The sequence below is a fragment of the Nerophis ophidion genome, linkage group LG14 (genome assembly GCF_033978795.1).
Source record: "Nerophis ophidion isolate RoL-2023_Sa linkage group LG14, RoL_Noph_v1.0, whole genome shotgun sequence".
Classification (NCBI taxonomy): Eukaryota; Metazoa; Chordata; class Actinopteri; order Syngnathiformes; family Syngnathidae; genus Nerophis; species Nerophis ophidion.
In genome coordinates this window covers 47,988,758-48,132,936 of record NC_084624.1, presented here as the reverse complement: position 1 = coordinate 48,132,936, position 144,179 = coordinate 47,988,758, and the positions used below count along the sequence as shown (strand labels likewise).

The window sequence follows — 144,179 nt, the reverse complement described above, 5'->3', positions numbered from 1 at the left end:
GCTACATTTAATGGACAGTAACTTGTAGCCTAGTTACATTTAGTGGAGAGTAACTTGTAGCTTAGTTACATTTAATGGAGAGTAACTTTTAGCTTAGTTAAATTTAATGGAGCGTAACTTTTACCTTAGCTACATTTAATGGAGCGTAACTTGTAGCTTAGTTACATTTAATGGACAGTAACTTTTAGCTTAGCTACATTTAATGGAGAGTAACTTGTAGCTTAGTTACATTCAATGCAGAGTAACTTGTAGCTTGGCTACATTTAATGGAGAGTAACTTGTAGCTTAGTTACATTTAATGGAGAGTAACTTGTAGCTTAGTTACATTTAATGGAGAGCAACATGTAGCTTAGCTACATTTAAATTTTGTATTTCAAGTTGTTGTTACATATATGTATTGTTGCATTTGAAACACTTTTATTGTTGATAAAAGAAGTAATTGTTGTTATTATTCATTATCAATAGTATTATTTTCATTGGTATTTGTAGTGTAATAATGCTCATTGTCATTTCTGTTTTATTATTTATTTCACTAACTACTTCTTTGATATCACTTTGACTATCATATTTGTACATATCCTAATTACTGATGTTGTTCTATTGTTGTTGTTGTTGTCTCTCTGGCTTATCCCGCCCTTCTTTCCTCTTTCTATCCCCTTCTGCTCCGGCCCGATTGTGCCAAATAATAATATAAATACATTTAATAAAGTCAAAAATAAATGAGACAACAAGAGAAGTATCCAACACTTCTGGCGTATGCAAATGTTTTTTTATTCCGCCTAGCAACAAGTGGAAATGACAGGACATAATTGTCTGTGGGAAGGCACAGTTGAGGGCCACCAGACAGGAAGTGGCGTCCCCCACTAACGTTCTTCCTTCTCTGGCAGGGAAATGGACAGACTGGGCATCCTGACGCCGTCCCACCAAGACGTCCTGGTCGCCAGCGTGCAGCAGGAAATGTTGTCCCAAATGCAGCACACCATGGTTCCCGTCTGAGTGGCAGGATGGATCATACAAAACAATTCCATTTACCTCATCCGTGCACTTTAATGAGACTTTCCCGCCGTGGACCAGGACCACTCATGAAGAATGTGAGCAGCACTTTTTGTCCACTTCCATCCTGTGGAGTTTTCTAAGAAGCTGACGTGGACGTGGCCCACGGATTGCTACTGAGACTGAAGCCACGTCCTCCTGTTCTCTTCTTTTGTGCGTTATTTGATCATCTCTTTGTGAAGGCTGACAGAGCAGAATGGCTTCCAGTTTTTTATTTTTTTATTTTATTTTTTTGCTGCTTTGGACTTGACTTGAAGAAAATGTGTGTGCGCGTGTTTGTGCGGAAGAAGTACTTAGGCCCAGTGTGTGTGTGTGTGTGTGTGTGTGTGTGTGCGGTGTAAATTCCCACTTAATGGACTCCTCCTTGTCTAAATGTCACACGTTTGTTTGAACATTCTGATTATGCAAAGTGGAAGTGAAAGTGGGAGGAGTCTCGAGTTCCATACTAACCGACTGAATGTTTGGGCTTTTGTTTTTATAGCTTTTGTTTTAATTAGACATGTTCATTCTCGTTAGCGACACGAGATATTTTGTTTATTTATGGTCTTTTTTTAATGTAGTTTCTACGTTGTAAATTAGAAGCAAAGTGAAGAAAAACAAACTGTATCGACTGCCATATTGCATTGCAATAAATGCCAAAATCCATCTATGTACAGTATGAGGGTTTTAATATTGGCCGCGTTGGTTTTTTTTAAAGCAGCCAGGACATTAGGGACGGCGGCCCTCGTTTGAGGTCAGGGGCCGCGTGGAGGAAAGTCCGTTCCCAAAGTCATGGCGCGATAACTTCAAAATAAAGACATGTTCTTTGTTTTACTTGGGCCCAAAATAGAAGAAGCGAATTCTGAAAGTGTACATATTACAAATAATCCTCTGGGCAAAACACTTCCAAGTTCTTTGAAAATTCTGAGGGAAAATTTGGTGCAGTTTGAAACAACAACAGACTTTGTCCCAGTGAATCAACAAAGCCATCAACATTTGAAGTCATAGCCTATCTGGGATTAGACAAGATGATTAATAAAAAGATAAAAACTTCCATCCATCTTCAACCGCTTATCCGACAAGGCGAGGACAACAGCTCCAGCAGAGACCCCCAGACTTCCCTCTCCAGAGCAACGTAAGCAACTTCCTCCTGGGGGATCCCGAAGCGTTCCCAGGCCAGAGAGGAGTTGTAATTCTCCCATCTGGTCCTTGGCCTGCCGCAGGGTCTACTCCCAGTGGGAGGTGCAATGAGGACCTCCCTAGGGAGACGCTGGTGAGGCATTCGCACGAGATGCCCGAACCACCTAAGCTGGCTCCTTTCCAAGCAAAGGAGCACCGGCTCTACTCCGAGTCTCTCTCGGGTCACAGAACTTCATACTCCATCTCTAAGGGGGATGCCAGCCACCCTTCTGAGGAAACTCTTGTATCCGGAATCTTCTTCTTTGGGTCATGACCCACACTTCATGACCATAGGTGAGTGTAGGAATTTAGATAGCTCGGTAGACCGAGAGCTTTGCCTTCTGGCTCAGCTCTCGTTTGGTCACAACAGTGCGGCAGAGAGACTGCAATACCGCCCCAGCTGCTCACATTCTCCGGCTGATTTCCTTCTCCGTCTGTCCCTCACTCATGAACAAGACTCCGAGATACTTAAACTCCTCCACCTGGGACAAAGTCTTGTTCTCTACCTGGACTGTACAAATCATCAGTTTCCTGCTCAGAACCATGGCCTCAGATTCGGAGATGCTGATCCTCATTCCAGCCGCTGGTGTCATAACTAGGCTTGGACATGGATGGTGTGTGCTCCTCCGACGCAGCGGGATTACAGGACGAGCCAGGCGTGAATGTAAGTACATGATATTTATTAAATAAACAAACAAACTACAAAAAGGCAAACCAAGGACGGGCTCTGTGGCGGATAAAAATCTATACTATACTAAAAACAAAACAGCACAATGGCATGACTGTATACAAACAAAACCAAACTAGCACAAGGGCATAAATACAAAAACTTACACGGCATGGAACTGTGGACGAGGACGTGAAGGTTTGAACAGCATGGGTAGGGTGCGTGCGAGTGTGGGAACGAATACGTTGGCATGGAAACAAAACCAGGAAGTGCAAAACGTGACTGAATGTCCAAAATCAAAAACATAACATGATAAAACAAAACATGATCCATAGGTGTGACAGCTGGAATGAGGATCAGCATCTCCAGATAAAAACCTGTTTCTCTTAATGTGTTATGTCCACGCATTATTTCTGTGCTAATTCGACAAATCACAAGAGTCAGACGTGGAAACTATTCAAGCGGGGTTGAGTTACACCTGCGTTCACCTTGGGTTTTTTTGACGGAGACATTTTAGGGCAATGAGTGTTCCAAAGCATGTAAAACCGCATTTTTTTAACGTTTAATTTGGGTCAAGGGGAACGTTTACTTCTTGCTTGGTTGGCCCCGCTCTAAATTGCTTGCCTAACACAACTGCTATTGCGACATCTGCTGGACACATTTAGTTTATTTAACGAAAAAGGGCTGCCTGAAGAAACAAAGTCATGTGAGGTTCATGGCACTGGGGAGAAGGCTGTCATGACATCTTCATAAATGCACAAGATTCCATTGACAATTTTGGACATGTCTCTTATTCTCTCAATCGGAAGGACGTTTGGGGACCATTTTTTCAAGACGATGCACAATTTCTTTGAAGAAAAAAGATACATAAGGTCGATGTCAGGGTGCCTTAAATAGTCAGGATCTCAATCCAGTTGAAAATCTGAACTGAAGAAAATGATCCATGACAAGACTTCAATCGGTTACTAGTGTGAGGGTCTAGTCCATAGTGGGACTATCTTGAGAGACGTCACCGACTGATACAATGGGAGTGGTCCACCCCGGAACCCGACTTTGAACAGCTGGTGGATCTTCATGGTCACCTGATAACCTCTCCATGCAGGAGACTGGGGCAGAGCAGAAAAGAGAGACAGCAGATCAACTGGTCTAAAAAGGGGTCTATTTAAAGGCTAGGGTGTTTAAATGAGTTTTAGGATGAGACTTAAATATTTCCACTGAAGTAACATCTCTAACTGTTACTGGGAGATTATTCAAGTGTACTGGAGTCTGAATAGAAAACGCTCCAGACTTTTTTGGAAACCGGGAGTCACTATTAGGCCAGAGTTCTTAGAACGCAAATTTCTTGCCAGGACATGGTGCAATATGATTATGAAGATGAATGTTTGTCACTCGTTAAGTCTCAAAGACTGCAGGCTGTTATAAAAGCCAGAGGTGGTGCAACAAAATACTAAGGGTGTGTTGTGGTGTTTTTTTGTTGGTTTTTCATGCTTCCATATTTTTTATTGACTGATACCGTAATGTCACTCTGGGTTCATGTAAAAATGAAATGTATTTAATTGATTTAATTGAGTCTTTCCTAAAGACAGAAAGTTGCCATTTGACCATTTTCCCTACAAAATGAAACAAGCGAAGGAACATTCTCCAAAACTGGTGATTCCATATTCTCTTTCCCCAGGGGTTGTTTAGTATTTTGCATTCACACTTACTGTAGGCAATAGTATAAAAGTATACAGACTTAAGCCTGAGGAACTCATCTTTTGAGGCCGTTCAAGTGCAGCCAAGCTTGGACCGGCGGAAAAAGAAGATGGAGAGACAAGGCCTTAACTTTTTGCCGGATAAATTGGGGTGAGTTAACATTGCAGACTTTAATTGATGTTAATGTTACATGGGAGAGGTGACACAGCCACAATATATGTCACGTTGATGACTCCAGCCACAGTTTTGTAAGTTACATATCCACCTGACCCGGATTACAACCCTGCACCCTTCATTCCAAGTCAACAGTTTTATCCACTGGGCCATCCTGGGTCTTGCGAGCAGAAGATTATGTTCTGTACACAAATGTAATCGAGGATTCCTGGTTCAGTAAAGTATGAACCCGTGAGTCAAGGTGGTGTGTGGAAAAGCTATGTCCATGGGGTCAGTCTCCTAGATAAAACAAAGAACAATATTTTGCTAGTCACAGACCATGGATAGCCAGCTTCACTGTGAAAGATTTTGGTGGCTGTACAAAGTGGCTTTCACAGTAAACAAGTCTCTGACAGAGTTCCGTATTTGATTAAAGGCAAAAGTCTTGTACTAATAAATTAGTCCAAGACTTGTGATTTGTCATTGAATCACTCGATTCGGTTTCAGAATTTCTCCAAGGCATCAATGAATGCTTTGGATGAAGTACTTTTTTGTTTCACCTCCATCATAATTTAATGAATGCATTTGTATATGAGCAAAAATCATCAATCAAAGGTACCCAGAATAGCGCGATGGTCAATACTGTGGGCTCCCAATACAGGGTTACCCGCTTCAAATCCCAGTTTGTTTGACATAACTTGGAAGGGCTTGTTTTTGTTTCGCCTCCATCATAGTTTAATGATTGCATTTGTCTATTATGAAAAATGTTGTCTCAGCTAGACCCAAGATAGCTGAATGTTTACAACTGCTGCTTCTGACTCAGTATTGATTGATTGATTGAACTCAGTATTGATTGATTGATTGATTGAAACTTTTACTACGGTCTAGCTCCATCTTATCTTGCCGATTGTATTGTACCATATGTCCCGGCAAGAAATCTGCGTTCAAAGGACTCCGGCTTATTAGTGATTCCCAAAGCCCAAAAAAAGTCTGCGGGCTATAGAGCGTTTTCCGTTCGGGCTCCAGTACTCTGGAATGCCCTCCCGGTAACAGTTGGAGATGCCACCTCAGTAGAAGCATTTAAGTCTCACCTTAAAACTCATTTGTATACTCTAGCCTTTAAATAGACCTCCTTTTTAGACCAGTTGATCTGCCGTTTCTTTTCTTTTTCTTCTATGTCCCACTCTCCCTTGTGGAGGGGGTCCGGTCCGATCCAGTGTCCATGTACTGCTTGCCTGTGTATCGGCTGGGGACATCTCTGCGCTGCTGATCCGCCTCCGCTTGGGATGGTTTCCTGCTGGCTCCGCTGTGAACGGGACTCTCGCTGCTGTGTTGGATCCGCTTTGGACTGGACTCTCGCGACTGTGTTGGATCCATTATGGATTGAACTTTCACAGTATCATGTTAGACCCGCTCGACATCCATTGCTTTCCTCCTCTCCAAGGTTCTCATAGTCATCATTGTCACCGATGTCCCACTGGGTGTGAGTTTTCCTTGCTCTTATGTGGGCCTACCGAGGATGTCGTAGTGGTTTGTGCAACCCTTTGAGACACTAGTGATTTAGGGCTATATAAGTAAACATTGATTGATTGATTGATTAGTAGATTGCACAGTACAGTACATATTTTGTACAATTGACCACTAAATGGTAACACCCCAATAAGTTTTTCAACTTGTTTAAGTCGGCGTCCACGTTAATCAATTCATGGTAGTAGTACTCGGTTCAACTCCATAACTTGGAAGATCTAGTTTTTGTTTCACCTCTATCATAGTCTAATAATTGCATTTGAGTGAAATGATGACACCTTAGGGGTTACCTGTGTGTGTGTGTGTGTGTGTGTGTGTGTGTGTGTGTGTGTGTGTGTGTGTGTGTGTGTGTGTGTGTGTGTGTGTGTGTGTGTGTGTGTGTGTGTGTATAGTGTGTGAATGAGTGAGTGCGGGTGATAAATGTATAGATCCGTGGTTCAGGCTTGGCCACCAACGAAGAGTACTGCATTCAAATCCTGGTCTGGTAGCTAGGTAACTTACAGATGTGTCTAATCAGCACACATCTGTCCTTTAATACCATTTCAGGCGCATATTCTTACACACACACACACACACACACACACACACACACTGGGGAGTTGATTGGAAGATACTTTTGATACATCAAGGAATGGTTGATAGAATCTGGATTCTAGCAAATATGCCAATGTTTTTCCAGCCTAATGAGACCTGACTGCACACACACACACACACACACACACACACACACACACACACACACACACACACACACACACACATGCCTCCCCCATGACTCACTCCCAACGACTCCAGAAAGAAAATGCTGATGGTGGTTAATGAGGCAGATGCCGCCTAAATAAGAGACGGAGAAGGAGTCCGTTTGGCTGCGGGCGTGAAACTGACTTGCTTCTCTCCAATAATGAGACAGTGGTGTGGTCACGTGACCACGAGACGCCTTTTCACACGAAATACGCTTTTCTGTTAGTATTTGTACTCGACGAGTGGCTTCCACGGATTAATCGCTGAATAAGCATCTCCTTCTTTTCCTCTGGGAGGAAAGAGTAGTCATTGGTCTCAGACAAATGCAATAGTTTTCTAATGTTTCCAAGCAGGCGGTTTTTTAAAAATGTATCAAAACGCACCTTATTTAGAATAATATCACAGAATACAATGATTTGCGAATCTTTTTCAACTTATATTCAATTGAATTGACTGCAAAGACATTTAAGGTTCAAACTGATAAACTTTGTTGTTTTTTGCAACTATTAGCTCATTTTGAATTTGATGCCTGCAACATGTTTCAAAAAAGCTTGCACAAGTCGCAAAAAAGACTGAGACAGCTGAGATGTGCTCGTCAAAGACTTATTTGGAACATCCCACAGGTGAGCGGGCTAATAGGGAACAGGTGGATGCCATGATTGGCTATGAAAGCAGCTTTCATGAAATGCTCACTCATTCACAAACAAGGACGGGGCGAGGGTCACCACTTTGTCTAGAGCTGTAACAGTTTGAGATGCTAGCTCAGTAGAAGCATTTAAGTCTCACCTTATACTCTAGCCTTTAAATAGACCTCCTTTTTAGACCAGTTGATCTGCTGCTTCTTTTCTTTTTCTCCTCTGTCCCCCCCTCCCTTGTGGAGCGGGTCCGGTCCGATGACCATGGATGAAGTACTGGCTGTCCAGAGTCGGGATCCATGATGGACCGCTCGCCTGTGTATCGGTTGGGGACATCTCTACGCTGCTGATCCACCTCCGCTTGAGATGGTTTCCTGTGGACGGGACTCTCGCTGCTGTCTTGGATCCGCTTTGAACTGAACTCTCGCGGCTGTGTTGGAGTCACTATGGATTGAACTTTCACAGTATCATGTTAGACCCGCTCCACATCCATTGCTTTCGGTCCCCTAGAGGGGGGGGGTTGCCCACTTCCGAGGTCCTCTCCAAGGTTTCTCATAGTCAGCATTGTCACTGGCGTCCCACTGGATGTGAATTCTCCCTGCCCTTCTGTGGGTTCTTCCGAGGATGTCATAGTCGTAATGGTTTGTGCAGTCCTTTGAGACATTTGTGATTAGGGCTATATCAATAAACATTGATTGATTGATTGATTGTCGACAAATGCCTGAGCAAATTGCTTAGGAACAACATTTCTCAGCCAGCTATTGCAAGGAATTTAGGGATTTCACCATCTATGCTCCGTGATATCATCAAAAGGTTTAGAGAATCTGGAGAAGTCACTGCACCTAAGCGGCAAGGCTGAAAACCAACATTGAATGCCCGTGACCTGCAATCTCTCAGGCGGTACTGCATCCAAAAGCGACATCAGTGTGTAAAGGATATCACCACATGGGCTCAGGAACACTTCAGAAAACCACTGTCAGTAACTACAGTTGGTCGCTACACCTGTAAGTGCAAATTAAAACTCTACTATGTAAATCGGAAGCCATTTATCAACAACACCCAGAAACGCTTCGCTGGGCCGGAGCTCATCTGAAATGGACTGATGCAAAGTGGAAAAGTGTTCTGTCGTCTGACGAGTCCACATTTCAAATATTTTTTTGGGAAACTGTGGACATCGTGTCCTCCAGACCCGACTGTTCTAGGGTGAAATTGTAAAAGGCAACATGTGTGATGGTATGGGGGTGCATTAGTGGCCAAGGCATGGCTAACTTACACATCTGTGAAGGCACCATTAATGCTGAACGGTACACACAGGTTTTGGAGCAACGTATGTTGGAATCCAAGCAACGTTATCTTGGACGCCCCTGCTTATTTCAGCAAGACAATGCCAAGCCACGTGTTACAACAGCGTGGCTTCATAGTAAAGAAGTGTGGGTACTTGACTAGACTCCCTGTAGTCCAGACCTGTCTCCCATTGAAGTTCATGATTATTTGCACAAAAAAAACCAACAAAGTTTCTCAGTGTGAACATGAAATATCTTTTCTTTGCAGTCTATTCAATTGAATATAAGTTGAAAAATATTTGCAAATCGTTGTATTCTCTTTTTATTTACCATTTACACAACGTGAGAACTTCACTGCTTTTGGGTTTTGTAGTCTATGTTTAATGAAATAATATGTTATATTATACTTGTGTAATGCAATCCGGTTCTCAATTTCCTTACCTGGATCAACAAAGGTCAAATGATGAATGAATTTAGTAAAATACATCAATAAATATTACAATAGGATTCTAAAAAAACACAATACTAAAAAAAATCTCTATGTGATTAAATCAAAAAAACTATATTTTAAAATATGTTTAAAACCTTGTTTAATAGATAATAGAATTATTAAAAAAAAAAAAAGTAAAAAAAAAATTCTCTGTGATTGATTTAAATAAAAGTGAATATAAAATAATCCATAGATAATAGAATTATAAAATAATACAATGCTAAAAAATGGTTCTCTCTGTCATTAAATTAAATAGAAATACATATTTTTAAAAACATTTTTCGATCGATAATAGAATTATATAAAACCACAATACTAAAAAAATGTCCTCTATGTAATTAAATAAAATTAAAATATATATTTTTTGATAAATGATCAAATTATACAAAAACCAAAGTACTAAAAAAATGTCCTCTCTATGTGATTAAATAAAATTAAAATAATTATTGTTTTTTTTTCGATAAATAATATGATTATAACAAAGTACAAATAAACTGACTCTCTATGATAACATAAAAATAAACATTTTAAAAACATTTTTCGATAGATAAAACAAACACAATACTAAAAAAAAAGTATTTTCTATTTAATTAATTTAAATAAAAGTGAATATCAAAAAATAAAAATTCCACAAGTTATAGAATTATAAAATAACACAATACTAAAAAAAATGTAATATCTGTGTCATTGAATAAAAATAAATATTTGTTAAAAACATTTGTTGATAGATAATAGAATTATAAATGACACAATACTAAAATAATGTCCTGTCCATGTAATTGAATAAAATAAAAATGAATATACTTTTTTTTTAACAAATCTTGGATAGATAATAGAATTATAAAAATAAAAAAAATACAAAAACATTGTCCTCTCTATACGATTAAATAGAGTTAAAACAATTATTTAAAAATAGTTTTACCATTGATAATAGAATTATTTTAAAAAAAAAATACTAAAAAAAAATTCCTTTCTATGATCAGATAAAAAAAAAAAAATTTTAAATTTTTTTTGATTGATAATAAAACTATTTTAAAAAACACACAATATGATAAAGGTCACTGGATGGACCTTCTTGCATGAAGAAATAAAAACAACAGTCACTGCTTCAGGAATTCTGTCCTCTGATGTCTTCTGGACTTCTGCTGCCTTCAGTCAAAGTCTTCATTTGTGTTCCCTGTGACCAATCGTGCTCCAAAGTGCGATCAAAGGAATCGATCCCACGGAGAACCGTGCGGGCCCTCCAGACGTTTCCCCCAAAAGACACTCTTGTTGTCCGGAGGAGGGCCGCTCAAATGAAACTGGTTCTGTCTCTGTGTCTCGGCGGGGGGCCCATTGTGGGTTTTTGTCCCCAGATTAGGGCTGGTATGGATCCGGCTAATCCTGCCTGCTCTTCCATGAGGGACAGACAGCGGGGCGTCTTTGCTGCGCAGCCGGCCGTGGTCTAGAGGCTCTGGGATTGAGTTTTGTACACCGGCCCGGATTTGTCTCAGGATTAAAAGCACGGCCCTCAAAGACAGACAGCCGTTCCCACGGCAACCCCCGCAAAGTGAGTGCAAAGCAGCTGTCCAAGAGAGAGTCCAGTCCATAGTGGATCTAACATAAGAGTGTGAGAGTCCAGTCCATAGTGGATCTAACATAATAGTGAGAGTCCGGTCCATAGTGGATCTAACATAATAGTGAGAGTCCAGTCCATAGTGGATCTAACATAATAGTGTGAGAGTCCAGTCCATAGTGGATCTAACATAATAGTGAGAGTCCGGTCCATAGTGGATCTAACATAATAGTGTGAGAGTCCAGTCCATAGTGGATCTAACATAATAGTGAGAGTCCAGTCCATAGTGGATCTAACATAATAGTGTGAGAGTCCAGTCCATAGTGGATCTAACATAATAGTGTGAGAGTCCAGTCCATAGTGGATCTAACATAATAGTGAGAGTCCAGTCCATAGTGGATCTAACATAATAGTGAGAGTCCGGTCCATAGTGGATCTAACATAATAGTGAGAGTCCAGTCCATAGTGGATCTAACATAATAGTGAGAGTCCAGTCCATAGTGGATCTAACATAATAGTGTGAGAGTCCAGTCCATAGTGGATCTAACATAATAGTGAGAGTCCGGTCCATAGTGGATCTAACATAATAGTGTGAGAGTCCAGTCCATAGTGGATCTAACATAATAGTGAGAGTCCAGTCCATAGTGGATCTAACATAATAGTGTGAGAGTCCAGTCCATAGTGGATCTAACATAATAGTGAGAGTCCAGTCCATAGTGGATCTAACATAATAGTGTGAGAGTCCAGTCCATAGTGGATCTAACATAATAGTGAGAGTCCGGTCCATAGTGGATCTAACATAATAGTGTGAGAGTCCAGTCCATAGTGGATCTAACATAATAGTGAGAGTCCAGTCCATAGTGGATCTAACATAATAGTGTGAGAGTCCAGTCCATAGTGGATCTAACATAATAGTGAGAGTCCAGTCCATAGTGGATCTAACATAATAGTGAGAGTCCAGTCCATAGTGGATCTAACATAAGAGTGTGAGAGTCCAGTCCATAGTGGATCTAACATAATAGTGAGAGTCCAGTCCATAGTGGATCTAACATAATAGTGAGAGTCCAGTCCATAGTGGATCTAACATAATAGTGTGAGAGTCCAGTCCATAGTGGATCTAACATAATAGTGAGAGTCCGGTCCATAGTGGATCTAACATAATAGTGTGAGAGTCCAGTCCATAGTGGATCTAACATAATAGTGAGAGTCCAGTCCATAGTGGATCTAACATAATAGTGTGAGAGTCCAGTCCATAGTGGATCTAACATAATAGTGAGAGTCCAGTCCATAGTGGATCTAACATAATAGTGTGAGAGTCCAGTCCATAGTGGATCTAACATAATAGTGAGAGTCCGGTCCATAGTGGATCTAACATAATAGTGTGAGAGTCCAGTCCATAGTGGATCTAACATAATAGTGAGAGTCCAGTCCATAGTGGATCTAACATAATAGTGTGAGAGTCCAGTCCATAGTGGATCTAACATAATAGTGAGAGTCCAGTCCATAGTGGATCTAACATAATAGTGAGAGTCCAGTCCATAGTGGATCTAACATAAGAGTGTGAGAGTCCAGTCCATAGTGGATCTAACATAATAGTGAGAGTCCAGTCCATAGTGGATCTAACATAATAGTGAGAGTCCAGTCCATAGTGGATCTAACATAATAGTGTGAGAGTCCAGTCCATAGTGGATCTAACATAATAGTGAGAGTCCGGTCCATAGTGGATCTAACATAATAGTGTGAGAGTCCAGTCCATAGTGGATCTAACATAATAGTGAGAGTCCAGTCCATAGTGGATCTAACATAATAGTGTGAGAGTCCAGTCCATAGTGGATCTAACATAATAGTGAGAGTCCAGTCCATAGTGGATCTAACATAATAGTGTGAGAGTCCAGTCCATAGTGGATCTAACATAATAGTGAGAGTCCGGTCCATAGTGGATCTAACATAATAGTGTGAGAGTCCAGTCCATAGTGGATCTAACATAATAGTGAGAGTCCAGTCCATAGTGGATCTAACATAATAGTGTGAGAGTCCAGTCCATAGTGGATCTAACATAATAGTGAGAGTCCAGTCCATAGTGGATCTAACATAATAGTGAGAGTCCAGTCCATAGTGGATCTAACATAAGAGTGTGAGAGTCCAGTCCATAGTGGATCTAACATAATAGTGAGAGTCCAGTCCATAGTGGATCTAACATAATAGTGAGAGTCCAGTCCATAGTGGATCTAACATAATAGTGTGAGAGTCCAGTCCATAGTGGATCTAACATAATAGTGAGAGTCCGGTCCATAGTGGATCCAACATAATAGTGTGAGAGTCCAGTCCATAGTGGATCTAACATAATAGTGAGAGTCCAGTCCATAGTGGATCTAACATAATAGTGTGAGAGTCCAGTCCATAGTGGATCTAACATAATAGTGAGAGTCCAGTCCATAGTGGATCTAACATAATAGTGAGAGTCCAGTCCATAGTGGATCTAACATAAGAGTGTGAGAGTCCAGTCCATAGTGGATCTAACATAATAGTGAGAGTCCAGTCCATAGTGGATCTAACATAATAGTGAGAGTCCAGTCCATAGTGGATCTAACATAATAGTGTGAGAGTCCAGTCCATAGTGGATCTAACATAATAGTGAGAGTCCGGTCCATAGTGGATCTAACATAATAGTGTGAGAGTCCAGTCCATAGTGGATCTAACATAATAGTGAGAGTCCAGTCCATAGTGGATCTAACATAATAGTGTGAGAGTCCAGTCCATAGTGGATCTAACATAATAGTGAGAGTCCAGTCCATAGTGGATCTAACATAATAGTGAGAGTCCAGTCCATAGTGGATCTAACATAAGAGTGTGAGAGTCCAGTCCATAGTGGATCTAACATAATAGTGAGAGTCCAGTCCATAGTGGATCTAACATAATAGTGAGAGTCCAGTCCATAGTGGATCTAACATAATAGTGTGAGAGTCCAGTCCATAGTGGATCTAACATAATAGTGAGAGTCCAGTCCATAGTGGATCTAACATAATAGTGTGAGAGTCCAGTCCATAGTGGATCTAACATGATAGTGAGAGTCCAGTCCATAGTGGACCTAACATAGTAGTGTGAGAGTCCAGTCCCAAGTGGATCTAACATAATAGTGTGAGAGTCCAGTCCATAGTGGATCCAACATAATAGTGAGAGTCCAGTCCATAGTGGATCTAACATAATAGTGTGAGAGTCCAGTCCATAGTGGATCTAACATGATAGTGAGAGTCCAGTCCATAGTGGACCTAACATAGTAGTGTGAGAGTCCAGTCCCAAGTGGATCTAACATAATAGTGTGAGAGTCCAGTCCATAGTGGATCCAACATAATAGTGTGAGAGTCCAGTCCATAGTGGATCTAACATAATAGTGTGAGTCCAGTCCATAGTGGATCTAACATAATAGTGAGAGTCCAGTCCATAGTGGATCTAACATAATAGTGAGAGTCCAGTCCATAGTGGATCCAACATAATAGTGTGAGAGTCCAGTCCATAGTGGATCTAACATAATAGTGAGAGTCCAGTTCATAGTGGATCTAACATAATAGTGTGAGAGTCCAGTCCATAGTGGATCTAACATAATAGTGTGAGAGTCCAGTCCATAGTGGATCTAACATAATAGTGTGAGAGTCCAGTCCATAGTGGATCTAACATAATAGTGTGAGAGTCCAGTCCATAGTGGATCTAACATAATAGTGTGAGAGTCCAGTCCATAGTGGATCTAACATAATAGTGAGAGAGTCCAGTCCATAGTGGATCTAACATAATAGTGTGAGAGTCCAGTCCATAGTGGATCCAACATAATAGTGTGAGAGTCCAGTCCATAGTGGATCTAACATAATAGTGTGAGTCCAGTCCATAGTGGATCTAACATAATAGTGAGAGTCCAGTCCATAGTGGATCTAACATAATAGTGAGAGTCCAGTCCATAGTGGATCCAACATAATAGTGTGAGAGTCCAGTCCATAGTGGATCTAACATAATAGTGAGAGTCCAGTTCATAGGGGATCTAACATAATAGTGTGAGAGTCCAGTCCATAGTGGATCTAACATAATAGTGTGAGAGTCCAGTCCATAGTGGATCTAACATAATAGTGTGAGAGTCCAGTCCATAGTGGATCTAACATAATAGTGTGAGAGTCCAGTCCATAGTGGATCTAACATAATAGTGTGAGAGTTCAGTCCATAGTGGATCTAACATAATAGTGAGATTCCAGTCCATAGTGGCTCTAACATAATAGTGTGAGAGTCCAGTCCATAGGTGATCTAACATAATAGTGTGAGAGTCCAGTCCATAGTGGATCTAACATAATAGTGTGAGAGTCCAGTCCATAGTGGATCTAACATAATAGTGAGAGTCCAGTCCATAGTGGATCTAACATAATAGTGAGAGTCCAGTCCATAGTGGATCTAACATAATAGTGAGAGAGTCCAGTCCATAGTGGATCCAACATAATAGTGTGAGAGTCCAGTCCATAGTGGATCTAACATAATAGTGTGAGAGTCCAGTCCATAGTGGATCCAACATAATAGTGTGAGAGTCCAGTCCATAGTGGATCTAACATAATAGTGAGAGTCCAGTCCATAGTGGATCTAACATAATAGTGTGAGAGTCCAGTCCATAGTGGATCCAACATAATAGTGTGAGAGTCCAGTCCATAGTGGATCTAACATAATAGTGTGAGAGTCCAGTCCATAGTGGATCCAACATAATAGTGTGAGAGTCCAGTCCATAGTGGATCTAACATAATAGTGTGAGAGTCCAGTCCATAGTGGATCCAACATAATAGTGAGAGTCCAGTCCATAGTGGATCTAACATAATAGTGAGAGTCCAGTCCATAGTGGATCTAACATAATAGTGAGAGAGTCCAGTCCATAGTGGATCTAACATAATAGTGTGAGAGTCCATTCCATAGTGGATCCAACATAATAGTGTGAGAGTCCAGTCCATAGTGGCTCTAACATAATAGTGTGAGAGTCCAGTCCATAGGTGATCTAACATAATAGTGTGAGAGTCCAGTCCATAGTGGATCTAACATAATAGTGTGAGAGTCCAGTCCATAGTGGATCTAACATAATAGTGAGAGTCCAGTCCATAGTGGATCTAACATAATAGTGAGAGTCCAGTCCATAGTGGATCTAACATAATAGTGAGAGAGTCCAGTCCATAGTGGATCTAACATAATAGTGTGAGAGTCCAGTCCATAGTGGATCCAACATAATAGTGTGAGAGTCCAGTCCATAGTGGATCTAACATAATAGTGTGAGAGTCCAGTCCATAGTGGATCCAACATAATAGTGTGAGAGTCCAGTCCATAGTGGATCCAACATAATAGTGTGAGAGTCCAGTCCATAGTGGATCTAACATAATAGTGTGAGAGTCCAGTCCATAGTGGATCTAACATAATAGTGAGAGTCCAGTCCATAGTGGATCTAACATAATAGTGAGAGTCCAGTCCATAGTGGATCTAACATAATAGTGAGAGTCCAGTCCATAGTGAATCTAACATAATAGTGAGAGTCCGGTCCACAGTGAATCAAACATAATAGTGAGAGTCCAGTCCATAGTGGATCTCCCTCATGATGTGGTGTGGGCTGTGCTACTGTGGACAGGTAGCATCTGACACGCATTAGCCCGCTGCTAACGACTTCTTCTGCTGCAGTCATTATCACACACGCGTGGAGAAAAACAACCCCCGGGGTGCCAGTTCTTTATTTATTTATTTTGTCTTTTGCAGTGGCATGCATTTTGCAACTTGACATTTCTGCCGAGGAAAGCATGAAATATGCAAGAAAAAAGCTTCTTGCCTGGCAGAACTTATGCGTGGTGAAGATGTCAGCAGAAGACCTTTCAAGACTGCCAGGCCTCCCACATCTCATGGCTCTTTGGCCCTTGGTCCAGAAAGGAACACCACCGCGGTGAGCAATAGTCCCACAAGTCCCCCAGCAAACATTGCAGAGAGCAGCATGTGATCTCCAAGCTGGAGGGCAGGTGTTTCTTCACAAGATCTCTCAGGACCGACATGGCAGTGTTGGGCCGACTGGGCTCTGCTGGCCGGACATAACCAGAAATTATGATCCTAACTATCCATCCATCCATTCATTGTCTACCGCTTGTCCCGTTCTGGGTCGCGGGGGTGCTAGAGCCCATCTCAGCTGCATTCGGGTGGAAGGCAGAGTACACCCTGGACAAGTTGCCATCTCATCAATGAGAAACCTTGGAGACTTTCTCCTTGTTCACCATTGGTGACCCTTTGAGTTCCAGTGAGCTTCACGGTAGGTTAATTTCCTGCATGTTTTGTGCCTCGTGCTGGAAGCAAACAAGCATTCTTGCCTGCAAGCTGCTTTCTGCCGTCCTTTGTGCCCTGGCAGACGTGACCTTCATGTGACCCCCACGCAACATAAACTCTAAAATCATATGATCGTGTATAAACTCAGGTAGGTCTGACACTGTAAAAGCAACTATTATTGTACACAACGATATATTACACATACATATGTATACATACGTCCATCCCTTCATCCATCCATCTTCCTCCGCTTATCCAAGGTCGGGTCGCGGGGGCAGCAGCCTAAGCAGGGAAGACCAGACTTCCCTCTCCCCAGCCACTTTGTCCAGCTCTTCCCGGGGATCCTGAGGCGTTCCCAGGCCAGCCGGGAGACATAGTCTTCCCAATGTAACCAGGGTCTTCCCAGAGGCCTCCGTTGTGTGTGTATATATATGTATATATATATATATATATATATATATATATATATATATATATATATATATATATACCTACATTTATGTATTTATGTACATATGTAAATTATTATATATCAATCAATCAAAGATATATATAATATATGTCTGTATCATGGATATATGTGTTCATATATATATATATATATATATATATATATATATATATATATATATATATATATACACAGACATACATATATATACATACAAATACATATACATATATATACATATATATATATATATATATATATATATATATATATATATATACACAAAACAAAACAACCATGTGGGATATATTCTTGTACAGATCAGGGTATATGTTCAATTTTCTCCATGGTTTGCTACTGTTACAGAAAATAAGACGAAGCTAACTTGGGTATGAAATGATGGTAACTTGTACTCCTGTCATGTCAGTGTGCATTCATCAGACCGGCGGCAGCAAGCAGCTGCAACCAGTTGCCGGCAATCAGCACACCTGCAGCTGATGATCAGACCTTCCATTATAAGCCTGCTCAACCTGCTATTCCTCGCCGGAACATAACCTTCTGTTGGCGTACAGGAAGCGATCATCAAGCTTCATGCAATCTTGCTCTCTCTCTTCGTGTTTTCACTCCCCGTCATTTTTGATTGTCTCCTCTCCTCCTTGTCGATCCTACTGCAGACCTCCGTTCCCGCGTTGATGTTGCTGTGTGTCTCGTTATTCCTTATCCCCCCCTTGCTTCCCGAATTGCCTCTTGGATCTCGACCTCCCGCCTGGACACGGACCTCTGACGCCTCGCTATTCACCCTGACTACCTGCTAGCTCACGGACATACGAGCCTGCCCAGCCCCTTTTGGTCTTGCCTGTCGGTCATCACTCTGGTAACACACTCTTTCATTCCTACACATTGTCTTACACCATACACACTCTTGGATTTTCCTCACACTCCATACACTTGTTGATTAATATTATTATTGTTTGATTATTATTCATATATATTTATAGTGTGTATATATATAATACATACCTAGAGCTATACTATCCCTTTGTGGTCTGTGCTGCCTCTGCCCCTCCCTCTGGTAACAAACGTGTTAATTCCTACACATAGTCTTACACCAAACATACTCTTGGATTTTTGTCCCACTCCATTCCCTTGTTGATTAATATTATTATTGTTTGATTATTATTCATATATATTTCTACTGTATATATATATGATAAATACCTAGAGCATAGGTGTCAAACTCTGGCCCGCGGGCCAAATTTGGCCCGCCGTGTAATTTCATTTAGCCCTTGAGGCAATATCAAATGAACATTAGAGCTGGCCCGCCGGTGTTAAACAGTGGTGCCGCTGTAACTCCGCATTCACCTATTTCTCGGGAGACTCTCGAATTTCAGTGCCCCTCCCGAAAATCTCCCGGTGCAACCATTCTCCCGAATTCCACCCGGACAACAATATTGGGGGTGTGCCTTAAAGAGACTGCCTACAACCTGTCGTCAAGTCTGTTTTTCCTCCTCACAAACAGCGTGCCGGCCCAGTCACGTAATATATGTGGCTTCTACACACATGCAAGTAAATGCAAGGCATACTTGATCAACAGCATACAGGTCACACTGAGGGTGGCCATATAAACAACTTTAACACTGTTACAAATATGCGCCACACTGTGAACCCACACCAAACCAGAATGACCAAACATTTCGGGAGAACATCCGCACCGTAACACAACAGAACAAATACCCAGAACCCCTTGCAGCACTAACTCTTCCGGCCCGCTACAATATACACCCCCTCCCCGCTACCAACAAACCCTGCCCCCCTGACCCCACCCACCTGAGCCCCGGCATTAACTGAGCAGTAAAAAGGCCTGAATGGTTGATTTATTCATTATTTTATTTTCAAATGTATTAGCCTCTGGAAAAAGTTAATGTAAATATTTACATCAGAAGGCTGCAAATACAAAAGAGGCATTCAATTTTTATTTAAATTTGATTTGATATGCCATTGATATTTTTAAATTATTATTGTTATTATTTTAAACTCATTTTGCATGTCACTATAAAGTTACATTAGCCATGCTTGTTCAATATTCAATGAAAAACTTGTTTGGGTCCCTATTAAAAGACTAATTTGTTCAACCTTGGCCCGCGGCTTTGTTCAGTTTTAAATTTTGGCCCACCCTGTATTTGAGTTTGACACCCCTGACCTAGAGCTATACTACCCCTTTATGGTCTGTGCCGTCTCTACTCCTCCGGTACGTAACAACTCCTAATTAAAAGCATGTGTAAACAATGTAGTAAGTAACAGTTTCTGGTAGTACGAGCACGCCTATGAGAAGTGTCCTGGCTGGTCCACCAACAATACTAATGTAGCAGCAATGGCAGGCACATTATACCACTTAGTAGCATCAACATGATGTTACACATCGCTGCTTTAAGTCCCACTTTACACTGCAGGCTTAACCATGCTTTGCGTATAGAGACATGAAGAATGAGCTCATTGGTTTCCTCGCTGGGGGTGACTGATCCTTCCCGCTGCTCAGCTTTGAAACTCTGCAGGCCGTCGTGCATCGTCTGGTCTTCTCAGCCACGACCTCCCTTCTGAAGACCGCCACGCCTCAGTGACCTGTCACCTCCCGGGGAACAAAGCGCTCTTCTCACGGACGTGTCCCGTCTGATGTGGTCAGTTTCTATTTTCATCCTCATATTTATACGCCACTCTTTTCATCCCGCCGCTAACACGGCTACACAAATAGAGACCGTCGACACCAGCAGTAACCCAAGCGTTTATGCAGGAAGAAGTTTTCAAGAGGTGGAAATAGGGGCGGAATGATGGTAAATATTGGGTTTGTGTGTCCAAATGAACGCTGATATTGCCAGCGTCCTCTTCAGGATGTGCAAACATTCCAGATGCTTTGTTCCCAACTGACGAGCTCCGAGGTGATAATGTGTTGATGTTGTGTTTGCACATTTGCAGCCAATTAACAACACTTTGATTAAACATTGTTCTCGCTTCAAATCAATTTCCATATTCCAGACTATTTACCAAAGCATCCACATTATTTGCATTTGCACCTTTTGGCGTCACATTTTTGAGTAGGAATTTCCATACTCCCCGCTTTTAGTATATGATTAGTTTGAAGTGCAGACTTTCTCCGAAAATATGTCTGTTCTTTCAATACTGTCTATTTAATACGATCTCTGTGCTTTTTTCTTCATGAGATACCATTAAATAATACAAACCCTATTTCCATATGAGTTGGGAAATTGTGTTAGATGTAAATATAAACAGAATACAATGATTTGCAAATCCTTTTCAACCCATATTCAGTTGAATATGCTACAAAGACAACATATTTGATGTTCAAACTCATAAACTTTATTTTTTTTTTGCAAATAATAATTAACTTAGAATTTTCTGGCTGCAACACGTGCCAAAGTAGTTGGGAAAGGGCATGTTCACCACTGTGTTACATCACCTTTTCTTTTAACTACACTCAATAAACGTTTGGGAAGTGAGAAAACTAATTGTTGAATCTTTGAAAGTGGAATTCTGGGGTCTCCGCTGTCGTATTTTACGCTTCATAATGCGCCACACATTTTCCATGGGAGACAGGTCTGGACTGCAGGTGGGCCAGGAAAGTACCCGCACTCTTTTTTTACGAAGCCAAGCTGTTGTAACACGTGCTGAATGTGACTTGGCATTGTCTTGCTGAAATAAGTAGGGACGTCCATGAAAAAGACGGCGCTTAGATAGCAGCATATGTTGTTCCAAAACCTGTATGTACCTTTCAGCATTAATGGTGCCTTCACAGATGTGTAAGTTACCCATACCTTGGGCACTAATGCACCCCCATACCATCACACATGCTGGCTTTTGAACTTTGCGTCGATAACATTCTGGATGGTTCGCTTCCCCTTTTGTCCAGATGACACCACGTCGAATATTTCCAAAAACAATTTGAAATGTGGACTTGTCAGACGACAGAACACTTTTCCACTTTGCATCAGTCCATCTTAGATGATCTCGGGCCCAGAGAAGCTGGCGGCGTTTTTGGATGTTGTTGATAAATGGCTTTCGCTTTGCATAGTAGAGCTTTAACTTGCACTTACAGATGTAGTGACGAACTGTATTTAATGACAGTGGTTTTCTGAAGTGTTCCTGAGTCCATGTGGTGATATCCTTTAGAGATTGATGTCAGTTTTTGATACAGTGCTGTCCGAGGGATGAAAGGTCACGGTCATTTAATGTTGGTTTCCGGCCATGCTGCTTACGTGGAGTGATTTCTCCAGATTCTCTGAAACTTTTGATGATATTATGGAGCGTAGATGTTGAAATCCCTAAATTTCTTGCAATTGCACTTTGAGAAAGGTTGTTCTTAAACTGTTTGACTATTTGCTCACGCAGTTGTGGACAAAGGGGTGTACCTCGCCCCATCCTTTCTTGTGAAAGACTGGCTATAAAAACAGCTTCCCAAAAAATGCTCAATCATGGCACCCTCCTGTTCCCAATTAGCCTGCACACCTGTGGGATGTTCCAAATAAGTGTTTGATGAGCATTTCTCAACTTTATCAGTATTTATTGCCATCTTTCCCAGCTTCTTTGTCACGTGTTGCTGGCATCAAATTCTAAAGTTAATGAATATTTGCATAATAAAAAATGTTTATGAGTTTGAACATCAAATATGTTGTCTTTGTAGCATATTCAACTGAATATGGGTTGGAAATGATTTGCAAATAATTGTATTTCGTTTATATTTGCTTCTAACACCATTTCCCAACTCATATGGAAACGGGGTTTGTAGTAAATACGATAGCATGGGGCCAAATGTAGTCACAGGTGATTTAAAAAATATATAATTGCATGCAAAGATGAAAATTATTCATGCATTTTATTAATCCTTTGGATTTTGCATTGTTTTCTGCATGCACAACTATGATTATTGTTTATAAATAGTATTTTGCATTAACATTTTAGGATGTCCAAAACATATTATCTTGATTTACATTATTTATAATGGTAAACATTGATTTGGTTTAAAAAAAACAACAACCTTTGATATTGAATAATACCAAAAATAAAATAAAAATGTATAAACACATACTAAATGTAACGCCAATGTCAACAATGCTATAAAGTAGCATGTTAAATTAAATTAGTGATCAATATGGGCCACTTTTTGTGAAAAAGTACATTGCCAATTAATGCCTTTTAATGCTGATTACACTCATCCCCTCCGGCTGCTACTGCACAGTGTTTACTTATACACCCCGGCTGACAAGTGGCTAGCATCTATTTATGTGACGCTAAGTCAATAATAGTGACCTCCATTGCATTTATTAGTAGCATTATCAAGTATCATTATCACTGAAGGACAAGCCTAAACATCCTGCACAAGTCAGGCTTAAGGGATGCTAGCTGCTAAGCTAACTTGTAACAACACCAAGAAATAAGTGCTCGGTAAAGTTTAAGACGTGCAGTCGGAACCGGGTTACAGGTTATTAGCAGGATACAAACAAGCCGAACAATAAGAGTGTGATAATGCCGCATTTCGGTTGTCGGCGCGATTCCAGAATGCAGAGAAGGTAGGCAAAGTGCAAGCAGGAGGCTCCATAATTAGGTATAGTAAAAGGCAGAATAAATCAATACAAACTTCAAACTCGACTCAACTCAACAACACTTTCTTCAGCAAAAACTAAGACAACTACACCAAAATACTACCAAAACAAGAGCACCGAGACAGGAAATGATATACCAAAGACAGAAATAAAGAATAAAGTCCAAACTGTCATGAGTGATCATGACAAAGAAGATAATATAACAATAACAGTATACGACACGTAAGAATATGGTGGATTGATCCATAAATTGGTGGTGTTGATACTAAAGTTAGTGTCAGTAAATTAACTATACTAGACTGATATTCTTATTCTCTAAATCATTTTTGTTGTTCTGGTTATGGTCAACAAACTCAGGGAATCATTCCATGCACACTTGAGGACTTTTAGGGCAAAAACCAAAGGATTTAAATGAGTATCAAGAAGTAGTTTTTGCTTTTGTTTAGTTTTTGTGTACTTTTGACTTAATTGTAACAAAAAGAGAATAAGTTGAAACATTGTGTTGATCTCGTGAAACTCTCAATAGCACTCACCATGAATCCATAGATAAGTCCAGTTAATACATGTGATCTGCATTGGTATCGGCTCATCTCACTCGTGCGTGACTGGTATCGCAATCAGCAGTGATACCAGTCACGCACAGTACTAACAGTGCATGGTACTAACAGTGCATGGTACTAACAGTGCATGGTACTAACAGTGCATGGTACTAACAGTGCTTGGTACTAACAGTGCTTGGTACTAAGAGTGCATGGTACTAACAGTGCATGGTACTAACAGTGCATGGTACTGGCAGTGCTAGGTACTGACAGTACATGGTACTAACAGTGCATGGAACTAACAGTGCATGGTACTAACAGTGCATGGTACTGGCAGTGCATGGTACTGACAGTACATGGTACTAACAGTGCATGGTACTAACAGTGCATGGTACTGACAGTGCTAGGTACTGACAGTGCATGGTACTAACAGTGCATGGTACTAACAGTGCTTGGTACTAACAGTGCTTGGTACTAACAGTGCTTGTTACTAACTGTGCTTGGTACTAACAGTGCATGGTACTAACAGTGCATGGTACTAACAGTGCATGGTACTAACAGTGCTTGGTACTAACAGTGCATGGTACTGACAGTGCATGGTACTAACAGTACATGGTACTAACAGTGCTTGGTACTAACAGTGCTTGGTACTGACAGTGCTTTGTACTGACAGTGCATGGTACTAACAGTGCTTTGTACTGACATTGCTTGGTACTAACAGTGCATGGTACTAACAGTACATGGTACTAACAGTGCTTGGTACTAACAGTGCTTGGTACTGACAGTGCTTGGTACTGACACTGCATGGTACTAACAGTGCTTGGTACTAACAGTGCATGGTACTAACAGTACATGGTACTAACAGTACATGGTACTAACAGTGCTTGGTACTAACAGTGCTTGGTACTGACAGTGCTTGGTACTGACACTGCATGGTACTAACAGTGCTTGGTACTAACAGTGCATGGTACTAACAGTACATGGTACTAACAGTGCTTGGTACTAACAGTGCTTGGTACTGACAGTGCTTGGTACTGACAGTGCAAGGTACTAACAGAGCATGGTTTGCTGCATCCGTTCCACAACGATCTTTACTTGAAGATAACCGACTCCACCGGTTCTGAGCGATGATTCCCAGATAGCAGATGACCACAGCAGATATTTAGCACGGTCAATGGCGAGTGCTTACATTTGCCTTCAAAGTTAACCGTAAGCGCTCCCGGCAAGAGACGCGAGGACCCGCGAGCGCCGTAACATGCAATTACCTTCTAACTGCTGCTGTTGTTTCAGCGTGTGCAGAGAATGATAGGTGTGGACGCAGCGCTGAGGGGAAATGGGTCATTATCAGAGAGTATAGCTCACATACCATCGCTGATGTTTGCACTGGAATTTAATCCTCTGTGTGTGTGTGTGTGTGTGTGTGTGTGTGTGTGTGTGTGTGTGTGTGTGTGTGTGTGTGTGTGTCGAGCGCGTTCATCCATATCATCCACTTTCAATATTTAGGCAAAGCAGCCCAGCTCTTTGTTTGCTAAACCTCGTCAAAAGTGCAGCCCTGCATGTATTTTGTCTGAGTTGAAGTGACAGAGAGGCGCTTGGCTGAAGACAAAACGACGACACACACACACACACACACACACACACACACACACACACACGCCGCCATGTTTGCTTTGTCCTTCATCAGCCCTCCACCCCATCTCATTAATGGATGGATAGATGATCAATAGTGGCGAGGCAGTAGAGGAGGGGATTAGGATTAGAAATCGATGGCTTTGTTTTCTTGGGCCTGCCAAAGATAAACACTGCCTTAAGACACTGACAGACTTTTGACGACTGCTCACGTGTGTGTGTGTGTGTGTGTGTGTGTGTGTGCGTGTGTGTGTGTGTGTGTGTGTGTGTGTGGCCATGATTTAGTGTATTTTTCGGACCATAGGGCGCACCGGACTATAAGGCGCACTGCAGATGAGCGGGTCTATTTGCATACAAAAGGTGCATTAAAGAGATAATTTTATTATTATTTTGTTCATTTAATACATGTATGTTACATTTTATATTGCTACTATGGTATATTTTTGGTCTACATTATACATTTTTTGTGCCCTTGTCTGCATGATCCTTTCCATCCTTACCCTTTCCATCCTTTGTAACTGAGCTACTGTGTGACTTTGTGTCATGTCTTGTGATCATGTTTTATTTAGTTATGTTCTGTTACTTCAAGACTCCATTAGTTCCTGTTTTTTCACCCCCTTGTTTTGTTACCATGGCGACCCAGTAGTTTCAGCTGTCTCACGTGTTGGACTCACGCACCTGTTTCAATCATGTCATTATTATTTAAGCCTGGTTATTCAGTTGGTCGTTCTAGCGTCATCACCCTGTTTATGACCGCTCTGTTTCATGTCATAGTTCATGCTGCCCTGCTCACGTCACCTCAAGTAAGTTTTTGTTTATTAATGCCACAGTTAGTGTCTTTAATTTCTATGCCCATAGTTCTGGCTTTGTGCTAGTTTTGGTTTTCTTAACCAAGTTTGTTCGCCGCCTTGTGAGCACCTTTTGTTTGCACTTTTTCATAGTAATAGATTAAATAATTCTTTACCCTCACGCCACGACTGGTCTAGTTCCTTTGCATTCCGGGAAAACAAACCACACCATAGTCCTCGTTTCGACAGTTTGTCTAAGTCTGAGTCTAAAAGACTTCCTTGTGGTCTACATAACATGTGATGGTGGTTCTTTTGTCAAAATGTTGCATAGATGATGTTTTACACATCATCTTCCAGTCACTTTCTGACCGTCTCTTCAGGATGCCCCTCTTATTTACGTGCCTCCACTTGGACAGCATTTTCTCCCCGTCATCTTTGTGGTAGCGGTAGTTTTTGGTGATTCCATAGCGAGTCTACTGACAGATATAAGTTTGAAGTGTACGCTTCTTCGTATTAAAAAAGGCAACAGTGACCATAATTTATCATATTTTTCGGACTACAAGGCGCACCACAAATGAGCGGGTCTATTTGCATACAGAATGTGCATTAAAGGGGTCTTATTTGTCATGATCCGCTACTTGGATCATGTCATGTTCTGATTTGGTTATGTTTCTGTATCGTATCTTGTTAGTATTTTGTCTTCCCTGGTTCCTGGTGGCACTTCCTGTTTTGTTCTGTTGTCATAATTACGTATTTGTGTCACCTGCCTTTTGTTTTTGACACTAATTACTGTCCTTATATAAGCCTGCCTTTTCCGTTCCTCAGTCTCGCAGTCTAGTTTCTGTTCAATGCAACAGGTAACGTCGCTGATCCTTGATTGTGGTAAAGACTTTTTGTCCTCGGTAGCTTCCGCGCTATTCCTCTGTATATTTCCCTAGCTCACATGCTAGCGCTTTGAGTTCCTTCTTGCTCCCATGCTAGTTCTGTTTGTTTTGTCTTTAGTGCCTTGCGCAAGTGTTTTTGTTCTTAGTCTGTTTTGTAAGCATAAATAAATCATCCTTTCTTACCTTCCTGCTGTGTCTATATCCGACTGCATCCTTTGAGAGAACGAACCGACACCTCGGTGCCAGCGAAGCGTCACATTATTATGAGTATTTTCTACATTTAATGCATATATGTTGCATTTTATTTTGCTACTATGGTAAATTTTTAGTCTACTTTATACCTTTTGTTGTGCCCTTGTGTGCATGATCCTTTCCATCCTCACCCTTTCCATCCTTTGTAACGGAGCTACCGTGTGAGTTTCTCTAAGTCTAAGTCTAAAAGACTTCCCTGCGGGCTTTTAGCTTTTAGTGTGGGAGGATCACAAACACGACGCAGAGACTTTGGGGTCGGTAAGCACAACCAGAATTAATCCACACATTAAGCGCACCGGGTTGTAAGGCGCAAAGTCGATTTTGGAGAAAATGAAAGGATTTTAGGTGCGCCTTATAGTCCGGAAACTATATCTGTTTGCATCTTAAAGGAGATGTTGGAGCCTCCTTGCAGGATGAAGGAGAATGGCCATCCATGCATTTCCTACCGCTTGTCCCTTGTAGAATGGAGGATGTGAATGTTCCTCAGTGGGAGAGCAGATCACAGAGAGACAGGTTCACTTCAAGTTGCCTCTCTAAGAATAGGTGGAGGTGACTGATGACTTCCTGCAAAGAGGCGAGAGATGCTCCCAAAAAACCTGAGTGGGCTGTAAGAGGCGAGGCAAAGCATTGTGGGTAGACCAGCCTGCGTCTCCCACTCACACATTTTAGAGACAAGCCTTGATGTAAGCCTGCTTGCTCTTTCGCCTTTTGTCTCCTCGCTCTCTCTCGCACACACACACACACACACACACACACACACACACACACACACACACACACACACACACACACACACACACACACACACACACACACACACGTTCGTGTATTTCTTACCTTCTGGGGACCTGAGAAAACTGCCTCCTTCTTTAGAACCACGCTTTCTAGATATATAAAGAAGTGTATTTACAACATTAATAATATATACATACTATGCAAATATAAAAAAAGCTTGGTGTGAAAAATAAGTTGGAATGTTACAAGAAAAAAGTATCGCATCTTTTTTTTGTAAGGGGCGCTGGAAGCCGGCAGACCCGTCAGCGATCCTGTTCTGTCTCCCTGTAATGTTTGTCTAATCTTGAATGGGATTGTGCTGAAAATTGTAATTTTCCTGAAGGAACTCTTCTGACGGAATAAATAAAGTACTATCTAATCCATCTAATCTAATCTAATCTAGAATGTTGGCAGTATATATGATAAAAGTCGTAATTTTACTCAACGCAAGTCAAAATTTTACAAGAAAACTGAACATGTGTGCAATATTATGATAGAAGTTGGAATTTTACTCAATAAAAGTTGCAATTTTGCAAGAAAAGCTTATAATGTTGGCAATTTTATGAAAAGAGTCGCAATTTTACTCGACAAAAGTCACAATTTTATAAGAAAACTTTAACGTTTTGGCAATGTTATAATAATACTTTGCTTAGCAAAATTATGACAAAAGTCATAATTTTATTTAAAAAACGTCACTATTTTACAATAACGACAAAACAATTGTCAATATTGTGATACAAGTCAGAATTTGATATGACAAACCTCACCATTTTGCATTAAAAAGTAATAATTTTACATAAAAAAGGAATAATTGTTCGAGAAAATATTGCAATGTTACAGAAACAGAAAGACTATGAGAAATTGTTCCCAATTTAATGAGAAAAAAGTTGACACGGGAGAAAAAGACTGCTTTTAGTAAAAACAATGTGTGAGTTTTAAATTTTTTATTTACTTCAAGTTATTATAGTATGACTGTAAATACATATTTATTTTATTTTATTATTTTAATACATTTTGGTCCTAAGGGGGTTCATTTCAATTTCTTATACACACTTGTTATTTTATATGTTGACCATAGGGGAGCACTTTTAAAAGTGACACACGGTCAATTTGAAAAATCCCTCCTTTTTTTATGATAACCGTTGGAATTTTACTCAATAAAAATTTCAATTTTACAATTAGACATTTGTGATTTAGGGCTATATAAATAAACATTGATTGATGATTGATGACAAGAAAAGTTGAAAATTTTGGCAATTTTATGAAAAGAGTCGTGATTTTACATGACAAAAGTCAGAATTTTATAAGACAAATTTAAACATTTTGGCAATTTTATAATAATAATCTGAATTTTACTTGGCAACATTATGACAAAAGTCATAATTTTACTCAATAAAAGTTGCAATTTTACAAGAAAAGTTGAACATTTCCGCAATTTTATGAGTGGAGTCTAAATTTTACTTCGACAAAAGTCACACTTTGATAGGAAAACTTTGAAATTTTGGCAATTTTATAATAATAATCTGAAAAAGTCACCATTTTACTCAAAAGATGTCTCTGTTTTACAAGAACGACAAAACAATTGTCAATGTTGTGATACAAGTCAGAATTTGGTATGACCAATGTCACCATTTTGCATTAAAAAGTAATAATCTTACACAAAAAAGTAATAATTTTACAAGAAAATATTGTAATATTACAGAAACAGAAAGACTGAGAAATTGTTCCCAAATTTATGATATTTTTTAAATTAATTTTGGCCTGAAAGGGTGCATTTCAAAGTTTTTACACACACTTGTTATTTCATATGTTTTTACACACACTTGTTATTTCATATGTTGACTATATGAAATGTTTACCATTATAAATAAAACCAACTCACAGTCAATTTGAAAAATCCCTCCTTTTTAGGACCACCCTCATTTTGACAGATGTCACCACTAGGGGTGCAAATTAGATCTCCATTGTTTTGTTTTTGTAACGTGCTAAAGACCGATGACAAAGGAGTCAGGGACCACAAATGGCCCCTGTGCCGCACTTTGGGCAACCCAACTGTAGAAGCTAACTGTTAACGGCCACTATAGTCTTCGTAGTGTGGTGTACTTGTTCCTCCTATGATCACATCTGGCTTGTCTTACCTCAGCACCGGAAGTGGTCAAATCAGCCGTTCACCCATGGCAGGTTTTTTCGGGGGATGAATAGGGAAGTCCTTCTTTAGCTGCCGTCTTGTTTTATCATATATTGCTGCCTTTGCACCTGTCAGTGTTTACTTTTCTATGCACTTTAAATCACCAAAAATATCCTGACTTTGGAGCAATGTTCTCTCTATAAGATGCAATTGTTTTCTGTACTGGGACCATGATTTTTGTCCTAACTTGTCCACACCTGGATGTCTCAAGGAGGGTAGAAATACAAGAACACAAACACGCACACACACACACACACACACACACACACACACACACACACACACACACACACACACACACACACACACACACACACACACACACACACACACACACACACACGTGCGTCTCTTGTTGGGTGTCTCTCCCCTTTGAAAGAACAAAGGCATGTATTTGTGGTTCGTGCCGATCAAAGCCGGGCTTGGCGACGGCCTGTTTCCAAACAGGTGCACAAGCCGCCATGTTGTCATCCTTCCTTCCCTTCATTAAGCCTAAAATAAATAAATAAATAAATAAAAAATCAGGAACATTTGCAGCTGATATTCAGCTGAAAGTCAAAAGTTGAATGCCTCTTGAAGTTGTGAGTTTGAGACAATGCCACTCAAGGTGACGTGACCATGACGACACCAGATGATTATTTCTGGTGCTTTCTTTGCAAACCTTTTTCCAAGAGAAAAACCTGAAAAGAGGAAATTAACGAAGTAAGCGCATAAAAAAAATTATAAGAAAAATATGAGGTCCAACCAGATTGTGTCAATATGTGCTGTTCCATTACTAGTCAGTGCTAGAATTGAACCATGGCATCTGCGGCAACCACCCTGGTCACTTGCTGTAATGCTCTTAAAATGCCCTAAAAATTTTTACCAACATTTGCTGCAAGAACATGCCGATCTAGTGTTTTTGTTTCATCTATCATAGTTTAATGGTTGCATTTGTATATGAGTGAAAATGAGGTGTTGATGGGACCCAGGGTACCTCTGTTGTTAAGACTGCTGCCTCTCAGCCTGCATTACTGGGTTCAAATCCACAACTTGAACGTTCATGTGTTTGTTTTACTTCTATCATTGTTAAATGATTGCATTTGCATTTGAGCAAAAATCCTTTTTTGAAGGGACCCAGGATAGTTCTACGGTCAACACTGTGGTCTCCCAATACAGGGGTACTGGGTTGGAATCCCAATTGGTTTAATATGTAACTTAGGTTCAACATTGTGTTCCACCTCAATCATAGTTTACTGCGACAGATGTCACGGTTCCATTAGTGAATGAGCCAGACTACCATCATAAAAGGACCAAGGATAGCTCAATGGTTAAGACTGCTGCCTCTAAGTCAGTAAAACTAGGTTAATTTCCATATCTTACAATAATTAACTTTTTGTTTCACCTATCATAGTTGAATGATTACATTTGTAAATGAGAAAAAACCAATAGATGCTGTCATTCAGGATAACGCAAGTGTTACGACTGCAGTCTCTCCCTCTGTATTACTGGGTTGAAACCTGTAACTTGGAAGATTTTGTTTTTGTTTCACTTCTGTCATTGTTTAATGATTACATTCGTATATGAGCAAAAATCATTTCTTGAAGGGACCCAGGATAGTTCTATGGTCAACACTGTGGACTCCCAATACAGAGGTACTGGGTTTGAATCCCAATTGGTTTGATATTTAACTTTGGTTCGAAATTTTGTTCCACCTCAAGCGTGGTATACAGTACAGGGGGCAGTGTTATGAGCCAGACTACTTTACTACAAGACTGAGGATAGCTCAATTGTCTAGACCTCTCTCTCTCAGTCAGTAAAAATGGGTTCACATCTATAACTTGGGACATCTATTTTTTTGTTGCACCTATCATCGTTTAATGATTGCATTTGTATGTGAGCGAAAATCAGGTGACAAGAGGACTCAGGCTAGCTCAATTGTTAAGAGTACTGTCTTTCGCTCTGCATTTTTTGGTTCAAATCCATAACTTGGAAGATCTTGTTTTTTGTTTCACTTTTATCATTGTTTAATGATTGCATTTTCATATGAGCGAAAATCATGTCTTGAAGTGACCCGGGGTAACTCAATTGTTAACACTGCTGCCCCTCAGTCAGCTAAACTGGTTTCAAATCTATACTTTGTAATACCACTTTTTTTGTTTCGCCTATCATATTAAATGATTGCATTTGTATATTACAAAAAATCGACTCCCCACAAAACCCAGGATAGCTCAATGCTTAAGGCTGCTGCCTGTCGTGCAATTCTACTAGGTTCATATCCGTAACTTAAAAAGGTCTGATTTTTGTTCCACCTCCATCATAGTTTAATGATTGCATTTGTATACAAGCGAAAATCCTGTGATGATGGATATCGGACTGTTTTATTGTGGCGGTTCGCTCCCTGTATGGTCAGTGTCAGTGCTTGGTCCGCATTGCCGGCAGTAAGTCGGACACGTTTCCAGTGAGGGTTGGACTCCACCAAGGCTGCCCTTTGTCACCCATTCTGTTCATAACTTTTATGGACGGAATTTCTAGGCGCAGTCAAGGCGTTGAGGGGTTCCGGTTTGGTGGCCTTGGGATTAAGTCTCTGCTTTTTGCAGATGATGTGGTCCTGATGGCTTCATCTGGCCGTGATCTTCAGCTCTCACTGGATCGGTTCTCAGCCGAGTGTGAAGCGCCCGGAATGAGAATCAGCACCTCCAAGTCCAAATCCATGGTTCTCTCCCGGAAAAGGGTGAAGTGCCATCTCCGGGTTGGGGAGGAGACCCTGCCCCAAGTGGAGGAGTTCAAGTACCTAGGAGTCTTGTTCACGAGTGAGGGAAGAGTGGATCGTGAGATCGACAGGCGGATCGATGCGGCGTCTTCAGTAATGCGGACATTGTACCGATCCGTTGTGGTGAAGAAGGAGCTGAGCCGGAAGGCAAAACTCTCAATTTACTGGTCGATCTACGTTCCCATCTTCACCTATGATCATGAGCTTTGGGTCATAACCGAAAGGATAAGATCACGGGTACAAGCGACCCAAATGAGTTTCCTCCGCCGTGTGGCGGGTCTCTCCCTTAGAGATAGGGTGAGAAGCTCTGCCATCCCGGAGGAACTCAAAGTAAAGCCGCTGCTCCTCCACATGGAGAGAAACCAGAGGAGGTGGTTCGGGCATCTGGTCAGGATGCCACCCAAACGCCTCCCGAGCGAGGTGTTTAGGGCACGTCCAACCGGTAGGAGGCCACGGGGAAGACCCAGGACACGTGGGGAAGACTATGTCTCCCGGCTGGCCTGGGAAGGCCTCGGGATCCCCTGGGAGGAGCTGGACGAAGTGGCTGGAAAGAGGGAAGTCTGGGCTTCCCTGCTTGGGCTGCTGCCCCCGCGACCCGACCTCGGATTAGCGGAAGAAGATGGATGGAAATCCATAACTTGAAAGATCTAGTTTTTTGTTTCACTTCTATCATAGTATAAAGATTGCATTTGTATGTGAGCAAAAATCCTGCTTTGATGGGAGCCAGGGTAGATCAATGGTCAACACTGTGGGCTCCCAATACAGGCGTACTGCGTTAGTTTGATATATAACTTAGGTTTAAAACTTTGTTCCACTTCATAGTTTACCTCGACAGATGTCACGATTACATTAGTGAATGAGCCAGATTACACTGACCACAAGAATGACGATATTCAATCGTTAAGACTGCTGCCTCTCACACTCTATCACTTTGAAGATCAATCAATCAATCAATGTTTATTTATATAGCCCCAAATCACAAATGCCTCAAAGGACTGCACAAATCATTACGACTACAACATCCTCGGAAGAACCCACAAAAGGGCAAGGAAAAATCACACCCAGTGGGCAGGGAGAATTCACATCCAGTGGGACGCCAGTGACAATGCTGACTATGAGAAATCTCGGAGAGGACCTCAGATGTGGGCAACCCCCCCCTCTCTAGGGGACCGAAAGCAATGGATGTCGAGCGGGTCTAACATGATACTGTGAAAGTTCAATCCATAGTGGCTCCAACACAGCCACGAGAGTTCAGTTCAAGCGGATCCAAGACAGCAGCGAGAGTCCCGTCCACAGGAAACCATCCCAAGCGGAGGCGGATCAGCAGCGTAGAGATGTCCCCAACCGATACACAGGCGAGCGGTCCATCCTGGGTCCTGACGAGCGATCCATCCTTGGTCTCGACTCTGGACAGCCAGTACTTCATCCATGGTCATCGGACCGGACCCCCTCCACAAGGGAGGGGGGGACATAGGAGAAAGAAAAGAAGCGGCAGATCAACTGGTCTAAAAAGGAGGTGTATTTAAAGGCTAGAGTATACAGATGAGTTTTAAGGTGAGACTTAAATGCTTCTACTGAGGTAGCATCTCGAACTGTTACCGGGAGGGCATTCCAGAGTACTGGAGCCCGAACGGAAAACGCTCTATAGCCCGCAGACTTTTTTTGGGCTCTAGGAATCACTAATAAGCCGGAGTCTTTTGAAGGAAGATTTCTTGCTGGGACATATGGTACAATACAATCGGCAAGATAGGCTGGAGCTAGACCGTGTAGTATTTTATACGTAAGTAGTAAAACCTTAAAGTCACATCTTAAGTGCACAGGAAGCCAGTGCAGGTGAGCCAGTATAGGTATATATGTATGTATATATGTATATAAAGGTATATACAGTATAGGTATATATGTATGTATATATGTATATAAAGGTATATACAGTGTAGGTATATATGTATGTATATATGTATATAAAGGTATATACAGTATAGGTATATATGTATGTATATATGTATATAAAGGTATATACAGTATAGGCGTAATGTGATCAAACTTTCTTGTTCTTGTCAAAAGTCTAGCAGCCGCATTTTGTACCAACTGTAATCTTTTAATGCTAGACATGGGGAGACCCGAAAATAATACGTTACAGTAATCGAGACGAGACGTAACAAACGCATGGATAATGATCTCAGCGTCTTTAGTGGACAAAATGGAGCGAATTTTAGCGATATTACGGAGATGAAAGAAGGCCGTTTTAGTAACGCTTTTAATGTGTGCCTCAAAGGAGAGAGTTGGGTCGAATATAATACCCAGATTCTTTACCGTGTCGCCTTGTTTAATTGTTTGGTTGTCAAATGTTAGAGTTGTATTATTAAATAGAGGTCGGTGTCTAGCAGGACCGATAATCAGCATTTCCGTTTTTTTGGCGTTAAGTTGCAAAAAGTTAGCGGACGTCCATTGTTTAATTTCATTAAGACACGCCTCCAGCTGACTACAATCCGGCGTGTTGGTCAGCTTTAGGGGCATGTAGAGTTGGGTGTCATCAGCATAACAGTGAAAGCTAACACCGTATTTGCGTATGATGTCACCTAGCGGCAGCATGTAGATGCTGAAGAGTACAGGGCCAAGGACCGAACCCTGGGGAACTCCACACGTTACCTTAACATAGTCCGAGGTCACATTGTTATGGGAGACGCACTGCATCCTATCAGTAAGATAAGAGTTAAACCAAGACAGGGCTGAGTCCGACATACCAATTCGTGTTTTGATACGCTCTAATAAAATATTATGATCGACGGTATCGAAAGCAGCGCTAAGATCGAGGAGCAGCAACATAGATGACGCATCAGAGTCCATTGTTAGCAATAGATCATTAGTCAATTTTGCGAGGGCTGTCTCCGTCGAGTGATTTGCCCTGAAACCGGATTGAAAGGTTTCACATAGATTGTTAGACGCTAAGTGTTCATTTAGCTGCTCTGCAACAATTTTTCGAGGATTTTCGAAATAAAGGGAAGGTGAGACACCGGTCGGTAGTTTACCATAAGGTCAGGATCGAGGTTAGGTCTTTTAAGAAGAGGATGAATAACCGCTTTTTTGAATGCTAGGGGAACAGTGCCCGAGGAGAGTGATAAGTTTATAATATTTAGCACTGATGGACCTAATAATACAAAAAGCTCCTTGATAAGTTTCCCAGGAAGTGGGTCAAGTAAACATGTTGTTTGTTTTATTCCATTTACACGTTGTAACAATCCTTCTAATGTTATTTCATCAAAACGAGAGAAACTATTTTGGATATTTGCAGTATCCGCCGTATATACAATCGTATCTGTGTTACTATAACCCAGTTGTAGCTGGGACGCATTGTCTTTAATCTCCTTTCTAATAAGTTCAATTTTCTTATTAAAGAACTTCATAAAGTCATCTGCCGAATGGGTGGAGCTACTGGAAGGAGTCCCTTGTTGGGTTAGCGATGCTACTGTACTAAACAAAAATTTTGGATTGTTTTTATTAATGCGGAAGAGATTTGAGTAATAATTAGTTTTAGCTAAGGTAAGCATGCGTTTATAAGTTATTAAACTATCACTCCATGCTTGATGGTGCACCTCAAGTTTAGTCGTGCGCCATTTGCGTTCCAGCTTTCTACATAATAATTTCTGTGCTCTAGTTTCTTCAGTAAACCATGGCGTACGCCTTTTTGGAGCCTTTTTTAACTTCAGCGGTGCTATACTATCAATGGTTTCGCGCAGGGCGTCGTTAAAGTTGTTAGTGAGGTTATCAATACTTTGGGAATGGTGCCATTACCGAGGGCAGTAGGTCAGCAAGAGTCGTCGTTGTGGCAGCATTAATGTTGCGGCTGCTATAGCAGTTATTATTATTATTAGCTTGCCGAACATGAGTCTGAACTTCGAATTTTATAAGGTAATGATCGGACATTACTTTAGTATACGGGAGTATCATAACTTTGGAAACGGTGATACCTCTGACAAGCACTAGGTCTATCGTAGTCATCTAGTTTTTTGTTTCATCCATCATAGTTTAATGATTGCATTTGTATATGAGTGAAAATCAGGTCTTAAAGGACCCAGGGGAGCTCAATAGTTAAGACTGCTGCTGCCTCTCTGTCACTAAAACTGGTTTCAAATCCATAACTTGGAATAGCTAGTTTTTTGTTTCACCTATCATAGTTCAATGATTGCAATTGTATATTGAGAAACATCACATCACATCAAGACAAAACCCAGGATAGTTTAGTGGTTACGACTGCTGCCTCTCACAAGGTGCTACTAGGTTCCAATCCAATGCTTGGAAGACCTATTTTTATTTTTTTCATTATAGTGTAATGATTGCATTTGTATATGAGTGAAATTCATGTAATGAAGGGAATCACGATAGCTCAATTGTTAAGACTTTCGGCTTTCACTTTGGATTACTGGGTTCAAATCCATAGCTTAGAGGATCTATTTGTTTTCCCACCTATCATAAATTATGATTCCATTGGTATATGAGCAAAAATCATTGTTTGATGGAACCCAGGGTTCAAAATATTTTTCCGCCTCAAACGTTGTTTACTGCAACAGATTTTACGATTCCATCAGTAAATGAGCCGGTGTACATAAAGACTCAGGATAGCTCAATGTTTAAGACTGCTTCCTCATAGTCAGTAAAACTGTGTTCAAATCCATGACTTGGAGTAACTAACTTTTTGTTTCACCTATCACAGTTAATGATGACCCAGTATGGCTCAATGGTTAAGACTGCAACCTCCCACGCAGTACTACCGGGTTCCAATCCATATCTTGGAAGATCCAATTTCTTGTTTCGCCTTGATAATAGTTTAATGATTGCATTTGTAAATGAGCGAAAATCAGAAGGAAATGGCACTCAGGATAGCACAATTGTCAAGACTGCTTCCTTTCACTCTGTATTACTGGGTTCAAATCCATAACTCGAAACGTCAAGTTTTTTGTTTCACCGATCATATTTTAATGATTGCATTTGTATTTTGTGAAAAATCTTGAAATTAACAAGACCCAGTATGGCTCAATGGTTAAGACTGCTACCTCCCATGCAGTACTACTGGGTTCGAATCTATAGCTTGGAAAATCTAGTTTTTTGTTTCGTCTTGATCATAGTTTAATGATTGCATTTGTAAATGAGCGAAAATCTGAGTATAATGGCACTCAAGATAGCGCAATTGTCAATACTGCTTCCTTTCACTCTGTATTACTGGGTTCAAATCCATAACTCAAAAGGCAGAGTTTTTTTTTTCACCGATCATAGTTTAATGATTGATGTGTATGTTGTGAAAAATCTGCCCTCAACATGACCCTGTATGGCTCAATGGTTAAGACTGCTACCTCCCATGCAGTACTACTGGGTTCGAATCCATATCTTGGAAGATGTAGTTTTTTGTTTCACCTTGATCATACTTCACTGATTACATTTGTATAAGAGCGAAACCCAAAACTTAATGGGACCCAGGATAACACAATGGTCAACACTGTGGGCTCCCAATACAGGGGTAGTGAGTTCAAATCCCATACATGGACTCAGTAATTTGACTGTATGGTGTCAAGACGACATACATTGTGGGCTGTTTCTTCTCCCCCACACAGAGTAATGTTATGTGCTACTTGTTTGACTAACATATAGTTGAAAAATTAAATCAACACTAAATGTAATAATAATAAAAAATAAATGGTCAAATAGTCAATGATGACACCTCAGGGGTTACCTGTGTGTGTGAGTGTGTGCGTGCGTGTGTGTGTGTGTGTGAGAATGAGTGTGTGCGAGTGAGTGTAACTCCTGAGGTGGGTGGGAATAGGAATATAAAGATAATAAAAAAGAGCGTTGACCAATGAGCTCTCCTGGGTACAAATAAAAGAAAATAGGTTAATTGCAATTGGATAAAAAAAAAGTTAATTAAATATTTATTTTAACATTACATGAAAGAAGTGACAGTCACAATATATGTCAACTTGAAGCCTCCAGCCAGTTTTGTAAACTACATGTCAACCCAAACAGGATTCGAACTCAGCACCCTTCAATCTGAGCCAACAGTCTTAACCACTGGACTATCCTGGGTCTTGTGGACATTTGATTTGTTTTCATACACAAATGTAATCGAGGACTTCTGGCTCGGTAAAATATGACAAGGTTGGACAAAATACCGTCAGCCAGAGTGGGGTTTGAACCCAGTATGCTTCATTCCAAGTCAGCAGTCTTAACCACTGGGCTATACTTGGTCTTGTGAAGACATGATTTGTTTTCATACACAAATGTAATCGAGGACTTCTGGCTCGGTAAAATATGACAAGGTTGGACAAAATACCACCAACCAGAGTGGGGTTTGAACCCAATATGTTTCATTCCAAGTCAGCAGTCTTAACCACTGGGATATCCTGGGTCTTGTGAAATATGGATTTGTTTTCATACACAAATGTAATCGAGGACTTCTGGCTCGGTAAAATATGACAAGGTTGGACAAAGTACCATCAAACAGAGTGGGGTTTGAACACAGTATGTTTCATTCCAAGTCAGCAGTCTTAACCACTGGGTCATCCTGGGTATTGTGAAGGCTCGATTTGTTTTCATACACAAAAGTAATCGAGGACTTCTGGTTCGGTAAAATATGACAAGGTTGGCCAAAATACCATCAACCAGAGTGGGGTTTGAACCGAGTATGTTTCATTCCAAGTCACCAGTCTCAACCACTGGGTTATCCTGGGTCTTGTGAAGACTCGATTTGTTTTCATTAACAAATGTAATCGAGGACTTCTGGCTCGGCAAAATATGACAAGGTTGGACAAAATACCACCAAACAGAGTGGGGTTTGAACCAAGTAGTTTCATTCCAAGTCAGCAGTCTTAACCACTGGGCTATCTTGGGTCTTGTGAAGGTCTGATTTTTTTTCATACACAAATGTAATCGAGGATTTCTGGCTCGGTAAGATATGACAAGGTTTTACAAAATACAATCAACCAGAGTGCGGTTTGAACCCAGTATGTTTCATTCCAAGTCAGCAGTCTTAACCACTGGGCTATCCTGGGTCTTGTTGGATCATGATTTGTTTTCATACACAAATGTAATCGAGGACTCCTGGCTCAGTAAAATTATGACAAGGTTAGACAAATTACCTCCAACCAGAGTGGGATTTGAACGCAGTACATTTGTTTCCAAGTCAGCAGTCTTAACCACTGGGCTATCCTGGGTATTGTGAAGAACAGATTGTGTTCCATATACAATTATAATCGAGGACTCCTGGCTCAGTAAAGTTTGATAAGGAAGAACAAAATACTGTCAACATGAGTGTGTTTGAACCCAGTAGCTCTGTTTCCAAGTCAGCAGTCTTAACCACCGAGTTATACTTGGTCTTGTGAAGAGCAGATTTCTTTCCATACACAAATGTTATCTACGACACCTGGCTCACTTAAGTACAATAAAGTGGAACAAAATACTGTCAACCGGAATGGGATTCGAAATCAGCACCTTTAACTTCACTTCAACAGTCTTAACCACTGGGCTATGTTGGGTCTTGCGGAGAGAAGATTTTTTTTCATGCACAAATGTAATTGAGGACTCCTAGCTCAGTAAAGTATGATTAGGTGGATTAAAAAAACTGTTGAACAAAGCAGAGTTAGAACCCAGCACTTTTGATGTCAAGTCCACAGTTTTAACCACTGGACTATGAGCCTTTTTGTGCTTTTAGGAGATGTCTTTCCATATACAAATGTAATCAGGGACTACCGGCTCAGTAGACTATGATGAGGTGGAACAAAATACTGCCAAACAGAATGGTCTTTGAACCCAGTTTTTTCCATACTGAAGCAGGAGTCTTAACCCCTGGTCTATCTTGGATCTCTTAAAGTCGTGATTGTGTCCCATACACAAATGTAATCGAGGACTCTTGGTTCAGTAAAGTGGAAAAAATGTTTGTCAACTAGAGTGGTGAACAAAACCAGTACCTCTCATTCCGAGTCTGCAGTCTTAACCACTGTGCTATCCTTGGTCTTGCGAAAGGATGATTTTTTTTTTCATACACAAATGTAATTGTGGACTGCTGGATCCGGAAAAACAAAATGCCCTTATCCGGAATGGGGTTTGAACCCAGTACCTTTTATTACAAGTCAGCAGTCCTAACCCTTGGTCTAACCTTGGTCTTGTGCAGATAAGATTGTGTTGTTGTTGGGTGCAAAAGTTGGTTTCCTGCAGCAGTTCGGTTTACAAGATGGAACTAATGTTCCATTTAGGCTCACAATGTGCAGCTCAAAGATCTTTCAAGCCTTCTTTTGGTTTCATGTTCATAATTAAGGCAACAGCAGAGTTGTCCAACCTGAGGCCCGGGGGCAATTTGCTATTATATATTTATATATATATATATATATATATATATATATATATATATATATATATATATATATATATATATATATATATATATATATATATATATATATATATATATGTATATATACACACATATATATAGTATTGGTTTCGATAATGAAAATGAAAGATATCAAAATTGGCGAGGTGATACATTCACAACATGGCCTCGCATGCTTGATTTTTCAGTGGAAAAAGTTTGGTCACCCCAGTTTACTGTTAATGGAAACCTTGAATTGAAAATTTCAGTCATTTTTTCCTAAAGAAATATCTTCCAAATGTAACCAAGTCTTGATATATCTCACTTTGCATGTAATCATGTGATATCACTTATACTTTGCATGTAATCATGTGATATCACTTATATTTGGATGTAATCATGTGATATCACTTATACTTTGGATGTAATGATGCGATAACACTTATACTTTGCATGTAATCATTTGATATCACTGATACTTTGCATGTAATCATGTGATATCACTTATATTTTGCATGTAATCATGTGATATCACTTATACTTTGCATATAATGATGCGATAACACCTATACATTGCATGTAATCATTTGATATCACTGATACTTTGCATGTTATCATATGATATCACTTATACTTTGCATGTAATCAAGTGATATCACCTATACTTTGCATGTAATCATGTGATATCACTTATACTTTGCATGTAATCATGTGATATCACTTATACTTTGCATGTAATCATGTGATATCACTTATACTTTGCATGTAATCATGTGATATCACTTATACTTTGCATGTAATCATGTGATATCACTTATACTTTTCAAGGAATCAATCTATTACTTATACTTTGCATGGAATCATGTGATATCACTTATACGGAAGGCAAAGCTCTCAATATACCGGTCGATCTACGTTCCCATCCTCACCTATGGTCATGAGCTTTGGGTCATGACCGAGAGGATAAGATCACGGGTACAAGCGGCCCAAATGAGTTTCCTCCGCCGGGTGGCAGGGCGTTACCTTAGAGATAGGGTGAGAAGCTCTGCCATCCGGGAGGAACTCAAAGTAAAGCCGCTGCTCCTCCACATGGAGAGGAGCCAGAGGAGGTGGTTCGGGCGTCTGGTCAGGATGCCACCCGAACGCCTCCCGAGGGAGGTGTTTAGGGCACGTCCAACCAGTAGGAGGCCAAGGGGAAGACCCAGGACACGTGGGGAAGACTATGTCTCCTGGCTGGCCTGGGAACGCCTCGGGATCCCCTGGGAGGAGCTGGACGAAGTGGCTGGCGAGAGGGAAGTCTGGGCTTCCCTGCTTGGGCTGCTGCCCCCGCGACCCGACCTCGGATAAGCGGAAGAAGATGGATGGAAATCTATAACTTGAAAGTTGTAGTTTTTTGTTTCACTTCTATCATAGTATAAAGATTGCATTTGTATGTGAGCAAAAATCCTGCTTTGATGGGAGCCAGGGTAGATCAATGGTCAACACTGTGGGCTCCCAATACAGGCGTACTGCGTTAGTTTGATATGTAACTTAGGTTTAAAACTTTGTTCCACTTCATTGCTTACCTCGACAGATGTCACGATTACATTAGTGAATGAGCCAGATTACACTGACCACAAGAATGACGATATTCAATCGTTAAGACTGCTGCCTCTCACACTCTATCAAGATCTATTTTTTTGTTTCATCCATCATAGTTTAATGATTGCATTTGTATATGAGTGAAAATCAGGTCTTAAAAGGACCCAGGGGAGCTCAATTGTTAAGACTGCTGCTGCCTCTCTGTCACTGAAACTGGTTTCAAATCCATAACTTGGAATAGCTAGTTTTTTGTTTCACCTATCATAGTTCAATCAATGATTGCATTTGTATATTGAGAAACATCACATCATGACAAAACCCAGGATAGTTCAGTGGTTACGACTGCTGCCTCTCACAAGCTACCACTATGTTCCAATCCAATGCTTGGAAGACCTAGTTTTTTTGTATTATAGTGTAATGATTGCATTTGTATATGAGTGAAAATCATGTAATGAAGGGAATCAGGATTGCTCAATTGTTCAGACTGCTGACTTTCACTTTGTAGTACTGGGTTTCAAATCCATAGCTTAGAGGATCTATTTGTTTTCCCACCTGTCATAAATTAAGATTGCATCGGTATATGAGCAAAAATCATGGTTTGACAGAACCCAGGGTCCAAAATAGTTTTCGGCCTCAAGCGTAGTTTACTGCGACAGATGTCACGATTCCATCAGGGAATGAGCCAGGGTACATGGCATAAAGACTCAGGATAGCTCAATGGTTAAGACTTCTGCCTCATAGTCAGTAAAACTGGGTTCAAACCCAAAACTTTGAATAACTAATTTTTTGTTTCACCTATCATAGTTTAATGATTGCATTCGCAAATGAGCGAAAATCAGATGATAACGGCACTCAGGATAGCGCAATTGTCAAGACTGCTTCAGTTCACTATGTATTACTGGGTAACGTAACTCAAAAGGTTGAGGTTTTTGTTTCACCGAACATAGTTTAATGATTGCATTTGTATGTTTTGAAAAATCTTGCCTGAACATGACCCAATATGGCTCAATGGTTAAGACTGCTACCTCCCACGCAGGACTACATAGCTTGGAAGATCTAGATTTTTGTTTTGCCTTGATCATAGTATAACGATTGCATTTGTAAATGAGCGAAAATCTGAGTATACGGCACTCAGGATAGCACAATTGTCAAGACTGCTTCCTTTCACTCTGTGTTACTGGGTTCAAATCCATAACTTGAAAGGGCGAGTTTTTTGTTTCACCGATCATAGTTTCATGATTGCATTTGTATGTTGTGAAAAATCTTGCCTCAACATGGCTCAATGGTTAAGACTGCTACCTCCCACGCAGTACTACTGGGTTCAAATCCATAGCTTGGAAGATCTAGTTTTTTGTTTCGCCTTGATCATAGTTTAACGATTGCATTTGTAAATGAGCGAAAATCTGAATATAACGACACTCAGGACAGCGCAATTGTCAAGACTGCTTCCTTTCATTCTGTGTTACTGGGTTCAAACCCATAACTCGAAAGGTCGAGTTTTTTGTTTCACCGTTCATAGATTCATGAGTGCATTTGTATGTTGTGAAAAATCTTTCCTCAACATGACACAGTATGGCTCAATGGTTAAGACTGCTACCTCCCACGCAGTACTACTGGGTTCAAATCCATACCTTGGAAGATATAGTTTTTTGTTTCGCCTTAAAAATAGTTTAACGATTGCATTTGTAAATGAGCGCAAATCTGAATATAACGGCACTCAGGATAGCGCAATTGTCAAGACTGCTTCCTTTCTCTCTGTGTTACTGGGTTCAAATCCATAACTCGAAAGGTCGAGTTTTTTGTTTCACCGATCATAGTTTCATGATTGCATTTGTACGTTGTGAAAAACCTGCCTCAACAAGACCCAGTATGGCTCAATGGTTAAGGCTGCTACCTCCCACACAGTACTACTGGGTTCGAATCCATAGCTTGGAAGATCTAATTTTTTGTTTCGCCTTGATCATAGTTTAATGATTGCATTTGTAAATGAGCGAAAATCTGACTATAACGTCACTCAGGATAGCACAATTGTCAAGACGGCTTCCTTTGGCTCTGTGTTACTGGGTTCAAATCCATAACTCGAAAGGTGGAGTTTTTTGTTTCACCGATCATAGTTTAATGATAGCATTTGTATGTTGTGAAAAATTTTGTCTCAACATGACCCAGTATGGGTCAATGGTTAAGACTGCTACCTCTCACAAGGTGCTACTATGTTCCAATCCATTGCTTGGCAGACCTAGCTTTTTTTTCATCAGATTATTATGATTTCAATTGTATATGACTGAAAATCATGGTTTGATGGAACCCAGGGTTCAAAATTGTTTTCCGCCTCAAACGTAGTTTACTGCGACAGATGTCACGATTCCATCAGGGAATGAGCCAATCTACACAACGACTCAGGATATCTCAATGGTTAAGACTGCTGCCTCATAGTCAGTAAAACTGGGTACAAATCCATAACTTGGAATAACTAACTTTTTGTTTCACCTATCATAGTTTAATGATTGCATTTGTAAAAGAGCGAAAATCAGATGCAAATGGCACTCAGGATAGCGCAATTGTCAAGACTGCTTCCTTTCACTCTGTATTACTGGGTTCAAATCCACTACTCGAAAGGTTGAGTTTTTTGTTTCACCGATCATAGTTTAATGATTGCATTTGTATGTTGTGAAAAATCTTAATATTAAAAGCACCCAGAATGGCTCAATGGTTGAGACTGCTACCTCCTACGCAGTACTACTGGGTTCGAATCCCTAGCTTGGAGCATCTAGTTTTTTGTTTCGTCTTGATTATAGTTTAATGATTGCATTTGTAAATGAGCGAAAATCTGTCTATAATGGCACTCAAGATAGCGCAATTGTCAAGACTGCTTCCTTTCACTCTGTGTTACTGGGTTCGAATCCATAACTCGAAAGGTTGAGTTTTTTGTTTCACCGATCATAGTTTAATGATTGCATTTGTATGTTGTGAAAAATCTTAATATTAACAAGACCCAGAATGGCTCAATGGTTAAGACTGCTACCTCCCACGCAGTACTACTGGGTTCGAATCCATAGCTTGGAAGGTGTAGCTTTTTGTTTTGCCTTGATCATAGTTCACTGATTACATTTGTATATGAGCGAAAACCAAAATTTGATGGGACCCAGGATAGCTCAATGGTCAACACTGTGGGCTCCTAATACAGGGGTAGTGAGTTCAAATCCCATACATGGAATCAGTAATTTGGCTGTATGGCGTCAAGACGACATACATTGTGGGCTGTTTCTTCTCCCCCACACAGAGTAATGTTATGTGCTACTTCTTTGACTAACATATAGTTGAAAAATTAAATCAACACTAAAGATAATAATAATCAAAAATAAATGGTCAAACAGTCAATGATGACACCTCAGGGGTTACCTGTGTGTGTGTGTGTGTGTGAGAATGTGTGTGTGCGAGTGAGTGTAACTCCTGAGGTGGGTGGGAATAGGAATATAAAAATAAAAAAGAGCGTTGACCAATGAGCTCTCCTGGGTACAAATAAAATAAAATAGGTTAATTGCAATTGGATAAAAAAAAAAGTTAATTAAATATTTATTTTAACATTACATGAGAGAAGTGACAGTCACAATATATGTCAACTTGAAGCCTCCAGCCAGTTTTGTAAACTACATGTCAACCCAACCAGGATTCGAACTCAGCACCCTTCAATCTGAGTCATCAGTCTTAACCACTGGACTATTCTGGGTCTTACGGAAATTTGATTTGTTTTCATACACAAATGTAATCGAGGACTTCTGACCCGGTAAAATATGACAAGGTTGGACAAAATACCATCGACATGAGTGGGGTTTGAACCCAGTATGTTTCTTTCCAAGTCAGCAGTCTTAACCACTGGGCTATCCTGGGTCTTGTGAAGACTCGATTTGTTTTCATACACAAATGGAATCGAGGACTTCTGGCTCGGTAAAATATGACAAGGTTGGACAAAATACCATCAACCAGAATGGGGTTTGAACCCAGTATGTTTCTTTCCAAGTCAGCAGTCTTAACCACTGGGCTATCCTGGGTCTTGAGAAAACTCGATTTTTTTTCATACACAAATGGAATCGAGGACTTCTGGCTCGGTAAAATACGACAAGGTTGGACAAAATACCATCAACCGGGGTGGGATTTGAACCCAGTATGTTTCATTCCAAGTCAGCAGTCTTAACCACTGGGCTATCCTGAGACTTGTGAAGACTTGATTTGTTTTCATACACAAATGTAATCGAGGACTCCTGGCTAAGTAAAATTATGACAAGGTTAAACAGATTACCTCCAACTAAAGTGGGGTTTGAACACAGTCGATTCGCTTCCAAGTCAGCAGTCTTAACCACTGGGTATTGTGAAGAACAGATTGTGTTCCATACACAATTATAATCGAGGACTCCTGGCTCAGTAAAGTTTGATGAAGAGGAACAAAATACTGACAACTTGAGTGTGGTTGAACCCAGTTGCTCTGATTCCAAGTCAGCAGTCTTAACCACCGAGTTATACTTGGTTTTGTGAAGAACAGATTTCTTTTCATACACAAATGTCATCTACGACCCCTGGCTCACTTAAGTACAATAAAGTGGAACAAAATACTGCCAACCGGAATGGGATTCGAACTCAGCACCTTTTTCTTCACTTCAACAGTCTTACCCTCTGCGCTATCTTGGGCCTTGCAAAAAGAAGATTTATTTTCATGCACAAATGTGATTGAGGACTCCTAGCTCAGTAAAGCATGATTAGGTGGATTAAAATACTGTTGAACAAAGCAGAGTTAGAACCCAGTAATTTTAATTGCAAGTCAACGGTTTTAACCACTGGACTATTTGCCTTTTTGTGCTTTTAGGAGATTTCTTTCCATATACAAATGTAATCAGGGACTCCCGGCTCAGTAAACTATGATGAGATGGAACAAAATACTGCCAAACATAATGGGCTTGGAACCAAGTTTTTTCCATACTGAGGCAGGAGTCTTAACCCCCGGTCTATCTTGCATCTCTTGAAACGGTGATTGTGTTCCATACACAAATGTAATCGAGGACTTTTGGTTCAGTAAAGTGTAAAAAAATGTTGTCAACTAGAGTGGTGAACGAACCCAGTACCTCTCATTCCGAGTCAGCAGTCTTAACCACTGAGCTATCCTTGGTCTTGTGAATGGATGATTTGTTTTTTTTTCATACACAAATGTAATTGAGGACTGCTGGATTCGGAAAAACAAAATACCGTTAACCGGACTGGGGTTTGAACCCAGTACCTTTTATTACAAGTCAGCAGTCTTAACTCCTGGTCTAACCTGGGTCTTGTGCAGATAAGATTATGTTGTTGTTGGGTGCAAAAGTTGGTTTCCTGCAGGAGTTCGGTTTACAAGATGGAACTAATGTTCCATTTAGGCTCACAATGTGCAGCTCAAAGATCTTTCAAGCATTCTTTTGGTTTCATGTTCATGATTAAGGCAACAGCAGAGTTGTCCAACCTGAGGCCCGGGGGCAATTTACTATTAGCTAAATCAGTGAATGAGCCACTGTACACAACGACTCAGGATAGCTCAATGGTTAAGACTGCTACCTCATAGTCAGTAAAACTGGGTACAAATCCATAACTTGGAATAACTAACTTTTTGTTTCACTTATCATAGTTTAATGATGGCATTTGTAAATGAGCGAAAATCAGATGGAAATGGCACTCAGGATAGCGCATTTGTCAAGACTGTTTCCTTTCACTCTGTATTACTGGGTTCAAATCCATAACTCGAAAGGTTGAGTTTTTTGTTTCACCGATCATAGTTTAATGATTGCATTTGTATGTTGTGAAAAATCTCAATATCTACCCGACCCAGTATGGCTCAATGGTTAAGACTGCTACCTCGCATGCAGTACTACCGGGTTCGAATCCATAGCTTGGAAGATGTAGTTTTTTGTTTCACCTTGATCATAGTTCACTGATTACATTTGTATATGAGCGAAACCCATATTTTGATGGGACCCTGGATAGCTCAATGGTCAACACTGTGGGCTCCTAATACAGCGGAAGTGAGTTCAAATCCCATACATGGAATCAATAATTTGACTGTATGGCGTCAAGACGACATACATTGTGGGCTGTTTCTTCTCCCCCACACAGAGTAATGTTATGTGCTACTTGTTAAACTAACATATAGTTGAAAAATTTAATCAACACTAAAGATAATAATAATCAAAAATAAATGGTCAAATAGTCAATGATGACACCTCAGGGGTTACCTCTGTGTGTGTGTGAGAATGTGTGTGTGCGAGTGAGTGTAACTCCTGAGGTGGGTGGGAATAGGAATATAAAGATAATAAAAAAGAGCGTTGACCAATGAGCTCTCCTGGGTACAAATAAAATAAAATAGGTTAATTCCAGCCTTCCCGGTAAGGTTTATTCAGGTGTACTGGAGAGGAGGCTACGTCGGATAGTCGAACCTCGGATTCAGGAGGAACAGTGTGGTTTTCGTCCTGGTCGTGGAACTGTGGACCAGCTCTATACTCTCGGCAGGGTTCTTGAGGGTGCATGGGAGTTTGCCCAACCAGTCTACATGTGCTTTGTGGACTTGGAGAAGGCATTCGACCGTGTCCCTCGGGAAGTCCTGTGGGGAGTGCTCAGAGAGTATGGGGTATCGGACTGTCTTATTGTGGCGGTCCGTTCCCTGTACGATCAGTGCCAGAGCTTGGTTCGCATTGCCGGCAGTAAGTCGAACACATTTCCAGTGAGGGTTGGACTCCGCCAAGGCTGTCCTTTGTCACCGATTCTGTTCATAACTTTTATGGACAGAATTTCTAGGCGCAGTCAAGGCGTTGAGGGGTTCCGGTTTGGTAACCGCAGGATTAGGTCTCTGCTTTTTGCAGATGATGTGGTCCTGATGGCTTCATCTGACCGGGATCTTCAGCTCTCGCTGGATCGGTTCGCAGCCGAGTGTGAAGCGACCGGAATGAGAATCAGCACCTCCAAATCCGAGTCCATGGTTCTCGCCCGGAAAAGGGTGGAGTGCCATCTCCGGGTTGGGGAGGAGACCCTGCCCCAAGTGGAGGAGTTCAAGTACCTAGGAGTCTTGTTCACGAGTGAGGGAAGAGTGGATCGTGAGATCGACAGGCGGATCGGTGCGGCGTCCTCAGTAATGCGGACGTTGTACCGATCCGTTGTGGTGAAGAAGGAGCTGAGCCGGAAGGCAAAGCTCTCAATTTACCGGTCGATCTACGTTCCCATCCTCACCTATGGTCATGAGCTTTGGGTCATGACCGAAAGGATAAGATCACGGGTACAAGCGGCCGAAATGAGTTTCCTCCGCCGGGTGGCGGGGCTCTCCCTTAGAGATAGGGTGAGAAGCTCTGCCATCCGGGAGGAACTCAAAGTAAAGCCGCTGCTCCTCCACATCGAGAGGAGCCAGATGAGGTGGTTCGGGCATCTGGTCAGGATGCCACCCGAACGCCTCCCTAGGGAGGTGTTTAGGGCACGTCCAACCGGTAGGAGGCCACGGGGAAGACCCAGGACACGTTGGGAAGACTATGTCTCCCGGCTGGCCTGGGAACGCCTCGGGATCCCCCGGGAAGAGCTAGACGAAGTGGCTGGGGAGAGGGAAGTCTGGGTTTCCCTGCTTAGGCTGTTGCCCCCGCGACCCGACCTCGGATAAGCGGAAGATGATGGATGGATGGATGGAGGTTAATTCCAATTGGATAAAAAAAAAAAGTTAATTAAATATTTATTTTTTTTACATTGCATGAGAGAAGTGACAGTCACAATATATGTCAACTTGAAGGCTCCAGCCAGTTTTGTAAACTACATGTCAACCCAAACAGGATTCGAACTCAGGACCCTTCAATCTGAGTCAACAGTCTTAACCACTGGACTATCCTGGGTCTTGTGGAAATGTGATTTGTTTTCATACACAAATTTAATCGAGGACTTCTGCCTTGGTAAAATATGACAAGGTTGGACAAAAAACCATCAACCAGAGTGGGGTTTGATCCCAGTATGTTTCATTCCAAGTCAGCAGTCTTAACCACTGGGCTATCCTGGGTCTGGTGAAAACTCGATTTGTTTTCATACACAAATGTAATCGAGGACTTCTGGCTCGGTAAAATATGACAAGGTTGGACAAAATACCATCAACCAGAGCGTGGTTTGAACCCAGTATGTTTCATTCCAAGTCAGCAGTCTTAACCACTGGGCTATCCTGGGTCTTGTGAAGACTAGATTTGTTTTCATACACAAATGCAATTGAGGACTTCGTGCTCGGTAAAATATGACAAGGTTGGATAATATACCACGAACCAGAGTGGGGTTTGAACCCAGTATGTTTCATTCCAAGTCAGCAGTCTTAACCACTGGGCAATATTAGGTCTTGTGAAGACCCAATTTGTTTTCATACACAAATGTAATCGAGGACTCCTGGCTAAGTAAAATTATGACAAGGTTAAACAGATTACCTCCAACTAAAGTGGGGTTTGAACACAGTCGATTCGCTTCCAAGTCAGCAGTCTTAACCACTGGGTATTGTGAAGAACAGATTGTGTTCCATACACAATTATAATCGAGGACTCCTGGCTCAGTAAAGTTTGATGAGGAGGAACAAAATACCGACAACTTGAGTGTGGTTGAACCCAGTTGCTCTGATTCCAAGTCAGCAGTCTTAACCACCGAGTTATACTTGGTTTTGTGAAGAACAGATTTCTTTTCATACACAAATGTCATCTACGACCCCTGGCTCACTTAAGTACAATAAAGTGGAACAAAATACTGCCAACCGGAATGGGATTCGAACTCAGCACCTTTTTCTTCACTTCAACAGTCTTACCCTCTGCGCTATCTTGGGCCTTGCAAAAAGAAGATTTATTTTCATGCACAAATGTGATTGAGGACTCCTAGCTCAGTAAAGCATGATTAGGTGGATTAAAATACTGTTGAACAAAGCAGAGTTAGAACCCAGTAATTTTAATTGCAAGTCAACGGTTTTAACCACTGGACTATTTGCCTTTTTGTGCTTTTAGGAGATTTCTTTCCATATACAAATGTAATCAGGGACTCCCGGCTCAGTAAACTATGATGAGATGGAACAAAATACTGCCAAACATAATGGGCTTGGAACCAAGTTTTTTCCATACTGAGGCAGGAGTCTTAACCCCCGGTCTATCTTGCATCTCTTGAAACGGTGATTGTGTTCCATACACAAATGTAATCGAGGACTTTTGGTTCAGTAAAGTGTAAAAAAATGTTGTCAACTAGAGTGGTGAACGAACCCAGTACCTCTCATTCTGAGTCAGCAGTCTTAACCACTGAGCTATCCTTGGTCTTGTGAATGGATGATTTGTTTTTTTTTCATACACAAATGTAATTGAGGACTGCTGGATTCGGAAAAACAAAATACCGTTAACCGGACTGGGGTTTGAACCCAGTACCTTTTATTACAAGTCAGCAGTCTTAACTCCTGGTCTAACCTGGGTCTTGTGCAGATAAGATTATGTTGTTGTTGGGTGCAAAAGTTGGTTTCCTGCAGGAGTTCGGTTTACAAGATGGAACTAATGTTCCATTTAGGCTCACAATGTGCAGCTCAAAGATCTTTCAAGCATTCTTTTGGTTTCATGTTCATGATTAAGGCAACAGCAGAGTTGTCCAACCTGAGGCCCGGGGGCAATTTACTATTAGCTAAATCAGTGAATGAGCCACTGTACACAACGACTCAGGATAGCTCAATGGTTAAGACTGCTACCTCATAGTCAGTAAAACTGGGTACAAATCCATAACTTGGAATAACTAACTTTTTGTTTCACTTATCATAGTTTAATGATGGCATTTGTAAATGAGCGAAAATCAGATGGAAATTGCACTCAGGATAGCGCATTTGTCAAGACTGTTTCCTTTCACTCTGTATTACTGGGTTCAAATCCATAACTCGAAAGGTTGAGTTTTTTGTTTCACCGATCATAGTTTAATGATTGCATTTGTATGTTGTGAAAAATCTCAATATCTACCCGACCCAGTACGGCTCAATGGTTAAGACTGCTACCTCGCATGCAGTACTACCGGGTTCGAATCCATAGCTTGGAAGATGTAGTTTTTTGTTTCGCCTTGATCATAGTTCACTGATTACATTTGTATATGAGCGAAACCCATATTTTGATGGGACCCTGGATAGCTCAATGGTCAACACTGTGGGCTCCTAATACAGCGGAAGTGAGTTCAAATCCCATACATGGAATCAATAATTTGACTGTATGGCGTCAAGACGACATACATTGTGGGCTGTTTCTTCTCCCCCACACAGAGTAATGTTATGTGCTACTTCTTTGACTAACATATAGTTGAAAAATTAAATCAACACTAAAGATAATAATAATCAAAAATAAATGGTCAAATAGTCAATGATGACACCTCAGGGGTTACCTCTGTGTGTGTGTGAGAATGTGTGTGTGTGTGAGAATGTGTGTGTGCGAGTGAGTGTAACTCCTGAGGTGGGTGGGAATAGGAATATAAAGATAATAAAAAAGAGCGTTGACCAATGAGCTCTCCTGGGTACAAATAAAATAAAATAGGTTAATTCCAATTGGATAAAAAAAAAAAGTTAATTAAATATTTATTTTTTTTACATTGCATGAGAGAAGTGACAGTCACAATATATGTCAACTTGAAGGCTCCAGCCAGTTTTGTAAACTACATGTCAACCCAAACAGGATTCGAACTCAGGACCCTTCAATCTGAGTCAACAGTCTTAACCACTGGACTATCCTGGGTCTTGTGGAAATGTGATTTGTTTTCATACACAAATTTAATCGAGGACTTCTGCCTTGGTAAAATATGACAAGGTTGGACAAAAAACCATCAACCAGAGTGGGGTTTGATCCCAGTATGTTTCATTCCAAGTCAGCAGTCTTAACCACTGGGCTATCCTGGGTCTGGTGACAACTCGATTTGTTTTCATACACAAATGTAATCGAGGACTTCTGGCTCGGTAAAATATGACAAGGTTGGACAAAATACCATCAACCAGAGCGTGGTTTGAACCCAGTATGTTTCATTCCAAGTCAGCAGTCTTAACCACTGGGCTATCCTGGGTCTTGTGAAGACTAGATTTGTTTTCATACACAAATGCAATTGAGGACTTCGTTCTCGGTAAAATATGACAAGGTTGGATAATATACCACGAACCAGAGTGGGGTTTGAACCCAGTATGTTTCATTCCAAGTCAGCAGTCTTAACCACTGGGCAATATTAGGTCTTGTGAAGACCCAATTTGTTTTCATACACAAATGTAATCGAGGACTCCTGGCTAAGTAAAATTATGACAAGGTTAAACAAATTACCTCCAACCAAAGTGGGGTTTGAACACAGTAGTTTTGTTTCCAAGTCAGCAGTCTTAACCACTGAACTATCCGGGGTCTTGTTAGGGGTCGATTTGTGCTCATACACAAATGTAATCGAGGACTTCTGGCTTGGTAAAATATGACAAGGTTGGACAAAATACCATCAACCAGAGTGGGGTTCGAACCCAGTATATTTCATTCCAAGTGATCAGTCTCAACCACTGGCTATCCTGGGTCTTGCGGACAATCCATTTGTTTTCACACACAAATGTAATCGAGGACTTCTGGCTCGGTAAAATATGACAAGGTTGGACAATATACCACCAACCAGAGTGGGGTTTGAACCCAGTATAGAAAATGGATGGATGGATGGATGTTTCATTCCAAGTCAGCAGTCTTAACCACTGGGCTATATTAGGTCTTGTGAAGACCCAATTTGTTTTCATACACAAATGTAATCGAGGACTTCTGGCTCGGTAAAATATGACAAGGTTTTACAAAATACAAACAACCAGAGTGGGGTTTGAACCCAGTATGTTTCATTCCAAGTCAGTAGTCTTAACCACTGGGTTCTCCTGGGTCTTGTTCATAAATTATTTGTTTACATACACAAATGTAATCGAGGACTCCTGGCTAAGTAAAATTATGACAAGGTTAAACAAATTACCTCCAACCAAAGTGGGGTCTGAACACAGTAGATTTGTTTCCAAGTCAGCAGTCTTAACCACTGAGCTATCCTGGGTATTGTGAAGAACTGATTGTGTTCCATACACAATTATAATCGAGGACTCCTGGCTCAGTAAAGTTTGATAAGGAAGAAAAAAATACTGTCGACTTGAGTGTGTTTGAACCCAGTAGCTCTGTTTCCAAGTCAGCAGTCTTAACCACCGAGTTATACTTTGTCTTGTGGAGACCAGATTTCTTTCCATACACAAATGTTATTTACGACCCCTGGCTCACTTAAGTACAATAAAGTGGAACAAAATACTGCCAACCGAAATGGGATTCGAACTCAGCACCTTTTGCTTCACTTCAACAGTCTAAACCAGTGGGCTATCTTGGGTCTTGCGGAGAGATTTTTTTTTTTTTCATACACAAATGTAATCGAGGACTCCTAGCTCAGTAAAGCATGATTAGGTGGATTAAAATAATGTTGAACAAAGCAGAGCTTGAACCCAGGACTTTTAATTTCAAGTCAACAGTTTAAACCACTGGACTATTTGCCTTTTTGTGCTCTTAGGATATTTCTTTCCATATACAAATGTAATCAGGGACTCCAGGCTCAGTAAACTATGATGAGGTGGAACAAAATACTGCCAAACAGATTGGGCTTTGCACCCAGTTTTTTCCATACTGAGTCAGGACTCTTAACCACTGGACTATCTTGGATCTCTTGAAGCAGTGATTGTGTTCCATACATGAATGTAATCGAGGACTCTTGGTTCAGTAAAGTAGAAACAAACGTTGTCAACTAGAGTGGTGAACGAACCCAGTACCTCTCATTCCGAGGTAGCAGTCTTAACAACTGAGCTATCCTTGGTCTTGTGAACGGATGATTTTTTTTTTTTCATACACAAATGTAATTGAGGATTCCTGGATCCGGAAAAATAAAAACACCATTAACCGGACTGGGGATTGAACCCAGTACCTTCTATCACGAGTCAGCAGTCTTAACCCGTGGTCTATCCTGGGTCTTGTGCAGATCAGATTGTGTTGTTGTTGGGTGTTTTTACTCTCTTTCTCCGGGAGAAATGAGGATGGTAAGGAATTTGTTGTACAATTCTCATACATAATGCCTTTATAGGGTGTTGGGTTGATTCATTATAAATGATGATGCTTATTTATAAATACACTGCAAGGATTGTTCATTTCTTGTTGTACAGTGGAGATCACCGCTGTGTTTCACTGACAGGAGTGAAAAGAAAGGTTGCAACATTTAAGCAGCCCTTGTTGCACAGACATACCGGGCTAAAACCATCACAAACGCTATCGGTGTATTTCTAGGTGCAGACATGAGGGTTTTAAACACATGCTGAAAGTGCTTGAGGCAGGACTAGGACCACAGATAGGTGCTTTGCACATGTAGTGAATTTGGCATCACAGAAGGGAATCTCAGTTCACTTCGTTGGGAGGATCAAGAAGGTTTCCGACTTCCACCCAAACACTGCAGCTGCTTGTGTGCTTAAGACAAAGCAAGAAATGTTAAAGCTGCCTACTCATAAGCTCATACATGATGTCCCGACAAGGTGGAACTCCACTTATGATATGTTGGAGCAGCAGGCAGCTATATACTCTACATTGACCCACAAGACCCCAAATATAATGTCAGACACATCGTCACCCTGTCTGATGATGATGTGAGAGCGGCAGAGGAGGTCCTCCAGGTGCTTAAACCGCTCAAAACTGTTACATCTCTGCTGAGCACTGAAACTTCACCATCCATCCATCCATCCATCAATTTTCTACCGCGTATTCCCTTTGCGGTCGCGGGGGGCGCTGGCGCCTATCTCAGCTGCAATCGGGCGGAAGGCGGAGTACACCCCTGTGTCAATGATCCTGCCACTGAAGTGTGGAAGACAGCACTATCACTGGAGATGTCAAGACTGTGAAGTGAATCACAGATTCATTTCACCCACTACTCTACAGGACTACCTTCACAAATCTACTTTCTTGGATCCCAGGTTCAAGTGCCTGTTTCACAGAGACCCAATAATTTTGTCGAGTGTTAGTCCTAAGTGTCCCAATACTTTTGTCCAGTGTTAGTCCTGAGTGTCCCAATACTTTTGTCTAGTGTTGGTCTTAAGTGTTCCAATATTTTTGTCCAGTGTTAGTCCTAAAAGTCCCAATACTTTTGTCCAGTGTTAGCCCTAAGTGTCCCATTATTTTTGTCTATTGCTGGGTCCAAGTGTCCCAATACTTTTGCCAAGTGTTAGCCCTAAGTGTCCCAATACTTTTGTCAATTGCTGGGTCCAAGTGTCCCAATACTTTTGCCAAGTGTTAGCCCTAAGTGTCCCATTACTTTTGTCTATTGTTGGGTCCAAGTGTCCCAATACTTTTGCCAAGTGTTAGCCCTAAGTGTCCCAATACTTTTGTCTATTGCTGGGTCCAAGTGTCCCAATACTTTTGCCAAGTGTTAGCCCTAAGTGTCCCAATACTTTTTTCTATTGCTGGGTCAAAGTGTCCCAATACTTCTGTCAAGTGTTAGCCCTAAGTGTCCCAATACTTTTGCCTAGTGTTATGTCAAAGTGTCCCAATACTTTTGTCTATTGTTACTTCTAAGTGTCCCAATACTTTCATCAAGTGTTAGTCCTAAGTGTCCCAATACTTTTGTCTATTGTTAGTCCCAAGTGTCCCAATACTTTTGCTTAGTGTTAGCCCTAAGTTTCCCAATACTTTTGTCTATTGCTGGGTCCAAGTGTCACAATACTTTTGTCCAGTCTTAAGTGTCCCAATAATTTTGTCTATTGTTACTTCTAAGTGTCCCAATACTTTCGTCAAGTGTTAGTCCCAAGTGTCCCAATACTTTTGCTTAGTGTCACTCCTAAGTGTCCCATTACTTTTGTCTATTGCTGGTTCAAAGTGTCCCAATACTTTTGCCGAGTGTTAGCCCTAAGTGTCCCAATACTTTTGTCTATTGCTGGATCCAAGTGTCCCAATACTTTTGTCTATTGCTCGGTCCAAGTGTCCCAATACTTTTGTCTATTGCTGGGTCCAAGTGTCCCAATACTTTTGTCTATTGCTGGGTCCAAGTGTCCCAATACTTTTGTCTATTGCTGGGTCCAAGTGTCCCACTACTTTTGCCAAGTGTTAGCCCTAAGTGTCCCAATACTTTTGTCTATTGCTAAGTCCAAGTGTCCCAATACTTTTGTCTATTGCTAAGTCCAAGTGTCCCAATACTTTTGCCAAATGTTAGCCCTAAGTGTCCCAATACTTGTGTCTATTGCTGGGTCCAAGTGTCCCAATACTTTTGCCAAGTGTTAGCCCTAAGTGTCCCAATACTTTTGTCTATTGCTGGGTCCAAGTGTCCCAATACTTTTGCCAAGTGTTAGCCCTAAGTGTCCAAATACTTTTGTCTATTGCTGGTTCCAAGTGTCCCAATACTTTTGTCTATTGCTGGGTCCAAGTGTCCCAATACTTTGGTCTATTGCTGGTTCCAAGTGTCCCAATACTTTTGTGTATTGTTATCCTTGGTGTCCCAATACTTTTGTCAAATGTTTGCCCTAAGTGTCCCAATACTTTTGTCTATTGCTGGGTCCAAGTGTCCCAATACTTTTGTCTATTGCTGGTTCCAAGTGTTCCAATACTTTTGCCAAATGTTAGCCCCAAGTGTCCCAATACTTTTGTCTATTGCTCGGTCCAAGTGTCCCAATACTTTTGTCTATTGCTGGGTCCAAGTGTCCGAATACTTTTGCCAAGTGTTAGCCCTAAGTGTCCCAATACTTTTGACAAGTGTTAGTCCTAAGTGTCCCAATACTTGTGTCTACTGCTGGATCCAGGTGTCCCAATACTTTTGCCAAGTGTTAGCCCCAAGTGTCCCAATACTTTTGTCTATTGCTGGGTCCAAGTGGCCCAATACTTTTGTCTAGTGTTAGTCCTAAGTGTCCCAATACTTTTGTCTATTGCTGGGTCCAAGTGTCCGAATACTTTTGTCTAGTGTTAGTCCTGTGTCCCAATACTTTTGTCTAATATTAGTCCCATGTGTCCCAATACTTTTGTCTACTGTTGGATCCAGGTGTCCCAATACTTTTGCCAAGTGTTAGCCCCAAGTGTCCCAATACTTTTGTCTATTGCTGGGTCCAAGTGTCCCAATACTTTTGTCTAGTGTTAGTCCTAAGTGTCCCAATACTTTTGTCTATTGCTGGATCCAAGTGTCCCAATACTTTTGCCAAGTGTTAGCCCTAAGTGTCCAAATACTTTTGTCTATTGCTGGGTCCAAGTGTCCCAATACTTTGGTCTATTGCTGGTTCCAAGTGTCCCAATACTTTTGTGTATTGTTATCCTTGGTGTCCCAATACTTTTGTCAAATGTTAGCCCTAAGTGTCCCAATACTTTTGTCTATTGCTGGGTCCAAGTGTCCCAATACTTTTGCCAAATGTTAGCCCTAAGTGTCCAAATACCTTTGTCTATTGCTGGGTCCAAGTGTCCCAATACTTTTGTCTATTGCTGGTTCCAAGTGTTCCAATACTTTTGCCAAATGTTAGCCCCAAGTGTCCCAATACTTTTGTCTATTGCTGGTTCCAAGTGTCCCAATACTTTTGCCAAATGTTAGCCCTAAGTGTCCCAATACTTTTGTCTATTGCTGGGTCCAGGTGTCCCAATACTTTCGTCAAATGTTAGTCCTAAGTGTCCCAATACTTTTGTCTAGTGTTAGTCCTAAGTGTCCCAATACTTTTGTCTATTGCTGGGTCCAAGTGTCCCAATACTTTTGCCAAGTGTTAGCCCTAAGTGTCCCAATACTTTTGTCTATTGCTGGGTCCAGGTGTCCCAATACTTTTGACAAGTGTTAGTCCTAAGTGTCCCAATACTTTTGCCAAGTATTAGCCCTAAGTTTCCCAATACTTTTGTCTATTGCTGGATCCAAGTGTCCCAATACTTTTGCCAAGTGTTAGCCCCAAGTGTCCAAATACTTTTGTCTATTGCTGGATCCAAGTGTCCCAATACTTTTGTCTATTGCTGGGTCCAAGTGTCCCAATACTTTTGCCAAGTGTTAGTCCTAAGTGTCCCAATACTTTTGTCTATTGCTGGGTCCAGGTGTCCCAATACTTTTGACAAGTGTTAGTCCTAAGTGTCCCAATACTTTTGCCAAGTATTAGCCCTAAGTGTCCCAATACTTTTGTCTATTGCTGGGTCCAAGTGTCCCAATACTTTTGTCTATTGCTGGGTCCAAGTGTCCCAATACTTTTGTCTATTGCTGGATCCAAGTGTCCCAATACTTTTGCCAAGTGTTAGCCCTAAGTGTCCCAATACTTTTGTCTATTGCTGGGTCCAAGTGTCCGAATACTTTTGCCAAGTGTTAGCCCTAAGTGTCCCAATACTTTTGTCTATTGCTGGGTCCAAGTGTCCCAATACTTTTGACAAGTGTTAGTCCTAAGTGTCCCAATACTTTTGCCAAGTATTAGCCCTAAGTGTCCCAATACTTTTGTCTATTGCTGGGTCCAAGTGTCCCAATACTTTTGTCTATTGCTGGATCCAAGTGTCCCAATACTTTTGCCAAGTGTTAGCCCCAAGTGTCCTAATACTTTTGTCTATTGCTGGGTCCAAGTGTCCCAATACTTTTGTCTATTGCTGGGTCCAACTGTCCCAATACTTTTGCCAAGAGTTAGCCCTAAGTGTCCCAATACTTTTGTCTATTGCTGGGTCCAAGTGTCCCAATACTTTTGTCTATTGCTGGGTCCAGGTGTCCCAATACTTTTGTCTATTGCTGGGTCCAGGTGTCCCAATACTTTTGTCTATTGCTGGGTCCAAGTGTCCCAATACTTTTGTCTATTGCTGGGTCCAGGTGTCCCAATACTTTTGACAAGTGTTAGTCCTAAGTGTCCCAATACTTTTGCCAAGTATTAGCCCTAAGTGTCCCAATACTTTTGTCTATTGCTGGATCCAAGTGTCCCAATACTTTTGCCAAGTGTTAGCCCCAAGTGTCCTAATACTTTTGTCTATTGCTGGATCCAAGTGTCCCAATACTTTTGCCAAGTGTTAGCCCTAAGTGTCCAAATACTTTTGTCTATTGCTGGGTCCAAGTGTCCCAATACTTTTGTCTATTGCTGGATCCAAGTGTCCCAATACTTTTGTCTATTGCTGGGTCCAAGTGTCCCAATACTTTTGTCTATTGCTGGGTCCAAGTGTCCCAATACTTTTGTCTATTGCTGGGTCCAAGTGTCCCAATACTTTTGTCTATTGCTGGTTCCAAGTGTCCCAATACTTTTGTCTATTGCTGGGTCCAAGTGTCCCAATACTTTTGTCTATTGCTGGGTCCAAGTGTCCCAATACTTTTGCCAAATGTTAGCCCTAAGTGTCCCAATACTTTTGTCTATTGCTGGGTCCAGGTGTCCCAATACTTTTGTCAAATGTTAGTCCTAAGTGTCCCAATACTTTTGTCTAGTGTTAGTCCTAAGTGTCCCAATACTTTTGTCTATTGCTGGGTCCAGGTGTCCCAATACTTTTGACAAGTGTTAGTCCTAAGTGTCCCAATACTTTTGCCAAGTATTAGCCCTAAGTGTCCCAATACTTTTGTCTATTGCTGGGTCCAAGTGTCCCAATACTTTTGTCTATTGCTGGATCCAAGTGTCCCAATACTTTTGCCAAGTGTTAGCCCTAAGTGTCCTAATACTTTTGTCTATTGCTGGATCCAAGTGTCCCAATACTTTTGCCAAGTGTTAGCCCCAAGTGTCCTAATACTTTTGTCTATTGCTGGGTCCAAGTGTCCCAATACTTTTGTCCATTGCTGGGTCCAAGTGTCCCAATACTTTTGTCTATTGCTGGATCCAAGTGTCCCAATACTTTTGCCAAGTGTTAGCCCCAAGTGTCCTAATACTTTTGTCTATTGCTGGGTCCAAGTGTCCCAATACTTTTGTCCATTGCTGGGTCCAAGTGTCCCAATACTTTTGTCTATTGCTGGATCCAAGTGTCCCAATACTTTTGTCAAATGTTAGCCCTAAGTGTGCCAATACTTTTGTCTATTGCTGGGTCCAAGTGTCCCAATACTTTTGCCAAATGTTAGCCCTAAGTGTCCAAATACCTTTGTCTATTGCTGGGTCCAAGTGTCCCAATACTTTTGTCTATTGCTGGTTCCAAGTGTTCCAATACTTTTGCCAAATGTTAGCCCCAAGTGTCCCAATGCTTTTGTCTATTGCTGGTTCCAAGTGTCCCAATACTTTTGCCAAATGTTAGCCCTAAGTGTCCCAATACTTTTGTCTATTGCTGGGTCCAGGTGTCCCAATACTTTCGTCAAATGTTAGTCCTAAGTGTCCCAATACTTTTGTCTAGTGTTAGTCCTAAGTGTCCCAATACTTTTGTCTATTGCTGGGTCCAAGTGTCCCAATACTTTTGCCAAGTGTTAGCCCTAAGTGTCCCAATACTTTTGTCTATTGCTGGGTCCAGGTGTCCCAATACTTTTGACAAGTGTTAGTCCTAAGTGTCCCAATACTTTTGCCAAGTATTAGCCCTAAGTTTCCCAATACTTTTGTCTATTGCTGGATCCAAGTGTCCCAATACTTTTGCCAAGTGTTAGCCCCAAGTGTCCAAATACTTTTGTCTATTGCTGGATCCAAGTGTCCCAATACTTTTGTCTATTGCTGGGTCCAAGTGTCCCAATACTTTTGACAAGTATTAGCCCTAAGTTTCCCAATACTTTTGTCTATTGCTGGATCCAAGTGTCCCAATACTTTTGCCAAGTGTTAGCCCCAAGTGTCCAAATACTTTTGTCTATTGCTGGATCCAAGTGTCCCAATACTTTTGTCTATTGCTGGGTCCAGGTGTCCCAATACTTTTGACAAGTGTTAGTCCTAAGTGTCCCAATACTTTTGCCAAGTATTAGCCCTAAGTTTCCCAATACTTTTGTCTATTGCTGGGTCCAAGTGTCCCAATACTTTTGTCTATTGCTGGGTCCAAGTGTCCCAATACTTTTGCCAAGTGTTAGCCCTAAGTGTCCCAATACTTTTGTCTATTGCTGGGTCCAAGTGTCCGAATACTTTTGCCAAGTGTTAGCCCTAAGTGTCCCAATACTTTTGTCTATTGCTGGGTCCAAGTGTCCCAATACTTTTGACAAGTGTTAGTCCTAAGTGTCCCAATACTTTTGCCAAGTATTAGCCCTAAGTGTCCCAATACTTTTGTCTATTGCTGGGTCCAAGTGTCCCAATACTTTTGTCTATTGCTGGATCCAAGTGTCCCAATACTTTTGCCAAGTGTTAGCCCCAAGTGTCCCAATACTTTTGCCAAGAGTTAGCCCTAAGTGTCCCAATACTTTTGTCTATTGCTGGGTCCAAGTGTCCCAATACTTTTGTCTATTGCTGGGTCCAGGTGTCCCAATACTTTTGTCTATTGCTGGGTCCAGGTGTCCCAATACTTTTGTCTATTGCTGGGTCCAAGTGTCCCAATACTTTTGTCTATTGCTGGGTCCAGGTGTCCCAATACTTTTGACAAGTGTTAGTCCTAAGTGTCCCAATACTTTTGCCAAGTATTAGCCCTAAGTGTCCCAATACTTTTGTCTATTGCTGGATCCAAGTGTCCCAATACTTTTGCCAAGTGTTAGCCCCAAGTGTCCTAATACTTTTGTCTATTGCTGGATCCAAGTGTCCCAATACTTTTGCCAAGTGTTAGCCCTAAGTGTCCAAATACTTTTGTCTATTGCTGGGTCCAAGTGTCCCAATACTTTTGTCTATTGCTGGGTCCAAGTGTCCCAATACTTTTGTCTATTGCTGGGTCCAAGTGTCCCAATACTTTTGTCTATTGCTGGGTCCAAGTGTCCCAATACTTTTGTCTATTGCTGGGTCCAAGTGTCCCAATACTTTTGCCAAGTGTTAGCCCTAAGTGTCCAAATACTTTTGTCTATTGCTGGGTCCAAGTGTCCCAATACTTTTGTCTATTGCTGGGTCCAAGTGTCCCAATACTTTTGTCTATTGCTGGGTCCAAGTGTCCCAATACTTTTGCCAAGTGTTAGCCCTAAGTGTCCAAATACTTTTGTCTATTGCTGGGTCCAAGTGTCCCAATACTTTTGTCTATTGCTGGGTCCAAGTGTCCCAATACTTTTGTCTATTGCTGGGTCCAAGTGTCCCAATACTTTTGCCAAGTGTTAGCCCTAAGTGTCCAAATACTTTTGTCTATTGCTGGGTCCAAGTGTCCCAATACTTTTGTCTATTGCTGGGTCCAAGTGTCCCAATACTTTTGTCTATTGCTGGGTCCAAGTGTCCCAATACTTTTGTCTATTGCTGGGTCCAAGTGTCCCAATACTTTTGCCAAGTGTTAGCCCTAAGTGTCCAAATACTTTTGTCTATTGCTGGGTCCAAGTGTCCCAATACTTTTGTCTATTGCTGGGTCCAAGTGTCCCAATACTTTTGTCTATTGCTGGATCCAAGTGTCCCAATACTTTTGCCAAGTGTTAGCCCCAAGTGTCCCAATACTTTTGCCAAGAGTTAGCCCTAAGTGTCCCAATACTTTTGTCTATTGCTGGGTCCAAGTGTCCCAATACTTTTGTCTATTGCTGGGTCCAGGTGTCCCAATACTTTTGTCTATTGCTGGGTCCAGGTGTCCCAATACTTTTGTCTATTGCTGGGTCCAAGTGTCCCAATACTTTTGTCTATTGCTGGGTCCAGGTGTCCCAATACTTTTGACAAGTGTTAGTCCTAAGTGTCCCAATACTTTTGCCAAGTATTAGCCCTAAGTGTCCCAATACTTTTGTCTATTGCTGGATCCAAGTGTCCCAATACTTTTGCCAAGTGTTAGCCCCAAGTGTCCTAATACTTTTGTCTATTGCTGGATCCAAGTGTCCCAATACTTTTGCCAAGTGTTAGCCCTAAGTGTCCAAATACTTTTGTCTATTGCTGGGTCCAAGTGTCCCAATACTTTTGTCTATTGCTGGGTCCAAGTGTCCCAATACTTTTGTCTATTGCTGGGTCCAAGTGTCCCAATACTTTTGTCTATTGCTGGGTCCAAGTGTCCCAATACTTTTGTCTATTGCTGGGTCCAAGTGTCCCAATACTTTTGTCTATTGCTGGTTCCAAGTGTCCCAATACTTTTGTCTATTGCTGGGTCCAAGTGTCCCAATACTTTTGTCTATTGCTGGGTCCAGGTGTCCCAATACTTTTGTCAAATGTTAGTCCTAAGTGTCCCAATACTTTTGTCTAGTGTTAGTCCTAAGTGTCCCAATACTTTTGTCTATTGCTGGGTCCAGGTGTCCCAATACTTTTGACAAGTGTTAGTCCTAAGTGTCCCAATACTTTTGCCAAGTATTAGCCCTAAGTGTCCCAATACTTTTGTCTATTGCTGGGTCCAAGTGTCCCAATACTTTTGTCTATTGCTGGATCCAAGTGTCCCAATACTTTTGCCAAGTGTTAGTCCTAAGTGTCCTAATACTTTTGTCTATTGCTGGGTCCAAGTGTCCCAATACTTTTGACAAGTGTTAGTCCTAAGTGTCCCAATACTTTTGCCAAGTATTAGCCCTAAGTGTCCCAATACTTTTGTCTATTGCTGGGTCCAAGTGTCCCAATACTTTTGTCTATTGCTGGATCCAAGTGTCCCAATACTTTTGCCAAGTGTTAGCCCCAAGTGTCCTAATACTTTTGTCTATTGCTGGGTCCAAGTGTCCCAATACTTTTGTCCATTGCTGGGTCCAAGTGTCCCAATACTTTTGTCTATTGCTGGATCCAAGTGTCCCAATACTTTTGCCAAGTGTTAGCCCCAAGTGTCCTAATACTTTTGTCTATTGCTGGGTCCAAGTGTCCCAATACTTTTGTCTATTGCTGGATCCAAGTGTCCCAATACTTTTGCCAAGTGGTAGCCCTAAGTGTCCCAATACTTTTGTCTATTGCTGGGTCCAAGTGTCCGAATACTTTTGCCAAGTGTTAGCCCTAAGTGTCCCAATACTTTTGTCTATTGCTGGGTCCAGGTGTCCCAATACTTTTGACAAGTGTTAGCCCTAAGTGTCCCAATACTTTTGTCTATTGCTGGATCCAAGTGTCCCAATACTTTTGCCAAGTGTTAGCCCTAAGTGTCCCAATACTTTTGTCTATTGCTGGGTCCAAGTGTCCGAATACTTTTGCCAAGTGTTAGCCCTAAGTGTCCCAATACTTTTGTCTATTGCTGGGTCCAAGTGTCCCAATACTTTTGTCTAATATTAGTCCTATGTGTCCCAATACTTTTGTCTATTGCTGGGTCCAAGTGTCCCAATACTTTTGTCTAATATTAGTCCTATGTGTCCCAATACTTTTGTCTATTGCTGGATCCAAGTGTCCCAATACTTTTGCCAAGTGTTAGTCCTAAGTGTCCCAATACTTTTGTCTATTGCTGGGTCCAAGTGTCCCAATACTTTTGTCTAGTGTTAGCCCTAAGTGTCCCAATACTTTTGTCTATTGCTGGGTCCAAGTGTCCGAATACTTTTGTCTAGTGTTAGTCCTGTGTCCCAATACTTTTGTCTAATATTAGTCCTAAGTGTCCCAATACTTTTGTCTAATATTAGTCCTAAGTGTCCCAATACTTTTGTCTAATATTAGTCCTAAGTGTCCCAATACTTTTGTCTAATATTAGTCCTAAGTGTCCCAATACTTTTGTCTAATATTAGTCCTATGTGTCCCAATACTTGTGTCTGGCCCAAACATGTTTTGATGACGTCACTGACCATCACTTCTATTGGGAAAAATAATTGTTTTTACGACGTTGATACATCTTAGTCGTCATAGGAGCCAGCGACCCCCGCGACCCCAAAAGGGAATAAGCGGTAGGAAATGGATGGATGGATGGAGGTTTACAAATGACGTCATTGTCAAATCAAACGCTGACTCTCGTTCCGCCATGATGACGTCATCGTCACATGCCCTTTATTCCGTGCAGCAACATTTAGGGTTCACACACAACTTTAAGACAAACACAAAAATGTCTTTTAAAAATGGATGATTTTAAAAGTGCGTTTAAAAGTGCAAATAAGCAACACAACCTATCCATTTTTTTTTACCGCTTGTCCCATTTAAGCGTCCATGTTGCATAGTGGCCATTCTTCTTCTGCTGCTGCTGCCTTCAAGGACGAGTATAAATGTGGTAAAGTTACATTGAAAGTGAAAAGTCCACATGCACTCGAGTCGTTGAAACGTCACACTCTGGAAAACACGTCACAGCCTCTCCGTCCTGCAAGAGAGAAAAAACACGCGACAATAAACACGGAGGAATGACCACAGCAGACATGTTGATCACGTGACCTTCCTGACGCCAAGTCGTCCTCGGAGTGACAGCGAGGTGAAAGTGCACTGCTGCGCTCGTCCTGAGGCTGTTGTGCCACAGGCGGCCAGCAGAGGGAGGCAGGGAGCGGAGAAGAGGACACGGTCACACACTCAAGTCAAGTACATTAGACCTTCACACACTCAAGTCAAGTACATTAGACCTTCACACACTCAAGTCAAGTGCATTAGACCTTCACACACTCAAGTCAAGTACATTAGACCTTCACACACTCAAGTCAAGTACATTAGACCTTCACACACTCAAATCAAGTACATTAGACCTTCACACACTCAAGTCAAGTACATTAGACCTTCACACACTCAAGTCAAGTACATTAGACCTTCACACACTCAAATCAAGTACATTAGACCTTCACACACTCAAGTCAAGTACATTAGACCTTCACACACTCAAATCAAGTACATTAGACCTTCACACACTCAAGTCAAGTACATTAGACCTTCACACACTCAAGTCAAGTACATTAGACCTTCACACACTCAAATCAAGTACATTAGACCTTCACACACTCAAGTCAAGTACATTAGACCTTCACACACTCAAGTCAAGTACATTAGACCTTCACACACTCAAATCAAGTACATTAGACCTTCACACACTCAAATCAAGTACATTAGACCTTCACACACTCAAGTCAAGTACATTAGACCTTCACACACTCAAGTCAAGTACATTAGACCAGTGGTCCCCAACCACCGGGCTGTGGCCCGGTACCAATCGGGCCAAGGGATATCACATATAAGTGATATCACATGTAATCATGTGATATCACTTATACTTTGCATGCAATCATGTGATATCACTTATACTTTGCATGCAATCATGTGATATCACTTATACTTTGCATGTATTCATGTGATATCACTTGTACTTTGCATGTAATCATGTGATATCACTTATACTTTGCATCACATATACTTTGCATGTAATCATGTGATATCACTTATACTTTGCATGCAATCATGTGATATCACTTATACTTTGCATGCAATCATGTGATATCACTTATACTTTGCATGTATTCATGTGATATCACTTATACTTTGCATGTAATCATGTGATATCACTTATACTTTGCATGTTTTCATGTGATATCACTTATACTTTGCATGCAATCATGTGATATCACTTATACTTTGCATGTAATCATGTGATATCACTTATACTTTGCATGTAATCATGTGATATCACTTATACTTTGCATGTAATCATGTGATATCACTTACTCTTTGCATGTATTCATGTTATATCGCTTATACTTTGCCTGTAATCGTGTGATATCACTTATACTTTGTATGTATTCATGTGATATCACTTACGTTTTGCTTGTAATAATGTGATATCACTTATACTTTGCATGTAATCTTGTGATATCACTTATACTTTGCATGTAATCTTGTGATATCACTTATATTTTGCATGTATTCGTGTGATATCACTTATACTTTGCATGTAATGATGCGATAACACTTAGTTTGCATGCATGTAATCATTTGATATCACTGATACTTTGCATATAATGATGCGATAACACTTATCTTTGCATGTAATCATTTGATATCACTTATACTTTGCATGTAATCATGTGATATCACCTATACATTCCAAGTAATCATGTGATATCACCTTACTTTGCATGTAATCATGTGATATCACTTATACTTTGCATGTAATCATGTGATATCACTTATACTTTGCATCACTTATACTTTGCATGTAATCATGTGATATCACTTATACTTTGCATGTAATCATGTGATATCACTTATACTTTGCATCACATATACTTTGCATGTAATCATGTGATATCACTTATACTTTGCATGCAATCATGTGATATCACTTATACTTTGCATGTAATCATGTGATATCACTTATACTTTGCATGTAATCATGTGATATCACTTATACTTTGCATCACATATACTTTGCATGTAATCATGTGATATCACTTATACTTTGCATGCAATCATGTGATATCACTTATACTTTGCATGCGATCATGTGATATCACTTATACTTTGCATGTAATCATGTGATATCACTTATACTTTGCATGTAATCATGTGATATCACTTATACTTTGCATGTTTTCATGTGATATCACTTATACATTGCATGCAATCATGTGATATCACTTATACTTTGCATGTAATCATGTGATATCACTTATACTTTGCATGTAATCATGTGATATCACTTATACTTTGCATGTAACCATGTGATATTATTTACTCTTTGCATGTATTCATGTGATATCGCTTATACTTTGCCTGTAATCGTGTGATATCACTTATACTTTGCATGTATTCATGTGATATCACTTATGCTTTGCTTGTAATCATGTGATATCACTTGTACTTTGCATGTAATCATGTGATATCACTTATACTTTGCATGTAATCGTGTGATATCACTCATACTTTGCGTGTATTCGTGAGATATCACTTATACTTTGCATGTAATTGTGTGATATCACTCATACTTTGCGTGTATTCGTGAGATATCACTTATACTTTGCATGTAATTGTGTGATATCACTCATACTTTGCGTGTATTCGTGAGATATCACTTATACTTTGCATGTAATTGTGTGATATCACTTATACTTTGCATGTAATTGTGTGATATCACTTATACTTTGCATGTAATTGTGTGATATCACTTATACTTTGCATGTAATATCACTTACTCTTTGCATGTATTCATGTGATATCGCTTATACTTTGCCTGTAATCGTGTGATATCACTTATACTTTGCATGTATTCATGTGATATCACTCATGCTTTCCTTGTAATCATGTGATATCACTTGTACTTTGCATGTAATCATGTGATATCGCTTATACTTTGCATGTAATTGTGTGATATCACTCATACTTTGCGTGTATTCGTGAGATATCACTTGTTTGAGCGTGTGGTTTGGAGCAGGAGAGCGTGCAGCTTCATCAACACGTGAGGTTAAAGCCCTCACTAATGAGCTTGGTCAGCTCCTGTGCGCTGAAAGCCGCTAAAGGTCGATACAAGCCAACACATCCAAACTCTGCCACCTAAATCTTGTCATGATGGCCTCCAGAAGTGCACGTCTAAGACTCACAAAGCGTGTAAATGCTGAGAGATGCTGAAAGGATAACACAGCACATTGTGTCACGCACGCACGCTGCATGCGGAAAGTATTCACAGCTTTTCGTCATGGAATAAATTCATGTTTCCCTCAAAATTCTACACACAATTAATACCCCACAGTGACAAGGTTAGACGTTGTTCTTAATCTGAATTTTGCAATCAAAAACAAATCACATGGACGATAACAATATCAATAATAATTGTTAATATTTACAATAATAATAACATATCTAATACTTGGTAATATTGATAATAACATCACTAATACTTGTTAATATTGATAATAACATCACTAATACTTGTTAATATTGATAATAACAACATCACAAGTACTTTTTAATATGTATAATAACAAAAGCACTAAAACTTGTTAATATTTAGAATAACAATACCACTAATACTTGTTGATATTTCTAATAACAATATCACTAATACTTGTTAATATTTATAAAACTTTGTTGATGCACCTTTGGCAGCAATTACAGCCTCAAGTATTTTTGAATACGATGCCACAAGGTTGGCGCACCTATCTTTGGGCACTTTCTCTTTTTCCCCTTTGGTTGCTGGAGCCTATCTGAGCTACAATCGGGCAGAAGGCTTCGTACACCCTGGACAAGTCACCATCTCATCACAGGGCTAAAATGATAGGTATTAAAAATAAACATAGAGATAATCACATGTACGTCACAGTACGTTTATTTTTAATACCTATACTTGTCACATTGCAACTATGGGGTATTGTGTGTAGAATTTTGAGGACAAAAACATAGGCTCCAACATAAGAAAACGTGAATACTTTCCGGTTGCTGTATCTTCAATGCCTGTCTCTCATTATTATTATGCATCCATCCATCCATTTTCTACTACTTGTCTTGTGGTCACGGGGTGCTGGAGCCTATCTCAGCTGCATTCGGGCGGAAGGCGGAATAGACCCAAGACAAGTTGCCAACTCATCACTCGGCCAACACATATAGACTATTGTTATTATCATTAATGTCTGTCATCATGAATAAGTACACGCTTCGTGTCTTGTGAGCACTTTTTGACGAGTCCAAGCACCATGCTGGCGACTTACGGCGTAACCGGAGCAGGAGTTTAGCTTCCGACGGCCCAGAACCGGGGAGTAGACCCAGTATCTGCCGTCTGCATACTGAGGACCAGGGCACACATGAGGACCACGGACATGGAATGAGATGGGAGAAGATGCATCATGCAGTGAGCGCAGACATGCAAGGACAGAAGATGGGTAACCAGGAAAAAGGTAGCTAGGGTTGTTTTTTTTTTGCTGATGCATTCAGAAGCACGACGGCTGGCAGCCTCATGCTTGAGAAAGTCCCATAAGTGCATACCGGGAAGCCCTCATAACTCTACCACGCTGTCCTGGCTGGACCGCTGCAAGAACAAGAAAGATGGATGGCAGCGTGCACAACGGCTGAGGTGTGCACGCTACAAATGCTGACGGAATGTAGCACGAATGTAAGAATAATTGCAATGTCGAAGAGTTTGAATTTACAGGAAAACCGGGAATTAGGTTTGGAATTTGGGAAAGTGTTAGTTGGATGAGTGGAATGTGTTGATGTTGGAATGGTTTGAAGAGGTTGGAAATGTGCAACTTGGAAACATGTCCCACTCATTTTAAAGTTCAAGTTCAAGTTCAAGTAGCAATGATTGTCACACACATACTAGATGTGGCGAAATTATTCTCTGCATTTGACCCATCACCCTTGATCACCCCCTGGGAGGTGAGGGGAGCAGTGGGCAGCAGCGGTGACGCGCCCGGGAATCATTTATGGTGATTTAACCCCCAATTCCAACCCTTAATGCTGAGTGCCAAGCAGGGAGGTAATGGCTCCCATTTTTTTATAGTCTTTGGTATGACTCGGCCGGGATTTGAACTCACGACCTACCCATCTCAGGGCGGACACTCTAACCACTAAGACACTCAATGGAAACTTACTGGAAATTTAGGGAAAAGTGGGATTTTTTTAAAAATGATTCAGAGCATGAATGTCCTGAATGAGCTGAATTGGTTGGTGTTGGAATCGTTTAAATCGGTCAAGAAATGTTGAAGTAGTAACAGTTTGTTCATTGAAAGACTGGGAATTCTAGGAAATCCGGGAATTTTTTTCCCGTCATTGTTGAAAGGGAGCACGCAATTCCTGAACAGGCTGAGTGTTTTGAAGTCGGAACGGTTTGAATGGGATGCAAAATGTGGGAGTTGTGCAACTTGGAAAAATGCCCCACTATTATCAATGGGAACTTCCTGGAAATTAAAGGATTTTGGGAAATGTGGGATATTTTTTTGAAAATGCTAAAACATTTTTTTAAAAAAGCGAATGTTCTGAAATATTTTAAATGATTGGTGTTGGAAAGTAGTAACATTTTTAATTAAGAAATGGAATTACGGAATTCCTGGAACTTTGGGAAAACCGGGAATTTTTCAAGTTGTTAAAGCAACTTTGGTTTTTTTTCCTGATTAAAAGGAATGTTTTGACGGTGGAACGCTTGAAGTGGGTTGGAAAATGTTGAAGGAGTAGTCGATAGAAAAAAGGGTTGGAAAAAAATGGGAATTCCGGAAAATCCTGGAATTTTTTGGGACTTGGAAAGATGAGAGTTTGAATGTGCAGGATGAGTGGAATGTGTTGAAGGTGGAAAGGTTTGATTACATTGATGAATGTGGGGATTGTGCAACATAGAACAATGTCCCATTCATTTCAATGAGAACTTCCTGGAAATTAAGCGATTTTGGGAAAAACAGGATTTTTTTTTTTTTAGAAAATGCTAAAAAATGCAAATGTTTTAAATGGTGTTGGAATTTTTCAAATCGGTCAAGAAATGTTGAAGTAGTAACATGTTTAATTGAGAAATGGTATTACGGAATTCCTGGAACTTTGGGAAAACCGGGGATTTTTCAAGTTCTTAAAGCAACTTTGTTTTTTGTCCTGATTAAAAGGAATGTTTTGACGGTGGAACGCTTGAAGTGGGTTGAAAAATGTGGGAGGAGTAGTCGACAGAAAATAGGGTTTGAAAAAAATCAGAATTCTGGAAAATCCTGGAATTTTTTGGAACTTGGAAAGATAACAGTTTGAATGTCCAGGATGAGTGGAATGTGTTGAATGTGGAAAGGTTTGATTACATTGATGAATGTGGGGATTGTGCCACATAGAAAAATGTCCCATTTATTTCAATGAGAACTTCCTGGAAATTAAGCAGTTTTGGGAAAAGCGGGATTTTTTGGGGGGAAAATGTTAAAAAATGCAAATGTTCTGATTGGTGTTGGAATTTTTCATAATCGGTCAAGAAATGTTGAAGTAGTAACATATTTAATTGAGAAATTGTATTACGGATCTCCCGGAAGTTTGGGAAAACCGGGAATTTTTCGAGTTCTTAAACCAACTTGGTTTTTTTTGTCCTGATTAGAAGGAATGTTTTGACGGTGGAATGCTTGAAGTGGGTTGAAAAATGTGGGAGGAGTAGTCGACACAAAAAGGGTTTTAAAAAAACGGGAATTCTGGAAAATCCTGGAATTTTTGGGGAACTTGAAAGATGACAGTTGGAATATCAAGTTAGATTAGTGGAATGTGTTGAAGGTGGAATGGTTTGAACAGGTTGAAAAATGTGAAAATGGTGGAAGTTTGAAAATTGGCCAATTCATTTAGAATGGGAAAAATGTCCCAGAAAACCTGGAATTCTGGGAAATCTGGGAATTTTCGAGTGTTTATCAAGGGAAAGCCCGCGATTCCCAAATAGGATGAACAGTTTGAAGTTGGAACATTTTGAATTGGGTGAAAAATGTGAAAAGTAAAGCGCGTCTTAAATTATACAAAGTATTTAAATGTCTGCACTTTTGCATGATATACTCGTTACTATGGTCATCTAATTAGTTACTATGGTCACCTAATTAGTTACTATGGTCACCTAATTAGTTACTATGGTCATCTAATTAGTTACTATGGTCATCTAATTAGTTACTATGGTCACCTAATTAGTTACTATGGTCATCTAATTAGTTACTATGGTCACCTAATTAGTTACTATGGTCATCTAATTAGTTACTATGGTCACCTAATTAGTTACTATGGTCATCTAATTAGTTACTGTGGTCACCCCCAGGACAACCCTGGTAAACACATTCTCTTTCAGTGGGCACAGTCTTGTTGATCACCTTTTATTGCCGGTGCGTCAAATTCTAAAGTCAGTTTTGGTGTGGCAGATCTTTGCTCAATTATGTTCTAATATTTGGCGGGCCGGATCAAAAGACCAACGGGCCGGATGTGGCCCGCGGGCCATAGTTTACCCATCCCTAATCTAGAATACATTTACAGGGAGCAGGGAAGCGAGGAAGCAGCAGCCCACTTCATGATGTAAACATAGACACACAGGAAGTGATCCGCTATAAATAGTTTGTCTGTGTTAGCACTTAAAATTACAATATCACAAATACTTATTCATATTTGTAACAATATCACTATTACATGATAACATTCATAATAACAATATCAGTAATACTTGTAAATATTTATAATAACAATATCATTAATACTTGTTAATATTCATAATAACATCACTAACACATGTTAATATTTATAATAACAATATAACTAATACTTGTTCATATTTATAATAACACTATCTCTAATACTTGTTATTATTTATAATATTAATATCACTTATACTTGTTCATATTCATAATAACAATATGACAAATACTTTGTCAATTTTATAATAACAATATCACTAATACTGGTTCATATTTATAATTACATCACTAATACTTGTTAATATTTAGAAATAAAGACATCACTAATACTTGTTCATATTTATAATAACAATATCAGTAATACTTGTTAATATTTACAAAAACAATATCACTAATACTTGTTAGTATTTATAATAACAATATCACTAGTACTTGTTAATATTTCTGAAAACAATATCACTAATACTTGTGATTATTTATAATAGTAATATTATGAATATGAACACTTGTTCATATTCATAATAACATCACTAATACTTTGTCAATGTTTAAAATAACAACACTAATACTTGTTAATATTTATAATAACAATTTCACTAATACTTGTTAATAATGATAATAACATCACTAATACTTGTTAATATTTCTGAAAACAATATCACTAATACTTGTGATTATTTATAATATTAATATCACTAATACTTGTTCATATTCATAATAACATCACTAATACTTTGTCAATGTTTAAAATAACAACACTAATACTTGTTAATATTTATAATAACAATTTCACTAATACTTGTTAATAATGATAATAACATCACTAATACTTGTTAGTATTTATAATAACAATTTCACAAATACTTGTTAATATTTATAATAACAACATCACTAATACTTGTTAATATTTATAATAAAAGCATCACTAATACTTGTCAATATTCATAATAACATCACTAATACTTGTTAATAATGATAATAACATCACTAATACTTGTTAATATTTATAATAACAACATCACTAATACTTGTTAATATTGAAGTCCCCAAGTGTTAATGGAGTATTGTTGGCATTGTTTGAATGTTTATTTATTGGATTTTATGGTGAAAAAGAGGAGCTCCTATTGAATTTGCTGTAAGGGGACTTTTATTTTTTTTGTATTTAATATTTAGAATTGCATTTGAAAAAAATCCTGTCTTCCATAATGATTGTGAACGTTGCAAGAAAAAGTGCAGTTCCCGTCCAACAGTGTGTGTTCACGTTACCTTGTCAGGAGAAAAAGACAAAGACTGGACTTACAAAGTAGATATCAGACACCTGCACCTCGCCGTCCAGTGAGTTGTGGCTGCTGGACTCCGACATCTGGCGGGCCGCAGGACTGCTGGGGGGCGTGGCAGCCAGATGAGGGCAGCACTGAGGCGCTGCAGGACAGATGGGGGTGAAGGCGGAGGAGGGCGGCACGGTCGCCACATTGCGGGCCCAGGGGGTCACGGTGGTGGGTGTCGGGTGGAGCACCGTGTGGCTGTGGGGGGAGCTGAGGGACTTGCTGGACGGGCGGATGGAACTGGAAAGCGTGGAGGAAGACTGGCGAGCTGATGGAGCCGTGGTGGGAGGAAGGGTGGATGAGGAATGTGCGGATGAAGGACTGAGAGGAGGAGGAATGAAGCTGGGCTGAGTCTCAGCTGGCGAGGGCGTCCTCTCTGTCAGCTCCGTGCTGGCCGGGATCTGACTGTGGCAAGCAGAGGAAAAAAGACAGACTTTTAGACGGAAAAAAAATCCAGATTTTTAGACGAAAAAAAATCCCCACTTTTTGATCGAAAATGTTTTTTCCCATTTTTAGACAGAAAAATCCCAATTTGTAGACAGAAAAAAATCCCAACTTTTTGACGTAAAAAAATCCCAAATTTTGACAGAAATAATTTCAGACTTCTTAACATAAAAAATAACAACTTTTTAACAGAAAAAATCCAGTCTTTGTAACGGAAAAAATACAGACTTTTTGAAAAAAAAAAAAAAAAAAGTCCTGACTTTTTGACAGAAAAAATCCAGACATTTTGACGGAAAAAATCCTGACTTTTTGACCGAAAAAATTCCAAAATTTTTGACAGAAAAAATCCCAAATGTTGACAGAAATATTTCCCGACTTTTTGACATAAAAAATAACGACTTTTAATGGAAAAAATACAGTCTTTGTAACAAAAAAAACCCTGACTTTTTGACAGAAAAAAATCCAGATTTTTTGACAGAAAAAAATCCCGACTTTGAGGGAAAAAATCCTGACTTTTCGACAGAAAAAATCCCGACTTTTTGACAGAAAAAATTCCAGACTTTTTGACGGAAAAAAATCCCAAATTTTGACAGAAATAATTCCCCACTTTTTGACATAAAAAACAACTTTTAACAGAAAAAATACAGTCTTTGTAACAGAAAAAATCCCGACTTTTTGACGGAAAAAATCCCGACTTTTTGACGGAAAAAATTCCAGACGTTTTGACGGAAAAAATTCCAGACTTTTTGACGGAAAAAAATCCCAAATTTTGACAGAAATAATTCCCCACTTTTTGACATAAAAAACAACAACTTTTAACAGAAAAAATACAGTCTTTGTAACAGAAAAAATCCCGACTTTTTGACGTAAAAAATTCCAGACTTTTTGACGGAAAAAAATCCCAAATTTTGACAGAAATAATTCCCCACTTTTTGACATAAAAAACAACAACTTTTAACAGAAAAAAATCAGTCTTTGTAACAGAAAAAATCCCGACATTTTGACGGAAAAAATTCCAGACGTTTTGACGGAAAAAATTCCAGACTTTTTGACAGAAGAAATTCCCGACTTTTGGACATAAAAATCCCCCCCAAATTTTGACAGAAATAATTCCAGAATTTTTGACATAAAAAAATAACAACTTTTTAACAGAAAAAATACAGTCGTTGTAATGGAAAAAAATCCAGACTTTTTGACAGAAAAAATCCAGATTTTCTGACCCCAAAAAAATCTTGACTTTTTGAGGGAAAAAATTCCGACTATTTGACAAAAAAAATTCCAGACTTTTTGACAGTAAAAATTCCCAAATGTTGACAGAAATAATTCCCGCTTTTTGGACATAAAAAATAACGACTTTTAACAGAAAAAAATACAGTTTTTGTAACAGAAAAAATCCCGACTTTTTGACGGAAAAAATTCCAGACGTTTTGACGGAAAAAATTCCTGACTTTTTGACAGAAAAAATCCAGACTTTTTGAAACAAATAACTCCCGACTTTTTGATATAAAAAAAATTATATGTTTTTAAAAGAAAAAATACAGTCTTTGTAACAGAAAAAAATCTCGACTTCTTGAAGGAAAAAATTCTGACTTTTTGACAAAAAAAATCCTGACTTTTTAACAGAAAAAATCCCGACTTTTTGATGGAAAAAAATTCCAGACTTTTTGACGGAAAAAATTCCAGACTTTTTGACGGGAAAAATTACAGATTTTTTAACAGAAAAAAATCCTGACTTTTAGACGGACAAAATCCCAATATTTAGACCAAAAAAAAAAAAATCCAAACTTTTTAACAAAAAAAAATTACAACTTTTTGGACGGAACAAATCCTGACATTTAAACGGAAAAAATCCGGACTTTTTGACATAAAATTCCCCACTTTTTGACATAAAAATTACTGACCTTTTGAAATAAAAAATACTGAATTTTTGCCGGAAAAATTCCCAACTTTTTGCTAGAAAAAATACTGACTTTTAAACCAAAAAAATTCCTGACTTTGTGACGGAAAACATTCCTGACTTTGTGATGGAAAAAATAATCCCCATTTTTAGACAGAAACATTCCAATTTTCAGACAGAAAAAAATCCAGACTTTTTGACGATAAAAATCCAGACTTTTTGACGAAAAAAAATCCTGACCTTTTGACAAAAAAAAATTCTGACTTTTTGACGGAAAAATCCTGACTTTTTGATGGAAAAAAATACAAATTTTTAGACCAAAAAAAACAAACATACTTTTTAACAGAAACAAATCACAACTTTGTTGATGGAAAAAATCCTGCTATTTAGACCAAAAAAATCCCGACATTTTGACATAAAAAATTCCCAAACTTTTTTCATGAGCGTGTATTGTACATGTACCTGAGCTCCACCTCCACCGTGAAAGTGTCCTGCTTCCTCTCGTGAACTTCAGCAACTTCTTTGTGGCTCCTAAAACTACAAGGTGACAAAGTTAATCATCTTCCACTTTTTTTTTGAAGCTTCGGTTTTTTCTTGCCCTCACTTGGACATGTATGGTGGGAGCATTTGTCTCCGGCTGCGCGGGTGCTCGGGTGTATCGAAGGGCGTGGCGGGTGAGGAGCTGTCGGAGGAGAGCGTGGTGGCGATGGAAGCGGTGGTGGCGTCTTCAAAGGAGGGAGGCGTGCAAGGCGGCTCTCGCCCTGATTGTATAAATAGATCATGTCATGGCAGAAGAAGACGTCATCATGAACTTAAGTGAAGAACTGAGATACACTATATTGCCAAAAGTATTTGGCCACCCGTCCAAATGATGAGAATCAGGTGTCCTAATCACTTAGCCCGGTGTATCAAATCAAGCACTTAGGCATGGAGACTGTTTCTACAAACATTTGTGAAAGTGATTTCCAGCCTGGAACTGTCACAGGATGCCGCCTGTGCAACAAATCCAGTGGTGAAATTTCCTCGCTCCTAAATATTCCAAAGTCTACTTTATTATAAGAAAATGGAAGGTTTTGGGAACAACAGCAACTCAGCCACCAAGTGGTAGGCCACGTAAACTGACAAGAGAGAGGTCAGTATAGTGTAAAGACTTTCTGCACAGTCAGTTGCTACAGAGCTCCAAACTTCATGTGACCTTCCAATTAGCCCACCTACAGTACGCAGAGAGCTCCATGGAATGGGTTTCCATGGCCGAGCAGCTGCATCTAAGCCGTACATCACCAAGTCCAATGCAAAGCATGGGATGCAGTGGTGTAAAGCACGTCGCCACTGGAGCAGGGGAGACGCCTTCTCTGGACTGATGAACCACACTTTTCCATCTGGCAGTCTGATGAACTAGTCTGGTTTGCCAGGAGAAGGCTACATTTCGGACTGCATTGTGCTGAGTGTGAAATTTGGTGGGGGAGGAATTAAGGTGTGGGGTTGTCTTTCAGGAGTTGGGCTCTGCGCCTTATTTCCAGTGAAAGGAACTTTGAATGCGCCAGGATACCAAAACATGTTGGACAATTCCATGCGCCCAACCTTGTGGGAACAGTTCTGAGCAGGCCCCCATCCTCTTCCATCACGACTGTGCACCAGTGCACAAAGCAAGGTCCATAAAGAAAGGAATGCTAGAGTCTGGTGTGGGGATGAACTTGACTGGCCTGCACAGAGTCCTGACCTGAGCCCGATACAAGACCTTTGGAGACTGAGAGCCAGGCCTTCTCCACCAACATCAGTGTGTGACCTCACCAATGCGCTTTTGGAAGAATGGTTAAAAATTGCTACAAACACACTCCGCAACCTTGTGGACAGCCTTATCCCAGAAAAGTTGAAGCTGTAATAGCTGCAAAAGGTCATCTTGAACCCTATGGGTTAGGAATGGGATGGCACTTCAACTTCATATGTGAGTCAAGGCAGGTGGCCTATGGCATGGACATCTCCACTATATCTCCGCTAAAACGTGCTAGAAAACCAGTTTCTTTTCAAAGTACTGCGGCAAAAGCCAAGCAAGACTTGAGAAATTATAGTGGAGCCCCTGATGGATCATCTTGGCACAGCCAGAGCGAGCACGGCGCTCTCTTTTATTTCTCCAGCTTAGATTCTCCCAGCGATTGCAGCGCTGATGATGATGAGTGCTCGGGAAGGCATGGACATTTATGCAGAGGAGGCAAAAACCTGAAAAGATTGCCATGTCCGGCACTCTCGTTACTGAGCCGGATTAAAAAATAGAATAAAAAAAAACGCCCTGGAGAAAGGGCCTGGCTTAAGTAAGGCGAAGGTGACGGGGATAATGAGGATTTAAGGTTGCAGGTTTGAGCGCAGCAGCACATTTGCATGTCGGGCAGATGCTGCACACTTATGTCCAAAGCAGGAATGTCTGTTGTTGACTTGTTAGACCTTCAATAACGGTCATGATGGGGACTGAAATACAGATGTAAGATACTAACATTAACTTGTCTAAAGAAATGATTTTCCCTTCACAAGTGTGCTTGAAGCTCATGAAGAGAATGCCAGGAGTGTGCAAAGCAGTAACCAGAGCAGAGGGTGGCTTTTTTGAAGAAACTAGAACAGGGGTAGGGAACCTATGGCTCTAGAGCCAGATGTGGCTCTTTTGATGACTGCACCTGGCTCTCAGAAAATTCTGAGCTGACATTGCTTAACACGATAAGTAATGAATAATTCCGCTGGTAATTACAGTGTCAAAAATAACATTCAAAATATAAAACATTCTCATGCATTTTAATCCATTCATCCGGTTTCTACCGCACCTGTTCAAGAAGTCGCATTAATGGTAAGAATTATTTTATTTATTGTTGGTTAGCTTCAGAGTAACAATGTTATTAAAAAGAATAAGAGACTTATTATACTCTAAAAATGTTGGTCTTACTTAAAAATGCACGCATTTAGTTGTATTCAGTGTTAAAAATATATATTTTATGGCTCTCACAGAAATACTTTTTAAAATATTTGGCTTGTATGGCTCTCTCAGCCAAAAAGGTTCCCGACCCCTGAACTAGAATATAAAAAATGTATTCAGTTATTTCATCTTTTTGTTGTTAAGTACATAACTCCTCATGTGTTTATTTATAGTTTTGATCTGACAATCTGCAATGTAAATAGTCATGAAAATAAAGAAAACACATTGAATGAGAAGGTGTGTCCAAACTTTTGGCCTGTACTGTATGTGTGTGTGTGTGTGTGTATATATATATATACATATATATCCATCCATTTTCTACCGGGGTCGTGGGGGGCGCTGGCGCCTATATATATATATATATATATATATATATATATATATATATATATATATATATATATATATATATATATATATACAAACCCCGTTTCCATATGAGTTGGGAAATTGTGTTAGATGTAAATATAAACAGAATACAATGATTTGCAAATCATTTTCAACCCATATTCAATTGAATGCACTACAAAGACAAAGGCGAGGGGGGTTCTCGATATGTTACCCCTTTCTCTAATAAGACAAAAACCTAATTAAAGTTTTTACATGTGTTTTAAAAAGCTGGTATAATCCAAAATCATGCAACAATTCAGTTTCCAGGGCATGTAAGTACACTATGTTCGTATGCATGGGGCGGTGATGTTTGGGATTAGGGGGACACAGAATCAGGTGCTATGCCCTGGTCCTCAACACGACATTTGGTTTGAATGTAACTATATTATTTGAGAGGAATCAGGTCAGACTAGGCAATTAAACTTGCTAATCCTGGATGACATAAATCCGAGAATTGTGCTTTTAAACAAATTTGCATAAATGCAACAAAACAAGTGTGTTGTGCAGGACTGTCGTCAGTCCCCGTGGATTGCAGGCAGTGCACTTGTCGTGGGGGAAACTTATGCTCCTACTTCTTTTCACTTTGTTGGCACTGCTGCTGCTCTGCTGCTGAGCTGTTCTTTTTTTTTTTTTTCCAGAGGATCAATAATGGTTGAGTTCATCCCATTTAAACAGAAAATGGAACACTCAAGTGCAAGCGGTTAAAGTTAATAGTGTGCCAAGGTTCAGAGAGAAACAATGCAAAACAAAAGCAGCACTTCATCTTTTCAATCGTACTTCTTCTGACCGTCATCAAATGGATCTACAGGTATCGGAATAAAAAAACCCCCCCAAAAAAAACAGCCTCTTAAGACCTACGAACGTGTGTGACATATTTTCTCAGCCCCTACCTCCGTCCTCCAGCACCAGGACGCTGTGAGGTCCTCGCAGGTTGTCCGGGTTTTCTTGCCTCTCCTCGGTCTGCGAGGGATGCCGGCTGCTCGGTCCAGATCCACCGGCGGTGGACTTGTGCACGGAGAGAACTCTCCCTCTTTTGGACGGGGACGGCCTCAGTGCTGCCGGCGCAGAGGACGCTCACGTGAGATCCATGCGGTAGAGCTTGGACAAGTTCAAAAGTGTGAACTCACAGCAACTCTTCCTGAAGACCACGTTGCTGCAGAATTTGTAGAAGCGCTCAGCGTAGAAACCAGGCCTGTGAACGGACACCGTGTCCTGTGGGCGTGCGGGTGGGACAGGGGGAAGGAATGACCTGGGATCAGTGCGCAGTGTTTGCTGTGCTGCATTGCAGACATAAACAGTCCTGGTCAAAAGTCTACATAGACTTGCAAAGGACATGATGTCATGGCTGTCTTGACTTCCCAGTCATTTCTACAACTCTTATTTTTATGTGATTGGAGCACATACTTGGTGCTCACAAAAACCATTATGAAGTTTGCCTCTTTTATGAATTGATTATGGCTCTAATGAAAATGTGACTGTGGAGAGTTGGAGCCGGCAGTCTGACAGCGAGGCAGGGCGCGCCGTAGCCCGGCCCAAGATGGCGGTGAGGAGGCGTGGCCGGCAGTCCGACAGCGAGGCAGGGCACACCGTAGCCCGGCCCAAGATGGCGGCGAGGAGGCGTGGCCGGCAGTCCAACAGCGAGGCAGGGCATACCGTAGCCCAGCATAAGATGGTGGCGAGGAGGGGTGGCCGGGAGTTCAATAGCAAGACAGGGCACGCCGGAGCCCGCCCCAAGATGGCGGCGAGGAAACGGTGACGGCGAGCGAGCGGCGAGGGGGGGCGCGCCGAGAGCGACGCCACAATTAAGATCAGGTGCATAGATCAAGCGCCTGTGGACAATCAAGTAATCCTCTCACTGTATCAAAGGGCGACAGCCGTGAACGTCAGTGAGAGAGGATTACTTGATTGTCCCCAGGTGCGCGATCCACCCACTTGATCTTGATTGTGGCGTCGCTCCCGGTGCGCCCTGCCTCGCCGCTCACTCGCTGTCACCGCTTCCTCACCGCCATCTTGGGCCAGGCTCCGGCGCACCCTGTCTTGCTGTTGAAGTCCCAGCCACTCCTCCTCGCCACCATCTTGGGCCGGGCTACGGCGCGCCCTGCCTCGCTGTCTGACCGCTGGCTCCGCCTCTCCACAGTGACTAATCAAAAGTATACATACAGCAATGTTAATATTTGCTTACATGTCCCTTGGCTAGTTACACTGCAATAAGGCACTTTTGGTAGCTATCCACAAGCTTCTGCTTACATTTTTGACCACAAAAATGGTGCAGTTCAGCTAAATGTGTGGTTTTCTTTGACATAGACTTGTGTCTTCAGCATTGTCCACAACTTTAAGTCAGGACTTTGGGAAGGCCATTCTAAAACCTTCATTCTAGCCTGATTCAGCCATTTCTTTACCACTTTTGAGGTGTGTTTGGGGTCATTGTCCTGTTGGAACACCCAACTGCACCTAAGACCCAACCTCCGGGCTAAAGATTTTAGCTTGTCCTGAAGAATTTGTGTCACACCTGGGTGAAGTCTTGTCCGGGTTTCATGTTGTTTTGTCATTTCCTGTTTTATTTTGAAATGCTAACTCTCCCTCTGGTTTCAAACCACTTGCCGTTCCGCCTGTTTCACTGGTTTGACGTCACTCCTGATTGGCTGATTGTGCCCGCCTGTGTCACCCTCCCTCTTGTGTATAAATGTTTCATCCTCCTCCTGTCCTGTGCCGGAGGGTTGCGTCTCTTCACCTCCAGCGTTTCCTTTGCCACAGTCTTGTCTTCAGCCATTGCCACGTTTTTGTACATTTTGAATCACGGGAGATTCTTTGTAGATTTTGTCAGGGAAGATTAGCGTCATAGCATCGCCTCCGTTGGAGCGCCTTTTGTTGTGTCTAGGGTTTTTGTTATTAGCCCCTTTTTCACTCCATAGCCGGAGCGTTTTGAGTTGTTAGTATTTTGGTAGTTTAATGGTCAGGTCAGATCTGTTTTGATAGCCTGCTTTGTATCCCGTTTTGGACCCCTTCCCTGTTCAGAATAAATATATGTTTCTAAATCCTGCATCTGTGTCCAGAATCCTTTTCTGGTCTTGAAGAATTTGGAGGTAATCCTCCATTTTCATCATCCCATTTAAAGCAGCAGTTCCATTGGCAGCAAAACAGGCCCAGCGCATAATATTACCACCACCATGCTTGACAGTAGGCAAGGTGTTCCTGGGTTTAAAGGCCTTAGTTTTTCTCCTCCAAACATATTGTTGGGTATTGTGGCCAAACAGCTCCATTTTTGTTTCATCTGACATCACATGGACAAAGATAAGACTTTCTGGAGGAAAGTTCTGCGGTCAGATGAAACAAAAATGGAGCTGTTTGACCACAATATCCAGCAATATGCTTGGAGGAGAAAAGGTGAGTGTCATGGCCTCATATTTGCATCCTGACGAGTGCACCGCGGGCAATGCCCATCAGCGCTCTCTCCCCGCTGCTGGCGTTCTTCCTTGGACCTGCAGACAATCTGCAATCAGCACAACTGCTCGTGATGACCGAGTTGCCTTCATAAGCCGGCACAACCTGCCCTGCAGCGCCGGAATATAATCTTCTCTTGGCGTAAAGTAAGCGATCATCCTCCCTGTGTTTTCCTCCGTCGTGTTTATATGGTCTCACATTTTCCCTTGTTGTGCTTCCTGCAGTCTGCCTTTGTTCCACGTGTCGAGCTGTGCGTCTCGACAATCCTCGTTTTTCCCCCTGCTTCCCGGACTGCCTCTCGGGTCTCGACCTCCCGCTTGGACACGGGATTCTCTCTCCCCTGGACTTCCTTGTCTCTCGTTCCAACACTTGGTAGCACACACTTCAGCTAAGTACACACATAGCCCCAAACACACACACTCTTGGGTTTTGACACACTCCATTTCCTTAGTTAGTATATATAGTATTGTTTGATTATTATATATTGTGGGGGGCGTGGCCTGCGGACCTGCAGCAAAGCGGGGTGTGTCAGGATCGGCTGCAAGATTAGTGACAGGTGCGTAGATGACACAGCCGTGAGTGTTTGTCTGATCACCTGTCGCTCTGTTAAAGGCAGCAGTCGGGAAGGAGAGGAGGTGGTTAATGGTGGAACAAGCAATAAACTATAACATGGCTGGAAAGCGCAAATTATTGAAAAATAATTGTTCACAAAGATGAACACGGCTGTCATGTCCGTCATTGGCGGTCCAGAGAACCTGGAGGAGCAAGACTTCCACATGTATATATTTATATATGTATATCCATCCATTTTGTAACGCTTATTCCCTTTGGGGTCGCGGGGGCGCTGGTCCTTCCCCAGCGTTTACCTTTTTCCCATCTTTTACGGGGCGCCTTATGGCGACCCATCAGCCTTCTTGTTCTGTAACCCTGTACACTGTTTGTTTGCCTAATCTTGAACAGGTTTGTGCTGAAAACAAAGTTTCGTTGTACTTTTTGCAATGACAATAAAGAGCTACCTACCTACCTACCTACCTACCTACCTACCTACCTACCTACCTCAGCTACAATCGGGCGGAAGGCGGGGTGCACACTGGACAAGTCGCTGCCTCATCGCAGGGCCAATATATGTGTATATGGTTTTTGTATATAATAAATCTTAGAGCTAAACAACCCCCTGGTGTCGGTTGCTGTCACCTCCCCCCTGCAAACCATAACAGTGAGGCCTTTAATCCCAGAAACAGCATGCCTACGGTCAAGCATGGTAGTGGTAGTGTTATGCTCTGGGCCTGTTTTGCTGCCAATGGAACTGGTGCTTTAAATGGGACACTGAAAAAAGAGGATTACCTCCAAATTCTTCAGGACAAGCTAAAATCATCAGCCCGGAGGTTGGGTCTTGGGCGCAGTTGGGTGTTCCAATAGGACAATGACCTCAAAAGTGGTAAAGGAATGAAGGTTTTAGAATGGCCATCTCAAAGTCCTGACTTAAACGTGTGGACAATGCTGAAGAACCAAGTTCATGTCTGAAAAGCAACACGTTTAGCTGAACTGCACCAATTTAGTCAAGAGGAGTGGTCAAAAATTCCACCGGAAGTTTGCCAGAAGCTTATGGATGGCTACCAAAAGCGTCTTATTGCAGTGAAACTTGTTTAACTTATGTTCTTTACAAGTGTATTTAATTTTCCTGAGGGAACTCTCCTGAAGGAATCAATAAAGTACTATCCATCTATCTACTACCCATCCGTCAACTTTTGACCAGGACTGTAGAAAGGGAAAAACTACACACCCCATCATGGATGACAGCCTTCCAGGAGTGCTCCAATTTCTTCGTCCACCTGTAAGAGAATTGCATTGTCTGACATATTTTGGCATATAAACATCTGACAGTGGTTGTTTTACGTTTGACCTCTGGCGTCTGTGCACCGGACAAGGTAGACAGGCTCGGTTAAAAGTATCGATTGAGCTGCTGGAAGGAATTAACATGCCGGGCTCATACCGGTAGGACTGCAGAATGTCGATGATACCGATGAACAGGAGGAGGCGCTCTCCTTTGACTCCCGCAGCCGGAATGCCGCCCATTCTGCGGAGAGAGTGAAGACGTTAGCGTGTGCAGCCCTAGGGGCGTTGAGACCTGCCCACGTACGTGTCGTCATGGTCCAGGGTTTCCCTGCGTGTGGACCCTCCCAGTATAGACTCCATTGCAGTGGAGTACAGAGCTCTCTGGGCCAGGGGCCGCGTCTCATCCGCGCCATCTGCTGGCGAACCCTGGGACTGCCGCTCCCTCTCTGCTTGTGTCTTGTTGTGGACCCCGAGGAGCAAACTGTAGTCCATAATCTTAAAACTCTCCAGGACCTTGGATGTACGACACACAATCATTTTGATGTACTTTAATGACATTCTTTTCCTGTGCTTTCTCCTACCAGACAGTCTCGTTGCAGAGTTTTCACCAGAGCACTATACGTGTCCTGGTCCAGACTGAGGCCCTCGGGAACATCACTCAAAAAGTCCAGATCTTTGAAAGTGGGTTTGGACTTCTCTCGTTCTTTCTTGGACGCTCGCCTCTTGTAAGTGGAGCCCTTCAGGTCAAATTTCAGGTGCATGCGGACGGAGCGCGGTAGAATGTTGTTCATCACGACCACCCGGATGTTTTTACCCCCGCTTTGGACACAGTAGAGGCCGAAGAACTTGGGTAGCAGCGTCCGAGGGTTCTGGTTCAAGTTCTGAAGAAGGGCGGGGTGAATAAAGAAGGGGTACAGTTTTAGATGAGTCAGTCGAGAGGACATGTTTCAGTCTACCAGACCACGTGAGATACAGTCTGGTGTGCCGTGGGAGACGATCTAATCTCACCTATTTGGGTTGAAAATGTTTCTATTATAATCTTCAAAATGATGTGTTATTGTTGAGTGTCGGTGCTGTCTTGAGCTCGGCAGAGTAACCGTGTAATACTCTTCCATATCAGCAGGTGGCAGCCGGTAGCTAATTGCTTTGTAGATGTCGGAAACAGTGAGAGGCAGAGTGCAGGTAAGAAGGTATCTAATGCTATCTTCTTCCGCTTATCCAACGTCGTGTTGCGGGGGCGGCAGCCTAAGCCGGGAAAGCCAGACTTTCCACTCCCCAGCCACTTCGTCCAGCTCTTCCCGGGAGATCCCGAGGAGTTCCCAGCCCAGCCGGGAGACATAGTCTTCCCAACGTGTCTTGGGTCTTCCCCGTGGCCTCCTACTGGTTGGACGTGCCCTAAACACCTCCCTAGGGAGGCGTTCGGGTGCCCAAACCACCTCATCTGGCTCCAGCGGCTTTACTTTGAGTTCCTCCCAGAGGCAGAGCTTCTCACCCTATCTCTAAGGGAGAGCCCCGCCACCCGGCGGAGGAAACTCATTTCGGCCGCTTGTACCCGTGATCTTGTCCTTTCGGACATAACCCAAAGCTCATGACCATAGGTGAGGATGGGAACGTAGATCGACCGGTAAATTGAGAGCTTTGCCTTCCGGCTCAACTCCTTCTTCACCGCAACGGATCGACACAGTGTCCGCGTTACTGAAGACGCCGCACCGATCCGCCTGTCGATCTCACCATCGACTCTTCCCCCACTCGTGAACAAGACTCCAAGGAACTTGAACTCCTCCACTTGGGGCAGGGTCTCCTCCCCAACCCGGAGATGGCACTCCACCCTTTTCCAGGCGAGAACCATGGACTCGGATTTGGAGGTGCTGATTCACATCCCAGTCGCTTCACACTCAGATGAGAACCGATCCAGTGAGAGCTGAAGATCCTGGCCAGATGAAGCCACCAGGACCACATCATCTGCAAAAAGCAGAGACCTAATCCTGGAGCCACCAAACCCCTCAACGCCCTGACTGCGTCTAAACATTCTGTCCATAAAAGTTATGAGAAGACTCGTTGACTAATCGGTATCTAATGCTTAAACCAAAAATAAACAAAAGGTGAGTGCCCCTGAGAAAAGCTATTGAAGCATACTACTCAATGGCCTGGTGGTTATAGTGTCCGCCCTTAGATTGGTAGGTTGTGAGTTCAAACCCTGACCACACAATAAACTAAAGACTAGAAAAATGGGAGGCATTACCTCCCTGCTTGGCACATCAAGGGTTGGAATCGGGGGTAAATCACCAAAAATGATTCCCGGGCTCACTGCTCCCCTCACCTCCCAGGGGGTGAACAAGGAGATGTGTAAAACTCAGGCGACAAATTTCACCACACCTATTGCTTGTGTGATAATCATTGGTACTTTAACATACTTTAACTTTAACTTAGGGAAGGCTATGCAGAACGAAACAAAAACTGAACTGGCTACAAAGTAAACAAAAACGGAATGCTGGACGACAGCAAAGACCTACTGCGGCGTCCACAATGTACATCCGAACATGACGTGACAATCGACAACATCCCCACAAAGAAGGATTAAAAACAACTGAAATATTCTTGATTGCTAAAACAAAAATTGGTGTGGGAAATATCGCTCAAAGGAAGACATGAAACTGCTACAGGAAAATTCCAAAAGAAGAGAAAAAGCCACAAAAATAGAAGTAAAACGCTACACAAAGGAAAACTGCAAAAAAGCCCAAATAAGTCAGGGTGTGATGTGACAGGTGGGGACAGTACACCTACTTTGAGACAAGAGATATACTCATGTATGCTTGCTTGTGCTTTAAAGTCATATCCAACAATTGCGACAACGACTTTTTACTGTCAACTGAATTTCGTTGTTTAATGATTTCCACTGGTGGTGTAACTCCGGAGTTTTTCCAAAGCAAAATAAGTGCCTTGGCTCAAAAATGGGGTGGAAAAAGACTGTGCTAGACATATGCCCAAGGTCCTGGATAACGCTGCTGAGCGCTAAGCCTGTTAAAGTCTACTTAGCGTGGTACAAACTCCTAGCTGTTACAAAGCCGGTACTTTGGCGTCATCGCCACAATCGAAGCCAACGCCAGGAAGTCGGGTAAGGCGTCGAGACCAGTTATTCTCAAAGTGTGCTTCACGATCGCCATCAAAGAATCACTTCATTAAATATTCAAACAGTCTTACTGTAGAGTTGAGAGCACTTCATTCCTTGGTGTTTACATCTGTACATTTCAGAAGCCATATTAAATATTTAATGAATAATCGATCTAAATATGTCGGTCTATTCTCAACATTGAGGCCCTTTAACGCTCTCCTAATTCTGTATGGTACTCTATTTGAGGCACATATAAACTATTGCAATGTGGTACGGTGCAACACGTATCGCACTTATCTTCAAAAACTGGAGATTCTTCAGAAGAAAGTCATACGTGTTAAATCATGGGCGAACTTTAATAAACCCTCAATACCTCTATTTATGCATACAATCTTCTATTCCACAGTGCTTGTACTATATATACCAGGGGTCGGCAACCCGCAGCTCTGGAGCCGCATGCGGCTCTTTAGCGTCACCCTAGTGGCTCTCTGGAGCCTTTTCAATTAATATATGAAAAATGGAAATGATGAGGGGAAAAAAACGTATTTTTTGTTTTAATTTGGTTTCTGTAGGAGGACAAACATGACACAAACCTCCCTAATTGCTATAAAGCACACTGTCTATACTAAACATGCTTCACTGATTCGAGTATTTGGCGAGCGCCGTTTTGTCCTACTAATTTTGGCGGTCCCTGAACTCACCCTAGTTTGTTTACGTGTATAACTTTCTCTGACTTTCTAAGACGTGATTTATGCCACTTCTTTTTCCGTCTCATTTTGTCCACCAAACTTATAACGTTGTGCATGAATGTACCAAGGTGAGTTTTGTTGACATTATTAACATGCTATTTAGGCTAGCTGTATGTACATATTGCATCATTATGCCTCATTTGTAGCTATATTTGAGCTCATTTAGTTTCCTTTAAGTCCTCATAATTTCATTTATATCTCATGACACACTATCTGTATGTAAAATGGCTTTTAATTTTTTTGCGGCTCCAGGCAGATTTGTTTTTGTATTTTTGGTCCAATATGGCTCTTTCAACATTTTGGATTGCCGACCCCTGCTATATAACATAGTAAACGGATTAAATTCTACTCATGAAATTCCATGATAGTTTCCTCTGGATTTACCAATCAAATGTGTGCTTATTCCGGTGTCATACATTAAGAATCTTAATTTATAAATATTAATCATGAAATGTTGTTATTATATTAAAGAAATACTAATACAGATGTGTATTAGTTGCAGGAATGTAAACATGCTTACATTTCATTGTGCTACATGTGAATGTTTTAATGGGCACTAAATGCGATGCCTGAAAGGGGTACTAACTAGTACACAGCTCATGAACAGAGGTGGGTAGAGTAGCCAGAAATTGTACTCAAGTAAGAGTACTGTTACTTTACAGATGTATTACTCAAGTAAAAGTAAGAAGTAGTCACCCAAATATTTACTTGAGTAAAAGTAAAAAGTATGTTGTGAAAAAACTAAAGTACTGAGTAACTGATGAGTAACCTGTTTGTTTAATGATTACGGCAACAAATAATGCACAAAAACATAAAAATAGCAATGAGCAAATTCAGAGCCAGGAATATCTCTTAAGCAACTAAAACAATATTATATATTAAATAATAATACATTAAAATAAAAAAATTAAGGCAAATTGAGCCACAATAACTTAACAGGCATTGATTGATTGATTGAAACTTGTATTAGTAGATTGCACAGTACAGTACATATTCCCTACAATTGACCACTAAATGGTAACACCCCAATAATAAGTGTTTCAACGTTAATCAATTACTTAATAAATGACCAAGTCGAGGTGATCTACCTCATATATACATACACACACATATCATATATATATACATACATACAGTTATATATACAGTATATAATTTATATTTATTTATTTTGCCGTTTTTGTTGACATGTTAAAGGTGTTTTAATGAATATACATGCATGTTTAACATATAGATTCCTATCTTTCATGAAGACAAGAATATAAGTTGGTGTATTACCTGATTCTGATGACTTGCATTGATTGGAATCAGACAGTATAGTGCTGATAACGTCCCGGTTTTTAAATGGAGGAGAAAAAAAGTTCCTCCTTCCTGTCTAATACATCATGAAAGTCGTTGGTTTTTGGCATCTTATTTGTCCAGCTTCCATATTCGTTTTTATACACTTTACAAGAAATACATTGGCGGCAAACTCCGTAGTTTGCTAGCTTGTTTGCTCTGGCTTTCGGAGACTCTTATTTTGTTAGCGCAGGCGCGATGGAGCGGCGCTTTTATTGTGAAGACAGGAACTGTGCGATCAGTCTTTAGGCTTAGGACGGGAAGTACGGTTGAAATAAAAAGTGTATTTTTTCCTTTACACTTTTGATTGATTGGTTGATGGATTGAAACTTGTATTAGTAGATTGCACAGTACAGTACATATTCCGTACAGTTGACCACTAAATGGTAACACCCCAATAAGTTTGGGTTCTACGTGTGACGGTCACGTGACCACCTGGCTCTGTTTGATTGGTCTAACGTCACCAGTGACTGCACGTGATTGGTGAAACAGGCATGTGTAGTTCCTACTTTGAATGCGTGTCTGACAAAATCAAAACAAACAAAGCGTGCATTAACAGATCGATTAAAAAAAAGTAGCGTGTAGCGACCTGATTGCAGATAAATGGAGCGGAGTAAAAGTAGCGTTTCTTCTCTATAAATATACTCAAGTAAAAGTAAAAGTATGTTGCATAAAAACTACTCTTAAAAGTACAATTTATCCCAAAATTTACTCAAGTAGATGTAACGGAGTAAATGTAGCGCGTTACTACCCACCTCTGCTCATGAAAATCTTTTTTTTTTTGTTGTCATTGTAAGTGGGTCAACACAATTATATTAGCAAATAAAAAATCATATATATGATAATCATTATAATAGAACATTTAAGTTATAATAGAACATTTAAGTTGTTATTTAGTCAGGTTTGGGAATGCTCAAGGAGTTTTTGCGTTTGCTCACACACACGAAAAAATCTGTTCCGTTCAGTTCAGTTCAGTTCAGTTCAGTTTCAGTTAATTTCGAACATGCATACCATACAATGTAGGGTTGGACGGTATACCGGTACCAGTATAGTACCTCAATACTAATGAATCATATTCGGTACTATACCGCCTCTAAAAAATACCGCCCCCCCCCCCCTCATCGTCGTCACATCGTGACATTGCTGGTTTTACGAGCAGAGCAGCATGTTCGGCACCGCACGCACACAGAGCACTTACAAGCCGATACAGCTTGTTGACAGAAAAGGGAGAATGGACGCATTTTGGCGTAAAAAGTAAAGATAAAGGTGAAGTTATAACGTCCATAAGCTGTGTGCTTCTAGGGACCTTTTTGCAGAACGGACTGTGATATTAACAGAAGAAACAATAATGTAATACAAAATGACATCTGTCTGTAAATAAATAAATAAATAAATAAATACGACTGTTAAAATTGTGCGTAGTGTTACGGTGGCCAAAGTATTAAATGAGTTGTTGTTTTAATGAATACTTAGGCCTACCACGCTACTGTACATTATTGTTGGTCATTATGGTGTGTCTGTAAATAAATAAATACGACTGTTAAAACTGTGTGTAATGTTACGGTGGCCAAAGTATTAAATGCGTTGTTGTTTTAATAAATACTTGGGCCTACTACGCTACTGTAAATTATTGTTGGTGTTTTCTGAGGTGGTACTTGGTGACAAAGGTTGAGAACCTCCTGTATAGACTGGTTTGACTTCGTAATCCTCAGATTTTGTGCATGAGCCTAAAGTAAATGAAATTAAATATTAATCCTAACCGATATGGACTGCGACTTACCATGTAGTAACCGGGAAGAAGCTTCTGTAAAAACTCCGCCTCTTTGTGTTGGACAGTTTTGACGATGAACTCGTCATCCCGGGTGACGTAGAATATGGAGCCGCTGGCTCCTGGGTTGGTCAACTCAATGAGTGCCTCGTTACAGAGGGAATACTGCAGAAGTAAACACGCATGTTAAAACCTAGACGTCAGCTTTTTAAAGTATTTATAATATTACTTTTTTGTAGTTTTATCAAAACTGCTGACGGATGCAGTCTAGTCTACTGTTGAGTTTAGAAAAAGAAAGCTTTACAGGGCTGTCAAACAAACAGGTTTAACCGGGTCCGCAAGAGCTGTTGGCTAAATATGAAAATGAGCTGCATTTTTTTAAATGAAAGAAACTGCTGTTCTAAATGTGTCCACTGGATGTCACAATAGCAACTCAATTGTAACCCAAGGCACATTAAGCGCCCTTTGGATTGGCTGCCACTACTGCAGTCAGCTGCTCCTGTTGTGGCTGGCATTAGATGGCAGCAGACCTATGCTGTTGCGACACGATGGTTTATTTCATTTGAAACTATCCCCTTGAAGGATAAAATACAAAAGGGATAAGATACAAAGACTAAGTCAACTTTGTAGTTACAGTTCCTGGCAGTGCTTGCAATTAGTTCTAATGCACGATGCGCACCCTGAATTCCATTGTAAAAATTTGTGTTCTCTACGTCCATTTTATTTTAATGTTCACATTAGTTACTTGTGTTACCTTGATTTTGGCAATGGTGCCATTTTTGTTTTGTTTGTAAAGTAATTTTCGAATGGTGATTAATGAATGTGGCGTGGCAGTTGCTGCGGTTTGAGGAAACACTCGTTGAAAAAGCAATCGAGTGTTTCCTCAAACCGCAGCAACTGCCACATCACATTCATTTATCACCATTCGAATGTTACAATATAAACAAAACAAAAATGGCACCATTGCCAAAGTCAAGGTAACATAAGTACAAAAGTAACCAATAGTAAACCAATCATCATGAGAATCCCAAACAGGAAGTGCTTAAAGTTAAATGGCTGTGTCTATGAATGTTCTCATTCATCCAGGTCATTGGTCACATCTAGTTTAGCGGCTGGTGCCAAGACCTCAGAAGACTTGATCAGTTCATGCTCATAGACTTAGATTTGTTAGATCTAGTCTTAGACTTAGATTGGTCACATCAGGTCTTAGACTTAGATTGGTCACATTGAGTCTTAGACTTAGATTGATCAGTTCCAGTCTTAGACTTACATTGGCCAGATCTTGTCTTACACTTAGAATGGTCAGATCTAGTCTTGGACTTAGTTTGGTCACATCCAGTCTTAGACTTAGATTGGTCACATCTAGTCTAAGACTTAGTTTTTTTCATCTAGTATAAGACTTAGATTGGTCACATTTGGTCTTAGACTTAGATTGGTCACATCTAGTCTAAGACTTAGTTAGTTATATCTAGTATAAGACTTAGATTGGTCACATCTGCCCTTAGACTTAAATTGGTCACATCTAGTCTTAGGCTTAGATAGGCCACATCAAGTTTAGCGGCTGGTACCTCAAAAGGCTTTATCAGTTCACGTTCTTAGACTTAAATTGGACAGCTTTGGTCTTAGATTGGTCAGATTTAGTCTTGAACCTAGATTGTCAGATCTAGTCTTAGAACTTAGATTGGTTAGATCTAGTCTTAAAACTTAGATTGGTTAGATCTAGCCTTCCACTTAGAATGGTCACATCCATTCTTAGACTTTAATTGGTCACATCTGGTCTTAGACTTTGATTGGTCACATCTAGTATTAGACTTAGATTGGTCAGATCTAGTCTAACACTGGTCAGATTTAGTCTTAGACTTAGATTGGTTAGATCTAGTCTTAGAATGGTCACATCTATTCTTAGACTTAGATCGATCACATCTAGTCTTAGACTTAGATTGTTTCTAGTTTAGCGGCTTGTGACAATAAATGATAAATGATAAATGGGTTGTACTTGTATAGCGCTTTTCTACCTTCAAGGTACTCAAAGCGCTTTGACACTACTTCCACATTTACCCATTCACACATACATTCACACACTGATGGAGGGAGCTGCCATGCAAGGCGCCAACCAGCACCCATCAGGAGCAAGGGTGAAGTGTCTTGCTCAGGACACAACGGACGTGACGAGGTTGGTACTAGGTGGGAATTGAACCAGGGACGCTCGGGTTGCGCACGGCCACTCTTCCCACTGCGCCACGCCGTACCTCATAAGGTTTCATCAGTTCACGCTCTTAGACTTAGATTGGTCAGATAGGGTCTTAGACTTAAATTGGTCAAATCTAGTTTTAAACTTAAATTGGTTGGATCTACTCTTAGACTTAGAATGGTCACATCTAGTCTTAGACTTAGATTGGTCACATTTAGTTTTAGACTTAAGATCGGTCATATCTAGTCTTAGACTTCGTTGGTCACATCTAGTCTTAGACTTAGATTGGTCAGATCTAGTTTTTATTGGTCACGTATAGTCTTAGACTTAGATTGGTCACATCTAGTCTTAGACTTAGATTGGTCACATCTAGTTTAGCGGCTGGTGCCAATACCTCAGAAGGCTTTATCAGTTCACGCTCTTAGACTTAGATTGGTCAGATCTGGTCCTGGACTTAGATTTGTTAGATCTAGTCTTAGTCTTGGAATGGTCACATTTAGTCTTAGACAGGTCAAATCTAGTGTTAGACTTTGATTGGTCAGATCTAGTCTTAGACTAAGATCGATCAGATCTAGTCTTGGACTTAGATTGGTTAGATCTAGTCTTAGTCTTAGGATGGTCACATTTAGTCTTAGAAAAGTCACATCTATTGTTAGACTTAGATTGTTCAGATATAGTCTTAGACTTAGATTGGTTAGATGTAGTCTTAGTCTTCGAATGGTCACAGTTAGTCTTAGACAGGTTAGTTTAGTGACTGATGCCAATACCTCAGAAGGCTTAATCAGTTCACGCTCTGAGACTTACATTGGTCAGATCTTGTCTTAGACTTAGATTGGTAACATCTAGTCTTAGACTTAGATTGGTCAGATCTAGTCTTAGACTTAGATTGGTAACATCTAGTCTTAGACTTAGATTGGTCACATCTAATCTTAGACTTAGATTGGTAACATCTAGTCTTAGACTTAGATTGGTCACATCTAATCTTAGACTTAGATTGGTCACATCTAGTCTTAGACTTTGATTGTTCACATCTAATCTTTGACTTAGATTGGTCACATCTAATCTTAGACTTAGATTGGTCACATCTAGTTCAGCGGCTGGTGCCAATACCTCAGAAGGCTTCATCAGTTCAGGCTCTTAGACTTGATTAGCGATGTAACAATAAACGGTATAATGCTAATTGGCGATAAAATTCCCAATGGTTAGAAGAAACAAAACATCACCAGGTAATCGTCCGGTCGTATCCCAAACAGCTCCCGGAAGTAGCGGAAAGCCACGGGCGCGTAGGTTTTAAACCTGAAGTCTGGGAAGTGGTGGGCTGGTGTGAGGTTGCTGCCCTCACTGCGAGCACAAGGGAGAGGATTAGACACTGGGAGTACACAGAGTACACACAGAGTACACCAGAGTACACCAGAGTACACCAGAGTACACCAGAGTATACCAGAGTACACACAGAGTACACCAGAGTACACACAGAGTACACCAGAGTACACAAAGAGTACAGACACGGGTACCTGGGGAAGAAGATGCTCTCCACCACGTAAAAGTCCTGCATGAGCACATCTCTCTCGGGCTTGGAGCTTAGGTTGCCAACGGTATATCCAATACCCAATTGGATGGCTCCCTTTAAGGCGGAGGAGGTGGTCTGGGGGCGGCGGATAAAAAGAAGTAGGTGGAGGGCAGCTGATGAAATCGGGAAGGCGAGCTTACATAGGATTAGTACTTGGGAATCAAAGAGAGAATCCCACACAGTAAGACAAAAAGAGAGAGTAATCAAGGCGGAGAGAGGAGAATTTGAAGAAGAGCCAACCTTCTTGTAGGTGGTTTCTCCTGAAGCATCCACTCTTCTGTGGCCGATCTTCTTCTCGTGAGTTAGGCCCGCTCCGAATGGGGATGGCATCTGTCACAACCACAGAGTGCAGGGAAGTTCATCAGCTAAAAACAGGAATATACCGCCATCGCTGTCAAAAGTGGTAAAGAACATTATGTCATGGCTGTCTTGACTTTCAAATCATTTCTACAACTCTTATTTTTTTGTGATGTAGTGACTGGAGCACATACTTGTTGCTCACAAAACAACGTCCATCAAGTTTGGGTTCTTTTATGAATTTATTATGGCTCCACTGAAAATGTGAGTGTGGAGCGACGCAGCCGACGGGCCGACAGCGGGCTGAGAGGAGCAGCTGTCTTGACCAACATGGAGGCCAGGAGGCGGGGCATGCAGCAGAGAGGAGAAGCGTGACGCACTCGGAGCGGCGCTGAAGCAGCAATCAGAGTCAGGTGCGTACACGACACACCTGTGCTCAATCCCTGCATCTTGTGCTGCAGCATAAGAGGGGCGAGGGAGGAACAATCGTGCCAGAAGAAGGAGAAGGAACACGCGACAACAACAACCACGAGAGCGACGAACGAGACCCGGAAGACGATGAGACCCCGCAACAGACGTGCATACCGGCCACCGACAGGTGCACCGCGACAGCAAGCAGGAAGAGCCAGCGCACTGAAAAGTGGCGTGACAGAAAGGCAAGAAGACTTGATGATTATTGAAACAATAAATCAGAGTCCAACCTGCTATGACGTGTCCTGTAATGATCGGCACTGCAACCCACACACGGATGGCAGGAAGTCCGTCACAGGGAACAAATCCGCTGGGTCAAAAGTATACGTACAGCAATGACAACGGAACTTTCCCCCGGAAGGTCTGATCTTTGGCCATTTGGACTTTCCCAATTTTATGCTAGACCCGCTCGACATCCATTGCATCCGGTCTTATCTGGAGGTGGGGGGTCACCCACATCTGCGGTCCTCTCTAAGGTTTCTCATAGTCATTCGTTTTGACATCCCACTGGGTTGTGAGTTTTTCCTTGCTCTTATGTGGATCTGAACCGAGGATGTCGTTATGGCTTGTGCAGCCCTTTGAGACACTTGTGATTTAGAGATATATAAGCAAACATCGATTGATTTGATTGATTGTCCGTGTGGTGTCAGAAGAAACACAAATTGAACTGTTGGCTACAATACCCAGCAACAGGAACACCAAACCTACCGTCAAGCATGGTAGCATGGTGGTGGTAGTATTATGCTATTATGCTGCCAATGGAACTGGTAATCTAAATGGGAAAATGAAAAAAGGAGGATTAACTCCAAATTCTTCAGGACAAGCTAAAATCTTTAACCCGGAGGTTGGGTCTTGGGCGCAGTTGGGAGTTCCAACAGGACAATGACCTTAAACACACCTCAAAAGTGGTAAAGGATCGGTTAAATCAGGCTACAATTAAGTGTGGAAGTCTATCACTTCCGGGTTCTTCGGACCACCAAGTACAGACATCTCCGCTCCTTTTCAGGGTTTTCAGACACTGTTTTATTTAAGCAATAAAGTATCTGTAGTGCTTTTCAGCAATTGTCTTTTGTATGTGTGAAACTTGCTCTCGCTCCCTCTCGCGCTACAACTCCAACCACCACCTCTCCTTCCCGGCTACTGCCTTTAACAGAGCGACAGGTGATTAGATAACCAGGCCCAGGTGGGACTTCTATGCACCTGTTGCTGATCTCAAAGCCGGTCCTGGCTCACCCCGCTTCGCTGCATGTCCGCAGGCCACGCCCCCCACCCCACATTAAGGTTTCAAAATGGCCTTCCCAAAGTAATGACATAAAGGTGTGGACAATGCTGAAGAAATAAGTCCATGTGAGAAAAGCAACACATTTAGTTGAACTGCAGCAAGTTTGTGGTGAAAAATGTAAGCAGAAGATTGTGGATGGCTACCAAAAGCACCTTACTGCAGTGAAACTTGCCAAGGGACATGTAAGCAAATATTAACATTGCTGTATGTATACTTTTGATTGCTGACATTTTCAGTAGAGCCATAATAAATTCATAACAGAAGCAAACTTCATGAATATTTTTTGTGAGCAACAAGTATGTGCTCCAATCACAAAAAAATATGAGTTGTAGAAATGATTGGAAACTGAAGACAGCCATGACATCATGTTCTTCATAACTTTTGAGCAGGTGTGAAGGCGTGTAGAGGACACCTACCTCTATTTGACTCTTCTTGGCTGGATCTGTGTTAGAGCGGGGGGGAGAAACACAGGGGAGAACATTAATGCCACATTTGAACATCCACATCCATATTTAACCTGGGGCCGGGGCATCCATTTGTTCAAACTGGTCCACTTTTAAAAAAGTCAATATTTAAACACCTGCTTTCCATCTCCCAATGTCTGGTGACAAACATATCGCAACGCTATCAGATGTTTGGACAAATGTATTTGAACACCTGGCCAATATGCAAATTTGGATTAAAAATACAATAAACTGGAGGTGTCAGAAAAGTTCTGCTAGATTGCGTTGTAAAATGTGTCTGTGGCATATATTTATTTTTTTTGGTCCAATCACCAAGAAGAACATTTGTCATGTTGAATTAGGGCAAGAGGTGTTTGAAAGGGTTCTTTGTTGGAATTATTATGTGTGAGTTATCACACAACTCTTATTCTTAAGGGCCGTTGCTGTAGTTATTATCAATTGTGCTGAAGTGGTACTTTTCTATTTGTGCTAAGGGACAACCCGCAATCTAAGTTTAGTTTAGTTTAGTTTAGTTTGTTAAGGATCCCCATTAGTCTCCGCCGCAGTGGAGACTATTCTTCCTGGGTTCCAGGTAAAAACATCACACAATCACAAAACAAAAGATTACAATGCAGGACAACGTGATAAAAAAAATAACATGTTGTAATACAAAAATAGCAACAACAAAGAACCTAAAAAAAATAACTTTGAGTTTACATAATAATGTTCATGCCAAAGATAAAAATAGCAATATAAAAATAGATATGTATATTTTTGCAAAAATAAAACAAAGAACCCATGGCTTAAAATATACACATTAGTATACCAAAGACAAACAATAAGTGACGAAAAAGAACCATCCATCAATTTTCTACTGCTTGTCCCATAATCAATAAAACAGTCAATAGTAAATACAACCAGTCATGACATTAGGTACAATCTAGAACAATCTCTTTCCGTAATACTTCTCTTAGTCTATTTTTAAAACCCACTCTGCTGGTGATTGATACCAGATATTGTGGTATCAACATTGTCGATTCCAGTAAGTGATTACCCTATACATAACAGTCTTTTTCAAAACACCACTTTTAGAGCTAGCCGGGGACCATAGTTGTGACTTGATTCTAAGATCTAAGATTAAATCTTAGATGGCGAGTCGTCTCGTATCAGTGTTTGTGTCCAGAACATCGAGTACCGTGACGCAGAAAAAGCGGAGACAGGGCGATATCACGAGTGTCAGTACATTTGCATTTCTGAATAATCATATATTGTGTCCAAATGGGGCTGCTGAAATTACCCCCCCTATCGTGTAACCAGGGACCTCCCAAATAAATAAAGGAGCACATGGGACTGGACCTTAGAGCATGGTGGGTGGTTGTAACTGAGTTTGCAGCCCCAAATTTTTTTCCACATTGAGCCAAAATTGAAGTCTGTTGCTGCATGATTCCTTGCTTCTTGTCTGTTTAATAGATGTCATCAGTGCTTGAACCTGACACTCTTCCAACCCAAACGAGCATTTATGGACCTGAAAAGGGCTTTTCCCAACCTAGTATATAAGGATCAAATCCTTTATCTATATATTGTGGAGCTGTAAAGCTTGATGAGGCAGATCCACTATGACCCGTCAAATCCCCTTTTTAATGACGAGCTCACCATATTTACACTCAAAGTTCCATAATAGTGTGGTCCCACATTACAAAAGCAGTGAAGTTGTCACGTTGTATAAATGGTAAATAAGAAGAGTATACAATGATTTGCAAATCCTTTTCCACTTATATTTAATTGAATAATCAATCAACTTAGAATTTAATGGCAGCAGCACATTGCAAAAAAGGCATTTTTACCAGTGTGTTACATGGCCTTTCCTTTGAACAACACTCAAAAAAGGTTTGGGAACTGAGGAGACACATTTTTGAAGTGGAATTCTTTTCCATTCTTGCTTGATGTACAGCTTAAGTTGGGGGGGTGTATGGGAAGGCCGTAAGCAGTGAAGTGTGTGTGAAGTGAATTATATTTATATAGCACTTTTCTCTAGTGCCTCAAAGCGCTTTTACATAGTGAAACCCAATATCCAAGTTACATTTAAAGCAGTGTGAGTGGCACTGGGAGCAGGTGGGTAATGTGACTTGCCCAAGGACACAACGGCAGTGACTAGGATGGCGGAAGCGGGGACCGAACCTGGAACCCTCAAGTTGCTGGCACGGCCACTTTACCAACCGAACTATTCCGTCCCATAGTACATGTATGTCCTATTAACACCAAAACATAGTATATGTTTGTTGTATTCACACCAAATATGTTGTACTAACACCAAAATAAAGTATATATGTATATATACGTCATATTAACACTAAAACATGGTATATTTATGTCGTATTCACACCAAATATGTTGTACTAACACCAAAATAAAGTATACATGTATAAAAACGTCATATTAACACCAAAAAATGGTATATTTATGTCGTATTCACACCAAAACATATGGCACATTCAAACCAAAACATAACATATATATATATATATATATATATATATATATATATATATATATATATACATATATACATGTCGTATTAACACCAAAACATAGTATATGTATGTTGTATTAACACCAAAAAATAGTATATATGTCGTATTTACACCAAAATAAAGTATATATATTTGTCGTATTGACACGAAAACATAGAATTTAAATTTGTCGTATTTATACCAAAACATAGTATATTTATGTCTTATTACCACCAAAACATAGTATATACAGTATGTCGTATTGACACCAAAACATAGCTTATATAGATATATATGACGTATTAACACCGAAACATGTATACAACGTTTTGGTGTTAATAGGTGGGTAAAGTGTCTTGCCCAAGGACACAACGGCAGTGACTAAGATGGCGGAAGCGGGGATCGAATTGCATTAGGAATATATTTGCTTACATAAGTACATACACCCGCACATACATACACAAATACAGTACATACATACGATACATATATCCACACTGTACAAACATACATATACACATACATGTAGATATACATTCACTGTACAAACATACATATACACATACTTGTACATATACATTCACTGTACAAACATACATGTACATATACATTCACTGTACAAACACACATATACATGTACATATACATTTACTGTACAAACATACATATACACATACTTGTACATATACATTCACTGTACAAACATACATGTACATATACATTCACTGTACAAACACACATATACATGTACATATACATTTACTGTACAAACATACATATACACATACTTGTACATATACATTCACTGTACAAACATACATGTACATATACATTCACTGTACAAACACACATATACATGTACATATACATTCACTGTATAACCATATACACATACTGTACTTACACATTCACTGCACAAACATACATATACACATACATGTACATATACATTCACTGTACAAACATATACATATACACATACTATACATATACAAGTACATATACATACATACACTCGTGCATATAATCAAGTTTCATCAATCATATATTAACGTTGTTGCCCGAGGGTAAACTGGGTAACACATGGCACACTGACAAAATATAACCTGTTGTTACTATAAATATCTACACGGTTAATAGAGTCGGATTCTTTTTCTTCCCCTCCATTTTTCTGCTTTCTTTTGTAGCTCAAGTTATCATGAAATATATGTATTGTTATTGTTGATTAGAGAGGTAATTATTCTTATTATTCAGTATCAATAGTGTTATTTCTATTGGTATTGATTGATCAATTTGTAGTGTAATAATGTTTATCGTCATTTCTGTAGTATTATTTATTTCACTAACTGCGTCTTTGATATCACTTGTAGTATCATATTTGTACATACTGTATATATGTTGATCTTGTCCTCTTGTTGTTCCTAATAATATTCTAAATTGGAAAAATAGTCATTTGACAGCACTTAATTTGATTGACTAATATGTTCAATGATATTTTTCGTGTAGTCATTTCTATATGTTTTCTTTAGTTAACAATAAGAAGTTTTGCATGTGTTTAATACGAGCACACGTTCAAGTACTATTTGAGTGTCAGCATGACAATTTGTGGAATAAATCCACTGTAATCATTTGGCATGCATGAAATTAAAAGTATACAATTATAACAATGAATATATATATTATTTTTGGATTGATTAATCATCAACAGCTCTTAATAGATGGGAAGCAAACTCACCAAGCAGAGGAGTTCAGTGCTCATCAAACATCTGATAGTCCCAAACAGAAAAGTTGGCCGAACCAATCAAACTACTGCAGTTTTAACGCTTTGAGTTGTCTATTCTCAGACAAGTCGCAGTTGTCCCGACTAAGGAAAACACTATTGGATTGACTTCCTGCCTAATCTGAGTGCTGCCATTGGCCGAGGTCTGGAAACCACACACGGGGATTAGGACCCAGGGCTGCCGCCAACGAGAGGCTTGAGTTGGTTCTTGGCTTGTAGAAGCCAGGACGGACGCTGTGGTGGAAGTCGTACCGAAGACCCGTTAACAGCTCCTTGGTTTGCATCGTCATGTTAACTTCTTACGCGGTCACGCCAGGGTGAAGATTGAGGCCACGGTCAGGGATAACAAACTTTGAAGTCACGTTGAAGCAAACGTCGCCGAGACTGAACAGCGGCTGCACGAAACAAAAATAACTCCTCATTAGTTGCTCACAGATGCAAGTAAATCCTTCTGTGAGAATTCGGCTCAATTAGCGTCTATTGTTCAAGATCAAAACAAGTCCACACAATCATTTTGTCTGTAAATATTCAGAAGAACACAGACGGAGGACAGATGGAACGAAACGAGAGACGATTCTCTTTAAGAACAGAGGAGGTAATATATCAAAAATACAACAGTACATATTTCTATTAAAAGATTGTGTAGAGAGTTGTAAAGAAAACATTCAAGGAATGATGCACTCCCTGGACACTTTATACTGTCTGCCTGCACACTCTAATTAGATCAGATCTACTAATTAGCTTCTTGTTCCAAGAGTTTCATTGAACGTTGAGCCTTTAAGAAGATAACTAGAACGGAACTTAGTTGACCCCTGCCACTGTAGCCCTGTGGGTCAGGATCCCTTGCCCAGGTCACGTCTTAGGTTTAGGTTTAGTAGCTTTTTTCCTATGTTTTTGTGTTCTCTAACCTCTTTCCTTTCATCTACTTTTGGTTGCCATGGACTTTAATTCGCCACACCTGCCCTCGTTTATTAATTATTGTTCCCACCAGTTCTTTTTATTTCTCAGACATTCAGCACAAGTCTTTGGGTCATTGCTCGCTCTTCGCAATGTTGGTTCTTGTTTTCACCACGCTGGTATATTTTTCCTAGTTGAAAACTTTCTCGCTGTTTGCCCTTGCCGACTATTTTGTTTTTTTGGCTCCACACTTGTCAAGTGTCTGAGTTTTTTTTACTTCTGCTTCCGAGAAAAGACAACCATCACATTAATGCTTACAGAAGGTACCAGACTGACCCAGCCAAAAAAAAGTGTTCCTCTCTGACAAGGACAAGCAAGGCATCCTCGAAGAGTTGAGAGCGAAGGCACCCAGCTATGGTATTCCTTGGTGGACGAAGAAGAGACCGAGGTGGAACTCCTTATGAAGGCTTGGAAACGGTTGATGGCGAAGGTAACAGAGGTGGAAAACCGCTACCTCTCCCGTTCACAGGACGCCCGGAAGTTGTCCCCTCTTGCAAGTCCTCTTTATCAGACCCAAGTACAGACAGCTGCTTCTCCCTTACGTCTCCAGCCCGAACCCGGTATGTTGAACACAATTCTTTTGTCTTTTTACGCTGCCTGGGTCGCCATCCGAGTTTTTTCCTTCTGCTTCTGAGAGAAGACAACCATCGCAGCAATGCCTACAGAACATACCAGACTGACCCAGCCAAACAAAGTGTTCCTCTTAAACAAGAAAGAGACCGAGGTGGAAGTCCCTACGAAGGCTTGGAAACGGTTGATGGCGAAGGTAACAGAGGTGGAAAACCGCTACCTCTCCCGTTCTCAGGACGCCCGGAAGTTGCCCCCTCTTGCAACTCCTCTTTATCAGACCCAAGTACAGACAGCTGCTTCTCCTTTGCGTCTCCCGCCCGAACACGGTATGTTAAACACAAATCTTTTGTCTTTTTACGCTGCCTGGGTCGCCGTCCGAGTTTTTTCCTTCTGCTTCCGAGAGAAGACAACCATCGCAGCAATGCCTACAGGATGTACCAGACTGACCCAGCCAAAAAAAGTGTTCCTCTCCGTCAAGGACAAGCAAGGCATCCTCGAGGAGATGAGAGTGAAGGCACCCAGCTCTGGTATTCCTTGGTGGACGAAGAAGAAACCGAGGTGGAACTCCTTATGAAGGCTTGGAAACGCTGGATGGCGAAGGTAACAGAGGTGGAAAACCGCTATCTCTCCCGTTCTCAGGACACCCGGAAGTTGTCCCCACTTGTAAGTCCTCTTTATCAGACCAAAGCACAGACAGCTGCTTCTCCCTTGCGTCTCCGGCCCGAAACCGATATGTTAAACACAAATCTTTTGTCTTTTTACGCTGCCCGGGTCGCCGTCCGAGTTTCTTCCTTCTGCTTCCAAGAGAAGACAACCATCGCAGCAATGCCTAGAGGACGTACCAGACTGACCCAGCCAAACAAAGAGTTCCTCTCCGACAAGGACTAGCAAGGGGATTATCGAGGAGATGGGAACGAAAGCACGCAGCCATGGTATTTCTTGGTGGACGAAGAAGAGACCACCCTACGAAGGCGATGGAGACTTAGAAACGGTTGATGGCGAAGGTAACAGAGGTGGAAAACCGCTACCTCTCCCGTTCTCAGGACGACCGGACGTTGGCCAAGTCATCCATGGACCTGTGACTTTGGACTTTTTTTGTTTTCTTCCTTAGGACGTCTGGTATGCGTCCCTAAAAGGTGGGGGTACTGTCATGAGCCGTTGCCCAGGTCATGTCTTGATCTATGTTTAATACTTTTTTCCTATGTTTTAGTCGGTCTGTTCTTTACTCTTTCCTTTCGTTTACTTTTGGTTCCTATTTACACTCATGTATTTTTCCTAGTTTGGGCCTTTTTCTCTGTTCGTCCTTGGCAAATATTAGGGTTTTTTTCGGCTCCGCGCTTAACTGGCATCTGAGTTTTAGTATTTGTTGTCCTGCCCTGAAGAATTAAGATAGACTCCTACCTGCAAGCTGCTTCTGCCACGTTCCTGCTTGTCCTTCTGTCTCCGAGAGAACGCAACCATCGCAGCAACGCGTCCAGAACGTAACAGTTGCAACTACTAAAAATAAACAGGGCGTTGAGCTCCATTCATGCAGACCTCCGCAGGGGCAGCAATATGTTGCTCACTACAACACTAACATTGAAACAGGAGTTCAGAACAATCACAACAAAAATTACTCAATGAAAATGAACATGTTAAAGAAAAACTTTATGTGAGACAATTGTTTATGCCTTCTAAATAGTGGGGTAAAAAATGCTAATATACGGTGGCTAACAGTGCAAGTAAATGGGATTTGGCTATTTCGCCTATAAAGCATTCAAAAACATCCAAAACCCGCCAAGAAAGCAAACGTGTGTTTGTTATCGTAAAAGCTAACACAGAGGAACTACTTTTATGGCATCTTGGCACATTGCCACCCTCGCTCTGCTCCTCCGACCACTAGCGAGTAGAAAGCTAGCTTGAAATGTAAATAACGTTGGTTGCGACCCGCCACAAAAATTAGGAACTTGAGCGGTTCCTGGCACTGTTGTATTACCTTTGAGTTAGGGAAAGTCCATGCTGGATTAGAAATCATACCTCCTCTGTACAGTAGAAGGTTATGGCGGCAAACTGAGACTTGGAAAAACAACACGCTACCACTTAATCCGATGTAGCGCTCAACAAACGGAATGCAGCGTAAAATTTGACGAGGAGCGAGAATTATTCTGAATTTATCAGCTCAAGGAGAGCACGAGTGCTGAAAGATACAATCATCCCATCAGTTGAGTCACTGCGTTATGTTCTTATTTGAAAAAGTTAGTGACAGTGCTACATGATAACGCGCCAATGATGTCACGAAATCCGCCATTAGTGCTCGCAAACACGGAAAGTCCTCTTCTTTGTTGGCGGAAGTAGCCCTCGTTTCATTCCTATGTGCCAAGGAAAGAAATTAAGGAAAAATACTGTAAATATTACTTGTAATCATGAATGTGCCCGATACTACGTTAAATACCATACCTCTTACTACGTTACTTACACGCAATTTTGGATGGTTCTTAGAGCGTTTTATAGGCGAAATTGTACCAAATGTCCTGGCAAGAAATCTGTGTTCTAAGAACTCTGGCTTATTAGTGACTTCCAGACCCCCAAAAAGTCTGCAGAGCGTTTTCTGTTGGGGCTCAAGTACTCCGGAATGTTCTAGCAGTAACAGTTAGAGATGCTACCTCAGTAGAAACATAAGTTAAAGCCCATCTTAAAACTCATTTGTATACTCTAGCCTTTGAATAGACCCCCTTTTTAGACCAGTTGATCTGCCGTCTCTCTTTTCTGCTGTGACGTGGAGAGGTTCTCAGGTGACCACAGACAAAGCGCTAGCTCTTCAAAGTCGGGAGTCCACGGGGTGGACCACTCATCTGTGCATCAGTTGGGGACGTCTCTGCACTGCTGACCTGTCTCCACTCAAGATGATCTCCTGCAGGCCCCACTATAGACTGGACTCTCACTATTATGTTAGATCCACTATGGACTGGACTCTCACTATTATGTTAGATCCACTATGGACAGGACCCTCACTATTATGTTAGATCCACTATGGACTGGACTCTCACTATTATGTTGGATCCACTATGGACTGGACTCTCACTATAATGTTGGATCCACTATGGACTGGACTCTCACTATTATGTTAGATCCACTATGGACTGGACTCTCACTATTATGTTAGATCCACTATGGACTGGACTCTCACTATTATGTTAGATCCACTATGGACTGGACTCTCACTATTATGTTGGATCCACTATGGACTGGACTCTCACTATTATGTTGGATCCACTATGGACTGGACTCTCACTATAATGTTGGATCCACTATGGACTGGACTCTCACTATTATGTTAGATCCACTATGGACTGGACTCTCACTATTATGTTAAATCCACTATGGACTGGACTCTCACTATTATGTTAGATCCACTATGGACTGGACTCTCACTATTATGTTGGATCCACTATGGACTGGACTCTCACTATAATGTTGGATCCACTATGGACTGGACTCTCACTATTATGTTAGATCCACTATGGACTGGACTCTCACTATTATGTTAGATCCACTATGGACTAGACTCTCACTATTATGTTAGATCCACTATAGACTGGACTCTCACTATTATGTTGGATCCACTATGGACTGGACTCTCACTATTATGTTGGATCCACTATGGACTGGACTCTCACTATAATGTTGGATCCACGATGGACTGGACTCTCACTATTATGTTAGATCCACTATGGACTGGACTCTCACTATTATGTTAGATCCACTATGGACTAGACTCTCACTATTATGTTGGATCCACTATGGACTGGACTCTCACACTATTACGTTAGATCCACTATGGACTGGACTCTCACACTATTATGTTAGATCCACTATGGACTGGACTCTCACACTATTATGTTAGATCCACTATGGACTGGATTCTCACACTATTATGTTAGATCCACTATGGACTGGACTCTCACTATTATGTTAGATCCACTATGGACTGGACTCTCACTATTATGTTAGATCCACTATGGACTGGACTCTCACACTATTATGTTAGATCCACTATGGACTGGACTCTCACTATTATATTAGATCCACTATGGACAGGACCCTCACTATTATGTTAGATCCACTATGGACTGGACTCTCACTATTATGTTAGATCCACTATGGACTGGACTCTCACTATTATGTTAGATCCACTATGGACTGGACTCTCACTATTATGTTAGATCCACTATGGACTGGACTCTCACTATTATGTTGGATCCACTATGGACTGGACTCTCACTATTATGTTGGATCCACTATGGACTGGACTCTCACTATAATGTTGGATCCACTATGGACTGGACTCTCACTATTATGTTAGATCCACTATGGACTGGACTCTCACTATTATGTTAAATCCACTATGGACTGGACTCTCACTATTATGTTAGATCCACTATGGACTGGACTCTCACTATTATGTTGGATCCACTATGGACTGGACTCTCACTATAATGTTGGATCCACTATGGACTGGACTCTCACTATTATGTTAGATCCACTATGGACTGGACTCTCACTATTATGTTAGATCCACTATGGACTAGGCTCTCACTATTATGTTAGATCCACTATAGACTGGACTCTCACTATTATGTTGGATCCACTATGGACTGGACTCTCACTATTATGTTGGATCCACTATGGACTGGACTCTCACTATAATGTTGGATCCACGATGGACTGGACTCTCACTATTATGTTAGATCCACTATGGACTGGACTCTCACTATTATGTTAGATCCACTATGGACTAGACTCTCACTATTATGTTGGATCCACTATGGACTGGACTCTCACACTATTACGTTAGATCCACTATGGACTGGACTCTCACACTATTATGTTAGATCCACTATGGACTGGACTCTCACACTATTATGTTAGATCCACTATGGACTGGACTCTCACACTCTTATGTTAGATCCACTATGGACTGGACTCTCACTATTATGTTAGATCCACTATGGACTGGACTCTCACTATTATGTTAGATCCACTATGGACTGGACTCTCACACTATTATGTTAGATCCACTATGGACTGGACTCTCACTATTATATTAGATCCACTATGGACAGGACCCTCACTATTATGTTAGATCCACTATGGACTGGACTCTCACTATTATGTTAGATCCACTATGGACTGAACTCTCACACTATTATGTTAGATCCGCTATGGACTGGGCTCTCACTATTATGTTAGATCCACTATGGACTGGACTCTCACTATTATGTTAGATCCGCTATGGACTGGACTCTCACACTATTATGTTAAATCCACTATGGACTGGACTCTCACACTATTATGTTAGATCCACTATGGACTGGACTCTCACACTATTATGTTAGATCCACTATGGACTGGACTCTCACACTATTATGTTAGATCCACTATGGACTGGACTCTCACACTATTATGTTAGATCCACTATGGACTGGACTCTCACACTATTATGTTAGATCCAATACGGACTGGAATCTCACACTATTATGTTAGATCCACTATGGACTGGACTCTCACACTATTATGTTAGATCCAATACGGACTGGAATCTCACACTATTATGTTAGATCCACTATGGACTGGACTCTCACTATTATGTTAGATCCACTATGGACTGGACTCTCACACTATTATGTTAGATCCACTATGGACTGGACTCTCACACTATTATGTTAGATCCACTATGGACTGGACTCTCACACTATTATGTTAGATCCACTATGGACTGGACTCTCACACTATTATGTTAGATCCACTATAGACTGGAGTCTCACACTATTATGTTAGATCCACTATGGACTGGACTCTCACACTATTATGTTAGATCCACTATGGACTGGACTCTCACACTATTATGTTAGATCCACTATGGACTGGACTCTCACACTATTATGTTAGATCCACTATGGACTGGACTCTCACTATTATGTTAGATCCACTATGGACTGGACTCTCACACTATTATGCTTAACTATTAGGCCAACATCTGCGGTCCACTCCAAGGTTTCTCATTGTGATCCCATAAAATGCAGATTGTTACTCTAAGTGCTTTAGTGAGATAATACAAAGTCAGCAGAAACAAAGACGGTAGACAACAAATCTAAAGTCACATTTATCGCAGAATTTGGTCATAATGTGTCAAGGCTGTTTTCCTACCAATCGCACACATCTGGTTGGCGTCTTCAAAATAATAGCCCTACGCTTAACATTCGGTTTAGTCAAAAAAAAAAAAAAATCGTCTCACAATTGCTAATTATTCTGTTACTTATTTTGTTATAAATGTAATGAAGTGTAAGATAATGGCGGCGGCAACAATGGAGGAGGAAGAAAGACTCTTTGAACGAACTCATCTTCTTCTTTGCTGACACAGAGACGATGTTAAATGCTGCCCCCTGCAGCCCACATCGGGTAATTACAGTTCACTGCAAAATATGACATTGTTAATGGTTTATTTTGTTATGACCTCTTCTGATTGATAGTCTGTAATTAAACAATGATTAACAGGCTGAATTTTACATGTGATTAATGAGTAGGTAGAGAAGTTTCAAATGGGGAAATTGCTGCGACTAAAAAATGATCATGTTTATTATCCTGGTACTGGTTTATGTGCTAAAAAAGTATTTTGGAAATAATTTTTTAATAAATACATAAACAACAGACACACAATATACTTTACTTAGAAACATAAACATTAAATAATTATTATGGTGTTTAAATGATTATGTATATATATATATATATATATATATATATATATATATATATATATATATATATACATATATATATAAATATATATACATATATATATATATTTATACATTGTCTATATATATATATGTATACGTGTATATATACACATGTGTATATATGTATACATACATATATATATGTACATATATAAATATATACATATATATACATATATGTATAATATATACACATAAACATGTATACATACATGTATATAGACAGTATGTGTATAGCTATATACACACAAACATACATACATATATATATATATATATATATATATATACATACTGTATACACACACATATATATAAATACATTCATATATATAGTTACATATACACGTACATATATACATATATGTATACACATATACATTAATAGTTATATATACATATATTTATACACATACATATATACACACACACATGTGTGTGTGTGTAAATATATATATATATATATAAATGAATAAATAAATGGGTTGTACTTGTATAGCGCTTATATACACACACACATATATATACATATATAATATACACATACACATATGTATATATACATATACATATTTATACACATCTATTGGCCATGAGGTGGCGACTTGTCCAGGGTGTACGTCGCCTTCCGCCCGATTGTAGCTGAGATAGGCGCCAGCGCCCCCCGCGACCCCAAAAGGGAATAAGCGGTAGAAAATGGATGGATTATATATATATATATATATATATATATATATATATATATATATATATTTATGTACATATATATATACACATATATATATAAATATATATATATATATATATATATATATATATATTTGGACAAACTTATATACATACAGAAATATATAAACATATATATTAATAAATGTACATTTATACATAAATACATTATATATATATAAAATATATATACATAAATATATATATATATAAACAAATGTGCTCACCCCTGATCAAACATGTCATGACTTAAGTGCAGTCATCAATTACACTTTTATGATCATTACAATTAGTAATATTTCATGGTGATTGATCATTAATAGTTGTCATTATTGCGTCTCTCGAACTATTGTTCAGCTGAGAGCTGCGTGGCTCAGCAAAGAAGATAATTACATTTCTAAACTACATTACTAAAGTGCACCATGTTGCTCTCTGTGGCACAACGCGGGCAGTCTGATGCTGATCACACGTAACCTCAACACAATTTATAAATATCGACGTGTTCACCACTCCTGGAGCTGATATCAGCAGTGGATTATCGTGCTTGGATTATGTTATAATTCCGTGTTGTGTTATTACGTCATCGTCATCATGGAGGATACACAAGATGATCATGGAGAATTCTACATTTTGTAGAGAGGATGTGCTTGTCTTCTGACCATCACCCTATTATTCATTCCAACGTCTTAAATGGCATTTAACTCCCATTTAGGGGCGAAATACTCCCAAGTGTGCTTGCTGACCTGCGGGTGTTGTTGATGTTTCTCCGCCGCTGTCCTTGGTCGCGGCAGCCTGCTGGTCTGTGAAGACACGTGACGGTCAAAGGGATACTTCAAAGCAACAACAACAACACATATAGACACAGAGTGGAGCATACACACCTGTGTGCAGGTGCAGGTGCAGACCGAGGCAAGGGTCCTCCTCCAGCCTGCCTCCTCCTCCCGCCTCCATGCCGGCTCCTCACACGACGACCTCCATGGTGCCGATATTAAATACGTTCCATGCGCCGAAAATAGGAGGACCGGGCTGTTGGGCGGCGAGAGAATCTGGCGCCGTGCGTCATTTCGCCGGCGACGAAGCAGCACACCGAGCGACGTCTCAGTCGTGACGTCATCGCGGTGGTGACGTCAGAGACAAGACAACCAGTGTGCTTTTTTTGCACCGCGCAGGAAAAAAAATGTTTGGCATATTTAATTTGAGAATGTGTTTTAAGTCAAAGTGATGTTTTTTATGTATATTTATGTCGCGCTTTTACATACAATTCAGCTGAGATAGGAACCACCACCTAGGGACAAGCGGTAGGAAATGGATGGATGGATGGACAATGGTTGTACGGTATAGCGGGACTAGTACGCGATACTAATGAATCAAATTCGGTACTATACCGCCTGTTAAAAAGTACCAGTCGCCCACATCGTCACGTCATGATATTGCTGCTTTTACGAGCAGAGGAGCATGTTGGGCAGCGCACACACACAGAGTACTTACAAGCAGAAACAGTGTGTAGACAGAAAAGGGAGAATGGACGCATTCTGGTGTAAAAAGTCAAGATAAAGGTAAGGCGGCTAACATTCATCCACAGTGTTTTAGCTACTTCTATATCACTAATCCCGGTATCCATGGTGACAAATGAAGTAGGTTTCTTACATGTAGCATTATCACTGGAGGACGAGGAATAGGTAAACAGGCTTCACTCCACACCGTAGGATACAATAGCTCACTTCCGTCATAATGTAAACAAATGCTTTGGGTGGATCTACACCTGACATCCACTGTAATGATACCAAGTGCAGGAGTGTATCTAGTCGATACTACTGTGATTACATTGATATTTTTTAGCGTCACAGAATCCTTTAAATTCATATTATGTTTACAAAATCAGTAAATACGCCCTGGACACATGAGGACTTTGAATATGACCAATGTATGATCCTGTAACTACTTGGTATCGCAACGATACCTAAATGTGTGGTATCATCCAAAACGAATGTGTGATATCAAAGAAGAGAAGAATAAGTGATTATTGCATTTTAACAGAAGTGTAGATAGAACATGTTAAAAGAGAAAATAAGCAGATATTAACAGTAAATGAACAAGTAGAATAATAATCCATTTTTACAGTTTGTCCCTCATAATAATAGGTGTAAAAATGACACAATATGTTAGTGCAGAGTCTTTGTTTGTTTAATTACGACTAAAAGACAAGTTGTCTAGTATGTTCAACATTTTATTTAAAGTTAATTAAGTAAAAAGTTAAAGTAGCAATGATGACACACACTAGGTGGTGAAATTATTATCTGCTTTTGAGGTGAGGGGAGCAGTGAGCAGCAGCAGTGGCCGCGCCTGGGAATCATTTTTGCTGATTTAAACCCCAATTCCAAGCTTTGATGCTGAGTAAGGGAGGTAATGGCTCCCATTTTTAAAGTCGTTGGTATGACTCGGCCCGGGTTTGAACTCACAACCTACCCATCTCAGGGCGGACACTCTAGCCCAGGGGTGTCCAAAGTGCGGCCCGGGGGCCATTTTTTAACGGCCCAGTTTAAAAATACAATTTAAAAACATTTAAAACATAAAAAGTGTTATGAACGAGCAAACAGGTGGAAAGGAACCTTTAAATGTTGCAATGTTTACTCGAATAACACAAAGCTGCCATGCAGGCTGTTTCTTTCTTTAAAAAATAATAATGAATCAAAATCTATGTCATTATGAATTATTGACATATTCAAGGCTCCAAAAAAATCACAATAAATATTCCACTTTGAGATATTTTTGGGGGGAAATTTTGCATGTTTTGTGTTTGCTATATATAAACAACAATGCAACTTATAATTGACGGATGGATCTGAAAGTGATCTTGAGATTATTGTGTTAAAAGTAAACAGTAAAAAAAAAGATACAATTTATGTTTTTAAACACTTCAATGAGTAGGACCCTTTTTGATCCCATCCATCCATCCATTTTCTACCGCTTATTCCCTTTGGTGTTGCGGGGGGCGCTGGTGCCTATCTCAGCTACAATCAGGCGGAAGGCGAAGTACACCCTGGATAAGTAGCCACCTCATCGCAGCCTTTTTGATCCCAATAATTTTAATGTGATTTGTTTTTAAGTGTCATTGCTCAAAAATAAAAAAATAAAATCAATGGCAATATGAGTAATTGACCTTTTTAAGGCTCCAATTCTTATACAATCTCAAATATTCCACTTAAAAATGTTATTGGGTGAAAATATAGCATATTTTGTGTTTTTTCCATAAAAAACAGGGTTTTCTTTGACAAAAAGGGCATACAACTTAAATCTTTAAAAATGTTATATTGACAGAATGACGTAATGTTGATCTAGATCAGGGGTTGGGAACCTTTTTGGCTGAGAGAGCCAAAAAGCCAAATATTTTAAAATGTATTTCCGTAAGAGCCATATAATATTTTTTAACACTGAACACAACTAAACGTGTGCATTTTTAAGTAAGACCAACATTTTTAGAGTATAATAGGTCTCTTATTCTTTGTAATAACATTGTTATTCTGAAGCTAACTGTGGAGGGGGCGTGGCCCGCGGGCCTGCAGTGAACTGGGGTGTGCCAGGACCGGCACACAAATCAGCGAGAGCTGCGTAGATGACCCACCTGAGCCTTGTTATCTAATCACCTGTCGCTCTGTTATAAGCAGCAGCCAGGAGGAGAGACGGGGTTGGGGCTGGAGCCAGAGCGCGAGCGAAAACGAAAGACAAAAATAAAATTGCTGGAAAACAACTGGGAGACTTATTAAAAAATGAAACAATATTGTAACCCTGAAACGGGCTCTCATGTCGGTGCTTGGTGGTCTGAAGAACCCCCAGGAGGACAAGCCCCACATTAACCAATAATAAATAAATAACTTCTTAACGCAACTTCTTAAACAGGTGCGGTAGTAAACTGATGGATGGACTAAAAATGCATGAGAATGTTTTAAACATTATTTTGAACACTTATTACAAGTGGAATTATTCAATACTTATCACGTTAAGCAATGTCAGCTCAGATTTATCTGAGAGCCAGGTGCAGTCATCAAAAGAGCCACATCTGGCTCTAGAGCCATAGGTTCCCTACCCCTGATCTAGAGATTTAAAACTTGAAAAATAATACAAATAATAATACTGAATAATGACACATTTTTAATATTTTTTTGACCAAAATCTTACAGGGGACTGAGTGGAGGCCTGAATGTATATGTTTTATACATATATTGTATTGGTTTTTAAAATAAAAAAAATATCAAAATGGCCCCCGCTTGCTTTGATTTTTCAGTGTGCGGCCCTCAGTGGAAAAAGTTTGGACACCCCTGCTCTAACCACTAGGCCAGAAACAATATTATAGTCATCCAAACGATGTTGATTAAATCTAACAAACAAAAGCATGTCATTCTTAATTTATTGGACATACTTTGGTCTAGTGGAGGACTTGCATGAATGGCAGCTAAAGACATCACTGATAATGGCATCTAGCAATCATTCTGCAGTTCAGTGCAAACACAATCAGTAGTTTGGAGTTTGTGACATCTTACTACGGACACAGCTGTCTAATGCACGCTCAAATGAGACTTTAACGAGAGGTTTGATGCGTTCTGGGAAAAGAAGGAATGGCTTTGTGCTGGATCATCCAGGAATCTACTGGTATAGCATGAGAGGTTGCTGGACTAGGGAGTCTGAAGTTAAGTTGCACACTGAGTCATCAGGCCTGCCTTGCCCAAGTTCTGGGTTTACAGACAGGCCGTCATTGGTCCAGACCCCCACATGCCACAAACCCTTCAGTCCATACGATAGATCCTTGGACCACCACGCGCACGGGGGATGGCTGCACTAGTTGAGGTAAGTCGGCAGATCCTTCTCCACCACCTGCAGAACACCCGGCAGGAGACAGTTGGCAATCCTACTCCAAGTAAAGCATGAAAACATCAACTTACCACAGGATCGTCTGTCGTGCCGTAACGCTTCACCACAAGTCCCTGTCGGTCAATTAGGAACTGGAACACAACACATTTAGATGGGACTTCAGGGACTGTAGTCCTGGATTTAATAGCACTGCAGCTCTCAATATACAAAACCCCAAAGCAGGGAAGTGGTCGCCTTGTGTAAATGCTAAATAAAAAGAGAATACAACAAATCATTTTCAACTTATATTCAATTGAACAGACTGCAAAGACAAGATATGTCATGTTCACACTCACAAACTTTGGTATTTTTGGCAAATAATCATGAACTTAGAATGTAATGGCAGCAACACACGTCAAAAAAGGGCATTTTTACCAGTGTGTTACATGGCCTTTCCTTTTAACAACACTCAGTAAAGGCTTGGGAACTGAAGAGACACATTTTTGAAGTGGAATTATTTCGCATTCTTGCTTGATGTACAGCTTAAGTTGTTCAACAGTCTCCTGCCTCATATTTTAGCCTGCCTGGATGGATGGATGGATGGATGGATGGATGGATGGATGGATGGATGGATGGATGGATGGATGGATGGATGGATGGATGGATGGATGGATGGATGGATGGATGGATGGATGGATGGATGGATGGATGGATGGATGGATGGATGGATGGATGGATGGATGGATGGATGGATGGATGGATGGATGGATGGATGGATGGATGGATGGATGGATGGATGGATGGATGGATGGATGGATGGATGGATGGATGGATGGATGGATGGATGGATGGATGGATGGATGGATGGATGGATGGATGGATGGATGGATGGATGGATGGATGGATGGATGGATGGATGGATGGATGGATGGATGGATGGATGGATGGATGGATGGATGGATGGATGGATGGATGGATGGATGGATGGATGGATGGATGGATGGATGGATGGATGGATGGATGGATGGATGGATGGATGGATGGATGGATGGATGGATGGATGGATGGATGGATGGATGGATGGATGGATGGATGGATGGATGGATGGATGGATGGATGGATGGATGGATGGATGGATGGATGGATGGATGGATGGATGGATGGATGGATGGATGGATGGATGGATGGATGGATGGATGGATGGATGGATGGATGGATGGATGGATGGATGGATGGATGGATGGATGGATGGATGGATGGATGGATGGATGGATGGATGGATGGATGGATGGATGGATGGATGGATGGATGGATGGATGGATGGATGGATGGATGGATGGATGGATGGATGGATGGATGGATGGATGGATGGATGGATGGATGGATGGATGGATGGATGGATGGATGGATGGATGGATGGATGGATGGATGGATGGATGGATGGATGGATGGATGGATGGATGGATGGATGGATGGATGGATGGATGGATGGATGGATGGATGGATGGATGGATGGATGGATGGATGGATGGATGGATGGATGGATGGATAGATAGATAGATAGATAGATAGATAGATAGGCAGGCAGGCTTGTTTAGTACCTGCACTTTTTTACTACAAAGCCACGCTGTTGTAACACGTGGCTAGGCATTGTCTTGCTTGATAACGTCGCTCGGATTGCTCCAAAACCTGTATGTACCTTTCAGCATTAATGGTGCCTTCACAGATGTATGTTACTCATGCCTTGGCCACGAATACACACCCATACCATCACACATTCTGACTTCTACACTTTGATCCTAGAACAGTCGGGATGGTTCTTTTCCTCTTTGGTCCGGAGTACACAGTTTCCAAAAACAATTTGGAATGTGGACTCCTCAGACCACAGAACAGTTTTCCACTTTGCATCAGTCCATCTTAAATGAGCTTGGGCCCAGTGAAGCCGGCGGCGTTTCTGGGTGTTGTTGATAAATGGCTTTGGCTATGCATAGTAGAGTTTTAACTTGCACTTACAGATGTAGCGACCAACTGTAGTTACTGACAGTGGTTTTATGAAGTGTTCCTGAGCCCATGTTGTGATATCCTTTACACACTAATGTGGCTTTTTGATGCAGTATCGCCTGAGAGATCCAATGTGACAGGCATTCAATGTTGGTTTTTGGCATTGTCGCTTACGTGCAGTGATTTCTCCAGATTCTCTGAACCTTTTGATGACATTACGAAGCGTAGATGGTGAAATCCCTAAATTCCTTGCAATAGCTGGTTGAGAAATGTTGTTCTTAAACAATTTGCCCAGGCATTTGTTGACAAAGTGGTGACCCTCGCCGCGTCCTTTTTTGGGAATAGTGAGCATTTCATGGAAGCTGCTTTTATAGCCAATCATGGCACCCACCTGTTCCCAATTAACCTGTTCACCTGTAGGATGTTCAAAATAAATCTTTAACGAGCATTTCCCAACTTTCTCAGTCTTTTTGCCACTTATGCCAGCTTTTTTAATCATGCTGTAGGCATCAAATTACAAATTAGCTAATATTTGCAAAAAACTAACAAAGTTTACCAGTTTGAAAGTGAAATATATTGTCTTTGCAGTCTATTCAATTGAATAGAAGTTGAAAAGGATTTGCAAATTAATGTATTCTCTTTTTATTTGCAACTTCACTGCTTTTGGGTTTTGTAGAAAAAAAAAACATAGCGCAAAGCTGCAATGTAAAAGAAAATTACCTTGGTGAAATTCCATTTGATTGCACTGTGAAGAAAGAAAATAAGACAATGTTGGTAAAGAACATCACTAACTTTAAAAGACAGATATTGGTATTGACTTCTGATTTGTTTTAAAGATCACATCTACAGTATTTATGAAATGCTCGGGGTGCAATGGTGCAGGTGCACGGTTTTCAGTTGTGTTTCGGTGCGAGAGAACAACTTTAGTTCCTCCCAAAGTTGAAAGTTAGAAATAATAAAACATTTCAGGAACAAAAATGGTTTATCCGCAAAACCAAAAATAATTTGAAGAAAAAGTGTAGTTTCTTTTAGTACATGTTATATCTGAGAAGTGATATCAACACAAATATATTAACAAAAAGTGTAATTCAAAAATATTTTGATATAAAGAGGGCAGATCGACCACCATTGCACCCCTACAATGTAATCATATTAATTAGGTACACAATCATTAAATAAATCGTCAATTTTTTTTTTTAAATAACTTACTTTCCCAGGAAACCCTTTCCTTTTGGCTGCGCCTTCATCCACTTCCAAAGAGGATGAGCGTTGTCTCCATTCACATCAATTTTACTGAAGAGGTCAAACTCGGCACTAAAGCCTTTGGCGAACTCTTTAATCTCTGCATCAGTTCCAGGCTCCTAGGAGCAAGACATACATACATTATTGTACACTAGTGTTGTCCCCATACCAATATGTATTTCAATACTTTTCTAAATACTTTTCTGTCTTTATTGTAACAAAAAAAGTTAGTGTACATGAAACATATGTTTATTATTATCATTTAGTCCTTAAATAAAATGTTGAACAAACTAGACAACTTGGGTTTATTGTACATTAACACTCTCTGGTGTCAGTCTGCCGTCATCTCCCCGAGTCAAAACATAACAGATTTTATGCTAAAAACTTAATGACAGACCGCCTTTCAAAACTGAATGGGATTTTACATTTTTTTACTGAATGAGGGACCGAGAATGTACATAAAAATAAAGAATGTGGGATTGACAATATTAACTATGACCGATAAAACACTGAATATTGACAACATACGAACGTCACACCCCCTCTCCATCCACATATTTTACAATCCAGCGAAACTCAACAAAAAATGCAACAAACGCAGCGAAATATGAACGCAAAGGGTAAAAAAATAAAACCACCTACAGTCTGATATGTGCGATACATCACTAAGCTTTAGAACTTGGTTGTAAAAAATCCCCTTCTGCGTCAGTCCCTGACACCCACATCTCAGGCTGACACTCAGTGGAAACGCTCCCCACCCACACTGCTTGGTGCCTCGTCTGAGCTGCTGTGACTTATATTGCCATAGTAACTAATTAGATGACCATAGTAACTAATTAGATGACCATAATAACTAATTATATTACCATAGTAATTAACTATATGGCCATAGTAACTAATTAGATGACCATAGTAACTCATTAGATGACCATAGTAACCACAGTATATGATGCAAAAGTGCAGACACGTAAAGACTTAGTACAGTTGAAGACTTAGGGTCATTAGAAAAGATGAGTGCACATCATAATGGCAGCTACACTTTCCATCTTAAATAAAACAAAAAATGACATGCACCTGGGGATAGGTTGATTGGCATCACTAAATTGGCCCTAGTGTGTGAATGTGAGTGTGAATGTTGTCTGTCTATCTGTGTTGGCCCTGCGATGAGGTGGCGACTTGTCCAGGGTGTACCCCGCCTTCCGCCCGATTGTAGCTGAGATAGGCGCCAGCGCCCCCCGCGAGCCCACAAGGGAATAAGCGGTAGAAAATGGATGGATGGATGGATTTTGGAATCTCCGGCGGGCCAGATTAAAAAGCTTAACGGGCCACATCCACGGGCCTTATTTTGCCCAGGTCTGTTTTAGAGGGTTTCATGGTGCACTACCATTAGCTGCATGGTGAGCCACCTATTTCTTGATGCATTTTTACTAATTAGAAAGCATAAAAAAATAAAAAAACAAAAAAACATGTGTGTGTGTTTTACATTGTGACTGATAGGCATATTTAAATGGGAACATCACCACAATTTCAGAAGGGTTAAAACCAATAAAAATCAGTTCCCAGGGGCTTATTTTCTTTTTCTTTTTTTATTTTACCCATCATAGAATATCCCGAAAAAAGGTTTTAAAGTGCCTGATCTGTGAAGCCACCGTCCATTTTCCTGTGACGTCATCCAGTGATATACATGTTATCCAAGCGGATAGCACAGCAAGATATAGCGACATTAGCTCGGATTCAGACTCGCATTTCAGCGGCTTAAGCGATTCAACAGATTACGCATGTATTGAAACGGATGGTCAGAGTATGGAGGCAGGTAGCGAAAACAAAATTGAAGAAGAAACTGAAGCTATTGAGCGAAAAGCTATTGACGCTATTCGGCCATGTTTGCCTTAGCATCGCCAGTAAAATGTGCAGACCAAACGATCGATTAGCTGGCAGTCATGCCGCGACCAAATATGTCTGATTAGCACATAAGTCAATAACATCAACAAAACTCACCTTTGTGATTTCGTTGACTTTATCGTTGGAAATGCATCTGCTTTGAGTGTCGCAGGGTATCCATTCATCTCTGTGCCATGTCTGTCGTAGCATCGCCGGTAAAATGTGCGGACCAAACAAGGGACTTTCGCATCTCTTAACACTGGAGCAACTTAAATCCGTCGATTGGTATGTGTTTGTTTGCATTAAATGTGGATGGAGGCAAGGCTGGATGCAAATATAGCTACAAATGAGGCATAACGATGCAATATGTACACACAGCTAGCCTAAATAGCATGTTAGCATCGATTAGCATTCCGTGCTAATTGATGCACATTCTATGCATCAACTTGAATCCGTCCCTGATCGTGTTGTTACACCCTCCGACAACACACCGACGAGGCATGATGTCTCCAAGGTACCGGAAAACAGTCGAAAATAACAGAGCTGATTTGACTTGCTGCGTGTAATGTGTTTGGGAAAATGGCGATTGACTACCTAGGTGACGTCACGTTTTGACGTCATCGGTCCGAGAGCAAATAATAGAAAGGCGTTTAATTCGCCAAAATTCACCCATTTAGAGTTCGGAAATCGGTAAAAAAAATATATGGTCTTTTTTCTGCAACATCAAGGTATATATTGACGCTTACATAGGTCTGCTGATAATGTTCCCCTTTAATGATAGTAGCTGAAGTTACCTGTCCTCCAAACTGATTACATGGGAATGCCAGGATGCGTAAACCAGCCTCAGCGTAGGAAGTGTGCATTTTCGCCAGCTGAGTGTAGTTCACTGTGGTCTTTCCTCATTTGGAGGCCACATTTACAATGATGCAGACATAACCCCTGTTAGAGAAAGCACACAGACATTCTCAAATCAATCCATTTTTTTTTATCCTCTCCAGCTTCTCAGGCAAATCATATTTTTGATGTAGAGGGTAGATGCCCATATCTGCTCTAAACATTTACTTTACAAAAGAGAAGTGTGGGATGCTTCTCTTGTTGCCCTATTTGTCTTTGGCTTCATTAAATGTATTTATATTATTATTTGGTGCAGCCGGGCCGGAGCAGGAGGGGATAGGAAGAGAAAAAAAGGAAGACAGGAGGGGAAATTGCAGGGACAAGAGGGGGATAGACAGAGAGACAACAACAACAACAATAGAACAACATCAGCAAATAGGATATGTACAAATATGTACAAAATATAATAAAAGTGATTGCAAAGAAGCAGTTAGTGAAATAAATAATAATACAGAAATGACAATGAGCATTATAACACTACAAATGGATCAATACAAATACCAATGGAAATATCACTATTGATAATGAATAATAAAAATAATGACCTATATTATCAACAATACAGTTGTTCAAATGCAACAATACATATACGTAATGATAACTTTACATACAAAACAAAGCAGACAAATGGACGGGAAGAAAGAGAAACCAACTGTATCAACCTTGTAGATTGTTGTATTAATGATAGTTTCAGCTTTGTCAGTGTGCCGTGTGTAACCCAGTTTCCCCTCGGGCAACAACATTAATATATGTTCGATGAAACGTGAGTATATGCACGAGTGTATGTATGTATATGTACTTGTATATGAACACTATGTGTATATGTATGTTGTACAGTGAATGTATATGTACATGTATGTGTATATGTATGTTTGTAGTGAATGTATATGCACATGTATGTGTATATGTATGTTTGTAGTCAATGTATATGTACAAGTATGTTTGTACAGTGAATGTATATGTACATGTATGTGCATATGTATGTTTGTAGTGAATGTATATGTACATGTATGTTTGTACAGTGAATGTATATGTACATGTATTTGCATATGTATGTTTGTACAGTGGATGTATATGTACATGTATGTTTGCACAGTGAATGTATATGTACATGTATGTTTGTACAGTAAATGTATATGTACATGTATGTTTGTACAGTGAATGTATATGTACATGTATATGTATATTTGTACAGTGAATGTATATGTACATGTATGTGTATATGTATGTTTGACATACCTCCACTCTTTGAGTGTGGAGGTATGTACTGTGTTTGTGTGTATATCTGGGCGTAGTAATAAGTGTCGGAACAATAGGAGATGTTGCATCATTCAAACTGACAACGACTTACTTGTATTTCTCCAAGGACACCTCATTGCCGTCGATATCTCTGGCAGAGAAGTCATAAATTGACTTAGCAGATTGCCAATCGTTCGCGCTTGCACACTGTGTGAAAGTGAAGGAAAGGTGAGTGTGTGTGTTTGAGTACATGGGTGAAAGTTCAAGAAAGGCCAGGCAGAGCAGTAGCAAAACGCAATAACTGTTGCGTAAACTCGGATACAAAGAGCCAGCAGAGGAATGATTTCTCTTTTTACTTTTAAGTGCATTTTGACCCGCAGCTATGTTGCCACCTGTCATTTTGACAACAAATAAATAACTATCCATCCATCCATTTTCTATAAATTCTTATTTGTTATCTTTATTACTTATGTGATTTATTTTTATTCCATATTTGTTTCCACTACCACACCTTAAATTGGAGTCCTTAATCTCATTTTATGCAAATATAATGACAATAAAGTCCATTCTATTACAAACCCCGTTTCCATTTGAGTTGGGGAATTGTGTTGGATATAAATATAAACAGAATACAATGATTTGCAAATCCTTTTCAAGCCATTTCAGTTGAATATGCTACAAAGACAACATATTTGATGTTCAAACTGATAAAACATTTTTTTTTGCAAATAATCATTAACTTTAGAATTTGATGCCAGCAACACGTGACAAAGAAGTTGGGAAAGGTGGCAATAAATACTGATAAAGTTGAGAAATGCTCATCAAACACTTATTTGGAACATCCCACAGGTGTGCAGGCTAATTGGGAACAGGTGGGTGCCATGATTGGCTAAAAAAGCAGCTTCCCAAAAAATGCTCAGTCTTTCACAAACAAGGATGGGGCGAAGGTCACCAATTTGTAAGCAAATTGTCGAACAGTTTTAGAACAACATTTCTCAACGAGCTATTGCAAGGAATTTAGGGATTTTACCATCTAAAGTCCGTAAAATCTTCAGAGGATCTGGAGCAATCACTGCACGTAAGCGATAATATTACGGACCTTTGATCCCTCAGGCGGTACTGCATCAAAAACCGACATCAGTGTGTTAAGGATATCACCACATGGGCTCAAGAACACTTCATCAAACCACTGTCAGTAACTACAGTAGGTCGCTACATCTGTAAGTGCAAGTTAAAACTCTACTATGCAAAGCAAAACCCGTTTATCAACAACACCAAGGAACGCCGCCGGCTTCTCTGGGCCCGAGATCATCTAAGATGGACTGATGCAAAGTGGAAAGTGTTCCGTGGTCTGACGAGTCCACATTTCAAATTATATTTGGAAAATGTGGACGTGGTGTCTTCCGGAACATAGAGGAAAATAACCATCCGGATTGGTATAGGCGCAAAGTTCAAAAGCCAGCAAGTGTGATGGTATGGGGGTGCATTAGTGCCCAAGGCATGGGTAACTTACACATCTGTGAAGGCACCATTAATGCTGAATGGTCCATACAGGTTTTGGAGCAGGATATGTTGTCAACCAAGCAACGTTATCATGGACGCCCCTGTTTATTTCAGCAATACAATGCCAAGCCACGTGTTACAACAGCGTGGTTTCTTAGTACTTTCCTGGCCCGCCTGCAGTCCAGACCTGTCTCCAAGCGAAAATGTGTGGCGTATTATGAAGCGTAAAATACGACAGCAGAGACCCCGGACTGTTGAACGACTGACGCTCTACATAAAACAAGAATGGGAAAGAATTCCACTTTCAAAGCTTCAACAATTAGTTTCCTCAGTTCCCAAACGTTTATTGAGTGTTGTTAAAAGAAAAGGTGATGTAACACAGTGGTGAACATGCCCTTTCCCAACTACTTTGGCACGTGTTGCAGCCATGAAATTCTAAGTTAATTATTATTTACAAAAAAAAAAGTTTATGAGTTTGAACATCAAATATGTTGTCTTTGTAGCATATTCAACAGAATATGGGTTGAAAAGAATTAGCCAATCATTGTATTCTGTTTATATTTACATCTAACACGATTATAAGTAAACATTGATTGATTGATTGATTTCCCAACTCGTATGGAAACGGGGTTTGTATATTCTATTCTATCGCTTGTCCCTCCCCCGCAAGGGACAAGCGGTAGTAAATGGATGGACGTCACAATACATACAAATTAATCATCGAAAAAAAAACATTTGAACAGCTTTACCAGAAGTGAATTTTAATTCATAGCTAATAATTAAATGGGGCAGGAACACGAAGCTATCTTGAAAAAGATAACAATGCAAATCCCGATGTTAGCATTACAGAGACACAAGCAAATGTTTTACATTTTTTAAACAACAGCACAATAAGACATAAGCTGCGTATTAGCGTCGGACGCATTTTGGTGTAACACCATCCTTTAAAAATAGCTTAGTTGTCGTTAAGCGCTCGGACATCAGCTGACAAGTTATACGCGTAAATATAAAAATGAATAGATAAAAAAACTTGATCTACATGACGTTTAAATGACGTACCATGGTTCTCAGCAGTCCTTTGCTCCACAACACGCCCAACAACACGGAGGACTGTAAAGACCGCCGGAGCCACATGACTGGTGATAGCACTGCTGTTACGTCACGCATAAGCCACGCCCACAGCCAACTACTGCGCATGTGTGGGCCTGAAGCAACGCATGACTTTTAAAATTCCCAGGAAAGATCACAAATACAAGCGCTCTACTGTCATCTATGTGCATTTTAAAAGCAAGACGAATCAAGGGTTTGGCCGGAACGAATACGAATTTAAAAATGGCATTTAAAGAACAGTAACGCTGATCACAGAATGAAAGGATGTCCCGTGTAGTTCTGCCTTTTGTCCAGCAGAGAGCGCCATATAATTTTAGGAAAGATGGCTGTTTTTGCCCTTGATCTCAAATAATTGCAATAGGAATGCAGTTAAATGTGCAATAGTCCAGCTATAATGTAAAAATCATTATAGAATTAATACACTTTTTAAAATCACAATATGCATAACATATATGCTTAAAGGGACCATAAACCAGTGAAAATGTGCCTGTGACTGTGTTACATACAGTCCTGCTCAAAAGTTTACATACACTTGTAAAGAATATGATGTCATAGCTGTCTTGAGTCTCCAATAATTCCTACTACTCTTATATTTTTGTGATGTAGTGATTGGGGCACATACTTGTTGCTCGCAAAAAAACATTAATGAAGTTTGGGTTCTTTTATGAATTTATTATGGCTCAACAGAAAATGTGAGCAATCCAAAGTATACATACAGCAATATCAATATTTGTTTACATGTCCCCTGGCAAGTTTCACTGCAATAAAGCACTTTTGGTAGCCATCCACAAGCTTCTGCTTGGATTTTTGACAACTCCTCTTGACAGCGTTGGTGCATTTCAGCTAAATGTGTTGGTTTTCTGACATGGATTTGTTTCTTCAGCATTGTCCACATGCGTAAGTCAGGACTTTGGAAAAGGCCATTCTAAAACATTCATTCTAGCCTGATTTAGCCATTCCTATACTACTTTTAAAGTGTTTGACGTTTGGAACACCCAACTGCGCCCAAAACCCAACATCCGAGCTGATGATTTTAGCTTGTCCTGAAGAATTTGGAGCTAATCCTCCTTTTTCATTGTCCCATTTACTCTCTGTAAAGCAGCAGTTCCATTGACAGCAAAACAGGCCCAGAACATAATACTACCACCACCATGTTTGACGGTAGGCATGGTGTTCCTGGGATTAAAGGCCTTACCCTTTCTCCTCCAAACATATTGCTGGGTATTGTGGCCAAAAAGCTCTATTTTTGTTTCATAAGACCATATAACTTTCCTCCAGAAGGTCTTATCTTTGTCCATGTGATGTCAGATGAAACACTCCAGTAAAAATGTCCTGGTTGTATGAATGTTCCTCTTACTGTGTTACATGCATACAAAATATTGTTAGCCGTTTTTTTAGAGGGCTTTATGGGTGGAATAAATAGCTCACCAGCTTTGTTATAAGCTTTTTTTTCTGATTTTGAATGCACCAAAAATTCAAAAGCAGGTTAATTCATCAAAAAGTGCATGTTAGATTTTGTAAATTTAGTTTGGTGTGGGTTCACAGTGTGGCGTATATTTGTAACAATATTAAAGTTGTCTTTGGATAGGTTGATTGGCAACACTAAATTGGCCCTAGTGTGTGAATGTGAGTGTGAATGTTGTCTGTCTATCTGTGTTGGCCCTGCGATGAGGTGGCGACTTGTCCAGGGTGTACCCTGCCTTCCGCCTGATTGTAGCTGAGATAGGCGCCAGCGCCCCCCGCGACCCCGAAAGGGAATAAGCGGTAGAAAATGGATGGATGGATACATGTTTATGTCTCACATAATGATTGTGAATGGTAGGCAAACTTAACCCTCCAAAAAATGCAGTTCCCCTTTAATACACGTTTTAAGATCACATCTACTGCATTTGGATAAATAGCATAATTAATTCTACAGGAACAAAATGTAACCTATTTCAAAATCCCAGTCAAACAGTGGAGAGAGAAAGCTGAAGTAGAATGAGGCAACAGGATGGCTATGACACAGTGTATTGTATTGTAGTTCTTACAAAGACGTATGTCAGCACATATCCTTTTGACAAGGATATGCTACACACATGGAACTTCAATATACTTTAGAGTAGTCAGTGTACAGCTTGTGTACAAGTATATATTCACAACTCACAGGCTGCATGAGGGCTGCCGGCATTGGGGAGACGTAAACATGAATTCTAACATGGTGACGTTCCCTTTCTGGAGAAACCGAGTAGCGCGACCGCAGCGTAAGATGGAAACAAGTCCAAACACACTTCTGAGGTGGTGCGTTACTGAGGAAGCCGAAAGGCCACAGTCATCAAGTGTGTGTCCGTACCACAACTTAGTTGAGCACTTTTGGGGCGTACTCGTCTGAATATGGAATGTTTACGTGTCACAAAAGGAGGGGATTGCGCTAAAAAACAAAGAATCCTTTGTAACAACTAGGGTTGTACTGTATACCGGTACTAGTATAGCACCGCAATACTAAGGAATCATATTCGGTACTATATCGCCTCTAAAAAGCACCGGTCCCCCACCCCCCGCCCCCTGTCATTGCCGGTTTTACGAGCAGAGGAGCATGTTCGGCAGCACGCACACACAGAGTACTTACAAGCAGACACAGTGTATGGACAGAAAAAGGAAAAATGGACACATGTTGGTGTAAAACATCCATCTGCAGTCTACAGTGTTTAAGCTACTTCTAAATAATTAATCCTGAACATGTCATTTACGCTACCTTTTGTTTACAAGGCAAACTTACGATTGATAGGGATACCTTATACAAAGGAAACTTGAATATACTTTAAGTTAAAGTTAAAGTACCAATGTTTGTCAGAAACACACAAGGTTTGGCGAAATTATTCTCGGCATCTGACCGATCAACCTTGATCACCCCCTGGGAAGTGAGGGGAGCAGTGAGCAGCAATCATTTTTGGTGATTTAACCCCCAATTCCAAGCCTTGAGGCTGAGTACCAAGCAGGGAGGTAACGAGTCCCATCTTTATAGTCTTTGGTATGACTCGGCCACAACTGACCCATCTCAGGGCGGATACCCTAACCCAGATCTGGGCAAATTAAGGCCAGGGGCCCACATTTGGCTCGTTAAGTTTTTTAATCTGGTGCCGGACATGCCCAAATATTTTTTTAGATCTTTAAGATGGAATTTGTAGTTGTTAAGTTTTCTAACGACTGTAAGTCTTCAACTATACTAAGTCTTTAAATGCTTGGAATCTGCGCTTATGGATGATGTACCAGTTACTATGGTCATCTAGTTAGTTACTATGGTCATCTAGTTAGTTACTATGGTCATCTAGTTAGTTACTATGGTCATCTAATTAGTTACTATGGTCATCTAGTTAGTTACTATGGTCATCTAATTAGTTACTATGGTCATCTAGTTAGTTACTATGGTCATCTAGTTAGTTACTATGGTCATCTAATTAGTTACTATGGTCATCTAATTAGTTACTATGGTCATCTAGTTAGTTACTATGGTCATCTAATTAGTTACTATGGTCATCTAGTTAGTTACTATGGTCATCTAATTAGTTATTATGGTCATCTAGTTAGTTACTATGGTCATCTAATTAGTTACTATGGTCATCTAGTTAGTTACTATGGTCATCTAATTAGTTACTATGGTCATCTAGTTAGTTACAATGGTCATGTAATTAGTTACTATGGTCATCTAGTTAGTTACTATGGTCATCTAATTAGTTACTATGGTCATCTAGTTAGTTACTATGGTCATCTAATTAGTTACTATGGTCATCTAGTTAGTTACAATGGTCATGTAATTAGTTACTATGGTCATGTAATTAGTTACTATGGTCATGTAATTAGTTACTATGGTCATCTAATTAGTTACTATGGTCATCTAGTTAGTTACAATGGTCATGTAATTAGTTACTATGGTCATGTAATTAGTTACTATGGTCATGTAATTAGTTACTATGGTCATCTAATTAGTTACTATGGTCATCTAGTTAGTTACTATGGTCATCTAATTAGTTACTATGGTCATCTAGTTAGTTACAATGGTCATGTAATTAGTTACTATGGTCATGTAATTAGTTACTATGGTCATGTAATTAGTTACTATGGTCACCTAGTTAGTTACTATGGTCATGTAATTAGTTACTATGGTCATGTAATTAGTTACTATGGTCATCTGATTAGTTACTATGGTCATCTAGTTAGTTACTATGGTCATCTAATTAGGTACTATGGTCATGTAATTAGTTACTATGGTCATTTAATTAGTTACTATGGTCATTTAATTAGTTACTATGGTCATGTAATTAGTTACTATGGTCATGTAATTAGTTACTATGGTCATGTAATTAGTTACTATGGTCATGTAATTAGTTACTATGGTCACCTAGTTAGTTACTATGGTCATGTAATTAGTTACTATGGTCATCTAATTAGTTACTATGGTCATCTAGTTAGTTACTATGGTCATCTAGTTAGTTACTATGGTCATCTAATTAGTTACTATGGTCATGTAATTAGTTACTATGGTCATCTAATTAGTTACTATGGTCATCTAATTAGTTACTATGGTCATCTAGTTAGTTACTATGGTCATCTAATTAGTTACTATGGTCATCTAATTAGTTACTATGGTCATTTAGTTATTTACTGTTGTCATCTAATTGGTTACTATAGTCATCTAATTAGTTACTATGGTCATCTAATTAGTTACTATGGTCATCTAGTTAGTTACTATGGTCATATAGTTAGTTACTATAATCATCTAATTAGTTACTATAATCATCTAATTAGTTACTATGGTCATCTATCTAGTTACTATGGTCATCTAGTTAGTTACTATGGTCATCTAATTAGTTACTATGGTCATCTAATTAGTTACTATGGTCATCTAATTAGTTACTATGGTCATCTAGTAAGTTACTATGCTCATCTATCTAGTTACTATGGTCATCTAGTTAGTTACTATGATCATCTAATTAGTTACTATGGTCATCTAATTAGTTACTATGGTCATCTAGTTAGTTACTATGGTCATATAGTTAGTTACTATAATCATCTAATTAGTTACTATAATCATCTAATTAGTTACTATGGTCATCTAATGAGTTACTATGGTCATCTAATTAGTTACTATGGTCATCTAATTAGTTACTATGGTCATATAGTTAGTTACTATAATCATCTAATTAGTTACTATAATCATCTAATTAGTTACTATGGTCATCTAATGAGTTACTATGGTCATCTAATTAGTTACTATGGTCATCTAATTAGTTACTATGGTCATATAGTTAGTTACTATAATCATCTAATTAGTTACTATAATCATCTAATTAGTTACTATGGTCATCTAATGAGTTACTATGGTCATCTAGTTAGTTACTATGGTCATCTAGTTAGTTACTATGGTCATCTAATTAGTTACTATGGTCATCTAGTAAGTTACTATGGTCATGTACGTCACAGCAGCTCAGACGAGGCACCAAGCAGTGTGGGCGGGAAGCGTTTCCACAGACGTGGAAGGAGCTTTTCACAACACAGTTGTAAAGCTTAGTGATGTATCAGATATGTCAGATTGTAGATGAGTTTATTTTGTACCTGTGGAGAGACGGAGCTGACGAGCCGACAGCAGGTTAGGACAGACAACGGTCCTGCCCGAGATGGTGGCCAGGAGGCGGTTCCCTTTCTTGGGAAACTGGGAGGCAGCGCCGTTTTGCAACATGAAAACGAGTCCGGACTCATCCTCTCAGATGGTGTGTTGCTGAGGAAGCTGAAGGTGGTAGTCACCTGCTGTGTTGCTGAGGAAGCTGAAGGTGGTAGTCACCTGCTGTGTTGCTGAGGAAGCTGAAGGTGGTAGTCACCTGCTGTGTTGCTGAGGAAGCTGAAGGTGGTAGTCACCTGGTGTGTTGCTGAGGAAGCTGAAGGTGGTAGTCACCTGGTGTGTTGCTGAGGAAGCTGAAGGTGGTAGTCACCTGCTGTGTTGCTGAGGAAGCTGAAGGTGGTAGTCACCTGGTGTGTTGCTGAGGAAGCTGAAGGTGGTAGTCACCTGGTGTGTTGCTGAGGAAGCTGAAGGTGGTAGTCACCTGCTGTGTTGCTGAGGAAGCTGAAGGTGGTAGTCACCTGCTGTGTTGCTGAGGAAGCTGAAGGTGGTAGTCACCTGCTGTGTTGCTGAGGAAGCTGAAGGTGGTAGTCACCTGCTGTGTTGCTGAGGAAGCTGAAGGTGGTAGTCACCTGCTGTGTTGCTGAGGAAGCTGAAGGTGGTAGTCACCTGGTGTGTTGCTGAGGAAGCTGAAGGTGGTAGTCACCTGGTGTGTTGCTGAGGAAGCTGAAGGTGGTAGTCACCTGCTGTGTTGCTGAGGAAGCTGAAGGTGGTAGTCACCTGCTGTGTTGCTGAGGAAGCTGAAGGTGGTAGTCACCTGCTGTGTTGCTGAGGAAGCTGAAGGTGGTAGTCACCTGCTGTGTTGCTGAGGAAGCTGAAGGTGGTAGTCACCTGCTGTGTTGCTGAGGAAGCTGAAGGTGGTAGTCACCTGGTGTGTTGCTGAGGAAGCTGAAGGTGGTAGTCACCTGGTGTGTTGCTGAGGAAGCTGAAGGTGGTAGTCACCTGCTGTGTTGCTGAGGAAGCTGAAGGTGGTAGTCACCTGCTGTGTTGCTGAGGAAGCTGAAGGTGGTAGTCACCTGCTGTGTTGCTGAGGAAGCTGAAGGTGGTAGTCACCTGCTGTGTTGCTGAGGAAGCTGAAGGTGGTAGTCACCTGCTGTGTTGCTGAGGAAGCTGAAGGTGGTAGTCACCTGGTGTGTTGCTGAGGAAGCTGAAGGTGGTAGTCACCTGCTGTGTTGCTGAGGAAGCTGAAGGTGGTAGTCACCTGCTGTGTTGCTGAGGAAGCTGAAGGTGGTAGTCACCTGCTGTGTTGCTGAGGAAGCTGAAGGTGGTAGTCACCTGCTGTGTTGCTGAGGAAGCTGAAGGTGGTAGTCACCTGGTGTGTTGCTGAGGAAGCTGAAGGTGGTAGTCACCTGCTGTGTTGCTGAGGAAGCTGAAGGTGGTAGTCACCTGCTGTGTTGCTGAGGAAGCTGAAGGTGGTAGTCACCTGCTGTGTTGCTGAGGAAGCTGAAGGTGGTAGTCACCTGCTGTGTTGATGAGGAAGCTGAAGGTGGTAGTCACCTGGTGTGTTGCTGAGGAAGCTGAAGGTGGTAGTCCCCTGCTGTGTTGCTGAGGAAGCTGAAGGTGGTAGTCACCTGCTGTGTTGCTGAGGAAGCTGAAGGTGGTAGTCACCTGCTGTGTTGCTGAGGAAGCTGAAGGTGGTAGTCACCTGCTGTGTTGATGAGGAAGCTGAAGGTGGTAGTCACCTGGTGTGTTGCTGAGGAAGCTGAAGGTGGTAGTCACCTGCTGTGTTGCTGAGGAAGCTGAAGGTGGTAGTCACCTGCTGTGTTGCTGAGGAAGCTGAAGGTGGTAGTCACCTGCTGTGTTGCTGAGGAAGCTGAAGGTGGTAGTCACCTGCTGTGTTGCTGAGGAAGCTGAAGGTGGTAGTCACCTGGTGTGTTGCTGAGGAAGCTGAAGGTGGTAGTCACCTGCTGTGTTGCTGAGGAAGCTGAAGGTGGTAGTCACCTGCTGTGTTGCTGAGGAAGCTGAAGGTGGTAGTCACCTGCTGTGTTGCTGAGGAAGCTGAAGGTGGTAGTCACCTGCTGTGTTGCTGAGGAAGCTGAAGGTGGTAGTCACCTGGTGTGTTGCTGAGGAAGCTGAAGGTGGTAGTCACCTGCTGTGTTGCTGAGGAAGCTGAAGGTGGTAGTCACCTGCTGTGTTGCTGAGGAAGCTGAAGGTGGTAGTCACCTGCTGTGTTGCTGAGGAAGCTGAAGGTGGTAGTCACCTGCTGTGTTGATGAGGAAGCTGAAGGTGGTAGTCACCTGGTGTGTTGCTGAGGAAGCTGAAGGTGGTAGTCCCCTGCTGTGTTGCTGAGGAAGCTGAAGGTGGTAGTCACCTGCTGTGTTGCTGAGGAAGCTGAAGGTGGTAGTCACCTGCTGTGTTGCTGAGGAAGCTGAAGGTGGTAGTCACCTGCTGTGTTGATGAGGAAGCTGAAGGTGGTAGTCACCTGGTGTGTTGCTGAGGAAGCTGAAGGTGGTAGTCACCTGCTGTGTTGCTGAGGAAGCTGAAGGTGGTAGTCACCTGCTGTGTTGCTGAGGAAGCTGAAGGTGGTAGTCACCTGCTGTGTTGATGAGCAAGCTGAAGGTGGTAGTCACCTGCTGTGTTGCTGAGGAAGCTGAAGGTGGTAGTCACCTGCTGTGTTGCTGAGGAAGCTGAAGGTGGTAGTCACCTGCTGTGTTGCTGAGGAAGCTGAAGGTGGTAGTCACCTGCTGTGTTGATGAGGAAGCTGAAGGTGGTAGTCACCTGCTGTGTTGCTGAGGAAGCTGAAGGTGGTGGTCACCTGCTGTGTTGCTGAGGAAGCTGAAGGTGGTAGTCACCTGCTGTGTTGCTGAGGAAGCTGAAGGTGGTAGTCACCTGCTGTGTTGCTGAGAAAGCTGAAGGTGGTAGTCACCTGCTGTGTTGCTGAAGGTGGTAGTCACCTGCTGTGTTGCTGAGGAAGCTGAAGGTGGTAGTCACCTGCTGTGTTGCTGAGGAAGCTGAAGGTGGTAGTCACCTGCTGTGTTGCTGAGGAAGCTGAAGGTGGTAGTCACCTGCTGTGTTTCTGAGGAAGCTGAAGGTGGTAGTCACCTGCTGTGTTGCTGAGGAAGCTGAAGGTGGTAGTCACCTGCTGTGTTGCTGAGGAAGCTGAAGGCGGTAGTCACCTGCTGTGTTGCTGAGGAAGCTGAAGGTGGTAGTCACCTGCTGTGTTGCTGAGGAAGCTGAAGGTGGTAGTCACCTGCTGTGTTGCTGAAGGTGGTAGTCACCTGCTGTGTTGCTGAGGAAGCTGAAGGTGGTAGTCACCTGCTGTGTTGCTGAAGGTGGTAGTCACCTGCTGTGTTGCTGAGGAAGCTGAAGGTGGTGGTCACCTGCTGTGTTGCTGAGGAAGCTGAAGGTGGTAGTCACCTGCTGTGTTGCTGAGGAAGCTGAAGGTGGTAGTCACCTGCTGTGTTGCTGAGGAAGCTGAAGGTGGTAGTCACCTGCTGTGTTGCTGAAGGTGGTAGTCACCTGCTGTGTTGCTGAGGAAGCTGAAGGTGGTAGTCACCTGCTGTGTTGCTGAAGGTGGTAGTCACCTGCTGTGTTGCTGAGGAAGCTGAAGGTGGTGGTCACCTGCTGTGTTGCTGAGGAAGCTGAAGGTGGTAGTCACCTGCTGTGTTGCTGAGGAAGCTGAAGGTGGTAGTCACCTGCTGTGTTGCTGAGGAAGCTGAAGGTGGTAGTCACCTGCTGTGTTGCTGAGGAAGCTGAAGGTGGTAGTCACCTGCTGTGTTGCTGAGGAAGCTGAAGGTGGTAGTCACCTGCTGTGTTGCTGAGGAAGCTGAAGGTGGTAGTCACCTGCTGTGTTGCTGAGGAAGCTGAAGGTGGTAGTCACCTGCTGTGTTGCTGAAGGTGGTAGTCACCTGCTGTGTTGCTGAGGAAGCTGAAGGTGGTGGTCACCTGCTGTGTTGCTGAGGAAGCTGAAGGTGGTAGTCACCTGCTGTGTTGCTGAGGAAGCTGAAGGTGGTAGTCACCTGCTGTGTTGCTGAGGAAGCTGAAGGTGGTAGTCACCTGCTGTGTTGCTGAAGGTGGTAGTCACCTGCTGTGTTGCTGAGGAAGCTGAAGGTGGTAGTCACCTGCTGTGTTGCTGAAGGTGGTAGTCACCTGCTGTGTTGCTGAGGAAGCTGAAGGTGGTAGTCACCTGCTGTGTTGCTGAAGGTGGTAGTCACCTGCTGTGTTGATGAGGAAGCTGAAGGTGGTAGTCACCTGGTGTGTTGCTGAGGAAGCTGAAGGTGGTAGTCACCTGCTGTGTTGCTGAGGAAGCTGAAGGTGGTAGTCACCTGCTGTGTTGCTGAGGAAGCTGAAGGTGGTAGTCACCTGCTGTGTTGATGAGCAAGCTGAAGGTGGTAGTCACCTGCTGTGTTGCTGAGGAAGCTGAAGGTGGTAGTCACCTGCTGTGTTGCTGAGGAAGCTGAAGGTGGTAGTCACCTGCTGTGTTGCTGAGGAAGCTGAAGGTGGTAGTCACCTGCTGTGTTGCTGAGGAAGCTGAAGGTGGTAGTCACCTGCTGTGTTGCTGAGGAAGCTGAAGGTGGTAGTCACCTGCTGTGTTGCTGAGGAAGCTGAAAGTGGTAGTCACCTGCTGTGTTGCTGAGGAAGCTGAAAGTGGTAGTCACCTGCTGTGTTGCTGAGGAAGCTGAAGGTGGTAGTCACCTGCTGTGTTGCTGAGGAAGCTGAAGGTGGTAGTCACCTGCTGTGTTGCTGAGGAAGCTGAAGGTGGTAGTCACCTGCTGTGTTGCTGAAGGTGGTAGTCACCTGCTGTGTTGCTGAAGGTGGTAGTCACCTGCTGTGTTGCTGAAGGTGGTAGTCACCTGGTATGTTGCTGAAGGTGGTAGTCACCTCCTGTGTTGCTTGGAATTCTGGGCCCCCTGAAGGAACATCGGTGTGGGCCCCTCTAACCCAATCATCGCCAGCTTCAGTTTTCTTGTTTACCCGACGGTTCCGGGTGTAACACACCCAATTTGTTTCATTTTTTACGACTTAACAAATCCGAGTGTTATTATATAAATTATTAGCATTTTCAATTAATAACTAAAAAAAAAGTATAGTTGCTATTTATTTTATTCAGTCAATCAATTAATCAATGTTTACCTATTTAACCCTAAATCAGGAGTGTCTCAAAGGGCTGCACAAGCCACAACAGCATCCACGGCTCAGATCCCACATCAGGGCAAGGAAAAACTCAACCCAATGGGAGAGCAATGAGAAACCTTGGAGGGTCGATCCACTCGACCCAATGGACGTCGAGTGGATCTCCCACACTATTGTGAGAGTCCAGTCCATAGTGGATCTAATATAATAGTGTGAGAGTCCAGTCCATAGTGGATCAAACATAATGGTTTGAGAGTCCAGTTCACAAGTGGATCTAGCATAATATTGTGAGAGTCCAGTCCATAGTGGATCTAACATTTTAGTGGGAGAGTCCAGTCCATAGTGGATCTACTGTAACATAATAGTGAGAGTCCAGTCCGTAGTGGATCTAACATTTTAGTGGGAGAGTCCAGTCCATAGTGGATCTACTGTAACATAATAGTGAGAGTCCAGTCCGTAGTGGATCTAACATAATAGTGAGAGTCCAGTTCATAGTGGATCTAGCATAATATTGTGAGAGTCCAGTCCATAGTGGATCTAAAATATTAGTGTGAGAGTCCAGTCCATAGTGGATCTAAAATATTAGTGTGAAAGTCCAGTCCATAGTGGATCTAACATTTTAGTGTGAGAGTCCAGTCCATAGTGGATCTAACATAACAGTGAAAGTCCAGTCCGTAGTGGATCCAACATAATAGTGAGAGTCCAGTCCATAGTGGATCTAATATAATAGTGTGAATCCAGTCCATAGTGGATCTAATATAAAAGTGTGAGAGTCCAGTCCATAGTGGATCTAACATAATAGTGAGAGTCCAGTCCATAGTGGAGCTAACATAATAGTGAGAGTCCAGTCCATAGTGGATCTAACATAATAGTGTGAGAGTCCAGTCCATAGTGGATCTAATATAATAGTGTGAATCCAGTCCATAGTGGATCTAATATAAAAGTGTGAGAGTCCAGTCCATAGTGGAGCTAACATAATAGTGAGAGTCCAGTCCATAGTTGATCTAACATAATAGTGAGAGTCCAGTCCATAGTGGAGCTAACATAATAGTGAGAGTCCAGTCCATAGTTGATCTAACATAATAGTGAGAGTCCAGTCCATAGTGGCTCTAACATAATAGTGTGAGAGTCCAGTCCATAGTGGATCTAACGTAATAGTAGTGAGAGTCCAGTCCGTAGTGGATCTAACATAACAGTGAGAGTCCAGTCCATAGTGGATCTAACATAAAAGTGAGAGTCCAGTCCATATTGGATCTAACATAATAGTGTGAGTTCAGTCCATAGTGGATCTAACATAATAGTGAGAGTCTAGCCGATAGTGGATCTAACATAAATAGTGTGGGAGTCCAGTCCATAGTGGATCTAACATAATAGTAGTGAGAGTCCAGTCCGTAGTGGATCTAACATAACAGTGAGAGTCCAGTCCATAGTGGATCTAACATAATAGTGTGAAAGTTCAGTCCAAAGGGGATCTAACATAATAGTGTGGGAGTCCAGTCCATAGTGGATTTAACATAATAGTGAGAGTCCAGTCCATATTGGATCCAACATAATAGTGAGGGTCCAGTCCATAGTGGATCTAACATAATAGTGAGAGTCTAGTCCGTATTGGATCTAATATAATAGTATGAGTCCAGTCCATAGTGGATCTAACATAATAGTGTGAGAGTCCAGTCCATAGTGGATCTAACATAATAGTGTGAGAGTCCAGTCCATAGTCCAGTCCATAGTGGATCTAACATAATAGTGTGAGAGTCCAGTCCAATGGCGAGCATTTCCCCATTTCATCGCCGGAACAGCTGAGCTATTTTCCGGGGTTGGCCGACATGGTCTCACAAGATGTATTTTCTCTTTAAATATCCTTCTTGAAAATGGCCTTGCAAATATATATCTGCTACCTAATCAACCTTTTGTTCTCCTCCTCTGTGGGTCAACACTTCCTGCTGCCTGCTAAATTGCAACTTGTGATTGGATACTCACTTCGGAGTGACAAGTGAGTATCCAATCACAGTCTCGTTAACCTCAGGCTGCATAGATAGGATATAGTCAACAACTTGTGATCTGGTTGGCTATCACAACTGTCTATCAACTGTATGTGCCCGTTCACTTACAGTGCATGGATATTGTTGATTCTGAAGGCAGATTTGGTACAGCATGGCAACAAAAGCTAGCTGAATTCTGATTGGATGCAAACTAAAACTAAAAACAACAGCACTGGGAGGAGCATAATATGACATGAAGAGAATGTGATCAAAGATATTTATGGAAAGTAAATAAAAAATGACTTTTATTTTTAATTATGCTCGTGATTTATGGTCATGTTAGGCCGGCAGAGAAGGTTTTGGTGGACTGACGGCACACCACTGTCCAAAAGAAGCAACGAAGAAATAGCAGTTGTATTGTTGTTATGATAGAATGTACACTATATTACCAAAAGTATATGGCCACCTGCCTTTACTCATATTCGAACCTGAAGTGCCATCCCATGGAATTGTCCAAAATGTTTAAGTATCCTGTTATTCAAAGTTCCTTTCACTGGAACTAAGGGGCCAAGCCCAATTGCTGAAAAACAACCCCACACCATAATTCCTCCTCCACCAAATTTCACTCCCGGCACAATGCAGTCCAAAATGTAGCGTTCTCCTGGCAACCTCCAAACCCAGACTGGTCCATCAGCTTGCCAGATGGAAAAGCGTGATTCATCAGTCCAGAGAAGGCGTCTCCACTGCTCTAGAGTCCAGTGTTGATGTCCTTTACACCACTGCATCCCACACTTTGCATTGGACTTGGTGATGTATGGCTTAGGTTAAGCCATTCCATGAAGCTCTCTGCGTACTGTACGTGGGCTAATTGGAAGGGGACATGAAGTTTGGAGCTCTGTAGCAAGTGACTGTGCAGAAATATTTGCACTATGCTGACCTCTCTGTCAGTTTACCTGGCCTACCACTTCCTGGCTGAGTTGCTGTTGTTCCCAAAATCTTCACTTTTCCTATAATAAAGTTGTTTTTGGAATATTCAGCGAGGAAATTTCAGGACTGGATTTGTTGCACAGGTGGCATCCTGTGACAGTTCCACGCTGGAAATCACTGAGAGCGGCCCATTCTTTCACAAAAGTTTGTAGAAACAGTCTCCATGCCTAAGTACTCAATTTGATACACCGGGCCAAGTCATTAGGACACCTGATTCTCATCATTTAGATGGGTGGCCAAACACTTTTGGCAATATAGTGCACATTTAATGACAGCTAATGCTAGCTATCCAAATGTATTTGACTAGTTAACCACACCTAAGGCTAATGAGTGTGTTAATGAGTTACGTCATTACCCAGGAGAAGCCGAGAGAGGGCGGGATACGCTGTGGAAAATACTTTGGAAAGTTGGCGCCCTCTAGGCATGTGTGTAAACGTTGCAAACAGCCCCTTTTATACAAGATGTGACCGTCCTCACGCTGCAAGTGTCTACATGTTTATTGCCAGAGAACTCTATCAAATACTTCAGAATTAACTGTTGCCGACTAAGTTGGTACAGTGAAGCCAAAGAAAAACCACATTGCTATGTCTAGAGTTGTGGTTCTTAAACCTTTTTCACCAAGTACCGCCTCAGAAAACACTTGACTCTCCAAGTAAACAATGACCAACATCTAAAATACAGTAACGTAGTAGGCTAAAGTAGTCATTAAAAACAAGGCGGATGTTTTCTTTGACAAGTACCGTATTTCCTTGAATTGCCGCCGGGGCGCTAATTAATTTAAAAGCTCTTCTCACTCCGGCGTTTACCAAAAGCATGCGGTACATTTAGGCCTGCGCTTATAAATTTGAGCGTGATGTAAGGATACCATCATGAAAAGCACATTTAATAAAAAATATGTTACTATGGTCTTACCTTTACTTATAAATGAAGTCCATGCGCAGCTCCTTCTGATCAAAATCATCGATAACTTGTTTATAGAAGTCTTCCTTATCTTTCTTCAGTTTTAAAAGTCTCTCTGTCTCAATGGAGATCTTCCTTTATTACCTCCTGCTTTGATTGAAAGTCCAGTTTAGAAAACTGTTTTATTTTAGATATGTAATCCTCCATGTTAAAAGTGCAAGCGAGAGGAAAAAATAAGCGATCGCTGCTCACTCTTGCTGCTTGTTGTCACTTCTTCTGCAGCCGAGTAGTCGCAAGAAGGATCACTAGCGCCCTCTACCACCAGGAGGCGGGAATCATTTAATGACTCATATTTGACACACGCAGCTACGGTATATTAATAAAACATAGCTGCTTACTGTTCTTTTTAGCATATTCAATAGCTTGGACCTTAAATCCTACTGAATAGCTCTTAATCTTCTTCCCTTTATGCGATTTCAAATTATTGAAATCACTCTCCTCCATTTTGAAAATGATGACAGGTGAAGTGTCACTCGTGACGTGACGAGTTTGACCCGGCGTTAATCCTGAGCTGGCGGTAATGCTAAGCATGCGCTAATTATTTTGCGAAACAAATTTGACCCAGCGAAATTCTAGGCATATGCTAATTGTTTTGCAAAACGAGTTTGACCCAGTGAAAAACCTCTAAACATGCTCTACTAGAAATAATATTTGGCGAAACGAGTTTGACCCGGCGTTAATCCTGAGCCAGCGGTAATGCTAAGCATGCGCTAATTATTTTGCAATACGAGTTTGACCCGGCAGTAATTCTAGGCAGGCGCATACTATATACCCGGCGGCAATTGAAGGAAATACGGTATATTTCATATCGTCGGTTACTGTAATGTAACACACATGCAGTTTGAACAGTCACACTGTGTTGGAATGTAGGAAACTAAAACGCTGTACTTTAACCAACTGATTCTTTGGCTTACCGCTGTCACAACGGGGTTTTCGCAGCTTACTGTGGGGTTCGTTCTCCCCAAATGCAGATCCGGACCACGGATCATGATGACCACTAGGACAGGATAGGACAGGACTTAGA

The 144,179-nt window shown here is 41.0% G+C and overlaps 3 protein-coding genes across 11 annotated transcripts in view; 1 reads left to right on the top strand and 2 right to left on the bottom strand.

Moving 5' to 3' along the window:
• LOC133568775 (ephrin type-A receptor 4-like) overlaps positions 1-1,702 on the top strand; it is a 95,108-nt gene extending 93,406 nt beyond the window's left edge. Inside the window, exon 19 of the mRNA XM_061920910.1 lies at positions 888-1,702. Within this exon, the coding sequence (XP_061776894.1) occupies positions 888-996 (109 nt within the window). The 3' untranslated portion in view covers positions 997-1,702. The remainder of the gene's footprint in view (positions 1-887) is intronic.
• Positions 1,703-66,893: 65,191 nt separating this feature from the next.
• Positions 66,894-114,888, bottom strand: LOC133568772 (phosphatidylinositol 4-phosphate 5-kinase type-1 alpha-like). 9 transcript variants are annotated; one of them, XR_009809672.1, is made up of 19 exons: positions 114,667-114,887; positions 114,529-114,585; positions 100,437-100,462; positions 98,211-98,300; positions 97,915-98,045; positions 97,624-97,741; positions 94,222-94,374; positions 87,824-88,123; positions 87,547-87,755; positions 87,400-87,483; positions 87,190-87,238; positions 83,093-83,177; positions 82,856-83,020; positions 79,221-79,377; positions 79,079-79,153; positions 76,251-76,680; positions 71,820-71,862; positions 67,302-67,369; positions 66,894-67,230 (listed from the first exon to the last, which is right to left on the bottom strand). XR_009809672.1 is itself a non-coding variant. In XM_061920905.1 (19 exons), exons 1-19 carry the CDS (start codon positions 114,734-114,736, stop codon positions 67,215-67,217), a joined length of 2,358 nt encoding a protein of 785 aa, XP_061776889.1. In that variant the 5' UTR covers positions 114,737-114,887; the 3' UTR covers positions 66,894-67,214. The 9 variants fall into 9 exon arrangements, 7 of the variants coding, with proteins under 7 accessions (XP_061776889.1, XP_061776886.1, XP_061776891.1 ...); XM_061920905.1 differs by lacking the exon at positions 71,820-71,862 and adding an exon at positions 71,546-71,620; XM_061920902.1 differs by lacking the exon at positions 71,820-71,862 and adding an exon at positions 71,546-71,620 and having other exon boundaries at positions 66,894-67,369; positions 114,667-114,888.
• A 3,288-nt stretch (positions 114,889-118,176) lies between these two features.
• On the bottom strand, positions 118,177-128,574 carry LOC133568774 (phospholipid hydroperoxide glutathione peroxidase-like). The gene is made up of 7 exons (XM_061920909.1): positions 128,450-128,574; positions 126,000-126,094; positions 124,549-124,693; positions 121,841-121,992; positions 121,352-121,376; positions 118,723-118,782; positions 118,177-118,654 (listed from the first exon to the last, which is right to left on the bottom strand). Exons 1-7 carry the CDS (start codon positions 128,555-128,557, stop codon positions 118,619-118,621), a joined length of 621 nt encoding a protein of 206 aa, XP_061776893.1. The 5' UTR covers positions 128,558-128,574; the 3' UTR covers positions 118,177-118,618.
• Between the last annotated feature and the right edge of the window lie 15,605 nt (positions 128,575-144,179).

Bases quoted from the DNA above. Each gene is read 5' to 3' on its own strand.
- LOC133568772 (XM_061920902.1), bottom strand. From the start codon at position 114,736: ATGGAGGCGGGAGGAGGAGGCAGGCTGGAGGAGGACCCTTGCCTCGGT. The intron at 83,178-87,189 runs GTGTGTAGTTTT...GCACGCCCACAG, and splicing joins AGGCTGTCATCCATGATGGG to GACACGGTGTCCGTTCACAG. The intron at 79,378-82,855 runs GTAGGGGCTGAG...TTATACAATCAG, and splicing joins CCTGGTGCTGGAGGACGGAG to GGCGAGAGCCGCCTTGCACG.